Consider the following 144179-nt stretch of genomic DNA (forward strand, 5'->3'; position numbering starts at 1 on the left):
TTTGTCGATTTGAGAAATGACTTGGAAATAATGGAAAATGATCGATTATTGAGCGCAATTAAAAAGAAGGCAGAAGAGGAAATATTGAGAACTTGGAATACCATTTCTGAAACCTTTTGTTGTTTAAAAAAACTAGCGATGGCTATATTATCAATTTTCTCCTCTACATATGCTTGTGAGTCATTATTTTTTTGAAATGAATTTTATAAAAGACAGTTTAAGAAATAGAATGACTGATGAATCTAGTTTGTGTATTACTAAAAGCGACAAAATATGAACCTGATATAAAGCATTTGGTATCTAATGTACAAAAATCTCATTCATAAATTGATATATTGATATTGATAAATTAGTAAATTGATAATAGGTTAATATCGATTTGTATACGACAATGTGTATGTCAAATTATGTGTTCATTATTATGAAATTCTATATTAATTTTTAAACTTGTCTCAATAAAATTCTGCAATTAATTTTGTATTAATTAATGTTAATTAATTAATTAATGTTGTATTAATTAGTTTCTGACGTGCTCGGCACATCAGCAACTTGATTTGTAAACTTTTGGCACGCGGACATGAAAAGGTTCGCCACCACTGCCCTATAATATACATCGTTCTAGTTATTCAGTGCTGTTTTTGTTTTCGCCATAGCTGTGCAAAATGTCGTTAGGACTATAGAGAAGTTTGAACTGTTCTACTGTACGCTATTCGTATATGGCTTCCACGTTCTCGTTGACGAGTTTTCATGTTACATGTAACTCGGGCGTTTTTATTTTTGAATTCGTAGTGAAGATGCTCTTTGAAATCATATTGAATATACCTGTTGAAGAATTTCTTGCAAGTAAAATTCTGACGAAAGTGTTACCTTGTGTTAATTTTTATTTATAGGCAAAACTAAATTGCATATCTAGAGAACATAAACGCAGAAGAGTTGATGTCGACAAACTCTAACGTTGGGTATTGCATATTATTTGCATAATGGTAGAAGTACCAGCATTAGATATGGTTATTGGAATAATCTAAATATGTCAAGTTAAAGTGATAGTTTTCAGCAAAAGAACAGAAAAACAACTGCTTTCTTTTGTATGTTCCACTATCGATTCCATTCTTGATATTTTGCCAATGCAGAGAATGTATTGGCAATTCCTAAAAACAAATAATAATATCTTTCATAAGTCCATCGAATTTATGTGTTCAATGTAATCTGAGCTTACACACGGTTGTAATAGTATGAGAGCAAAGAACCTTGAGACAGTTTCGATGATAATACTGACATAAAAGTAATGAGCTACACCAAGCAAGAAATTTTAATCGTATTTAAAAGATTAAGTAAAATCAGTTTATTTTCTTGTATAGTACAGTAATATGAGAACTCATGTTTGAGCTTTCTGGAGGTAGCTTATTATAATACATTTGATGTATTCATTATTTAATTTGACTACAAAATACGAAAAGGATAATAAATATTCATTATTATTTTTATGATAAATTTAATTAATGTTCCTTTTGATATGCATTCATGTTCACAGAAACTGCATCGCCTTACATAAATATAGTTTTAATAGTTAATTGATCACTTTCATCGTTTATCATTAGATATTTCGTTGTATTGCATCATCCATCATTCCCACTGGTTCCTGTATAACGTAATAGTTGCTGCTATCGTCAGGATTTTTTATGCTATAAACTTACAGCAAGAGTTAGTTTTCTCATTTTCGTGCTGAGATCGCAATGGCTTGTTACATGCAGTTAACAGCTAGCATAAAAGATGTTCCAAGCTTTGAATAGGGAAGGCTTTTCCTTTCGTGAAATAGCTAAAAGGGTGTCCTGCAGTCAATCGATTGGGCTGCTGTCGAAAGTGAAGGAAACCAGATTTGCTAAAAGGAAGAAGGGACAGGAAGAAAGCCACTGTCTACACCATGCCAAAAATCGAGTTCTAAAGGGATTCTGCCTCAAAAATCGCCCTACTTCGTCCGGGAACTGAAACGGGACTGGAAAGAACAAATGGGAGTTGCAAAAACCTCTGTGACTGTTAGGAGAAAACTCATTCGACAGAGAGCGATAGCCAGACACCCTGAAAATAAGTCTTTGTTAACCAAACAAATGAATGAGATTGGCTTGGTTCAATTGGTGCAAAGAGCATGCCAAATGGACCCCCCCCCGATCAGTGGAAAAAAGTAATTTTTTCTGACGAGAAAAAAAGTTTAATCTGCAAGGCGCCGACGGCAGATAGTTCGAAGACGATCAGTGAAAAAATTTCAACCCTGACTGTCTGGTGTCAACAGTCAAATTCTCAGTCAGTCAGATGATCTGGCTCCGCATGTCGCATCATAGTGTTGGTCTCTTGCATTTCACAAAAGTAATGCAAACTTTTACTAGAAATGTTTAGAATTGCTGTCTACTATCAGAGACCACTTTACCGAAACGTAACATCTTTCAGGATTACTTTGTCCCTTGTCATGGGGAAAAACGTGTACGTAATGGTATTATAACTCTAAAATATACCATATGAATTGAGTTTTAGTTCTTAAAAAATCTTTATTTCTTGTTGCAGGTTAATGTTAAGTGGCTTAATGAACACTCGAGTCAGCAACTACCATTGCTAGGAAACAGTCCAGATCTCAATTCCATTGAGAATTTGTGGTACTAAATGGAGACAAAAATACACAAGAAGAAGCCGAAAACACTTCGGGAGCTTTAAGAGTATGGAACCATGACGACAGTTGCATCCATCAGAAAGTTCAGTTTGTCAATGACCTGCCGATTCCAAACTGTAAATAAAGGCAAGAGGAGGACCCACGAAGTACTAAACAACAAAAACGTGAATTTTTAACTTAGAATATTAGTAAAACTGTGTAGTTGAAGTAAATTTTGATACTGGTATGTTTTTTGCAGTGAACATATCACTGTCCGCTCGATTTTGAAATATTTGCATATTTGTCAAGTTCGTTGTCATTTCCTAATTATGTCACATCTTATACTAAAAGGAGTCAAATATTAATCAAGTATAAAATGTTATATTACCTTCTTCATTATTTGTTACAATTAATGTGTTATTATCTCATTTCAAATAGGCATTCAAATTTAATTACCAAAAAAAAAACACGATTACAAAAGGTAATGCAGTTTTCTATGAACAAGAGTTTGTAATATTCAGTAATATTTAAAATGTTGGTGATTTTCAAATTGGAAATCAAAACACCAAAGAAACTATTTTACCCTTCAGTAAAATACGTTTACGATGGGTGGTGGAAAGGTTGGATTCTTTGGCGCCTCCTACGAATCTTTCTAATTCACTTTCAAAATTCTTCTTCAGTTGAACTCGCCTTCCACAGGGAATGCAAGTCGTTCCAACTGATCTCTGCTCTTTCATCTTTATTTGTTCTTTGGGATTCTCAAACTCATTAGCAAAATTCATCGTCTAGACTTTATTTTTGATCATATCAGCTGCTTTTTCTGCAATCATAATAACGGGAGCGTTGGTATTGCCTGATACTATTGCTGGCATTATTGAGGCATCGACGACTCTTAGTCCTGAAATTCCTTTCACCCTATTATGCAGAGAAACGAACAACCCATTAATGAATCTTTTAAACTTTAAAATCAATGTTTCTACTCATGAGTAAACTTATTTAATACGAATTTATTATCTTTCATTTATAACACATTTATAACTAATACAGTTTAAAAGGAATTTAAACCTGAACTTGGATGATAGAAACTAGAGTAATAATCATAATGCAAACTAATATCGAGACCAAATAAAAGCAAAGTTGGATAGAGTTATATACATTTAGTCCTTCATTTTATATTTTGCCCTATTTACAGTTTGGTAGAAATGTGGCATTTTAACAACATAATTGGAATCACAAATCAAAATTAGAGTAAATCAGGAAATCGCATTTCTGAATATACAGTGTAAGTTGTAAGCAGAGAAAGCATCGAAAGAGACCCCATCCTTGAAACTCGCATGTTTAATTACATGACAAGAGCCTCCGTAGATCAGTCCATAAAGACGATAAGCTTTGTTCAAAAATCCGGGGTTGGATTGAAGTCCTCTAATTGCTAATCTTGTGCAAGTTCTTTTCAACTAAACACTTTTCAAGACAAAAAAAAATTGGAATATACGCATTTAACAGAGACAGTAGACTAAGAAGACAAGATAAACTACTCCCTACCAGCGCATTAATTAGTTTCATGTACGAGGTTTATACAGGTCTTAACAAGCCATTGAGTCTAACAAGAAAGCTGAATGTCGGAAATGAAATGCATAACCATGAGCTGGCTGAACAGATTCCAGTTCATCATTTTCTGATGTTCCTTGGTTTCTTAGCGATATTTCTTAAATTCAACACTGGCTTTTGGCGAGATAAGCAGATAGACTCCATTATAATATAAAATGACTTCAGGCACGCGCTTGCATATGGTGTGTGTGTAATTCATTTCCAGTGTGTTCTATAAAAAAAATTCTATTATTTTATGCAAACATAATATAAGTTGTTATACGAAGAAGTTTTTTAATCAAGCTTCTTCATAAAACATTAAAAAAACAATTTGTACATGTTTCAAACAATAATCAAAGTAAAGATTTCATTATCTACACAACGTATCGCTGAATAAACATCTCTCTTATAATCATAATTTGCTCAGAATTGGACTACAATGAATTATAATCGAACTCCTAATTAGAAACCTTTGCCGATATACGTAAACGTCACTTATGCAGCGTATATGCGAACTACTTAGTCGCATGCGTAATAACCACGTGTTCTAGGCAACTCTTGAAGAATTATGCTGCTGTTCAGCAATCATCAATAGTATTGATCACAATGAAAAAAACAAAGGATCTTTCGGAGTTCGATAAAGGACTTATTATGGATGCCCGTCTCTCCCAAGTGAGGAATAACTGTGATGGTCTTAAGACCACCGCAGTTACGCTTCACGTAAGAGAGCGGTCTCTCAGAAACGAGATCGCCATCGTCTGAGAATGCTTATACGGACAAACAGAACTTTATGTGTGGAGCAATTGGCCGAAGAATTTAATGAAGGCTGTTCCAGATTAATTAGGTTTTTACAACATACAAATTTCGGAATGTTTCAGAAAGCATGAGGATGAATTTATCATACTGCACTAGTCTGTTCTGATCACCAGATCTTATATCAAATAAGTACCTGTTGAACAGACAATTCCCTTATATTCCAACCGAAGGAAACGTGGGGAATTCAGTTGAGTCGACATGGGTATGGGCCAATGAAGACTCTTCAATATGTACCACATGAAAATGTTTACAGTTGTCCTGAACATTCACATTTCAAATTCTTCCATAGCCAGGCGAATTCGAAGTTTCAATCACTGCAGTGACGTAATATCCTAGTAATAATTCTGTACCATTTCTATGACTATCTGTTGATATGATCCTGATATTTAATAAAATCTTTTGCAATAACAATGAAAATAATAACATACATCAACATACCTCAATGTGTCATGTTGCAGACTGGTTACCGAGTAAATTAAAGCCATTGCAGTGTCATATGCACCAATTTCTGATAAATAACATCAGTTTTGTTTGACTTCAAAAAAAATTAAATTAAATAAAAAATTCAAAGAAATAAATACCACCCTTTGGCATGAATGATTTCCTCACTAATGATACAACTTGTAATTTAGAATAAAAGAAAATCTTTCTGTTATAATAATCCCCCCTCCATAAAATAATGTATTTTTTATAAAAAGGTATTTCTTAAAGTTTGTTGGAAGGTTATTTTTGTAACCAGTTTCCTTTGTAAAAGTAAACTGCTAACTATGCTGGTGAACTCTAGACTTCGAACAGCCTGCCTGATCAGTTTCCTTAAATTTTGAGGACTGGAAATGAAAGGAAAGGAAAAATTTTCTGACGTAGCGTACCCCGCAAATACGCGTCAGTAAATAATGAAAGAGCGTCATGTTTTTCTTAACAGGAAAGCATCGTGACTTAGAAAAAGAGCGACAGAAAGAGAAGGGGGGGGGAGGAAATTTGATGGATGAAGATAAACTATTTCTCTTTCGTAATTCAATAAAATATGAAAGAGAAATAAATTAAAGCACTAATCGAAAATATTTTGGAAACGATAATGAAAATAAAAGCAGTGAAATCTTGAAAAATATAAGTATTGATTGATCAGTAATCCGATAACTCTTTAATACTCATCAACTTTATTGATGTGGTTATGCAATCATCGTCTGTCGCTATAGTTTTACCTTAGTGTGTGATCCACTACTGTTGAGGGATCCCTTGAATCTCCCATTTTGCAAGTTCCTACTGGATGGTAGAAAGTTGCAGTGAAGGTCCTGGCAACACAAAAGAGATAAAGGTCACTCCACAGGGGATATCGCTCACAGCCAGGAAATACCGTTTTGAATAAACGTGATCCCAATTTTTTGAAAGGTGGTGATAATCCAATTTTTATGGCAATCTTCATCCCTACAAAAAAAAAAAAAGAGAGAGAAAACAGCATGTTTAAAAATAATATATTACCGGACAAAAAAATAAAAAAAAACATAAAATAAGAATAAAGTAATTAAAAATACACCCGAGCTTAAACAATTGTATGAATATCATATGAGCAGTTTATTTTGGAACGAAAGTTATTTCTCTGAACTACAGTTTTTAAAAGCCAGCAAAGGTTGGTCGATTGGTACAGCGCGGTTAGCCTAGTGGCTTTGCGCTTCGCAACCATATGCCTGGGGAAAGAGTGTCCCAGGCTCGATTCCCGTTGTAGACGTGAGGAATTTGAGGTTCTTCCTCAGGCATAGCCAAGTTAGCCGGTCTTGGGCGCGGTCAGTAGGGCTTTTCCGCCAGTTTATCTGGCGTTTTTCATCCCGCAAATAGGCAAACCGGCCCCGTGAACATGCACCCGCCTCTACAGTCAAAAATATATCCCCCCCCCACTCCCAGCGGCAGACCAGGCGACGGGTCGGTTGGGAGTAGTACTAACAAGAAGTCGCATCTAAAAGGTCTACACGCGGACCCTGCATAGGAAGGGGGAATAACGCGTAGAAGAAGAAAGGTTGGTAGCGTCTGTGCTAGTAATGATATGTGATAGTAAGTTAAGCAAGTCTGAGCACAGTTAGTAGTTGGAAATGTTCGATGCTGCTGGCCATTCTCACAGGGTTAACTCGCCCTGTAATCTGACGTATGTCATGACCTCGGAACCAGTGGAGATATCAATAACAAATTACAGTTTTTTAAAATAGTTCTTTTTTAAAAAGTGATAGCAAAATTACTGGTAACTGTTGAATTATATTTCCTACTGGATTTAGTGTGAATTTGAACTTCACAGTGTCCATGAAAATAAATTCGAGCTTTCTAGTGCAATTGTTTCGGAACAAAAATTCATAATTAAGACAAACATTAACATAACACAAAAAATCCATAATTAAGATATTCATAAATGATAAATTAGATTAGTGATAAATGATATTCGTGATGTCCTCTTGTACAGCACAATTGTAATAAAACAAAACAAGAAAGGTAATTCGGTTTTCCTCCCTCCCCCCTCCATCTTCTCATTTCATGTTATCTTCATGATGGAGCTATAAATTCTGTGTGCATCGTCTACTACGAGTATATCTGTAAATACCTAAGTTTCCTGGACGAAATCTCTTCCACCTGCATATGAGACTGCTCACTCACATTCACCCAAAACGCCTGATAACGATTTTTCTCGTCCTGGACGGAATTCGAACCTAGGTCTTTCCAAAAGGCATATTTTCAAAGGACAAGAGAACGAGTGATCATTTGTAAGAAATCTTTAATTTTTCATTATGATAATTTTAAAATTTAGTAAATATCAATGACAATTTTTTTTGGGAAAAAAGGTTTTATTTGAGACGTTATACAGACATTCCATTTGTATTCTTTTGCAAACAAGCAATCTGTGTTAGAAAAAACTCATTAGCAAGCCTAATGGCATCATTCTTCGGGAGTCACTCCAATCCAACTAATTTATTCCTATCCAATCAGCTATTTAAAATAAATCTTTAATTCATATAAGATACGGCCTGGTTGGCAGATCAAATGGCCCTTCTAATTTTCAACCCATGAGTGGGAGTTTGAAGTTTTAGGATATGAGATAATTATCACCGTTCCGCTTCCTCCTTTCTAGTGACTTCACGTAGATTGAGAACGTAGAATGTTTCGTCTCTACCATGTTTGATCCCTTTCACAAAAGTAGTTTCATCAAAAAAATAAGTACAAAGAAACATAATATTGATGTCTGGAAGCAGAGCTCGTAGTACAATTTTTAAAAATTATATCATTGTGCACGCAGATATATTGTAATTTCTATGCAATACTCGAAGATAACGAAGAAGAAGCAAAAGAAATTACTAGCAAACTTCTTGAGTCCAACAAATTTCCGGAAAAGACGCAGTGACTCACAATATCGAGCAATCCTGGTATTCGATTTAAAAGATACAATAATAACCTTTTAAAATCAAGAATACGATTCATTAAGTTCTTTCATCTATAACTGCATTTGTGTTAAGGTATTTAAATAAGTAGATTGAAGGTAAAACTGAAGCATGCTGTACTTATTATAATACAGCACACAGAAAAAAGTTTCGCTATGATTATATAGTTCGTAACAATTTTAAATTCATTTCAGACACAAGAATTTTAAAAAAATGCAATATTGTTATCACAAAATCTCCATAGTTCCATGTAAAGAGTCGCGGAAGATGCAGTCTACGATGCTTGAAATATATCATATCACTATTTAAACTAAATCACCATTGCACGCTCCCTGCTAATGGCCATCAAAAATCAAATTCCCTTTCTCACCATTATCCTCTTAATGTATTTTCTTATTTTATTCAAAGGCAATGCGTTTCTGATTTTAAATGTAATAGATACCTTAAACATTTTAAAGTTATAGAAGAGGATATTGGATCTCTTTGAGCACCGTTAATCAATATTTATTTGGTAAATTAAATAAAGATTCATGAATTACAGTATATCTGTACAAGAATCAGTAAAGCTCCTATAAAAAAATAACTATATTAACACGAAAATTAAAAATTAGATTATATTATTTAGTGTTATGGTCTGTCCTGCTAAGATGAGAAAGAAGACACGATGAGAAAATTTAAAACCTCAAATATCATTATGATTTTGCAAATTGTGAATGTTTCCTAAATATACAATAATAACCATGGAAAATCATATACTATATCTTATGTGGCTCTTACCCTCAACTAGCCTCTTGATATCTTCTGGATGAGCAAAATAATTTGGATTGATTAGTGGATGCTCATATGGATTGGAGGAACGTAGTTTGATATACCCTTTACTCTTTGGTCTTAATAATGTAGGGATTATAATGAGGGTATCGAGGAACTTGTAGGGAGCACACACACGTTTCCAGACCTAGTTGGAAGATATCACAATGATTATTATCGAAATTTACATACATCCATGCACACAAAAAGAGAGCGGATGAGAGAGAGAGAGAGAGAGAGAGAGAGAGATTAATATTCACCTATAAAAAAGTACACAAATTCTTGTAAAATCTTGTAAATCTCACAAAAACAGTAGCGTGCTTTAAATATAATTTGCATCCGGGAGCGAACGTGAGACGCGTCTGACAAATTCGTCCCTTTGTCCTTCTCTGACAAGTGTTTGATTTCACAACTGTTCCATAATTATCAGTTTGGAAGAAGAAATGATGTAGTGTATATATTCGACATTCAAGTTGTACTGCCGTTAATGTAGCTGCGTGTTGGGATTCTGTGCAAGGAAAGTAGATCTTGTCAGGATATCTATAAGTGATGATGTACGTCAATGATGTTATTTTATGCCACGGATATTGACAAAGTGGGTGTTAATGAAATTTTTCTAGGGATTGTGGTATCTCTTTTATATTGTGTTTAGTTTGGCTTGTCCGTTGGGAAAAGTTTCCGAGAAATCTCATTATCACTGGCATTGTTTGTAAGTTTCATTCTGATTAGGGCCATGCAGTAAGAGACATGTACTCCTCGAAAAGTCACTTATACAGAGAGAGCCACCAGTCTCGTTGCCATAACGTAGGTTTCACAGTGCCTCTCACATACCATTATGCACATTTCCTTCCCATCTTCCAGATGTAGTACATGGCAATGGATTATGTGTTCCAGTAGACCTGTAAGCCTGACTCGTTGCTGACAGATTGGGACGAGTGCACTGCCTAGCGGCTGGCTTTGCGGCACCAGCGTTTATACTGATGTACCCATGAAATGATGGTTCTGGTCTCTAATTATGGTTAGCATATCCTGGAAGAGTATTATCCATACTGCGTAGAGATGAGCAGGAAGAGAAACCAAAATTCTTGCTCGGAAGGCAAATATAGCATTCACCACGTCAGGACTCCAATAAGCATGGATTCGGGTTTCTCTCCCCGCTCATCTTTATGCAGTGTGGATGATACCATTCCAGGATATCCCAAGCATAATTAGAACCAAACCTCCTCCATGTCGTGGATTCATCAGTATAAACGGTGGAATAGAAAGACTGCCGCCAGAGAGTGCACTTACACCCAAGTATTACCCGAACTCTTCAGTAACGCTATTTACAAGTTCGGGAGTTTCACCGGACGATGAAGACCATCCACCATCAGGTGATTCTAGTTGATATTTTTTCCAACTAGAAAGGTATCCTTTTTCAGCAGGAAAGATCGCTTGGTACGCCAGAGCCCCCTTTGGTGGAAATTAGTCACACGCCACCGGAAGTCAGTCTCTCCTTGATATGGCGAGGCTATACATTTCACGACATCTACCCATTAGTGGCTCTAAATTATACAAATTTCATTAATTTTGTGATCATTATATTACACGTGTGTTGACATTTTCTTATTTAAAGGTATCTTAAAATGTCGTTCTCTAAAAAAAGCAATGCAAGTTAGTTTTAACATATGAAGTTTGAACAGAAGGAAAGTGTCGACCTGGCTGGATATTTGCCTTTCGATTTTACTTCTGGGAAAAAAAAAGTTGTGTATTTCTATTCGTAAAAGATATCTACTGGAATAAATTTATCACTTTATCTAAATTTTGATAATATGCATCATTTAATATGAACTCTGTATAACTCCGTGATTTAAAAACTAGTTGATTATTTCAGTTTATTTGATTTCCTGTACTGGATTTCTTTTAGTCATGCTTCGTGATCCACAGTTACCCGTGAATTAATTACGAAATTAAAATACTTAATCGTTGGAAAGAAATATATGAAGACTATTTTTCTAAATGAATGCTAACAAAAAGCAAGTGCATAAGGAACTGTACACTGAAGTTTACGGACACCACCACTGACAAGGTGCATCGTACCATGTTACTAGTCACTTGTATGTAGCCGGTATAATTGGATGAATATAATGCTCCCAAGTCAATAGAACTGTGTTCGGGTAAAAAAATGATGGAATTTGAAAGAAGGATTGTAATAGGTTGCGTGTTGTAGGTCTATCTATTCGGCAAATTGTTCACAAATTGGGCCATCTCAGGTCAACAATCAGCGATACCGCACTGAGATGGTAGCGCAGGGAAACAACTGCAAGTGCTACCCAAAGTGGACGACTCACTACACTTACCGAAAGCGACTGTAGAGTTGCTGTTAGTCGGTCGATTCGTTGAATCCGGAATTCAGAGCATCGATTGGCACACGAATATGCATAAAAACATTCAGTATCGAGGCTCACAACATGTGTCTTTATGGTTGGACCGCAATATGGAAGCCCCACATTTCCAGAACCAGCATACAGCATCTTCATCAGTGATGCAATGAGCGTGTACAGTGAAACGTGGAAGCTTGGAAAGCTGTGTTATGGAGCGACGATGAAATTTTTTACTATGAAATTCCAAGCTGGATGTGTGATGATATGGTCAAGTATTTCCTGGTTTATTCTCTGATCTCTTTTTACAAGGCCGTGATCATTGAACTCCGAGAGTTACCTGAACACTCTGGACAATGCAATGCTTTCTACATTGTGGCGTTTCTATGGAAGTGGCCATTGTCTCGTTAAGTAAGAGAGTAACCCTTGTCATAAGGTTGCTGCTGTAACTGCGTGGTTTGTGATCGAAGAGTGAGATCAAGGAACATCCGCCCACAACAGTCCACGACCTCATTGCATGTCTGCAAGAAGAATGGTGCAAAATTCCCATTGATTCGTTCTTTCATTATTGTTAAGTATGCCTCGCTGGATTACTGTAGTCATCATAGCGAAAGGAGGTCCTATATCTTATTAAGCTGGGCGCCATGGCTGTTTATTCCTTACACTAAGGTATCCGTTGACATCTTTCCGAGCAGTGTATACATGTACGAGTATATATATTATCCACTAGAGTGTTCTTTTTTTTGTGTAACCTGTGAGCGAGCCATGGCGAATCACGTAAATCTTTTTTTATTTATGTTGATAACCGATATGTTATTCTTCCTAATATCCTTATGAAAGGTATGTCGTCTATGTATACTTTTTTTTTCCGAACACTTTATCTTGTCTTGGATGAACAAGTCGTCGAAAAGGCAAAGATTGTGAGATCTATTTATGGTCGAGAGGGTTTGCATTATTCCATCACTATATAGTGTATAGCGATGGAATAATGCAACCGGTCTAATCATGTTGCACGTCTAATGATTAAACTTATGATGTTAATGTCATCCACAATTGGTTATTGTTATTCTAAGTAGAGATTAGTTCATACGAGTAAAAGATATTTTATAATGGTAAAGGTACTTCAGTGTCATAAAGAGATCAATATTCCTTCGGATAAAAAATTTTCAAAACCACTTGTTAAATAATTATTTTCAATTGGTATTAAAACTGTTGTACCAAATCTGTGAGGCCTAACGTTTCTCGAAGACCTATTCCTCCATCAGTCGATGGCGAAACCGAACTGAAATGAATCTGTATGTCAGGCCAATCATCTATAGCATTAGCCAAAGGTGTATTGACAAATGCTAAGCCTTCGATTCCACCTAATATCGTGAACGGCCCTGAAATATAAAAGAAAATGGATAAATTAAAGGGTTGGAAATATTCACTGTCACTGTACAAACAAGAAAGCAGACATGTGTGAAAATTAGAAATGATCGAACTCGAGTTATTCGTACACGTGCTCATTAGACGCTAGACAATGAAACCCACCAAAGGCAAAACCTCTGAATTCCATTTTGCTTATTATTTATGATAAACTTATTGAACATTCAGTAAGAAACGTTTCACTGACTGTTCACAATATGTGTTTGCTTCAATATTCGTTTAGTGATACAAATCAGCAACATTCTTAAATTTTTCTTTACCTCATTCAATAATTCTGTTTTTCTCTGACAACACAAGAAAGCTGTCCAGAGAATAGTCTAATCGTTTCAAGGGACTTTTCGGAAAAGATGTGCAGCAGCCATGAGAAAAGTAGATTGATGGTTAGGAGTATCCTTCCGCGATGCGATCTAGGAAACCGAGAAGGTTCAGTTTAATAAAATTAATCGTTCAGTGTTGTATATGCATTTACTGGAACACTACTATGCATGGAAACATTCAGAACTGAGGCTCACAGCATGGGTTTCCATGGGTTACCTTTTTGCTTTCCCTTTCAATCAACAGAATTAATCGCCCCAGATTTTATTCAGTTTCCCCTGTGAAGATTGTATCATATGCATATCTTAAATTATTTATTTATTTTTTGCCACCAATCTTAATTCCTGCTGCGTCTTTGTCTAAGTCTGCCACTCTCGTAATATATTCATCATAAATATTAAAAACATAAGTTTACAATATACATTGCTACCCCACCCTTTTTTCCACTCGAGTACCGTCGGTTTTTTTTTCTTTCAAAGACTGTTTTACTGAAGAATCTTTGTTGTCATACAGGAGAATTAGTTTCCTAATCAAGAAAATTAGATGCTCAATTATTCCCATTGCTCTGGTCACATTCTACAGTCGGTTTGATCCATACAATTTAAAGCTTTCTTAAAATCAAGAAAACAGACGAATACTTCCTTTTGATGTTATTGCTTCTCTTTCCATAATCCATCTCATATTCACTCTATTGTGTCTGGTGCTTCTTGCTCTCCTAAAGTTTGTCTGTTCTTGTGGTATTTATTTCCATATGGGTTTAGCCTTTCTGGATCAATTTCAGCATAACTTTACTTGCACGCGAAATTAAGGTATTAGTTCTGTAATTCTCATAATCTCTAGGATTTGATTTTTTTCGGAACTGAGGAGTAACTCTGGAATAGTTATTAGTATGTATGGTAACATTAATGCCGAAAAGAAATGTCAATCAATATATAATTGTAATGCACATTTACAATACATTATTATTGAAAAAGTGTTATATTAAGAAAACAAAAAATTCAAAGAAACAGAAAAAAATATAATGATTTCTCAATCGAATCTTAAGACTATTTTGTGAGTCTGTATAGACATGATGCATAATATTATGACATGTTGTTTCTGATCATATTATAAAGCTGAATATTATTTAGCTGAAATAAAACAAACGTTGTCAGTACGCTTACAAAAACAAATATAAATATATTACTTTCAAACAATTGTCATTATTATCTCATGAAACCATTAGTTTCTCTGAATTTAACTATATGACATGAGATGTGGCTATAAAGTAATGAGTCAACAACAATATGTTTTTTAAAGAAATTGGCAGAGCTATTTTCCTGTTTAAATTAACTATCTCAACGAGAATTTCTCTTCATTTATCAAAATGTAATCCTCTTGCTTATTAAAATATTAAAATTAATTATTTATCTTAGGGAACTAAATATTTTCATTTGTATGGTTAAAGTGAGATCGGGTAAAACTTTTTGAGATCTTATGCGATCACTACATGCATCGTCATGTTTTATTGCGATGTTTTTGTATGGAGATCGTGGGTTGGTGATATTAAAGGACAGTTTAGAAATGTCAACTGATCAGAGTATTTAACTTTAAACGCGAAGATGCGCATTTATTTTCAGTATGTCTGCTCACAACGGACCATCTAATAAATCGAAAGACGCCTTTGCAAGCAGCATTCCTATATGAGAAAATCATTTCCTCTTATACTCACACCTCGTAATCTAAAGAATATTAGTGCAGTACTTTAGAATAAATAATTATATAATTTTTACTAATTAATTCTAATTACGTTGCGTAATTCGTATTGAATAAGAGCGCTTTAAAAGGAGGAAAAAGATAAATTCTTTCAAGTACCTGTTCCATATTTTAAATATTTGTACAGGTTGGAGGGCGCGAAATCCCTTAGCGTTGTCGCCGCTGGCTTGCTCAAGACAAAGTTAACGCCTGCTGAAACGTGATCTTGAAGATTATAACCTACTGGTAAGTTGGCTATGAGAGGAATCTTAAATAAGAACAAGAAATCATATCTGTTTATGATATTTATTTTAACAAAATAATTTTGATTTAATAAAATTATTTATTAAAATTACTAAATTAAACATTACTCGTCCTATGCAGACTGTGTACCTGCATATGATCAGTAGGAACAGTATTATAGCTCTTATTCAAGTCAAAAATGAGTGAACCATTTTTTTTCCTCCGTTGTAGGAGGAATAAGTTTATATTACACAAGAATATTATTCTGAACAATATTTAATTATATTATTAAATTCATATCTTGATTTGTATTGTGTATTTTGAATGTTATTCTTCCTAAATGAAAATATACAACATTAACAAGATTTTATTTTAGTGATCAACCGTCATCTGCATTTCTCTGAATATCTTGATCACAATCTACCATTTAACACCCAAAAACGGAAACGTCATAAAATTAGGAATTATGAATCGATGATGCCGTCATAAAAGGGCTAATTATAATAAAATGCATAATGCATTATTTTAAGAACTGTAAGTATGAAAAGTATTATGCAAAAAGAGTATGCAACACTTAATACTTACCCCAAATCGTTTTAAATCATCTTTTGGTCCGATACCTGATAGCATAAGTAGCTGAGGGGAGTTGATTGTACCCGCAGATAATATTATTTCTTTCTTTGCCGACACTACATGTGTAAACCCAAATCGGTCAAACTGTACTGCGCGTGCAGTTTTGTGACCATCGAAGAGAATCTACAAGAAAATCATCATATAGATTTCAAAACCATTCTACGAATAAAATAGAAACAACACAAACTCTCCGTAATCTAGTCCCGTGTCTGAAATGGTGATTGGTGTTCAATTCTCTGTTTGGAGTTAGACAATTGTGGCTCTGTGCGTTTGTACTGTATGTATGTATTGTATGTACTGTATTTCGATTTGTTTTGAGGCTTAATATTATCTAAATTCATACTTTCAGCTGATTGTTCACTGTTCAGTTATGTATGCCGCTATTTTCTATTTCGGATAAATCATAATTGCAAACAATACTTTGTTTATAGAACCTCCTTAACTGATAATAAAAATAATAGTAATTAAAAAGAAAAAAGAATAAAAATAATAGAAAAATAATGGGATCGAATGAAAGTCGATCTAGTTATTTTTCGAAATTTTAAAATCTTATTTTTGTCTATAAAATGATTTACTTAAGCTGAAAATTATCTATACTCTAGAAAAGACATTGCAAGTAACTAAGCCTTAAACACTCAAGCATACAATTTATTTCAGTCACTTTAACCACATTTCAAAGTCAATATTTCCATATTTTTGCCATGTCCTCCGCTTAATGTATTAGGTTCGATGAACTACTTTCAATTCTAGTATATAAAGATAAGCCAACATTTGAAACGTTTGAAACGAAAATTTTGTCTTATCAGCTTACCGGCTTACCAGCCCGGAACTCGGGGGGGAAGGAATCCCCCCTCCCTAGTATATATATATATATAAGTTCAGACTAATTAAACAGAATCACACAATAACACATGATAAAGATATATGACCTTAGTTGCAAAAGCTCGCATTAAAATCCTGAGGTTTGGTCGTTTCGCTGCAGGAATTAGATATGCCTTGGCTGTGCTCCACCTTCTTCCACGAAACGTCGTAGAATGAGGCAGCATAAAACCTTTAAAAGTAAATAAAGATTGAGTAATGTTATTGAACGAACTATTTTAAAATTGTTAAAATATTAGTAATGTAGTAATCATCAGCCAGATAGGATTTTTAGATTGAATATAGTTTGGTTTTTAGATTGAATTACTAACTTCATCAGTATCACAGAGCAAATTACTATACAAAAGAAAGAAAGGAAAAATTAATTAAACATACAGAAGAATTAATTAATAATGTAACGAATGAATTAATATATCATCAGCTCACAATATGAATTTATGAAACAAATTAAAACCAGAGCGAAATCAGAACTTTCTCACGCATTTAAAACCAAAAAAAAAAAAAAAAAAACGAAATAGGGAGAAAAAGAAATCTAGACAGAGAGAGTCAAAATAATATGTAGCAGTTTAATTACTTATCATTCAATTGTAACTACGTTTAGTCCTTCATATATTAAACTTTATTTTATGTATATATATATATATATATATATATATATATATATATATATATAAAATAAAAAATGTGTAAATAAAAAAAATTACAAAAATATATATAAAATTATAAAATGAAAAAACAAAAAATCCTTATCCCATCCACAGCACCTGTGTAGTATATATTTACAAATAATATTTCGTGGGTGGGAACCACATTTAAAAAAATCCTGAAGAATCATCGTTAACTAGGCGTGGCTTAAGATCATTTCCTCCTTTGTACTGGGATATATGCAAATATTATATTAAGCCTATTGCTTAAAACTTCTTTCATAACAGTTATAAGAAAAAAAGTATATTAGTTGTTACCTAATTCTCATTTATGCGAGCATTAGCTAACAAAAAAATATATTCCCATCCCAAATTAGCAATACATTTTGTAAAAACTAGGCTCTTTCATATAAGGTCATTATTGAAATTTTATTAATCAGTGCAATCAGTACTTCGTGTCATTATTCTTAAATAATAGAAAGCGATCGTGTCTATAACTTTTTATATCTATTATTTGAACTCTCACAGTTATAGGCAAATGTAATTTTTATGAGATGTTGTTGAAGTAATTTTTAGTTGCTTTAACAGTATAAATTTCAAAGGGAATAAATGCACACTGTCCTTTACTTACAGGTAATTATACTTGGTCATCTCTTTTTGAACAAGAACGTAACAAAACTCCAAAAACAGAACCATTCACACATTAAATAAGGAGCAAGTTTAGAATGTGCTAATCAGGAAAAAACATATATTGGCACCTTTGTCTTCAATGATTATTAAATCCAGTGTTTAGGGGAACACTACGATTGTGACTGAAATACACAACCTATCCGATCCATGACTGAAATCGTCATGGAACGATAGGTGTGTATTTGAGTATAACGGTATAATGTATTAATGTATTAATATATGCTTTTGCATACATTAATACGGTTGTATGTTTGTTGCGATTCCCGAAACCCCTAGATCTTGGTATGAAATGCTTGGTGTTTACAAAATTTATTGCATGAGTGAGATGATGTTACGTAAGCTGAACAAGTCGCTCATGTGAAATACATCACACATGATACTCAAATGCTGCGAACATCCCTTCTGTATAAATGGCATTCGAGTCTTTTGGTCCATAGCCAAGGTCAATAGGCACAACTTTTTCCCACCTATATTTCCACCACTCTCACATCCATATGGCACCACAGTAACTTCACCCTCTGGCATCACTCTTCTCTTCCAGTTCCGGCATTGATAACAAAGGAAAAATTATCCCTCTTTGCCTAGAGCTGTTCACACCATTCCACCAATATTCTACCACCAAAAAGAGATCAGAAGAAAAATACTTAATAATCCAACACAAATAAAGCATCTGGTCCTGATGGTATTCCGGTAATAATACCTGACGGTGTCGTCATACAGAGAGACAAAGCAAGTTATTTAATATAGCTTGATTTGTCTGGGAGAGTAGTAGCGCGTAAATCATTTAGATTACTCAGCTATTTGATTAATTTGCGTTAGGAGAAATCGACATTCCACAAAAAAATCCTCTCCAATTCCACGTTCGAGACAGCCTAATTCAGCTTAGATTGTAAACTTCTAAAGATATTTCAAAAACATATTCGTTACTACACTCGTTCTTAAAGACCAACGGTTTTAAAGACTGACTTTTGAATGAATAATAAATTACTTTAAAATTTAAATAATCTGAAAACTAGATGTAATCGAATATTCTATAGATAGCAAATATTCCGATATCTGGAGAGGGAGAAAATGCAAAAATTTCAGCGACATCTGTTTTGAATTTGCAACCTGTAAATAACGTATTCCATTAAAAAAAAACAAAAAAAACATGGAAATAATGTATTCCGTATTTGCTATTAATACCTTTGTATTTGCTATTATTATCTTTGTCTAATACCTTGCTCAGGTCTAATACTTTCACTCTTTCGATGAAAGTATTGTATTTTGAAATATTAAAGCATCGTTGAGTGCAGCGACCACACGTCTCTTCGCCCATTTCCAGATGGCCTTATTTATCCTTCTATTAAAAATTCTGATATTTTGTAAGAGGTTAGGTTGTTATAATTTTTAGCCATCTTTAAATATCGGACATTGTATTCAACGACCCTCGTATTAGATCCTAGTCTGTAGTCCTTTAGACTGCTTTGAACCACCCTACAGCTAAACTTATTTTGGATCACCTATACACCTGATAGCATTGATTGAATGATTTTTATGTCGTCCGACTAATTTGTTTGTTTATGGAAAATAAACTAGAGTTTCCCGGTAAGATAACGTTCTACAACTATATGTGACTTTCAATTCAGAGACATTCCTCCCTTATGCTACGAGAATCGAACATAGATCTTTCCCATTCAAAGGGTTGTAGTTGGCGGGAATTACCATAAGCACGTGTCGTTCAGAGTACATCTATTTAAGGGATGCAAATGCTACTACCCAACTGTGCATGTTGGGTAAATCTTCCACTGCATTAGGGATGTTTTCATTTATGAAAAGAGTTACAGTAAAGTTGTAATTTACTTAAAAATTTAAATTAAAAATTAATTCAAAATAAAAAAGCAAAATCAAAATTAATTTATTAATTTTTACTTTATTGTTACATTTAAATTAAACGTAACTTACCTTTAAATGTAAATGCACTTTTCAAAGTTCATAATAAATATGTTTATAATAAATAGTTCATAATACATATAATATTTTTCAAGTAAAGCCAGTTTTTTTTAATTTCTCAGTTGAGTTCTCCAATTTATCTGAACTATTTACACTTGAAAATACCTGGTACATTTCTATCAGACGGTATATTCAAAGATGTTTAAAAAAAACACATATTTGAATTTGAAACTGCAATAAATTCCTGAATGTTGTCAAATATCATCAGATACGTACTATCTGGGAATGATAACAGAAAATAACAATAATTCTAGTGAACTGGACAGTCCCATTAGTCCCATTAAATGTGTTTATGATGGAAAAAAAAGTTCATAATATCCTGAACATCTGGATGCATCACATGCACAAGGCAAGCAATATGTGAAACCAGGAGACTTTTCGTACATTTTTGAATTAGAATGTGGAAGAATTCCATAGGTTAATATACAGAATATATTCTGAACCTCAGAATCTATTCCCAAGGTAAAGTGCCGTACTGAATCCCCGTATTAGAATCACAGGGTATTAGGTAGGTATCTTTAATAAACTTACCATACACTGTATATGCAGAACTATTCTGTTTTTAAATTCAGTTGATAATGTTTTGGAAATTTTGATATTTAAAATAATTCCTTCAGATTTCATAAATTTGTTTTGAGCTTTCATTTTGGAAGAGCAATGTATAGATCAGAAGATGACTAATGCAACTGATTAATTATGCACTGCTTCCAAAATGTAATGCAAAACCATTTTAGAAGAATTTTAAGAAAATGCAAAAAGCTCTGCATAGACTTTATAATTGCTATCGAACACAATATGACACTTATCAAACTCTTTTCTAGAAATAAAAATAGTACACTCGAATGCATTAACTTAGGTGAGAGAAGGGGAAATAGCAACAAACCTGTCTGTGAAGGACCATTAATATCAACACTTCGATATCCTAAGTAATGGCTTGACTCTATAAATGCTTTCGCTGATCGAGTAAGGTAGGGTACTCGACTTACTTTTAGAGGTCCTCCAGTGGAGTGATAACCTGAAATGATAATGTTACACAGTGATTTTATATACGAGATATAGGTATGTTTATAGAATACGAATCTCATATATACAGAGTGGCCATAATCAAAGGCCACTCAGTGCTCAGAGCACAGCGGCGAAAATGTATTGGACAAAATTCAACCAAACCTGGTGTAAGTGCTCTCTGGTAAATGGGGTTTTATTTACACACACACACACATTCAAAAACAAAATACATTTTGCACTAGGGAACATTTGCGGCTATAAGCGCGTGGTTTGGAAACAGCCTAGAAGAGACACAACAAATCAATTTTCGTGTTCGTATACAACTTACAGATATGTCTTCCTTTCAGATTTCATTCTGTGATTTCAAGTGCATTCTATGAATGACATCTTCAACAGTGGAACGCAACAGATCTGCATTGATTTGACTCACATGCTGCATTATTCTGTTTTTCAAGATTGTTAAATCAGGAACATGTTCTTCATACACCACACGTTTCAGATGGCCCCACAACCAAAAGTCACAATGGTTCAGATCAGGCGAACGAGGTAGCCATACTGTGGAGAATGCACGACTAATCGCTCTGTGTTATGTGTAGTCTTTTCATAACATTCGCTGTACTGGCAATCCAATATAAGGTGGTGCACCATCCTGCATGAATATGGTAGAGAAGGCATCTTGGCTGCTGCAGTTGCGGAACAACAAAGTTACGGAACATTTCTCAATACCTAACAGCATAGACGGTACAAGTCACTAGTCCCGTGGGTTGAATTTCTTCGAAAAGCTACGGACCGATAATAAACGAAATCCCACTACATTGTGACTTTCGATTAGTGTAAAGGGGTCTGCTTGAACACGTGTGGATTATTCGCAGCCCAAATGCAGCAATTGTATGAGTACGTCAGGGCTAACTGTAATCGCATTTCCGTATCACCATGAAGCAAAGCCTGAGTACGGAAGATCTTGATGGGAAAACCTCAGTATGTAACACAGGATTTTCCACGCCATTGAGTACGGCATGTCAAGTTGCCTTGATATTGCTCAAGCGCTGCTGGACCCTTGTGTATAAGTCATTCTGTGTTCCACGTTGGCAACTGCAACTTCGTCAACGTTGAGGGATAATCCGTTTGCGCCCTTATCCTAGCCTCACTGCTAAAGATTTGCTATTTCCAAATTGTAAAATCATTTTTCCAAGATTTGTTATTGTCACTGGACCCTTTCTACTATCCTTCAAACGCCAGAATTCTCGAAGCTCGGTATTAGCGTTACCTCGTTGTTGATTGTAAAGCGTGAATAGCAACGCATGTTCCTGAAAGTTGAGATCCATAGCACTTCAGTATTATCAGAATGACGCGAATCCGTTTCAGTCTTCCTTATATCCACCAATTTATCAGTAGAAACAGTAAGATTATACAACGATCATGATTCTAGCCAAATGTCTTTTTGTAGCAGAATGTACTTACTTTTTGTAAAGAGTGTACTTACACCAAATCTGATTGAATTTTGTCAAATATAAAATTTTATCTACAGGTCTCTGAATTAATTAATGCAAGCTGTATATATGCCACCTCGGCCACATTGTGTGTGTGTGTGTGTGTGTGTGTGTGTGTGTGTGTGTGTGTGTGTGTGTGTGTGTGTGTGTGTGTGTGTGTGTGTGTGTGTGTGTGTGTGTGTGTGTGTGTGTGTGTGTGTGTGTGTGTGTGTGTGTGTGTGTGTGTGTGTGTGTGTGTGTGTGTGCGTGCGTGCGCGTGCGTGTGCGTGCGTGCGTGCGTGCGTGCGTGCGTGTGTCACTGTACACTTTAAGATTTCATTTTTTTTATTGAAATTTCCAAATTTCGCTCTCCAATCGAAATATTATGACCACTGTCCTAATTCATCGATGGGCTCTCCTTTTACTTCCTGAACTCCCGTTAAGAGAGATGTCATGGACTCCATAACACCTCAAAATATTTCAGAAAGTGTGCTATAAAACGTCATTAAGATTTCATTTTATAGATCTGCGAGTTATGAGTAAAAAATTTAAGTTGGATTTTTCGCTCCACATAATCTCTGAGGCGTACTGTGGATTACAGTTCGGTGAATTCGATGGCTACATAACAGAGTAAGTCGCTATCATGTTCGGCATAATACTCTGGAACGATTCCAGCAAAGTAGCATAAGGCATTATCCTACTAGAACACTAACTGTATCATTTGAGAGGACAGTCACTATGAAGAGATGTACGAAATCATCCACACTGGGTAGGTACTTTGTAGAATCTATAATGCGGTCTGCAGGTACTGGCACTCCGAGAGAGATTCCTCCCCCCGTTTCCCCTATACCAACACGATCCGTTTTTTTCTGCCTTTGTCTGCTAGACCGTGACATCGGAGTAATTCTTCTTGTTCTTACTTTTTGGTCTAACCCTCCACCTTCCAGTCACATAACATATCTGGAAACTAGATTCATTCAAAAAGACAACTTTCTTGCTCTTCAGTGGTCCAATAATATCTCTTGAATGCAAACTTTAGACATATGATTAAGCCGATGATTCGGCTAAAGTAAAAATACTTTCACTGGGTATTAACTTGAAAGGCCCATACTGAAATGATTAATTTGGGTTGTGGTATAGCAAACACCTCCATTGATCCCATGTTTAAAGTATTTCGCCTATAGCAGTGCATTAGGCAGGACAGCCTGCTTCCACACCAACATTGACGAGGTCTTGGTGACGTTCACCACTGGCACCACGACTGCTGTTTTCCAACTGTCGTTCAACTCTTGAATCACTTTAAGCACAGCACTATGAACAGCCTAAAATATTGTCAGTTTCCTGAAGACTGTCGGTAACCTATAACCATTCCTGTTTCTAAGCTATTTTATTCCATTCGTTGTCCGTGTCAGTCAGGACATTCGAATGAACAGTATGCCACGCTTTCAGTATCATATGAATTGGCTTTAACCATGAACGAGTGTCAAAGGATTGGAATTATCGATTGTGAAATAATGTAGTAGTCATAATATTTTGGCAGTGATCCCTTAAAAAAAGTTTCAAGATTACAAGGATAATGGACAGAGGAGCATCAAGCCAATCAAGAAATGCCCAGTGTTACTAAACAAATTTAAGTAACTTACCTTCTTTTGAGCCGAGCTGTTTTAAAATCAAGGTGAATGTGAGAGCGTTTCATAAATGATCTTTTCATTTATGAAACTGTATCGATCAGTTAGTATTCACGTGTGTTAATTTAGAAATTCATCTAGTTAGCTTTAAATCAGTATTGAATAATATCCATATGTTTATATCAAGCGAGATTAAATTAATATTCATGGACAGGATTCATGCGAATCCTGCCCATGAAAGGTTGTAACCATGAACATATCATACATATATTACTGTTGTTGGCTATGACTAAATATGAAGTTGTTGTTGTTGTTGTTTTTCAAGCCATTACCGGATTCAAGTAAGCAGGACTGCTGCCTCCCACTGAGTCATCTTATGTTATAAATTTATATACGCTTTCGCGCTGGCCCACACATTTTACCGTGTAAGCTTCCGTAACCGATAATCCCGAGGAATAGGTTACTCCTTATTCCCGGTAGTACCCCATCTCTGTCAAAGCGTGTGTTCAAGGGGCCGGTTTTTTCCCCTGCTTTGCGGGAGGAAAAACCCCAGAATAAGTTGGAGAAGAAAACCCTGCTGTCCACGCCCAAGACCGGCTAACTTGGCTATGGCTGAGGAAAATCCTTAAGTTCCTCACGTCTCCGATGAGATAGATCGAACCCAGGACACTCCTTCCCAGGCGAAGCGCATAACCTCTAGGCTAACCGCGCGGACCACACTGAGTAGTGAAATTAATCTCTCGCATAAAGACATTGACAAACATCCATGCCAGCAGTGTGATTCGTACCTACGACCTATGAGTCGAGAGCGGATGCGTTTTTATTAACCAACCAGGCAGCCAATTTCTTAGTGGAACTTATCTCTTGGTGCGTGAAATTATCGCATGCCAGAAGTATGATGAAGAAACAATATTCTTGCTCTGTAGGGAAGAGTTTCATCACATAACTGCCATCTCTGATTCTGGAGTACTGTAGTTCGTTATCTTTTGTGAATTGGACTTCATAAAAGACATAAAAAATTCTTATCATATGTGTTTGGTTTCCTTCGCTTGCTTTCAAAGTGTGGATGGATTTTGATCCACAACTGATCAATTTCGCAGTTCGCTTATCTTACTAATTTCTTTAATTCTCTAATCATGTAGATAAAAACGCTTTAAGGAAACTTTGAAGAGAGAAAGTTATTCTCTCTTTAGAATTATAAGCATTAAAAATTACATAGCCAATTACAAAGAACTAAAACATTAAATACACTCAGTTTTTTAACTAAACCTGACATATTATATGGAAACATGGACAATCTATCTTAAAACATGGAAAATTAAAAACTAAATCAATAACACATGAAATCAGCACAAATTGAGGTCACAGATTACTCACACGACCTATCATTTAATTAAATAATTTACAATAAATAATTAAAAATTAAAATAACTAAATTTAATTTAATTATCTTATTAAATAAATATTAAATATATTATCTTATTAAGTATAGTCCTTTAGTTGAATATTGCATTTTTAAAAGTATAAAGTTAGCCCAAGCGAAATAATACTGGTGGAATAATTTAATTAAGTAAATTTATAAACAAGATGCTCGATAAGCAACAACATTAAGAAAACATTTTTATGAAACAAGAAAAGAGAGAAAGAAAGATAAAGTCAGAACAGTTAAACGAAATTTTAATCTAAATACCATCTACAAAAAGTGGCAAACCTATTCACATGTATTAGTACCGTTCTAAAATATGCGATAATTCTAAGGCTAAGATACTCCGGTTCAAATGCTCATGAGATTGGAACATGGAACGGTTTAAGTTCCTGCAGGTTCAAACAAAGTGGTGTCTTACATCGGCCACCTAATTTTCACAAACATCTTGCTACAGTTACTTTCTAATCCTATGCTTGTTAGTTGGAAAACAAAGACATCTGAAAGACACGTGAAATCAGGCCTACGGATCGTAATTTCTAGCAAGGTTCCTAGAAGAAAATGGTCAAACTAAAGAGAAAAATTATTGAAGTAGCTCGTAAAGTTCTATCTAATATAATGAACGGAAGAGGAGGAGGAGTATCTTTAAATGATAAGCCGATAAAGAAGATAATAAAGAATTTTAAAAATAATGGAGCATCTTTAAAACCGCAGTAAGCTATAGTTCAGATCTCATGAAATTAAAACGATCAATGAAATATTGCAAAATTCTTAATTGTTTTTCCAATTAAGTAAACACAGATTTACAGCTGAAGACGTAATTCAGTTTATTCATGGTTTGGGAAAATTATCGAGCCCAGAAAAAACTTGAAAGGAAAATGGTAAATATTATTAAATTATAAATTCAATAATTCATAAATTTTTAGTTGTTTTCTCTAAATAGGAAAAAACCCAAATTATAGGGAAAATAAAAAAAAAACTATCTGCCTCTGTATGACAGTAGCGGACCTTCAACTGAAAAGGCGCATATAAATGTATCTGTGTACATGAGTCTTCTTGATAACTGCGCTAAGCTGGAATCGCATCCTTACATAACTAGGATCACATACAAACACGTACTTCAAATACATCATTGTTATTCATGTTAGTAATTCACTAAATGAAACAACTTACCATTAAAGAGATATTTAATATCATTGTTGTCTTCAGATTTTAAAAAATATGGAAATACTTCTTTCCAACTCCATCCATAAGCGTGCATGCAAACCCAGTTGTCATAATCTCGTTTGTTTCCTCTTACGTAAAGCATATCGTTGATTGTGCTGGATCCTCCAATTGCTTTACCTCTTGGCCATCTACTGCGCTGCAGATTAAACAAAAAATACACTAATTAGTGCGGTGTTATCAAAACATTGCAGGAAACTGAAAGAGATCACTAATATTGATCACAAAGATCCATATTCTCTTTACGTCAAGTGGATTGAAATAGAACCTGCTGACAACAAACCAATGTTCAGGATTTATCCTGAACATTGGCTTACTTAAGCCGACTTAACAGAGTGTGCATGAAGTAATTGTTTTCGTTTTGCATATATACTTATTTCGGAGCATGGCATTTTAATCTTATCACCATTTAAGGATGTCAGAAGATAGGGTGATATAGTCCGGACGAAATTTATCACCCCTCCCTGAGAGTGTGAGGAGAGCCAGGTAATGTTAGTTCGGTGAGGGAAGGGGAGGGGAGGGGAGGGGAGGGGGAAATATTACTGTACCTGTTGAAAAAAATACACAAAAGGTTGCACGAAAAAAAGCCCACATCTAAGGATTCACCTTCACCAAGATATGTGGACAAATGTGGTGACTCATTGGTGAGCGTCATCTCTCTGAATGAATTCTGCACTGCTTGTAGAGCACGTAGTAGTGATTTCTCAACTAATCAATCTGAGGTCAGTAGGAAAATTCCAGAAAAAAAGTAAAAAAGCCTGAGGTTAAATTTGAGGTTACATTTTGGGCGGATGTGTGGTTTTTGCATGTCTTTCATTACACTATGGAATCAGAGCTCCATAGTTTTAGACTATCCAGACTTTTATTTTACGAAACTTTCGTAGTTTCGACAATGGGGTTTGAAATAATGCTGGATTGCATATCCACTTGATTTATATAAATTTGCATCGCCGAAATGAAGCCTTTCGTCTCTTTATTTTAGTAAATACTTTACGCACCGACTGAGAGTTCGCTTAGAACAATACACTTCCCCGACACTTCAAGTTCCTTAGTACTGAAAGAAAGTTTTTGCTCCCTTATGGTTTCTTCAGGGCCTGGCTCTCGTTGAGGGGGAATGTGATTTCGAGAGGTTTTGCCTTAAGAGAGCAATTTGAGTCTCCAAAGATTGGTGTTTTCCAGCGTGGCCTCTATCGGGGCAGTGTCGGTGAATGCTTTTTCCCCTGGAATATGAGCGAGCGGTTCTGCTCAGTGGTAGGGTGAGCCTGCCATTGAGTGGAACTAATGCTGTGTCAGACGATCTTTCGGTCACTCGTAGGGAGTGGTTTGGTGGATCGCCTAATTTTTAGAGAAGTGTTTTTACTTAAACTGGTCTCTGAGGAGAACCAACCAGTTCGAAACAGCTGTCACGCCAGTGAAACTTTATCAAAATGTACCAATAAAAGGCGAATATGTGGACACTTAGACAATCTTCTGTCTGGTCCACACTAGGGCAACTCGTGAATGCCGGCGAGTATATTCCCGTAATCTCTCTTGTCAACTTTTTTTACGAAACTTTCATAGATTCTACATTCGGCTCTGAAATACATGTAATGCTGGATTTAATAACCACTTGATTTATATAATGATTGTTTGATGTCTTCTTTTACTCTTTGCTTAGCCAATCAGATTTTCTTTCCCCAAACCTGGTGATGTTTTTCATTCAAGATCAGATATGTTTTCTAATTTTATTGTATGGGTATTATAATACACCTCCTTTGTCTTCTGGTTCTGTGGGTAGTGACGTAATCGTGAAGTTTTTCACGTTTGGCGGGCTGATGTTCAAAAGAACATTAACAAACATGTAAAGTGTTCACGGTCATTCATATTCTTTTGGTACAGTACAGTTTTCGGAATTTATTTCAGATGAATTTATTGTTATTAAATTCTTTTAGATATCTTATTTATCATTTTAGCCGACTGGAAAGAAACAAATATGTACGAATTTGTTTTTATATACAGAAGAACTCACAGCTGATAGGAGGTCCGTCCACACTTGTAATTGGGTGATAAGCCCATTACATCAGCTATTTTAATTATTATTTCACCAATTATGAGACAAAAACTATAAAGCATAATTTGGCATATCACGATTCTTCCTCACTTGCGTCCTTTAAAAAATAAATCAGCAATCCGGGTTTTAAGAGCTTTTAAATCTATTTTTAAAGGAGGTAATATCATTAGCTATGTAAACAGTGATCAAGGTAAGAAATTTAACAACAGAAAACTCCGTGTGTATTTTTAAACAGTAAAATTGTTCATTTCTATACAACCAGAAGTGAAAGGAACGTCGCAATCGCTGAACGGTTTATTCGAACACTGAAAATTAAAATTAGCAAATGGATCAAAACTTGTATGCTGTATCGACTATAGTGCAGAATAATAAAAACCGCGTTCAAAGCTTAGTCAGAGAAACCTGCTCGAGAAGTAGATTACAATCTCCAACAGATTACTGTTAATCGGAATGAGCAGTACAGAAAACATATGATTACCTTAGAGGTGAGCTCTACATATGTATATGAAATTAATAAGTAGTTAGGTAAATTTTACAATTAGAAAGCAGCCATGATAACACCAGGTGTTGGATTAACTAAATGTCTCCAAGTAGATCGGTACTTTGGGAAGATGCCTATTTTCTCCTCACCTGTTCAGTATCTAAGCTGAGCACATGCGTTTAACCATTGCATCAGTTGAACACAGGAAAGGAGTGGGTAACAGGTAATCAACAGTCTTAGATACACTAATGATATTATACTCATCTTTACATCATGGTACTCAAGTTCAGAGAGGTGTACTGTATCATCGTCTTATCACAGAGAAAAAGCAAGACCATTTCTTGACAAAATTACCGAGATCAGTAAGAACGCACGACTTATACTCAACCCCTAAAAGACAAAGGTTATGATCTCTGAAAGAATTATACAGAAAGGAGGTACTGGGAAACATATTTACCTTAATGGAGAAATATAGAAAGTCAGCAATCCTGAGATATAATACTGATATAAACAATAGCTGTAAAGAAGACATCCGAAGTAGAATAAGAATGGCGCAGGCAATAGTCAGACTCTTGTCTAAAGTTTGTAGTGACAGATCCATCACTATAGACACAAAGCTGGATATTCTGAATGGAGTTATTTTTTCAACTTATGCATATAAAACGTTGAACCTATAAAAAAAGTCGATAAAAAAAAGATGCATCTGTAATGTGGTGTTACAATAGACAGTTGAGAATCTCAAACACTGAAAGGGTTGTGAAGCACTTTAATTATTTAATATTGACATAATTTAATATTGAGAGAAAAAAAAGCTGAAATACGAGGGTGGTCTGAAACGTTCTCGGCTTAGACACCAATTGCAAAACTATCGGTAATATTTTTTTTTTCTAAGTTGGTACATCTGTCGCAAGCATTCACGTGAACTTGCAAGTCATTCTATAAAGTAGTTTATTTTATGCAGCTGTCTGAAGCAAAAGTGTTGTCTGTATTCCTTGAAATGGATAAAATGAGTATCGTGCGGTTATACAATTTTTTTTGTAAAAGAGGGTTTAACGCCAAAAGAAATTCATTCGAAGTTCATGAAAGTTTATGGGCACCCTTCTCATTCGTTTTCGACAATTAAGAAATGGGCTGCCGAGTTTAAATGTGGCCGTACAAGCCTTCGATATGATCCACGTGAAGGACGTCCAAAAAGTGTACCAATACCAGAAATCATTGATCAAGTGCACGATATGATATTGGATGACCGGCAAGTCATTCAATGCTGAAATTGCTCAGACTATAGGCATTATAAAAGAGCGTGTAGGATATAATCTGCATGAAGAATTGTAAATGAAAAAGCTTTCCGCAAGATGAGATGGGTGCCGCGCTTGCTCACAGGAGATCAAAAACGCACTCGCATGAAAATCTCTGAAATGTGCTTGGAGCGTTTTAACAAGAATAAAACTGATTTTGTGCTTCGATTTATTACTATAGAGGAGACTTGGATTCACCATTACACACCAGAATCCAAACAGCAGTCAAAACAGTGGACAGAAGTCGGTTGTTCAGTGGCAAAAAAACAAAGTCGGTTCCATCAGCAGGAAAGTCATGGCATCGGTGTTTTGGGATGCTAAAGGCATTATTTTTATTATCTTAAAAAGGATAAAACAATAACCGGGGAATATTATTCCGATCTTTTAACCAGACTAGACGAAAAAATTCGTGAGAAAATATCCTGTTTGCAGAAGAAAAAAATCATCTTTAATCAGGACAGTGCACCTGCCCACAAAGGTGTTGTGGCAATGGGAAAATTAAGGGATCTGCACTATAAATTGTTGGGACATCCACCCTATTCCACAGATTTGATCCCTTTGCCCTCAGATTTTATTGAGAACCACTACAGGGATGGGATAATGGAGCTGTAGCATCGCTGGAATAAATGAATTATTCTTAAGGGAGATTATGTTGAAAAATAAAAATAATTTTGAAATTATAAATTCGTTTTTTTATTGTTAGGCCAAAAATGTTTCATACTACTTTCATACTTTGGACACAGAAAAAATGAAAAGAGGACTCCTCATAACAACAAAAGAGCATAAAGCTGTTTAAAATGGAAAGTGGCTTCAAGTGATTCCATTCTCATTGACATTGACAGATTGCGTTGTCTTTGTCTTGAGAGAGTTGAAGCCTGAAGAGAAACCTACAATGAACCTACCTGGTCAAAAATTGTGCAGCACTTCACAAAGGTATGTTGTGCCTCTACGTCATCTGCAAGTTGTCCGGTGATATCATGCTTATGGTTTCATAATAATTAAACATGCATAGTCGTACTTGTAAACTAAGGCACAGTTAAATTATAATGATCGATCCAATAAAAACGGGCTGGCGTAATCACATTCAGAGGTATGAAGCTTAAGTATTGGAATTGTTTAATAGCTAAGTGACAACATTGTGACGTAGTGCAAAAGCATTGCTTACACAAAAAAACTGTGTCATCTCAAAGTACTTTTTCAAGAGAGAGTTCTGTGGACAGTAGTTATCTTGAAGTGTGGGCAGAGTAAACAAAATGAGGTTTGGAAGTGTTTGATCTGACCTTGGAACATTTGATTTCATAGCATGAAGAGGTGGGTACTCACTTATCAAGAGAATCGTAACAGGTGACGAGATATCGTTTTATTTCCATCCACAGATAAACTCGTGTATCCTTAGTGGAAGGATTGCATACAGCCTACTTCCCTCCAAAGAATTCAAGATTAGGAAATCTCAAACAAAATTATGATCCCACTTTGTAGCACTGAAAACTTCTTCACTGTATGCAATAACCAAATCCAGGCTGATTGATTTCCTTTCGAAAAACTAGTCCATCCAGATAGAGTCCGTTTTAATACAGCGGCAACAGTCACTAATGGGGCACTAATATGCTCTGAAAGTGAAACATTTGAACATTTGAACATCCCTGACCCATGAAGTTTCACTCATTGTTTATTTTTTGTAATGATATGAAATCTTTACCCTGTCTTTTAGCCCGAAACAAGAGTAATTCTGAGGAATCGTTTGATATTGCCAATCGTTGTAAGTGAGTTGCTGCTGGTTTGCAAATAACGGAATTTCGCTCGTCGGCTTCGAAAATCCTCCTGCTTCTAACAACAATACAGTAGTCGATGGATCCTCAGACAGTCTGTTGGCTAAAGTAGCACCTGCTGATCCAGCACCAACTATGTAAAAAAGAAAAATATAAAATAGCTTTATTTTTTCTTATGCTAAATTATATTATTACGCACAAAAAACTCACATTTCATAAAGACTTTTTCCGAAATTAAAATTTCGTTTCTTCCCCTTCACTCGTAACAGCTCGATAGCCTATCACGGTCCAGTAAATTTGTTTTATGGAAATTTAGTTAATGCGGAATGATAAACCAGAGTTTTCTGGAGAAGAAACAACCCTAGCTATTTTATATATCGCTTTCACACAGTTTTGTAAAGAATCTCAAATATTACAGGTTAAATTTTATCCTCGGTCTTTTCAGCAAGTAAAAAAGTCGTGTTTCACTGGGAAAAAAAGAGAATTTTTCATCACTTAAATAGTTTTATCCTGTAAGGTGGAGAGGGCATACTTATAAATCATCAATACTCCTTTGCTCTCACATACCGGTTTGTGGAAAGAGATCATACCTGAAAGATGGGGTTGACTTGGCTGCGCAGTGTAGCTAGTTATGAGTAAGATATATATGTCCTCAATTGGCTGTCATTGAATTAGTTCAAGTGAATAAGTCGAATATGTTGATCATCTAGATGCAAATTTGTTAACAAGGTTATACAAACCTTATTTTTAAGTAAGAATTTTTTGGAAACGTCTCTGGTAGCGATGAAGAGCTACCAGAGCTTGACTCGCATTTTATAACCAACTATGTCGTTAATTTAAATATGAAAACGGTTCTCAATACGACCATCTCAAAGATCGCACTGCACATCGAAGGCTAGCCATACTTCTCAAAAATGGAACTATATATGTATGAAATAAACTCAGAAACTTAAATATGCATCTACCGTAGTTTGACTAAGAATAGGAATATTTTAATGGCTTTCATAATTGTACCTAATGTCCAGTTTGCATTTGTAACAAATTTTAGTACACGATCTCCATATCCCCCAATTCTGCAACCAATTCAGGACATGTAAGACGAAAGAAATAGAACTGGGATTCCTAATTTCCGTCACAACACAATAAACTAAAGGATTCTGTTCTTATTCGTATTCATAAAGAACCTAATTTCCTCTCTCTCTCTCTCTCTCTCACACACACACACACACACACACACACACACACACACACACACACACACACACACACACACACACACACACACACACACACACACACACACACACACACACACACACACACTTTAAGAATATCAACAGTTTGTGAGTCAAATAAATCTTACAAGTTTTTACAGAGGTGCTCTTCAAAAAATATACCTGCAACACACAACGGAAAAAGCTTCGCTTTTTATGATCTATTATGAAACTGCACTTCGACAACGCCACGGTAAGAAACGTCATCATCAGTGAGAATCGGATCTTCTTTCGTGCATGGAGCTGTCTATGAGAATCTTGGAAGGCACTCTCTCTCTCTCTCTCTCTCTCTCTCTGAGCTTCACGTGACACTTTCCTAAATCATTCGAAACCCTGGAATTTTAGAATCAGACATAACGGATAAACACAATGAAATCTGTATGTAGAATGAGTGACCTGAGAATATACATGAAGAGGGATTTTGATCCTTATACTTTCACTGGGGAGAAAACTCATTGGAAATCTTTTATATACAGTTTTATAGTACTTTGTTCCTAAAGTTCAGTCAAGTCTCTTTGGCGCTTCTGTGTTCAAACCAGGAAAACTTGAACCCTTGTATACATTTACTACGAATGGCTTGTATTTTTTAATGTGATCCATTCATATCGGCAAACTGAATATATCACAAGTGGCGACTGTTTCCACTCGAATAATGAATTCAACCACATTAATGCACAAGAACCAATCAACTACAAAATCTGCAGCTAATTCTTTATCCCAGCCAGAGCAGTGATCTACATCTTATGCGTCAAATATTTACTATAACACAACATAAATTCTTCATGGAAAGAAGCAGCTAACCATCTGCTTGGAGCCTTCATTCAAAGGGTAGAGAGTTTTATGTTCAAAGAACATCATCATCTTGACATTTTCCATCGAATATTGGAATAAAAGAGATGAACTGCTGAGTAAGCTGGGAGACAACATCACCACACAATTCTCAAATGAATGCAATGCCCGCTGGTTTTTTTTATCTATTCAAATGAATTGCTATCGGAAATTAATCATCACTTAAGTGATCCATAGAATGTACCGAAGAAAATTTCCCACATAAAAACATACGCAGAGTAGAAAAATGGAAAAATAAGCCTATTTGATTATTTCCAGATCAATTCTCTATATAAGATTATTATTTTAATAAAGAGTTTAAACACAAATATCTTCTCTGACTCTCTTTCACTCAATCGCTCGTTTCCTGAAATAAAATCGAAAAAGCCATTGCACGTATTAATATTTTCATGTAGTCATTAAAAATCCTCACTATGAACATGCTTCAAGAAAATAACATAAAATCACGTCACGTGAAACTTATCATTAGCAAGGAAAGGAAAATATAAACAAAGAGTTCTCATCACGTATTTCCTCATGTAACCACTAGATGGCATCACATGAACATCGCGCACTCATAATATAAAGTTGATAATTAGAAGTGCGATAGCAATCGGCAAGAAATCTCTACTACTAATTGGAAGTGTATTGTACAAATGTCCACTTCAACCAGGACTGTTGGATTTCGTGAAATCTCTCTCTCTCTCTCTCTCTCTCTCTCTCTCTCTCTCTCGTGTAATCAGGTTGAATGGAAGTAAGTACACTGGTTTCCATAAATTAAGGAGCAAAGAGAAAAATCGCGATAACTCAAAAACCAGGTGTGATGAATTTTTATGTAGTTCAGTGAAGAGCACTATGATGAGATGTAAAAAACTCGTAAAAGCTCTAAATAAATAGTTTATTTCAGTAAACTAATTTTAGTAAGTTTATTTCAGTAACAAATAAGCAAATGAAGACAAGAATCAAAAACAAGTCAAAATGAGATTATCACAATGCTTCAATAAAGAATGTGGTCACTCCTCGCAACGGTGTTTCACACTGATTATACCGAAGTCCAGAAACTCGGGTGGTAACATTGCTCCTTCAAGTTCTCCTAAGTCCCTCAAGGTATGGGGGAAGAGGATTGAAAGAACAGTAATCAGTCTCGCTAGGACATCCCAGACATGTTCAATAGCATTATGTTCAGGAAACCTGGCTGGCCAGTCCATACGTATGATAGTCTCTTCTTGTATTGCATTGGTTCAAAAGCTTTATAACAAATTCTACGCACAATAAGAACGAATTTCATCTTCTTGTAGAATAAGTATCTCCTTTGTGGCACCCGCATACTGGTGAACGTACTGGTTCAGGATGCAATTTCTATAATTTGCAGCATCCGTTGTTATCCCAGACAACCCACACGCGCACACACACACACACACACACACACTGGTCTATGCGTCCACCCAAGAAGATAATCCCATTTCAGAAAATGATCTATCTATCTAACTACCTATCAGTGCGTCCAGAATATAGGTGAAATGGTGGAAAATTTGATGAGAGTTTCCATAGAAAATGTTTTGAAAGAATCCATATTTTGTAATGAACAGCTAGGATTTACTGTGGAATTGTTAGTTTGGATAACTTACATTTTATAACCGGCCTGGTTGGCCGAGTGGTTAACATATCCGCTCTCCAGCCAAAAGGCTGCGGGTTCGAATCCTCCGTGGGCATGGATGTTTGTCTCTGAAGACAGGAGTCAAATAAAAAAAAATAAAAAATCAGCTAACGCTTTTTTATTCCCGTATACGGGGAGTAGGCGAGGCCATTTAGCCCTATCTAACTTTTGGAGACTGAATGGGTAGTTCAATCTCCACTGGTACCAATCAGAGATAGATGGCCCAAGGCTATCACTAATTAAGAGGTACACAGTGAAGAGAGACGGCTCAAATGTGCCGCCATCTCGTGGTCCCTAACCCTAACACAATATATTTAATGTCTGAAATAATGTGGGTTCTACGGTCGAGTTTACGGGACGAAAAACCCGAGTTTCCTGGAGGAAAAACCCGCTTGCCCGTGCCAGAGCTCGACTAACTCGGGAACCGGTCGAAAAAAGGCTTAGAAAAATTTCCTCTAATCGCCGACTAGACTCGAAACCAAGTCTTCCTTCGTTCGGCCAAAGGCCGTGGTATGCAAACGCCACATCCACTGAGCTACACAAACAGGTCAAAATGAGATTATTGCAATGCCTCAATAAGGAATGTGGTCACTCCTTGCAACAATGTTTCACACTGATTATACCGGAGTCCATACCAGATGGCGCTGGTGTAGATGATGAAGGTAGTCGGGGTTAGTGGGGTGGTAGAGACGGAGAGCTGTAGAGCAGGTTCCCTCCCTCGACGAGTCTTTGGACTCCCTGGAGGTGTTATATAATAATAATAACAATAACAACAATTTTGCATTTCAAAAAGACAAGAGAAGTGGATGCCACGATATTATTGAACTTTTCTACGACTTTTAACAGAGTAGGTTAGAGAAGGATGTTGAATAATTATGACGATATCGGGGTTGGTTATGGTAATCTCAGTCATTGAATCTTTACTTTAATGACATTAGGTGAAATTTTATCCTAGACATACTACAAAGATTGCAAAACTATGTGAATATGTTGAAACTGTGGACAAATGAAAATGGCTCTGATCGAATGTTAATAAACGTAATCTCCCAACACAGATTGGTAGGATTATTCCAGAAGCATTAAAACAACAAGAAAGCAACAAACAATCGGGACGCTAAATACGGAGGAACAGCCAATTACAAACCAGCAATACAAAGAGCAACCAATCACCCACAAGCGAAGTCAGGAGCAACCAACCACCAACAGACAACGGCCAAGTTATCGACAAACAGAGCCACAACCTTAACCAAGGAGAACTCTCCCTTCCGGAAAAAAGGTCTGAACTACTCCATTGCACCAACGTCAGCTAACAAATATGATTTCAATATGATAAATGAAATCTATCATATTGAAATAGGACAGCTTACTTAGAAAAAAATGAACCATTTGGTATCCGACCACAACAAGTAGCAAATGAACTACAACCCCGCAAAACGCATCAAAAAGAAAATAACATAATTAATCAAATCCGTGATTATGGCCAGAAGAAACAACCAGAAAATGAATACCTCATTATGCCCATACTCCGAGAATTTGGCCTGCCGAAAATACACAAAACAAACATTTCACTACGTCCGAAAGTTGTAGGAATCGAAAGCCCTAATTACCACTGAACCAAGAAATTAGCGGTCACCTTCAAGGAGTTGGTAGGTCGTTCCCCTCCTACATAAAAAACACATTTTATAAACAAAATTAAAAACATCACACTCTATGACCAAGATTTATTAGTCAGCTTTCACATAACTGCCCCTTTCACTAATTGTTGTGTAATGAAATCTGTGCGGCATTCATGCTAATATACACATAACCACAGTAATAAGATTTTTAATAAGTAAATATTTCGTTCTAAGTATCATAGGACATATTCAGTACAGTTAATTCAAACAATACTAGGAATTGCTTACAGTTAGGGCGCATGCTTACAATGGAATCCCTCTATGCGTGCCGTAGCGTGTTATAGAATTAAATTAATATATATCTGAAAAAAAAGATTACATTAAAATGAGATAACATATAGAATTATTTTAAACAATTTAGGATGACAATTTCCCAGACTTTAGGGATAGTAAGAACGTCATTACGGTTCAAATTGTCTGTGACGTAGGGCTTCAGCACTTTCTTTATATAAACGTTCATGTTTATATGAAGATCTATGTGCAGAAGTTGGTTTTCTTCCAATGGATCCCATAGTTTGGATTTTCCATTCCGTGTTGTGCGAGGCCAGATTTCTGCAGTTTGATGAGACGGATTTGGTCTTGATGTTCCGAAATGCATTTGTTAATGGATCTACCTGTCTGTCTATAGTAGGACAATTCACAGGAACATGGGACCTCGTACACCAGTTAGCATAATAAGTGACAGTTTGTCTTTAGGAGTAGGTAACCAATTGTGGATTTGGTTGATTGGTTTGTAGGTAGCAGTCAATTTATATTTCTTCATAATTTTTTCAAAGACGTTCGGAAATACCTTTGACATATGGTATGTGAATCCTACGGATTTGTTCTTGTCTATGTTGATGTGTGGGGGAATGACTGATGATTTTTTGCGTTGTTTTTGGATTGTATCCATTTTGTATGGCTGTATTTTTGATTATTTTCAATTCATGATTTAAAGAACCTTCGGAGGAGCAGAATCTGTGTGCTCTGGTTACTAATGATTTAATGATGCCAAATTTAAAAATTTTTGAGATGGATAATGAAGTAGAAGAATTATGAATTTAGTTTCCTGAAAAAGTCGTCTTACGATAGACAGAAGTATAGATGAAACCATCTTCTTTTCTTTACATTTGTACATCCAGTAAGGAGATACCTTATTAACGAAGGAGATTTAGTTATTAAAAATCTTATTACTGTGGTTACATGTGTATGCTAAGGTTTCTCTAATGTCCCGATCAATGATATTATTATTCTCCTACAGAACATATTACCTCCTGACATCAAGGTCCTCTTTGCCCACGTACTCCACTCCGTATTTCTTGTGGCAAAACAAATTTTACCTACAAAAAGAAGGCACGCCATGGGCTCACCACTCTCGCCCCCCCCCCAGTAGCTAACTTTTACATGGAAGACTTCGAGAAACGAGCTCTAGATTCGACCAGCCTAAAGCCCAAACGATATTTTCGCTATTTGGCCCCACGGCCGGGAAACATTAAATACATTCCTGAACAAACAACACAAACGTATCCTATTAACCATTGAAATCGAAAAAAAAGATAACTCTCTTCCTTTTCTAGACACACTCGTCACACATCTTCTCTGAGACTATCTCTTCATCTCTGTCTACCACAAATCTACACATACGTGCCGTATTATACACAAACATTCATACCACCACCCAACACAAAACTAGGAGTCATAAGCACATTCAAATACAGAGCACTAACAATTTGCTGGAATGAACAAACCTTGAATCGAGAATTCGAAATCATTAACCATACATTTGTAAAAAATGGCCACAGTAAAAAATAGTTCAAAACTCCTCCATAAAAATACCACTAAAAACAAAAAAAAAGATTAGAAGACATAGCCATACCCTATGTCAGGGGTGTTCAACCCGTCGATCGCGATCTTGGAGCGATTTTTAGTCGATCTCTTGTGTATTCCTCCTTACTTACAAATTTAATTAAAACTGAAAACATAATACTTATCATTATTTTGTATTATTTTTAATTCGCTTTAAGTGTATTGCTATTGTTTATTTATTTTTCTTAAAAACTGTCAAATCAGTCATTTTCTTATAAGTCCGGGTAAATTAATTAATTTGGATCAGTGGAAGTCAAACAGCGAGCCAAGTGAATATGATTATAAGCAAAGTGTAAAAACTCGATTGTAGCTTAAATATTATATATTCCAAAGCACATTACATCGATTTTTTACTTAGTTTAAGTCCCATGTGAATATTGTAAAAAAAAATAAACTTTGTTTGTCTCGGTATAGTTTGTATTAGATGTTTTTTAAATAACTCTTTTGAAGCTAACTGTATATACTGCTTTAATAAGAATACGTTAGAGTGTTAAAAACAAAGGCAATGTTTTTGTCGCCGAAGTTGTACATGACGACATTAGAAAGATTGTTATTGAAACTTGTATGTATGAGAAAGGCTTGCAGACTCTAAGTGTAAACATATCCGAAGTTAGTCAGAAAGAGTTCAAACAACTTTCCGATGACCGGCAACTTACAATCAAAAGAAAGCGGAGGAGAACAAAAGGCGTGCCGGACATGAAACTTAAGATGAAGACTCGTACCGATTCTTTGGGATTGCAAACTTCATGAGAGGTCTCAGAGGAGCCCCCAAAAAAGAAAGGGGACTGAAGTAAGAAGAAGGGTCCCGGTTCCAGAATTACTGTCAGAGAGGTGGGTGGCCACCCGGTTCAGGGTCGCCGTCAGAGAGACTGCCCGGATCCACGTTGCCTGAGAGAGGAGTTTCCCGCTTCGAGAAAGGAGCTTCTCGGTTCGAGACGTCGCTAAAGAGAGACTACTTCTAGGCCGCAGACAAGATTTCAAATTGCCGAAAGAAAGAATTCCAATTGCCAGAGAAAAGTTTCCAGCCAGGTTAATGTCAGACATTCATCAATGTGTTGCGTTTTCATTACAATTTGACGAATCAAACGACTTCACTGATGTTCTCAGTTAATGGTATTTATTCGCAAGGTATTTCAAGATTATTGAAGTAAAGAACTTTTGAAAATTAAACCATTATTGGTAAGGACTAGGGGAGAAGACATTTTTTCGGCATTTGATGAATTTGTGAAACAACACAAACTTCTGCGTTTTACACTTGTGTCTATTTCTACTGATGGTGCTCCTTCAATGATAGGTAATAAATCAGCCTTCATTTCATTATGTAAAAACAACGACAAACATCCAGATTTTTTAACGTACCATTGTATTATTCACCAACAAGTACTTTGTAATAAAAGATTAAACACAAAAGATGTTTTGGATATTATATTTAAAATTGTAAATTCTGTTCGAGGAAAAGCCCTGCAACGGCGGTTATTTAGATTACATGCAGATGATGATAGGGAATTTCTGTTGTACAATAATGTTCGCTGGCTCAGCAGAAGTAAATTTTTAGAAAGATTTCTTGTATTAATTAACGATATAAAAATTTTTCTTGATGAAAAAAGAAATATTTATCCACAATTGAGTGATAAAAGATGGTTGTTACACTTATCATTTTAGTAGATTTCTGTACGAAATTAACAATTTAATTGACATGTTAAATTCAATAAAAACTTTTCAACAATACTTACTTTTTGAACAAAATCAAGAAATGCTTCGCTATGATTTAAAAGAATTTCTTAGTGAAATAGAATTATTTGAGGAAGAAATAAATTCAAGATTTAAAGATTTTAATAAAACTAAAATGATTGTATCTTTTATCAATAATCCATTTCAAGAAAACTTGAACATCACAGAAATTTCAAATAAAAATAGTGGGCTATGTGATATAAACCAAGCTGAAGTAGAACTTCAGATAATAAACATTCAGAATAGTTTACATTAAAAATCAATAAACAGTGAAGTCATTTGGAAGTATGCACATGAAAATTTCCCAATATTAACTGCTATTGCGCGAAAAATTCTGTCGTGTTTCGGATCGACATACTTGTTAGAATCCGCTTTTTCAAATATGACCGTCATAAAAAATCAATTAAGAAACCAAATTACAAATGATCATTTGGATGATTGTCTGCGATTGGCCACTTCTTCATAACAATTTGACTATGAAAATATTACGAGGGACAAACAATGCCAAATTTCACATTAACTTTTTTTTAATCAAACAGCATTTCCTGTAACTTGTGAGTTTGTAATCAATCTGTTGTGTTTTTTAACTTTGGTTTTCCAAAATGGAGAAATAAATATCTTATTCTAATATTTTTTGTTGTATTAAATATTTGTTTTATTAAAATAACTAAAAGTGATAAATAAATTTTTAAATACACAAATAAAGTTTTTAGTTATGTATTTTTTTTAGTTTTTTATTTGTGCGTAATTAGATATCAGGTTGGGGGAACGTGATCTATATAAGAGAGGAGATCGCCGAATAACTTTTTGTAGAAATGCAGCTCGCGTAGTAAAAAAGGTTGAACACCACTGCCCTATGTTATAGACGTTTCAGAAAAAATAGACAGAACATTACATAAATACAACATCAAGACTACCTTCAAACCCCTGACAAAATTAAGAAATTTACTCAGTTCTTCCAAAGATCCTCTTCATTACCTCACAGACCCAGGGATTAACAAAATCTAATGTGCATGAAACCTACCCTACATAGGGGAAACAGACGCACGATCCTAATCAGAAAAGACGAACACAAACTACATATTAAAAACCTCCATTATGGTAAAACATGCCTATCAAACCACGCACTCCAACACATACCATAGAATTGACTGGAAAAGCACCAAGTCCCTACACCGCACCAAAACCTGTTTTGAGAGAAAATTCAAAGAAGCCTGTGAAATGCTAAAACACTATCCAAACCTGAAAAAAAAATATAACGGATTAATCATTCCAAGAATCTGAAGGACCCATCTGCAACCCTTATAGCAACCGGAATAAGCCCAGAAGAAAATAAGGGTTACAGGTAGTCCTTCACATTTTTAAACACGAGAGATCTTAAGAAATGTTTAATGTAGTTCTGTTTTTAATTTATTTAAAAAAAAAAAACATTTTATGTATTTATTTTTTATTTAATTTTAATTTTTAACTTATTTTTATATTTATCTGTTTTTTTTAAAATTTGTCTTAAATCTATTTATATTTTTTTAATATTATTAATTTAGTTTTTCCCACAAGAGGTCAGGCCAGGTAAAAGATTAATAATCAGTTAGATTACCTTTGTATAGTGCAGTGGAATATAGCTCGTGTCTTACACATATGTATTTTCCTGATGGTGACCTCCATACACAGGTCGAAACGTTGATTGCTACTTTCCTAATATTAAATAAAGTAATTATTTTAACACGTGTATTGTGTTTCCATAAATCCTTAACTGTGAATTCTAGAAAGGCTATCCACTAGAATTTGGTAGGTGCTGTGATAAAGTGAGCAATTACCACAAAAACTGTGGTAATTGGTCACTGATGTCGGGTGATTCAGCTTGACTTGCAATCGTCGTTCCAGTTCATCCCACATGTGTTGGTTGAGTCAGAGTTGGGTGCAGGCCAGTCAAGTCCTTCAAGACCTATCTCATTAAATCATTCCTGCAGAACCTCGCTTGCCATAAAGTTGGAAGTACAGAATTGTGTAGAATGTCATTATAGACTGTGGCATTAAGATTCTCCTTCACTGGAAATAGTGAGTCCAGCCAGGACCATGAAGAAGAACTCGAAACAATGATACTTTCTCAACCAATCTTCACAGGTGGCACAACACATTCGCGCGGGTACATTCCCCTGGCCTCCTCCAAACTCAGACTCGAAGAGTTCCAAACCCATAAGCCTGCTCAACTAATCTTCAGAGTTGGAACAAATATTAACGCATGGAACATTCCCTGGCATCATCCAAACTCAGACTGGTCCGTAGGACTGACGGTGATGCGTGATTCATCACAATCATTCCAGAAAATGCATGTTCAGTGCTCAAGAATATAATGGTGGCAACTTTACACCACTGCACGTGATATTAGGCCTGTGTGCGGCTGCGTAGCCATGGAAACCAATGCTCTTCAGATCGCTACGAACATCTATGGTACTGGCATTCTTTGCGGAGGTTTTTATGAACTAGGTAGCCAGCGTTTCAACCGAGGAACAGAGATTTTTTTCGCGCCATGCTCTCAGCACACAGCGGTTTCCCTCTGTAAGGATATATGTCATACCAGGTCACGATTGTCCTATTGCTGCTAGTCATTTCCCCTTCACATTAATATCACTTGACAGTGATCGGGCAGCTGCAGTAAGGGCGAATAATTGCAAAAAAAGTTTGATGTCTAAAAACGTCTACGTTTGATGTCTATATATATATATACTGTGTATATATATATATATATATATATATATATATATATATATATATATATATATATATATATATATATATATATATATATATATATATATATATATATATATATATATGCTGCTTCAATTGTATACCTGAAATTTTCCCACAAAGAACGAAAAGAAACATGTAAAATGTTTGTCATACGTCTAATTATTTGTAGGAAAAATTTATTAATTATTATTAAATGGAACCATCATGAACAATCCTGTGCAATACTACTACATAATCACTGCCTCGTCTAATAAGACCTCTTCATACTGATATCTTCGCAAATGAATTCTTCCTGTTAATCTCATTGGAATTGTTTCTAATCAAGGGGCATTTCCGGTACTAAATGAGCTACGAAGCTCATTTAGTACCGGAATTCTACGCAAGCCCATTTTATAGTTACACGCTCTTTGAAAGTTATTTATAAACCCATGGTTCCAAGCTCGATATGAAATACACGGTAAAAATGATAATAACTTCATAGCTGCGCACTACAATGATGATAAACTATGCTAAAGCCATAATGTATGAAAGTTGTTATGCATAAATATACTTACCAATAATGTAGTCGTATTCGGCTTCAGTTTTCGCGGAAGTCAGAAACAAAGCAGCATCTTCTCCCACCAAATAAATTTTGTTAATTAAAGCGAGCACGCTATATAGAAAGGAAAATGTACCTATCATTTTGTGTATTTCAGAGCACACTCTGGCAACTGTAGGAAGACAGACGTCTTTTTAACAGTGAGAATTAATTCATGAAACGTGAGCGAGTTTCAAATGGATCATAAAAAAATTGGAAGTAGGAAAGAAGAATAATTGAAATTAGAGAAACGGATTCTTGAATTTCACCACTTTACCTGGTAGTACCAGGAAATGCTACTTTTATTTGATGCAAATATTTAAGTCTTATTCGTTCATTCACTCAACTTATGCTGATGGTTAGAGGATTAATTCCGTAATCACAGTAACATATTCGTATAATTCTTTTAAAATGCTCGACATTACGCGAAAAAATTAGCTTTTCCTTTCAGAAGCGAATCCTGTTTGATTTGCTTGTGTCAATAAATCATGTAATCATGGGAGGTTAATGAAATCAGAGTCCTCAATTATTTGATAATTTTCTATTGAAATAAAATTGAAAAATAAGTTTCATGTTGTGAAAGTTGTCTTTAGATCTTTTCTACCGGAAATTCGGGTTTTTCGTCTCGCAACCAGGCAAACGAACTAGTAGAACAAACGCAATTTACAGACAAAAAATGCTTATAGATAAAGGACTAACCATCTTATCCTAGAATTCAGGTTAGGAAATCCAAGGATACTTGGATACTTAAATGCCTGTTAGAACCCTGATGATGGTGACATATTTAGATAAATATTATCATTAAATACCAAATGAAATTTCTAGTAAATAAATAAACATTTATAAATTTTCTTATGACAGATGATGTTAACATAAGCTAAAGATCGTGCCAAATATCAAAATCTCTCCTTCTCATTGCTGCATTTTTACTTGGCTTTATAGTAAACTTTTCATAGAGAACTCTTGTGAAAATATAAACCATCTCCAAAGGAAGATGACGAGGATCGCAGTGTAACACTGGGATCCCCTAAAAATATAAATTTACATGATGCCATTGCACATTTAATTTTAATTTAAATCATCATCATCATCATCATCATCATGCGTATCAAGCTAGCATGGCCTGTTCCGGCCTTTGAAGTCATCGTTGAATCGTTTAGAGGACGTCCTGGTTTTCTTTTTCCTAATGGCTTGTACTTTAAGGCTTGTTTTGGTAATCTTTCTGTTTTCATTCTGTGAACGTGTTCCATCCATTTATGTTTATGTTTTTTAATTTAATAATAGAAGTATATAATAGAAGATAGAATAATATTATTATTATTATTATTATTATTATTATTATTATTATTATTATTATTATTATTATTATTATTATTATTATTATTATTATTATTATTATTATTAGCACACATAATATATTAGCACACAGCAAAGAGGTACATGTAACCTGTGGAGTACCGCAAGGAGCTGTCCTATCTCCCATTCTATTTAACATATACACACACGACATAAGCCAACTCCCCCTAAAAAGTAAAATCTTCCAGTATGCAGACGACACTGCCATAGTATCCATTCACAACAATGCAAATATCGCTTACAAAAATATGCAACACGACATCAATCAAATCACTAACTGGTTAACCGAAAATGGCATATATGTATAAACCCTGGAAAAACAAAGCTAATGGTATTCAAAAACCCCCAAACCCTGCCCATAGAAACTAAATATCTCACTATCAAACATTCATCCTCCTATACACAAAGTGCAGAACCTAAAATCACAACCATCACACAGGTGAAAACAACACGCTACCTTGGACTTCACTTCGATGCAGATCAAAGTTGGAATAGCCATACAAACTACCTACATACCAAGCTTAGGATAATAGCAAGCAAACTATACAGATTAAAAGACATTGCCCCAACCCACATAAAAATACTAATCTATAAAGCATTATGTGAAAACATTTTAAGATATGCAATCACATCATACGCATTTTGCGCAGACTACAGACTTAACAGGCGACAATGGTTGCAAGATAAAATGATAAAACTGATATTCTGGGAACAACCCACTCTTATGCAGGAAGCATGGACAAAACACAAAATATTTAAGGTGAAACACTTACGCCACTACACAGTCATGTTAAAACACTACTACAGCCCAACATATAGAGTAACCAGAACAACATATCAAATAACAAGACCACAGTCAACAAACTACATAACATATAAGTACAACAATCACAACGGCAAAGCCACCCGAAACTTCTACGTACCTGACATGACAAACAAACTGCTCTTCGACAACAGAAACCTAGGAACATACAGAGAGCTGAAACAGGCACTATATAAATATTATAGCGAGAATGAAAATTAGAGTAATTCCTGTTTCTCTCTCCCCCACCACACATACACAAACACACAAACCACGACAACCCCCCCTCTCAATAAACTATCACTACAAGAACACAAAGAAACAAACACACCATGTCTAAATCCAACCCTATTTGCACAAAAAAAAAGTTAAACTGTAATAGCAGTCAAAGTCTTTCAAACACGTACCAACAAACAGTAAAATCAACACCTGGCTTGTGACCACTATAGGAACACAACCATGAAACCACCACCCTCTGTCATCTATTATCTTCCTCAGATAAGCTCTGCTAAGCTTCGAGGAAGAAAATTACTAACTTGCAAGTATCTGTTATACACACTTGTAATGCGTTATAAATATTATATACATATAATTACTACAGCAACTATGTATGCAATTCATCTGAGACATAAAAAAAAAAAATTCTGTATAATCCTTATTGTAAATACTGTAAATATTATTATTGTATGTAACTTATACTGAGACATAATAAAATGTAAAAAAAAAAAAAAAAATTATTATTATTATTATTATTATATTATTATATTATTATTATAAAAAAAGAGCAAGTCCACAAGAGACAATCTCATAAAAGCCAGCAGGCAGAAAAAACCAGTTGCCAAGGACTTGAACGCCCAGCAAGACAATACACCAATCTTCCTATCCGAATATTTAACACCATTCAACCAGATTCTGTTGTACCAAGCAAGAAAAGCAAAAATGGAAAAAAATTACAATTGTTGTGGACCAGAGATGCCAAGATATTCATAAGGAAGTCACAAACTTCAAAGCCGATACAAATTAAAAGCACAGAAGACATAGAAAGGTTGCCACTGTGAAAAAAAAAAAAGCCTCCTAAATAGTTCAAAAAGAAGCCCACAATAAAATAGAATGTGAACCATCAAGACAGATGCAATAACACAGGATATATCGGCAATTTCACTTTGATCAGACCTTTCAGATCATTCATTTGACCTCACAAACATCTGCCTACTTCCAACAGAGCAACCAAATCAATAACAAATATATATATATATATATATATATATACAGGGTGTTCGGGATAAATTTGACATATTTATAATTAATTATATTTTTCCGTAAGTTACATGTATTAACACACACTTCTCTTCATTTAAAAGTTTGGACCCTTCTTCATTCATATACAAGATGTCAGAAAGGATGGATAGCTGGAACCCACCTGAATCATGGAAGAGAATAACTTGTATCATGATGATTCGTGCCCGCCATCAAAATAAGGATATTACGACTGCTGCCCAATGCTCCCTGAATACAGTAAAAACAATCAGGCATGAACTAGAGACTTGCAATGGTGACTACGAGGATGTAGCAAGAAGAAAGATCCCTAGCAGACGATCTGATTGCGTTCGTACAGCAGAATTCCTCGCAAATCTGCAGGAACAGGTGTTGAAGAACCCTGGCATTGGAATTCGGGCTTTGTTCGTGGAGTTGCTAACTGTAGTCAAGCCCTGGATAACAAGGGTAGCCAATGGTAGGCCGTATGTATGGCAGCAGGATTCGGCCCCTTGCCACACCTCTGGGAAAAGTCAAAAATGGTTGTCTGAAAATTTCTACGACTTCACCAGTCCAAATGTTTGGCCTCCAAACTCCCCAGACCTTAACCCCATGGATTATTTTGTATGGGGCGCAGTTGAAAAAGACACCAATCGCACTTCCAGTAATACAAAAGCCCAGTTAATGGATAAAATTAAAACAGTTTTTGCGGCGCTTCCCAGGGAGACTGTAGCATCAGCTTGTTCGAGGTTCCGAAGCAGAATTAAAGCTGTGATCGATGCTAATGGTGGTTATTTTGAGTAAATCTTGTTGATAGTATTGTAATTAACTCTGCCTGTAATGTTTTTTTGTCAATTCATTAAATTTAATAGATACAAAGAAGATTTTCTTTTTCCTTACGAAACTGTCAAATTTATCCCGAACGCCCTGTATATATAACCAGTATCACCCTCAGATAAGCTAATTACAAAGCTTCGAGGGTGCAGTTGAGTTACATCCCAGTAGTAGTATTTATCCAACATTATTTACTTAACTTTCTGTAAAGAATACTTGTAGTAAACAGAAAATGTGATAGTAATACTTCAGTTATATATTTAAATTTAAAATTATATATTTAATTTACATATTTAAATTTAAAAAATTATTATTATGTAAACTGCAACATTAGTAATATTGTTTAACTTGCGAGTTATTAAGCGTAAAGTATTACTATGATTATTATTAATGGCAATAATACATGCTTTTTACTCTTGTGTCAATGAGAAATTCTGCAAATGACAATGATATTACGAGTAATTATAATTTTTACTGAACCATTTGCAAGAAAAAGTTGCACTGTTGCCTAAATTTTAGTATATTCATGTAATTATTTGAGAGATAATAAACTATTATTATTAAAAGAAAAATTATTATTATTATCCGAACTATATAATTGTAAATTATTGTTATTTTAGAAGATAGCAAAAAACTATGTTATCATCGTTATTATGGAAATTTCATTATATGCAGCACTTCGTGCTGAACCTTGTTAAATAATATGCTGAATGTTACTCAAGATGATAATTGTTTATATTTAAATCTTTGAGAGATCAATAAATTTTTTTTAAAATTAAAAAAAAAAAAAAATTATTATTATTATTATTATTATTATTATTATTATTATATTATTAGATATTAAGAATAATAAATAATATAATAGTATATAATAGAAATAGATAATAGAATATTTATAATAGAAGAAGAAGAATTTAATTTAAAGAGAGTGCAAAAATAACAGAACAATAGCTCTATCAAGTCATAGGGGGGAAATATTTATGATAATATTAACGAAAAGAATAGGGAAACAAAGAAAATCTGGAAAATGAGAAAGCAGGATTTATAAGAGGCAGAAGTACTGTGCGCTAAATATTAATGTTAAAATTCATCAAGGAAAACCTCTACTTAAAAATAAAGTGTTTATACATGTTTTACTGACTTTCAGTAAGCATTCAGTATAGATCAAAACGTGGCACGAACAGTATTCAAATATTATGGAGTGGATAGAAACTTGATATGTCTCTTGCAGAACATAAATGACAATGAAGAGGCTGCTACGAGAAACTGTGGAAAACATAGGATGACTCGGGACAACAAGAAATATGAGACAAAAGGCTAAATATCTCCAAGGATATTTATTATGCTTTTCAATGTATATCATGGAGGATAATATATGAAGAATTTCAAATTGCGAAAATAAACAATTTACTATAGTCATTATTGAAGAAGATGAAGAGGAACTAGAAAGAATACTACTGAACTGAATAATACTGAACTAAAGAGATATGGGCTGATAATGAACGTGGATCAAACAAAAAAAACAATGATATTCGGAGAGAAGAAAATGAAAAAGCAAATAAAGTTCAACGAACAAGAGCTGAAAGAGGTTAGGAACTTTACACACCTATGGAGGTATTGCATGGTTTAGACCAGGGGTCGGCAAACTTTTAAGAATATTGACCCCTTCATGGAATCCTTGATCCCTCATCGTCCCCATCTCGTTAAATAAATGAATAAATGTTATCAATAATAAATTTCTCAATTTAAAAATAATAATTCCTTTAACCTTTTACTTCATTACTGCTTCTCGATAAGAAATATTTAAAGGAAATACTTTTCCTTTAAATATTAAATAGTAATTTATAAAGAACATTAAAATTTTAAACTCCCTCTTGACCCCTAGCCATTTATCGACCCCTTGGATAGCCACATCCACTCTCAGGGTCGATATCGACCACTTTGCCGACCCTTGGTTTAGACTGTGAAAGAGTGATAATAAAAGCTAAAGTAAATCTAAAGGCAATGGACAAGATATGGAAATATAAATCTGTGAGCCTTCCCATAAAGCTGAGACTGCTAGAAACACGCATATTCACAAGTTCTCTCTATAGTTGTGAGAAATGATAATAGTCACTGACTCTAAGACTGGCTTTCGAGCAAAGAAAGATTATACGAATTGGATGGCTGCAAAACGTATCAAATGAAGAACTATATTCCAAAGTAAATTGCAAGGAAAATCTAATGCAGAAAATAATTCAAAGGAAACTGAAGTTTTTGACATATCTGCTGAATGGATAACAGTAGAAAGACCAAAACCTTGACGCTTGATACAATGCACGTTATAAATAGAAGAGATCGGCCAAGTCGAGAGTGGATAGATGATGTGAAATAGTTATGTAGAAAGAGGTGGCACGATTTGAGTCACTTGACAATGGACAGAGAGAAATGGCAAAACTTGGTGAAACAAGCATCAGACACCAACAGGCATTGGAAAACAACAACTTTCAAAACGGCATTAATTTAATTCCATTCACATGATTAAATTCAAATTTGAATAAAGTCAGTCAGCTGAACAACTGAAGCTTGCAAGCTTGCGGCGTAACTTCAAGTCGACTTTTTAAGAGCGACAACATATGTGGTTGCAGATAGCGACTTAAATTATGGAATATTTCTTTTTAATGTTTTGCATGGTTCGCTTCTCGTGAGAGAAAAGAAAGCCAGACAAAGAACTTAAAGTCAATCGCCTTCAAGAATCTCAAGAAGCTTTAATTACTTACCAAAAGAAGGAAAAGCATTTCGTTTTCCTTATGCAACGTAAACAGCGGTCACAACTTAAATATGCATTCCAGATTTTGAGGGGAAGAGATAAAAACGAAACCGATGATGCACGCTCTGTTGATCGAAATGCTGTAGTTTAAGATTTTTATTTTAGTTTTAGCTAGAAAATCCTAAAGCTTTTCGATAGGCAAACAAACAAATATAAAAATAACACACACACACACACACACACACGCACACACACACACACACACACACACACACACACACACACACACACACACACAGTAGAAAACTCTGATCCACCTTTGAAATAAAATTTTGTTTCGCATACCAGCAATATACTCTCCCAAAAGTTATGCTATGACGATTTACTTTCTTCAATATACATATCCGTTCCTTCGCCTCATCTAACGATCCTTCGTTAGATGAGGCGATGAGGTGTGTGTGTGTGTGTGTGTGTGTGTGTGTGTGTGTGTGTGTGTGTGTGTGTGTGTGTGTGTGTGTGTGTGTGTGTGTGTGTGTGTGTGTGTGTGTGTGTGTGTGTGTGTGTGTGTGTGTGTGTGTGTGTGTGTGTGTGTGTGTGTGTGTGTGTGTGTGTGTGTGTGTGTGTGTGTGTGTGTGTGTGTGTGTGTGTGTGTGTGTGTGTGTGTGTTATATTTGTTTGTTTGCCTATCGAAAAGCTTTAGGATTTTCTAGCTAAAACTAAAATAAAAATCTTAAACTACAGCATTTCGATCAACAGAGCGTGCATCATCGGTTTCGGTTTTATCTCTTCCCCTCAAAATCTGGAATGCATATTCTTCTATTTTACCCTTGTCAAAAATCAGGTGTATAATAAAACTGTTATAACCAGACGGAATAAACCAGACGTGTATAATTATTTCTTCCTCAAACAAAGAAGTTTTAAATACTCCAAAATGCAAAATACTGTAACGTATATATATAGCAGTTGTTCTTGTATATATTTCAATCTTACCAGCTGGAATTTTATTTGTCGTGTCATTCGGATTCGAATTCGGCTAGGACGCTAAGAATAAAGGTTTTTAACCCAAGGTGAATTCATCGCACAAAACAGCAAAACTGGCAATAAGAACACACGCACACGCACCTAAGAAACTGTATACACTGGCCTTGAAGTGTTACTTGCTCCGATTGAATAAACAAATAAATTTAACAACATATGTTCATTTATATGTATTTGGTCAGTAAGGACGCTAGGATTTTAGATTCGGGAGTTTGGATTTCAGAAATAATTACTATCTTTTTACTTTATCTTTGCTGTAGTTTACTGAGGTCTATTCTCGAAATTAAAAATACCACACTATTTTTCATGTTTCTATTACAAATTTCTAATAGAACTGGTTACCAGTAAAGTGTTTTAAATAGTGGTAAAGGTTACCAGTATTTAAAACATTTAAGTTTCATATTTTAAACATTTCTTTTTACTCAGTGGGCTCACAAACATGGAAGGACGTATCCTTTGCAGAACAAGTAGATATTATTAAGGAATTGGACAATATGCTGAAACAAAAATGAAATCGCAAGGTATGAAATAATCGCGTCGTAAAACATGTAATGGTATTACTGTAAAGAATTCCCTATTTTTTTCTTCCAGAAGAACCAAAAATATATGAAACCCTTTCCGCTATAAATTTATTACTATATTAGTACGTAACTAAATCACAATGAATATGAATGATATACTACCAGAATGCGCAAGTTCGGTGCCACGGAAGCCTCGACCCGTGATCGTCTAAGAACTGTACGATAATTGTCCAATAAAGCGTCACAGGCTGTTTCTCTATATCATCACGGAATGGTAAAAGATTTCATATTTTTATTATTAATATTGAATTTTTTCTAGTCTATTGTGCATCACAATAACTAAACAGGAACGTTCATTTAAAGATAACTGCTGCTAACTGGGAATTCAATGTTCACCATATATTCAAATATTCTGCAATATACATAATCTTACATTTATATTTATTATATATAATATATGTAAATTTAAAATGATCTCTCAATGTTTGAAAAATAATATTGTTGATACTAATTATATGAAGAGCCAAAGGCTTCAATTCGGGGACGTGAAATTATTTAAGTAAACAATATGGGATGAAATATCCCTTTACTTAAATAATATTGTTGATAGTTTCACATTGTTTTTCACAAAATGAAAATAAAAAAATTCTGTGAAGTGAAGAAAGCAAAGTGAAAAATTTAAACACTGTATTTCAATAAAAACAAATCCAATCGATTGCTTTAGATCTGAGGCACATAATTTCTTTTCAATATAATGCATAATAAATCCAGATAGAAAAGTTTATTATATTTATCTACATAATAAATCCTATGGCTGTATATCATTAAACAATTCAAACTTAATTTCCGTAGAGATTTAATATGCATAAAACTACTTCAACGTGAACTCAGAGAAAAGGTTTTAATATTACAATTCATATTATCAATCATTTATTACAAACAAGTCAGCAAACTACTAATCTATGTAACTTTTATGACATAATAATATTTTTGATGTTCGAAAACTTTGAAAAGTACTAATCTAAAAAGTATTAAACCCAACTTAAACAAAATTCTGAATCATCGGCATGTGGGTGGGTGGATTAGCCGATCAGTAGTTTATCAAAGTCGAAAGTTCCGAGAATATGACTGTAAAAAATACTTATCCTAACTTGTAGTTTTCACCTTCTCCTTCGATGTAATCCCTTCGGCATGCATACTGGGATCTCAGAGGTTTTTCATGTTTCATTTCTTCTCTGGTAGTCCCAAAGTGTAGTGTTGAACACCTTCTGGAATTCAGTCCAGATTTCCTCAATCACGCCAAAAACAACGCCCTTTCAGCAAGAATTTCATCTTGGGGAAACAGAAAAAAGTCCTAGTGGAGAGATCGGAAAACATAGAGGATGGAGAATGACTGTCATGATTTTGGAAGCGAGTAACTGTCGAAAAACGAGTGATGTGTGGAGAACCCAGTTGTTATCCACTTATCTGAATGTTTGCACCGAATGCTCTTCCCTAGCTACTTCAAACCTCACTGTAATCCTCTCCCTTGAGAAGTTAACGGGGGAAGAGAAATTCCTTGTGTACAATGCTATGATTTAAAAAAAAAATTAAGATCAACATTGACTTGACATTGCTCGAACTTGAAGGCGCCTTTTTCTACCGGTGATTTAGGCGACGTTTCCTTATCGTTCGGCGGATTTCTGCAGAAGTTTTTTTTTTTTTTTTTTTTGAGGTTGAGGTTGGCAAAATTTGATGCAGATTCTTTGCTCCTAAAAATCCGCCATTTCAGTTAGAGAAGAAAATCGCCGAACCACTAAAACACGAAGTTAAAAAACGCACGCAACCCAGCCTGCCGGTTGCTGGCATACTTCTTCACAAAGGGTGCTTTCTCCTTACAGCAACGGAAAGCCATACTAAAAGCCATACTACAACCAGCTGACTTGAGCTCTTCAAACTCCCCGAACTTTTGGTTAGCACTCTCCATATCTCTTTCATATAACATTTTTCTCTAGCTCTATTATATTAGATTATATATTATATTATATCTCCTATTATCCTCTTTTTTCTATTATCCGTTTGTATGATATACAGTGGTATCTCGCTAATCCGAACTTCTTTAGTCCGAACCATTCAGTAATCCGAACTGCGGTTTGAAAGAAAAAAAAGTTTTATTTATTACGTATTATTTATTATTTTGTGTACTATTATTTTTATTTAATCATTATTATTTTAATTATTACTATTAATTTTATTATTATTATTATAATACAGTATAACTACGGTGATACACAAAAAAGAGGAAATTCAAAACGTGCATAATTTGGTTAAAATATAAATCCAGATGTTGAAATTTCACAAACAGATGTTAAGGAATGGATTACAGGTAGAACCAAAAATGAATTCGGAATCAAATCAGATGCTGAAATTGTAAATATGATGCTGCAGAATGAATTGGAAAACGATGATGATGATAAAGAACTCGAAAAAAAAAGTAAAACATGAAGAGGCAGTTGAAAGTTTTAATATGCGTATAGAATGGGCTAAGCAGAATGACACGCCATTCCACAAAATTTTATTGATAATGCAGCTCCGAGAAGAAGCATTCGAAAAATCATTCTACTAAATCAGAATCCTCAACAATACAGTATATACAAACTAAATGTTTTACTAAAATAAATGTGTGTACTGTATTGTTTTTTTAAGTTCTACATTACAGTACAATAGCTTCTTTTCTATCAGTTACACTATTTATTTACAGAATTAAATTGATGTACCATTAGAATCTGATTATTTTTGTCTTAAACGCTAGTTATTGTTGTCTCTTGGGGAAAATTCGCTACGAACGTTTTGCTAATCCGAACGAGCAGCATGGTTTTCATTAGTTCTGATTAGCGAGATACTACTGTACATCTTTTGAAAGCATGAAATTTAAGAATTATAATCGATTATTTCTGAATATTAAAAGTTTAAATTACGAACGAGTTACATTTGTAAGTGGATTGCACAGCATTTGTGATGTTTCCCTCATCCAGAATTTTTCTTTCGTCTGACATTTCAAATTTAATTACCGAAAGATATTTTACTCTTTTGTCCTCAAAATACTTGCAGTTTATATTATTATTTTTTCTCTTTTTTTAAGTTATTTCGTGCTACACTTCTTTCTGTTATAAAGAGATTGTTTGAGCGCCAGTCTACCAAGTCATTCTACCAAGTGTGTATTGAATTACGTGGCTTCGTTTCCATAGAAGGGCTGCTGCTTACAATTAAAATCACCTCATCCTTATGAATAGAACTGACCGTAATTACACAGTAGACTGTCTGTTGCTAAATCCGGAAACTAATTTAACTGAATTAATTACTACTTGCGCTTTTAATTTTAGTTAGAAACTGTTCGTGTTTAGAACACCTAATCACTGAACTACTAGTAATATTTCCGTTAGCCGGACATTCATCCTTAATCAAAAGTATCTATAACATGCGTGAAATTCATGCGCAGACGGATAAATTTCGCGTATGTTACAGAGGTCAGTCAATAACCATCCTGTCAAATCCCATTCACACACACATCACTTAGAGCTGGTTTACAAAAAATCAACTTGTCTAAGACACATTACAAAAAGCGTCAAATGCTTCTATTTAATTGATGGTGAGTTAGCCGATCTCATACGGAGGTAGCAGGGTTTTTTCTCCCGGAAACTCGGGTTTTTCATCCCGCATACATACAAATCGGCCCTTCAGAACACACGCAATTTACAGACAAAAATTACTAGTTGTGGTGGTGTTGGAGGTGGGCGGTAGATGGCGTTGATTCGTAGTAGAGGTAAGGTGTAGAGACAGTTGAAGATATCCTCCCGCGATGAGTCTTCGGACTCCTTGGAGGTATCAGGAATAATAATAATAATAATAATAATAATAATAATTAGAAGATAATTAAAATTTGATGTAATGTTTTAATTTAATATAGATTTAATTGGTTTTAGAGTGTAATAATATTGATTGTTATAATATGATAAATTTTAACTTTTAATAACAGTTCCATCCACAAATGGTTGCAAATTTGCAGTGCATTAATATTCGTGGGAGTTCGTCTCAGCTGATGCAGGATTTGCAAAGATCAAATTACTTTTTAAACCATCTCAAGCGTCTAATTAGCAGGAGAAGAGGTTAAACGGGGCGATGAAAACTCATCTAAACTTATTTCAGTAATTCTTGGTGTCTTTTGTGATGTTGACACCTTTTTTGGCAACTCGTATGGTAAAGTATATAAGTTCTGCATCACTACAACCTGAGTATTCACATTTACATCTGGGACTTGATCCCACTGACGAGACCTGAAAAAGGGTCGAAATCGGTCTGGCTAGTGACCCCCACCCTCATAATGTATAATATCATACATGTCCGCTACGAGATGTGTTTTGCATTATGCGAAATACTAAGGATAGTGATTTGACTTGTTACATCTTTACTACGAGTTGCCCCTGTCATGAAAGGTTTGCTTATGCTTGGATCGGCCGAAACTTTTATAGTTTCTATATTCGGCCTTGAAATAATATTGGATTCAATATCTACTTAAATTGAATAATCGAGAATAATCGATACCTTAATTTAAATGATACCATAACATTAAAGATGGCCTGGTTGGCCGTGTAATTTTGCAGCAAGGTTAGCAACTATCGATCGCCAACCGTACTGCAAAGTAAAAGTAAATGTGATTGCCATAAAGAAATGCGCACACTTAGAAATGTTTGCGCGTCATAGTAACGGAACAACAACCAACAATTCTGGTTGTTGTGTCACTACTCAAGAATGGTGATCGTTAGCATGACATAATCCATACCGTAACGAAAGCCATTTTTTTTTTAATTCGGCTTAGCCTACATAATTCCGCCTTAACTTCAGGAAGGAATGCAGACTCCGACTCTTGTCGAAAAACAGAAAGTCGAATTTCGATGCTTTCAAAACGAATTTGCTCAAAAAAGAAAGAAAGAAAGAAAAGAAAAACAAAAGAAAGCATTAGTGTAAGCGATGTTCATTTCATTTATATTCTGAAGTTCTATACTGTATACTGGAATAACTCCAGTCCTGATTTCTTGATTATATAAGTTATCTCCCCGTGTGGGGACATCTGTAGCCCCCATCCATCGCGTCCCCTGGTGGCGGATCGGTAAATGCTCGTCATAGTTTACTATGAAGGGTAGGAGGGAAATAAATACCTCCCGCTGACCAACAGGATAGCACTTCTCTCATAGGCCGGTCTAGGGACCTCGAAGGTGGCAGCCCCACCACCAGACTCAGGTGCCGAAGGCTAATCCCCTACACACCTTAAAATTTCACCCATTAAAAGAAAGAACAAAGAGATAGCCGAACTCATAAATGGTTCACGACAAAGCGAGGAAAAAGGTACATGAGATACGGAACATGGAATATTAATAGTCTACATGCAAAAGAAAACGAATTAATAGATGAATTTAAAAAATGGAGATTGGATCTGCTAGCAGTCACAGAAACAAAAAAAGGAAGATGAAGGTTGCCAGAAAATAAAAGATGGATATATATACTTTTCTATTCAGGGGTAAACCCAAGAGAATGGGGAAAACAAGGGGTAGCTTGCATAATTAAACCAGATCTCAAAGAATATATTACTAAATGGCAACTAATAAATGAAAGGTTGTTGACAATCACTATAGATTTTAAATCAGATAAACAAGTATTCACTGTAATTGTTTCATATGGCCCAAATTATAATGCTAATAAAGAAATTAAAAATGAATTCTTCTAACTCTTACAAAAAAAACAATTGAAGAAGTTCAAGTACATATTATACAGGGTGACCATAAAATAATTTTCTCTCTTTGGAGGCATCTGCAGTTAAAAACAATAAACGGAATGAGACCAATTTTATATTGAGACTTTTGAAGGCATGAGGAGATGATTTCCGCGAAAAAAAGATTTAGTACCAAAAGTCGCCGATAGGTGAAATTTTGGCGCTGGTGGGGCCGAAAACAAGCGGATAATTACATTAAAGGCAGATAAAATGGAATAATTACATTTCGACGGTGTAAGCGACAGCCGCATCACTCATTCCAGCTGGATATGTGCCGCGTTATAATAATAATAATAATAATAATAATAATAATAATAATAATAATAATAATAATAATAATAATAATAATAATAATAAATAAACTAAACAACTGGCGAGAAACATATAAATTAATGTAGTGATTGAACTCACGGGAAATAATGTTTTATTCATCAGAATCAGGGTCCCCTGGACCACATACGCGATTTTTAATGTGCTGACCTTTCTTGTGTACAACAAATTGCATCCGGTGTGCGACGTGCTCTAAAGCTGAGCGTAAGGAGTCCGATTAGATGTTCATAACAGCCTGTGTTATGTTCTCTTTCACGATATGCAAGTTGGGAACTCCACAAACATACACAACGGATTTCAAATACCCCCATAGCCAAAAGTCACATGGAGTGACGTTCGAGGCGGCCATGCCGTCGGAAAGAACTGACTGATAACCCTCTCATACTGAAATACTGGCGTAAAAGGAGCTGTACTGAACGTTCAATCTGTGGCCGTGCTCCATCCTGCATAAAAATTATGGAGTCCAAACATTGCTGCAATGCAGGAATGACAAAATTTTCCATCATTCGTCGATAAAAAATCTCTTCAGTAATGAAGGTTACAGGTTACAGGATCCGTAGGGGTAATACGCTCAAAAAAGTATGGTCCTGTTATGAAATCGGCTGTGAAGCCACACCCCACAGTTACTCTTTTGGAGAATGCAGTGGTACTTGCTGGATCACTTGGGGATGTTCATATGCCCAAATTCTGCAGTTGTCAATGTTGACCGACCCATTCAGATAAAAATGAGCCTCATCACCACACAATATTCTCCAAGGCCAGTCATTGTCGACCTCCATTCGGGCAAGAAACGTTAGCGCGAAGGTCATGCACTTATCATAATCTGCAGTAGTTAGTGCTTGCAAATGCAAACGACTGAACTTATATGGATAGAATTGAAGCATTCCGTAAGATTTTCTAGACTGTACCATAAGCCATATCAAGTTGGCGAGCCATGGCACGAGCGCATGGACAAGTACTGGTCCCTGTGTCATCGAGGATCGCAATAGCAACGTCTGTTATTGTCTCTTCTTGCACTGTTTTCCGTCCTCTGTTTTCCAGGTCTAACTCCTAGTGATCCAGTTTCATCTTACTTCTTAATCATAGCTCTCAGTGCTACACTTGATATACGACCTGTACGCAGGTTATGAAGCCTTATGAATTCTCGAAGGGCCGCTACGGCATTCTACTGTTGAAGGTAAAACAAACTTTACAAATAAAGCACGCTGAGGCAAGGTAGGACGCATATTGAGCACAATTCGTCAGTGATTCGCCTGAACTCCCAATCCCTTTTTAGGTGGAATTGGTGGTGCTGCTGTCAGCTACGCAGAGTAAAATTTGCATAATCCTTTTTACCTGCGTTTACTGCAAATATTTAACTGCTTTCGGCTCCGCCAGCGCCAACATTTTCCCTATCGGCGACTTTTGGTACTAAATCTTTTTTTTCGCGGAATTCATCTCCCCATGCCTTCGAAAGTCTCAATATAAAATGTATTCTCATTCCGTTTATTTATTTTAGCTAGAGATACCTCCAAAGAGGAAAAGTTAATTCATGGCCACCCTGTACTACTCGTTGACCTTAATGGCCGGGTAGGGAATCAAGTAGACGAGGAAACGAAACAAATGTTGCGATCACAAGGAGAAATATCCCGGAATAATAATGGAGAAAGAATAACAAATCTTTGCCTTATGAATAATTTAGTAACAGCGAATACTATGTTCAAGCATAAAGAAATCCATAAGTTTACCAGGGAAGAGCCCAGTAGAAATGAAAAATCTATAACTGACTACGCCATCATAAGCTGATCGTACTGGAAGTACACTAGTGGCCAAAATTGTGGTAATATTTGGAAAAAGTGTATTTTTGAGGTTTGATGAGGTTTAATACCATACAAGTATATATCAATGGAAAGATAATTTAATCGAGAATGTAATGCAATAAAGCTTGTTCTATTATCTGTATTCTATGAAAAGTTATACCTAAATAACTAGGAAAAAAAAAGCACAACTTGCTTAGGTTGGTATGAAGTAGCTTTCCTTCATTTGAATGTAGCCAATGAGCATGAGTGTTTAGAGAGCCAATCAGGTGTCATCTTGTTTTGGCAATGAGCCAATAAGGTCACAGCAGGATTCAGCTATCTGTCATTTATTGGAGCTGAGAGGACATTTGTCAGTGTGCTATGTGATTGCTATCAAGTGGGTTGGTTTTTTTTGTGTGTGTTCTTTCATTTAGTGAGCTTGTAAACGTAATAAAATTAAAGAAATGATGCAAGTAGTTGACTGGTCACAGCGATGTAAAATAGTACTATTATGTGAACAAGGCTACAGTTATGAAGAAATTAGAAGAAGAATTCGTGGAAACTTAACCAAAGGTGGTTAAGTGTGGTTCTGAATTTTTGAAGAAGTATAAGGAGACTCAGTCACTACAAAACTAGACTGGTAAAGGCAGGAAAAGGTGCACAACAGCAAGTGAAGATAGAAAATTTGAGAGATTATGCCTACGTGACAGAAGAAAATAATCTGGGTGTATACAAGGTGAAATGGCGCAATAAAATGTGAAGTTGAGTGCAAGGACTGTTCGGCGCAGACTGCAGGAATTTGGTCTAAATGCTAGAATTCCACGAAAAAAGCCATTTTTATCTCTTAGACAAAGATTAAAAAGATTAAACTGGGCTAAAACCCATGTTAACTGGACAGCTGAACAATGGGACGGTGTTATTTGGAGTGATGAAACCAAAATCTCCCTGTTTGGTAGTGATGGCATAAAAGACGTAAGGAGAAGAATAGGAGAAGATTTGCATCCTGCTTGCATTACACCTACTGTGAAACACCCACTTATTGTTATGATCTGGGTTTGTATGAGATCAAAAGGTGTGGGCAGAATTTGCGTGATTAATGAGAATATAAATGCCCAAAAATACATAAATGAAATACTTGACCCAAACTGAAGCCTTCCGCAAGTGATCTTTTCCAAGATAATGAAGCATTTATATTTCAACAGGATTCAGTTCCATGTCATGTTGCTGCTGTGTGCAAAAAGTGGTTTCAAGATAATCATATTCCACTGATGGAATGGCCCAGACCTTAACCCAATCGAAAATCTATGAAGTCGACTAAAGAAACTTGTTGGTCAGTAGCAACCCACCAATAAAACGCAATTAATAGAAGCAATAATTCAATCTTGGGTTCACACTATAACAGCTGCAGAACTAAAAAACTTGGTTCACCATGGGAAGGCGGTGTAAGGCCGTAATTAACGCTAAAGGTTACCCAACTAAGTATTAACTCACATTGTGAGAATTTTTATATATCTCATTTTTTCTGTGTTTCAGGTTTCTTCTTTATAACTGCTGTTCTAGTAAACAAATCCTTCATTAAAGTTATTGCATTATATTCTTGATTAAATTATCTTTCCATTGATAAAGAATTTTATGATATTACTCAAAAACAAAGTGGTGTTATGAGCCATCAAACCTCAGAAATACAATTTTTTCAAAAGGTTTCCACAATTTTGACCAGTAGTATATACAAAAAAACGCAAGAGTCTATATAGGTCCTGAAATAGGCAGTGATACACCACTACTTATTAATATTGGAAACGATCCATAAAATAAAAGTTGAAACATATAGAAAAATTAGCCAGGAAATAAATGCTAAGACAAAGAACTACAAACTAAAGAAAGAAGAAACAGCCATTGAGTATAAAAGTATAAAAGTAAAATAGAAGACAAAATGAAAGAAGTAGAAAAAGAGATATATGAAGACTAAGATGTAAAATGCCTATGGTACAAGTTCAAAACACTTATTCTAGAAACAAGCAAAGAAATTTGTGGTGTATCATTAAATAACAAACAGTACATAAAGTATATGTAACAACGGTACATAAAAACCCTTCTTTTACGTAGTTCTTCAGTCCCTGGTGTACTGAAGAACTAAAAAGAAATTAAAAAGAAAAATCAATTGTTGAAGAGATATATAACATCAAAGCTGCAGATTGATAAAGAACTATACAACAACCAAAGAAATAAAGTTAAAACTTTAGTGAAAGAAGAGAAAAGAAAATGTTGGGAAGACTTCGAACATACTTGAAAACAAAATTTTAAAGGAAACCAAAAACTCTTCTAAAAAAGAACGAGATCAGAGAAAGAATGTCTCATAAAGTTTATAAAATAAGGATGGAAAGTTACTCACAAATTCCGAATACATCATGGAAAGAATGGAAACGGTACTTCCAAGAATTATTGGAAGATGCAGAACACGGAAAAAATAGAACCCTAAGACATGCAAGCAAAATAGGAGATCAAAGTGAGGAAATTCATGCAAATGAACTGTTAGCAGCAATGCCATGACCAAATAACACCAGAAATGGTATTAGAAAAGAAACCCATAAAATTTCTTTTACACCTATTCAATGTCGTATGGAAAAAGAAAATTATTCCCGAAGATTTGGAAGTAGCAATAATAATCCATATATTTAAGAAAGGAGACAACAGTAAATGTGAAAACCATAGAGGAATTTCTCTCTTTTAAGTGTTCCTAAGCCTCTCTTCTAAAATACGCCCGTATTTTAGAAGAGAGGCTTAGGAACCAAATAGAGGAATATCTATTTCCTGGAATGGAATATGGAATGTTTTATAGATTTCGAAAAGGACTTTGACCGAGTTCTCAGACAATTAATATGGCAAACATTAAAGAAAGACAAGATAAGGAATAACTTAATAGCAGCCATACAAAGCCTCTACAAAAGTAACAGAAATTATGTAAGAACCTGTAATAATAGACCAAAAGAATTTGAAACAAATGTAGGAGTGAGGCAAGGCTGTATCCTCAGCCCTCTTCTCTTCATCATAGTAATGGATGAAATTTTAAAGGTATGCCAAACAAAAACAAAAAAGTTCCACCTAGGATACAGGAAACTGATAGAAACCAGGATTTCGCACATGGCTTTTGGAGATGGTGTAGTGATTCTAGCGAATACAACTGAAGATTTGCAGTACAACATCAACATTTGGTATGAAGAAACAAAGAAAAGGAATATTACCATAAATATAAATAAAACTAAAACAATGATCATATCTAGAAACCAACAAAAACACATAATCAAAAAATAGAGAACCATCAACTGGAACACGTTCACTCCTTTAAATACTTGGGATCATATATACAAGAAGATAGTAGACTAGACACAGAAATTAACAACAGGATACCGTTCAATGTTTGCACCAACATTAACGTACAGTTGCGAGTCTTGGTGTTTAACAACAGGAAACACAAATAAACTACAAACAATTGAAATGAAATATCTTAGGAAAGTGGCAAAAAAAAACAAGACTAGACCGAATAAGAAATCAAACTATAAGAGACAGCCTTCATATTGCACCTCTGAACCAATTCATATTAAGATGTCCAATCCACCAAATGAGGTGGTTTGGACATCTTAATCGATTGGAAGAAGGAAAAATATACGAAAGCCAGAAAATAGAGAAAAGAAACATAGGCAGGCCCAGGAAAGGTTGACAAAAGGAAATTAAAGAAAAACTGGAAAAGAAGGGAATTAACTGGAAAGAAGCAAAACAACAAGCCTTGGACAGGATGGCATGGAAATCTCTTTGGCAAAATCTCGACGCTTAAAAGCACAAGAGATCATAGACGAATAAGAAGAAGAATATATAAGTTATCTCAGTTATCCTAGCAATATATTTGGAACATTCAAAATATTTTTTGACACGTAAGTTCATAAATTTAGAGTTATCAAAATTTTTCTCATCGGTTACACACCTAAAGATAATTCTGAAAATCAGCTTCCTAACCAAAGGAGAAGTGTGATAAACATACTGGTCTGTTAGTTCAAGCAGTTATTTACGAATGCAAAACAACATTCTCAAATATGATACTCAAAATTGGATGAGAAGAATAGCGAAGTATGATAACATCACTCGGATTGCCGAAACCATTCCCAAATGATACTGCTGAAAGTAACCGCTATCATTTGATGACCTGAAATGTGAGAATCAAGAGGTGCACCTAATGAAAAATAATCTTTATATCGGTTAAGGTATTCAGCATTCCTCCGCAGGAGAGAAAAGAGGGGAGTTTCGTAAACAGGAGGCCTTGTTCTGGAGAATAAACCAGGTGATCGTGTTTCAATGAGCAGTGAAATTCATCTACAAATGGTATTAGACTCTAAATAGTATTTGACATTTTATTAAAATAGGCAAAACTAACCAATCTGACCAATCACCAAAATGGTGATTGGTCAGTTTGGCCTCACACCGAATGACGGAATGGTGCTAACTGCTTGTAACAAACTGAAGATAACAATATTAATCTACATATACTTATTTCATTTCCCTTTTTATATATCTTGTCGGACAGCTTAAGTAATTAGAAATTTCAGTTACTTTCCTAAATGTCCACCAGTGGGATGTGGGAGTACCAGATATGAAACGAATCTCTGCATCGAGCAAATCGTCCAAAATGCCATTTGGAGATGTCTTGACAAATGCAATTCCTTTTCTCCCTGCAAGTAAAGAAAACAGAAAATTGTTAAAAGAATATCATTAAGTTTATTGCTTACACTGTTCTCAGGCATTTAGCACTGCCAACAATGAATTCAATTTATTTACAATCATAAAGAAATTACTAATGGGATTATTTTCGATTGGTGATGAGCAGCTCTGACCCATTAAGTGTATGAACAATACCACTTAGAATTTGAAATCAAAAGTGGCCATCAATCTTTCTGGACAGAATAGCAGAGCGGTTACTTTGTGCTCTTTCTCTTTCTCTTTATGCTGCGAAGTATACACAGAAACGATTTTCTGATCAATGTTATAATGAGTGGGAAAATGTTCGAAGAGTTAATTTTCATGAGGATAAATTATCACTTCGAATATCTACTTCAGTTTTAGACTTTAATTGACAACGGATAAATCAAAGAGTCCACTTAAGTCGCGGGCTGTTGGGTATAACTACATCCTTGTCTTAGAAAAAAATACAAGTGCATAATAAATTAGTTTTATTTATTTAATTGTACACATCAATCACTTTTCGGACTGTATAGTTTCGAAACTATAAGAAACTGTACATGTCAAATTGCAACAAGAGACCAGCCTTGATTTGCAGGTAGGAAATCAAAAGTTGGACTGTCATTCCTAAGAGATGTTTCATGGGAAGAGGTGTTTAAATAGGAGTGGAATGAAGATTACTTTTCATTTGCGCTACATATGTTAAAATATAACAATGTGCAGTTTTAAATACAGCTATCCCAAATCCTATCCCAGTGGCTTTAAGGCCCACAACCTTCCAAGCATGCTTGGATTTCGTAACCGAAATACGAGGATAGAATGGTCACTCCTATGCCTCAACGTATTCTTGGCTGTATCCCTGTGTGTTCACGGTTCTAGTTTGCCTGCTTGAGGGATGAAAAACCCCAGATAAACTGGCGGAAAAACCTTACTGCCCCGCCCAAGACCGGCTAACTTGGCTATGGCTGAGGAAGATCCTTTAGCTCCTCACGTCTCCGACGGGAATCGAACCTAGGACACTCCTTCCCCAGGCATATAGTTGCGAAGTGCAAAGCCACTAAGCTAACTGCGCGGTTAGCTTAGTGGCTTTACGCTTCAAACAGCACTGATGTTGGTTTTGTAATCTCTCTCGTGTGGGCGAAAGGATTCCTATTAAGAAAAAAAAATGAAACTAAGTTTAAAAGAGAAACCATGCCTTAAGGATTTTAAAAAATTCTTTGTGGTTTTCAATGCTAAATGCTTCCTCAATAGGAAGCGAGGCAGATTTATTAATAGCGAAATGGATGCCGACCGTGGTGACGTGGTCTTGAAGGTTAAGTGCTACTGGGAAGCTTGAAATGACTGCTAAAAAAAAAAAATAAATAAATAAAAAAAAAAAACGAAAACAACAGTGATTATGCTGGCAACATTTTGATATAGAAAGGGAACTTTAATTGAAAACTGATGATATATTACTCTTTCTGTGGCTTTTATTTTATGATGGCCGTTCTCAAAGCGCGTTTGGAGAAACGTGCTCAGCGAAAACTTCAGAAAGAACTTCACTTTTTCAAGCAATTCACTCCGCAATAGCAACGAGAACACTAAAGAATTACAATATTCCTTCAAATGTAGGAAACGTCTCCACAAGTATCACAAAAGGATAGACAACACTTTTATAAGTGAATATCACACTCAACAATTAATTAGTATAAGGATGAGCTACCGCCTCGGGTTATTGGAGACTTAAAAAAGTTCCATGTTCGATCTATATTTATCGACCACATGGTGACTTGCTATGATATTGCTATAGAAAAATGACCTTTATTTAATGATTGTCCTTGATTTGCCATACTTGATATCATATTAGATAACAATTCCTTTATAATCATTGCTGTTTGGTATCCCCCCCCCCCGTATATTATAATTAAGACACATCTTATTTGGTTTCATTGAATTTTTATTAATGGCATCAGTAGGTTAAGTTTTTTCTAATACTTTTTTAATTATTCTCTATTAATTCTCTAGGAAATTAGCTATGTGATAATGGAAGTAGCATTTTAGAGGGGGTATTGAACTTTGATTAACTCTTAAACAAAAGAATAAAATTACGAGGAGACCGCTTAGATTTACAGTTTTCTGCACTGCCATTTTACCTCAGTTATTTTGCTGTCGTTTAAACTATGTTGATTTATTGTGAATAATCGATTTATCCGTTTATGAATTATTTCTGATTTATTATTAATAATATTACTAGGAAGTAAGAAAAATGTAATTACAACAGATCAACAGATTGAGAGTAATTCTCTCGTCCTAAATATAGCAGGAAAAAGAAACTCCGTAATCTTTAAAAGAGATTTTCTTTCATTTTTATACAGTTTACATAGCTCAGTGCTAAAATTGTTTACTTGTTTGTCGTTTCCTGATTGTTAAATGCATCTCCAATGTTGTTTATATAGGAAAAAATACAGTAATAGTCTAAGAGACTATTTTTTTTTTTTCATTTTTCATTTACTATGCTGATCGGGCGATATCACACCAAAGTAATGTCATGTTAAGAAGATAATACAATATTTATTCAAGTATAATATTTAATAAATTAGAATATGTAAAGAAGATAATATTTAATAAATTAGAATATGTAAAGAAGATGATATTGTATAAATTACAATATAGTACATATTTCTCACTATAGATGGCAGCACTTTTTAACTTACAAAGAGCTTTAAAGGCGATAAAGAAGGCAATAAGTTTTCTTAGTGTTGCTTCCAGTGAATCCAATTACATAGGTTCCTCACAAGTGATTCGCAAATAAAAACTGTGGAATGATGTCTGCTTAGATTTACATTGGTATTTTTTGTAAACTACGACATATTTAATATTATTTACTTGGGTTAAAATTTATATTTGTGGTTCGACTCATGCAGCCTTACACAGCGATCATGCATGACAGGATTTTAGCGGAAGGAAGGAGGGGAAATGCGCACTTGCTTATAATACTTATAATACTAATATATAGCTGCATCATACCTCACCGCTCTGTGTTGGATTTGAACTCACCGTATTAAATTGTTTTTAATGTGAATTGATAACATTTTTAAACTTAAAAAACCATTATGGACTGTTAGTTGTAAAGTGGCAGCATGAACGTCAATACTGAAATAAAAGTCACGAAAATAAAAATGAAAATCATCCCTCGAGTCGTCCCAAGGTGACTTTCAAAAATCTCTTATGATTTTTGAAAGTCTTAAAAAAACTAGAATGAAAATGAAGATTAAAAAAAAAATTCTAGTGAAGATTATATTCAATATTAATTTTCATTTCTGATTCGAAGATTATGAACTCCCGTAGTGTGGTGTCCATTCGTGTGAATCGTATAAAATTTTGGCTTTGATTAAAACACCACTGGATTTACCAAGTGCAAAAGCTGTGAATACTCTCATGCCGATTTCCACTAACTTACATGTGCGAGAGAGCTTTCCCAACTGACACCTCGTTAAATTAGAAATACTGGAACAAGCTGGATGCAGAATAGATTTGAGATTCTATCTTTCTTAAATCGATTGTTACACTTTGTTCTGCTAAAAAAAGCCCTAAACATATATTAAATTTATGCTTTATTTTGATTTATGACTACGTGTTACTATTATGTTTAAGGTTTGTTGTGACGCACATTACTTACAATTGATTTATTGGCTTACATTAAATCGTATTAAACAAACATATTTGCCATTTTTTTTTTCATTCTTAAAGATCATTGTTACGTATACAAGTTACTGAATAATAATTTTATATTATTATGCAATATCGCTTATAAAAACGTAGTACTGGAAATATTTCATAATTAAAATTCAGAACTATTATTCGATTTCAAAAAATGTCTACATAATGGTTCGCAAAAAAAAGATTACGTTGAAAGGAGTTAATGAGTCAAAAAGGTAGGAAACCGCCACGATATACTAGTGATATGATGACAATCGATTTTTAAGAGAAATGTTGATTTTTTCTAGTATTTGAAATACGATGTAGCCGATACAGAAAAAAATTTAAAAATTACAGCGTACACTTTCACTCCCGCAAACATGAATTTAATTTCACAATATAAAAAGCTTAAAATTTGACAGATAAACTTCTCAAAATTTTATGTAAGTTTTTCCTCAATACAAATACAAGTTAAAATGTCATCACCACACCGTTATTTCATGATCGGTGATTTCACCCAGTCATGAGGCATGTAATAGCATTAAACATGATAATACAGGCTTCTAAATTATTGTTCATTCGAAGTTGCTCACTGAAATGGACAACAGAAATGTGATCCGACTGACTTATAAAAAAAAGGCATGATTTTAGAGCACCTGTTGAAGATTAGCAGTATCCAGGAATCTATTACTATTATAGTCTGTTCATGGAATACTGTAGTTAGGGTGATCCAAAAGTGGAACCTTTTAACTACAGCAGTTTTTCGACTACGGAAATACCCTAGGCGGGACAATGCTTCACGCCTTATTAATGCTCGTGAACTCAGATTATTCCGCCTAGGGCAAATCCATAGTTGAAAAAGTGTGAAACTGCTTACCAGGTAATAAAAGGTGATGTTTCCCAGACCACAATCCAAACTCTGTTTGTGTATGGGCCTCCAAAGCAGACGCCCAGTCAAGGGATCAATGATTAGTGGTAATCATCGATGATTACATATCCTGAAAGACGTCTGGAACAATTCAATATTAGAAAAAATTGTCTTTTCGGAAGAATGTCGTTTCCAGCTATGCCGGGTGGACGCTAAATGAAAACCTACAGGGAGAAATCAGAACAATGTGATCGTCTTGTAGAAACAGAAAAGAATATGTGATGCTTCCTGTAGCTCGTACAATGAATGCTACAAAGTAGCTATCCCTTAGGGCTGATCAAGTACATCCCTTCATGTGTCAATATGTTCAGCATAACCTTGTTCAACTTTTACTGTTGTTGTATTGTCTATACCGCGCAGTATAGCGGCAGTTATTAGGACAGTGCCATAATACACAACACAGTATATAATATAATAAATTTTGTATGACAATTGTCTCTAACTCAGATCAAATAATTAAATAAATAAATAAAAATAAATAACTATCTCAGTTAAATAAAAACTTATATTATCAGCATCATTTGCGCTGCTTTTCCAAAAACGATCCTTTAACTTCTTTTCTTTTACTCGAAGAAAATAATCCAAAGCAGCTTTTTTGTTTTTCTTTGTAAGTGTTATTCCTTCAAAAAATTTCCTTTCCATTTCTTAAATTGAAGAAGGGGAGAAGAATGGGTATAGAACCCTTTATTGATTGGATAGTCCTCAATGAACAGTTCTCTGCTCTTTTCTTGTTTCCAATATATGTAATACGCTTTGTCCTACTAATGTGCAAAGATCACACTATTACATGAAAGAGTATAATTTTTCCTCTTCAACGAACTGTAGAATGAAATTTTGACTCAACTTTGAATTATCTACTAGCATGTCTTAGTAGACCGTTACTTTACAGTTTTAACCTTAAAAACAATATTAAGAGACTTTATTTAGGTTTATATCTTCTGGAGATCGTTGAGGTTTGAAAGAAACACATTCAGAGAAAGCTATTGGTCTCTGTTTTCCGCTTTCATGACGTTTCAGTCCAGACAAGTTTATGTAATTCGTGAACGTACACGCATGCGTGAACTAGATATTAAACTGTCGACTTTTGTAGTTATCCTGCGAGTAGGATAAACAACATATAAAATAAAGTCTTTGAAATTAGAAAAACAGTTTTATTACACAGAAAGAAGCACAAAAGGTTTGTGGTATTTCTTCAAATAAAATACAACGACGACATTGTACCTTGAAACTAAGTGTTTTTAGTTGAAACTAATCTTTTCATTTGCTCATGTAGAGGAGACATTAAAATATCAAACTTTGTCAAAGTAAATGGCAGAATAAATAATATATTTAAGCCATCTCTAGTACAAAACCACACCAGAATCAGACTATATAATGTCTTGTCAAAACTAATTCTACTAGACGAAAAAGAAACATGGACCATTAAAAGGAAAGATGAAAAATTCAAACAGCAGAAATAAAATTTCTCAGTAAAAAAAGCGGAATATACCAAGTGGGGCCATAAAACAAATGAAGAAATTTTACAATCTCTGAATATAAAACCAATTAATGCAATTAATACATAAGATAGTATAAACAAAAATGGATAGAACATTTAAATCGAATGGACAACAGCAGACTATCGAAAATATTATACAGATATAAAATAAGTGGAAAAAAGAATCGGAAGATCAAGAAAGAGATGGCATGGGACTGAAACAGACCACCTTCCTAAAATCCATGTTAGGAAGAAGAGAAGAAGAAGACAAAAGCAAATAAACTTGCATGAAAATACGTTTTTTTTTTAACTTGAAAGTTTCATCAAAAGTGTTGAGTCCAGTTATTGTGATTACCTGACTACAAAAACTCATCATTGAAGGTACTCCATTCTATGCAACATATCGTTTAAAGTACTCAATCCACCATCTACATACACACAAACAAACAAACAACGCCTATTAAGTCTATTTTGTGACTGTAAATTTCGTGCCCACCAGAAAACTGAAGTTATGATGCTTCATATAAAGCTAAAGAGAGATATTTTGGTAGCCTCTATTCTAGTCCATAACATATTTGGAATTAATTATTACTAGCAATTCTCACGCGAATCCGTAGCTCAGCCGGTAGACGAAGCCTTTTGGTCGGAAAGATGTGTGTTCGATTTCCGTCCAAGCCGTGAGGAATTTTTATCTGGTCTCTTTCACTAAAAGTGAGATAACCGGTCTCATACGGAGGTAGGTTTTTTCTTTTTTTTTTTCACCCGAAAACTCGGGTTTTTCGTCCCCAAGACCAGGCAAACTTCCCTCCCCCCTTGAACGCACGTGTCTACAGACATAGAACATACCGAGAAGCATAGGGCTAACCACCTTATCCTCAAGACTGTCACGGTTTCAAATCGTAATAGGCCATGTTTAATACGAACGTAATAACGGGCCGCTAGGCCGAATGCACGCAAGGAGAGGAGGAGGAGGAGCAATTCTCACTTTATCTGAACGTCTCGAGATTAAATTAAGGTAGGTGACAATAAACAATTAACATTTCTAAGTTAGCGTTAACATGGATTAGATTAAAACATACACAACAAGAAGCTTTAGTATTTCTTTTTAAGAATATTTCATAGCAAGTGGTCTCGGTAACAGTAGAGTAACAATCAGCGGGATGATGTAAAAGGAGTTTGGGGGAATTAACATTAAGAACAACTATTAGCTACAGTAGTCCTGGAATATTTTATATTATTATGTGTTTAAATTATTGAATAACTGAAAGGAATAAAAGGAATAACACCAAACTCGCCTATGCCTATCCAAAGCAGCCATTTCTTTCTTACCGACGTCATCTTCTATGTGCTGGTTACATGAGCTAAGATGAGCACTGATAAATCAGTAATTGTGTGTAATAGAAGTATAAGAATGATAACAAGTTACATGATATGAGCTGCATAACATTGCAGACTCTGAACTGAATACACATTTTCATGTGCCACAGTTGAGTTGCGGGTCTTTAACAGCTGGGATCCAGGATCAAAATCCAGGATCCAGGATGCTGTGAGACAGCTGGGATCCAGGATTATTTCTGGGAACCAACCCTGATCGAAACACTAATAATTATTATCCACAATACTTACACCCCACAACCTACCTCGATTGGTTTTCGTAAACATAATTTGAGCATAAAATGACTTATGTCTAAATAGGCGTATTGTGTGAATTAATTACGTGTGTTCCCAGGTCGGTTTTTCTTGCTATGAGATGAATAAAGTTTATTCTCCTCATAGATGGGATTCGAACGCAGGTCTTTCCAAGTAAATACTTCGAAGAATCCTCCCCTAAAGGCAGTACAGGAGTAAATGGTAATTTAACCCCTCATACATTTTTAGCAGCAGTTGTGAAAACTCTATTTTACGATGAGGCACAAAAAAAGTACAAAACGCAATGCTCATGCTTGGGTGCGTTATCATCATTCACATCTTATTTCCCGGTTAGATACGCATGATGCCTATTTTCTAGTAATCTATGACGAAAGCGGAAGTCTTTTTACTATGCTTTTATCAATTGATATTATAAATGATAGCACATAATTGATAAAAATGTCTAGATACAAATAGTACAATTAGCAAAAATTGTGTGATTAGAGGGATTTTACAAGAAAGACAAAATAAACTTCTTAATTACTAATGTATGATAATAATTAATGTTTGGGTAAGTAAGATATTAAAAGTAGCATCTCTCTCCGTAGCTTAGTCGGTATAGACTTTGGGTGGAAAGACTTGGGTTCCAATCCCGTCTAGGACGCTAACAAACTTTATCTGAGTTTTTCAACTGGGGTGAGTCGGCTGACTCACCCCAGTTGAAAAATACGGAGATAGCAGGGTTTTTAGTCTCGAAACCAGGAATCCGCCCAGTACAACACACCTAATTTACAGACAAAAGAATACGGATTAACATAGGGCTAACCACCTTATCCTCGGAATTCGACATCCAAGGATACTTGGAAGGTTGTGGGGGCTTAAATCCCTGCTAGAATCGCTGATGATGATGATGCGGAGGAGGAGGAGGATATTAAAAATGAGGTATTTATGGATCCATCAATATTGTATAGCCAAATATAGAAAGAAACTTAAAAGTTTCAAAAGTTTTCATACTTTTAAAGGTTGTAAACTTATACTGCATTTTAGTATTCATTTAAGGGCAAAGGCACGATAATCTTGTACCTCTCTCTAAAAAAAAAAAAAAAAAAATTTAAGCCCCTTTAGGCCTCTTATTATTAAACAGAGCAGTGGTATCGTACCTTTTGACGAATATCGTCAGCCAACCTAAACACAAAAAATTCGTAATAGAGGGGATACTAAACCAAACCGGTGACACTCTTCACTCGGCCAACGACCAGATCTGGGCATATTTCCTATGTTAATGCCTCCTGAGAATTCAAGTTGTTATTCACTCTGAGTAAAATAAAGTGAAAGTTACGAATGATTGCTTCTTTAAGATACATCTACAAGTCACTTTCTCAACTACTTTGGAATCATTTTGGAATATTATGATCTTTTGTTTTTACGTTGATTCCTGTCCACTGAGAATGTCTGCACAATCAGAGTGGAAGGAGAAACTGAAGAAATGGAGAGCCAAACGTAAAATATCATAGGCGTTGCTATAAACTTCATCATTCAACTAATTTATGCCTTCTTCATGTAAAAAAAGTGAAAAAGTGATATCTGATAAGGATATTTCATTAAAGAATGAGAGAAACCATAGGGTTGAAGGTAGGGCTGACGTTTTTTTTTTTTTTTCCGAGAATGTAAATTACATGTCTGATATTCGAACAGTCACAACAACAACATGAAAGCGAAATAATAATAATAATGACAAGGACAAGGTTAATTATCATACTGAGTATTTACATATATATATATATATATATATATACAATGAGATATATTTTTTGTACAGTAGAAGGATACAATAATAATAATAATAATAATAATAATAATAATAATAATAATAATATTTTTACTAATGATAATATTTTTTAATTCATTGCTAAAATATTTACACATACAATCGACATCTTGAGTGACATTGCAAATTACAATTTTACAGAATTCAGCTCTAAGTGCTGCATTTTCTACATTGATTTCAACTAACATTTTAATAATACTTTTTGCCTCTATATTATGTATTTACAACACATGTTCTTCTAATGATAACAATGAAGATTATTCAGAATTTTTTGAATAATAACTTTTTTATATAATTTTTCAATTATAAGAATAATTTATTATATTATTTTTTCATGTTACATAAGAGTATTATAATAATGATATTATCACATAATAATTAGTATCTTCATTATCTTCTTTATTGTTGTATACTTTACTAACTGTTTTATTACATAATCTGCTTCTTTGATTCTCAGGATTGCGTGTAGATGAATGAGGCAAGTTAATCCCACCTATTTCGAAGCTTGGGTTAGCCTTTATGAAGAGAGTGGGATTTAGCCTTCACTATTTATGTTGTTGCTACTGTGTTGGGATGTTGGCATTGGATGCTGATGATTTGTGATGTGTGTATATTACTGTTAATGGTGTATTAACTTTGTCGGTATATTTTCCAGAGTTGGTGTTTTAATGTTCTGTAGTTGTTTATGTGTTTTAAATTAATTGGTAGGTTGCTGAGTTGCGTGGGTATCTGATGTGATCTCACAAAAGAACCGTATGAGTTGTTGAAGGGTGTGGGGATGTAGAGAGTTGTTGTAGGTCGTGTTATACTATATGTGTCTCTGTTATTTCGATAGGTCATGTTGAAGTAATTCCTTGTTAATGTCATGTAGTGTTTCAGGTTTTTAATGCTCAGAATTCTGTGTATCGCCATGTGTTTGTCGGATATTGGTTGTTGCGTGTCAGGTGTCCAAATCACTGTTGACAAGATTTTCCTGTGTAATGTTTCTAATTTTGTTTAGTGGCTGTTTGATGTGTTTGCATAGACTGTTATTCCGTATCTGAGTAGGGATTCGCAGATACCGTGATATAAGAGGGTTTTTTTTTTTATGTTGGATGGAACAATGTCTTTAACTTGGAAGAGTTTTGCTGCGATGATCCGGAGTTTGGTGTGTAGGTATTCTATATGTTTTGTCCATTTAAGGTGGGAATCTATATAGAGACCGAGGTATTTTGCATGTGTTACAGGTTTGATTTCGGAAAATTGGCAGATATTTTTGTTGTTAATGTTGATAACACTGTCACACACAGCGGTATGTGTGACAGTGTATCGATAGTGATGCGGGACGTATGATTCTTTGGTTGTGTGTTATCAACATCTGTGTTTTGGTGCCGTTGATCACAATTGCGTTTTTTGGTGGAAGTATGTTGTGATTTCATATAGGTTTTGTTGTGCTTTGCAGAAAGCCGTGTTGATGTCTGTGTGGATTGCTAGTAGTGCAGTGTCATCTGCGTACTGAAATATTTGACTTCTTATGGATTTTTGGTGGAAATATGTTGTGATTTCATTTAGGTCTTGTTGTGCTTTGCAGAAAGCCGTGTTGATGTCTGTGTGGATTGCTAGTATGTGCAGTGTCATCTGCGTACTGAAATATTTGACTTCTTATAGATATGTTATGAACATCATTAATGTATATGTTGAATAGTGACATGTATGTATTTTTGTTACTTATGTTCTGTTTGAGAGGTGTTTCTTGAACCATGTATGCAGTGTTCCTCTTATACCTATTCAGTATAGTTTGGTGAGTAGTATGTCATGTTCAAGTGTATCAAATGTTTTGGGTTAGGTCCAGAAGTATAAGGACGGCAGTATAGGAATAATAATATTTTTTTTATTTTTATTTATTTTTATTGATTTCTGAAATATATACACAATTACAATAATCATCTTTAGTGACATTCCAACTTGTAATTTTTACAACATTCAGCACTAAGTGCTGCATATGTGATTCTTTTTCCACATTGCATTTTAATTAAAATTTTGATAAGAATACTTTTTTGCATCTATATTTGCAACACGTGTTCTTCTAATATTAATAATGAAGTTACATGAATTTTTGAATAATGAATAATAATAATAATAATAATATATTTTTTTTATTGTTCTTTCAAATATTTACATACGTACAATGATCATCTATTCAGTATATTATTTTACAACGTTCAGCACTTTGTGCTACATATAATGAGATTTAAATAGTAATGATGATAACAGTTTTTTTATATAACAATAATAATAATAATTTACAATTATATTGTTCAGAGTTACATAAGTTGTATTATATTACATGTTTTGGTTTACTATTTTTTTTTTTCAAATTTGAAAAGGTGTGATTATACAACAGTATTTACATATATGCAATCTGAATATTATGTGTCCTTATTTTCACAAACATACGGTGTAAACTCATGATTTACTTTTAAAATAATTTTTTTTTACATTGCATACATTTGTTACAGTTATTATATACATTACATACATTTGTTACAATTATTATATACATTACATTCATTTGTTTACATATGATACATTACTTACATATGTTTACATGTGATATTTACATTACGTACATTGGTTTACATATAATACATACATTAGTTTTCTTGTGATACGTACATTACATGCATTTGGTTACATATGATACATCTTGGATGAGAACTAATTTTTTTTTTTCCTTTCATCCTCGAAGCTTAAATGTAAGCTTATCTGAGGATGACACCAGTTGGTTATTATGTTTTTCTTTTTTTTTTTTTTGCTGTGTTAGGATGCTATGGAATCTATGATTGAGAAATTCGCGCGCGCCCACGCACGCACGCACACACACACACACACACACACACACACACACACACACACACACACACACACACACACACACACACACACACACACACACACACACACACACACAATAAATTGGAATGTACTGATGCGCTGCTGAACTGGAAGCCTGAGCGAATATATTGTGTTTCATTAAGTTTGTATGGTATTTTGGGTGCGTGTTTCTTGTTCGTAGTATGTCCTTAGAGCTCTTTTCAGGCTATTGTAGTTTGTAAGGTTTCTGTACTCAAAAGGTAATTTGTTTATCATGTCTGGGATGTAGAAGTTTCGCGTGGCGTTTCCGTAGTGATTATTGTATTTATATGTGATATAATTAGTAGTCTGAGGTCTTGTTATACGGTATGTATTTCGAACTGTCCTGTAGTTGGCATCGAAATAATGTTTTAGCAAGGCTGCATAGTGACATAAATGTTTTGCTGTCAGTATTTTGTTCTGCCATTGCAATGTTTATAAGGTCGTGATTTTCTCTTTGTTCCCAAAAGATCAGTTTGTCATTTTGTACTGTAGCGACATTAATCTATTTAATTTGTAGGGTGCACAGAAAGCATACGTTGTTATAGCGTATCTTAGTATATTTTGGCATAGTGCTTTGTATATTAGTGTTTTTAGGCGTATGGGAACTATGTCTTTTAATCTGTAGAGTTTGCCACTTATTGTTCGGAGTTTGTTGTGTAGATGTTTTATATGGCTATTCCAGTTCATATCTGCATCGAGGTAAATTCCAAGGTATCGTATTGTTTCAACCTGAGTGATTGTAGTGGTTTTGCTGTTCTGTGTGTTTTTTGTGTTGGAAAGTGGATGTTGGATGGTTATATATTTGTTATCAACTGGTCGAGTCAGTGGATTTCTGAATATCATTAATTTTGTCTTTTCTGAGTTTAGGTGTATGGAGTTTTTCGTGAGCCAGTCTATCATCAGATTTATGTCATTTTGCATATTTGTTTGGGCTATGCTTGCGTTATTATGGAAGGATATTATTGCTGTATCGTCTGCGTATTGGAATATCTTACCTTTGAGAGGTAGCTGACTAATATCGTGCGTGTAAATGTTGAATAGAGTTGGAGAGAGTACGGCTCCCTGTGGCACTCCACAGGTTACTGGTAGCTCTCTGCTTCGGTTTGATCAGATACGTGTGATATGCTTTCTATTTTGGAGGTAGTTTATAAACCACCTGTGAAGAGGCCCGTCTATTCCAACATGACTCAGCTTTTCTAACAAGGTTTGATGTGTAAGTGTATCGAATGCTTTGGTTAGATCTATAAAGACTACCATGGCTATTTTGTCTAAGGCGGTATTAATTACGTCTGTAAAGTCTTCCAAGAGAGATGTTGTTCCCTTATTTTTCTGAAAACCATATTGTGTTTTGGGGATAATATTAAAGATCTCAGTGTATGCTGTGAGTTTCTTCAGTATGATCCGCTCCATGATTTGATTGATAATTGGTAATGTTGCTATGGGTCTGTAATTGCTGATTAAATTTCTTTTTCCTTGTTTGTATATGGGTGTAATTATGGCGGTCTTTAGCATAGTTGGTATCTGTCCTGTTTTAAATATTTTATTTAATAGTTTTAGTAGGATAGGACTTAAACTAGTTGCATGTTGCTTTATATCTTTAGGTCTGATACCATCTATTCCTGGGCCTTTGTTTGGTTTGATTTGATGTATTGCTGAGAGAAGTTCTGCTTCTTTTATGGTTGGGAACCATAATGTCTGTTTTGATCGCGGTCCAAGTGGAGGGTCTCGTTTTGTGATTGGGGGAATATTTCTGTGAAGTTCTTGGATGGAGTCTGCAAAGTATTGGTTAAAGTCATTTGCAAGTTGTTGGATAGGTTTTGCGTCTTTCATGAAGCTCTGTTTTATGGTTTCGGAGGCAGTGGTGTTGGGAACAGAATCTAGCATCTCATTAATCAGATGCCAGGTTTGTTTCATGTTGTTTTGTGCGGAGGTTAGTTTGTCTCTGTAGTAGCTTGTTTTTGCATTTCTGATTTGTGTTGTAAGGCGATTCCTTGTTATCTTATATTCAGTTTTTAAAGTTGTGTTATTTGGATATCGCTTTAATTCTTTCCATAAAGCATCCTTTCTGTGTATTTCTAGGATTAAGTTTTGTGTTATCCAAGGATTTTGTGTTCTTTTTGATCGAATTCGGACTTTCTTTGTAGCTTTCTTATATATTTCCTGCAGTGTGAGTTTAATGTTGTTGTATAAGATATCTGCTGAATCTGATGCCAGGTGTTCCCAGTCTGTTTTTCTTATTTCGTGGTTGACTATTTCTTCGTCTATTATTGTTTTCTGTCGTTTTTCTTCTGTGGGACATTGCATGGGTATTGTCTTGGTATGCAGGTTTAGAGCGGTGAATTAATGGTCTGCTACTTTGCACTTTATGACTGATGCAGTGTAACTATTTGGTGATGCTCGGACGTTTATATGGTCTAGACAGGAGGCAGTGATAATATTTCCGAATATTTCTTCTCTAGTACTTGATGTTATTGTTGGTATTAGATTGTACATGGATAGTGTGTCTAGGTATTGTACAGTGTTGTTCTGGTTTTCATTTGCAATATTAATGTTTATGTCGCCAATTATCATTAGGTGTTCGGTTGAGCATATTTCTTGGCTTGAAAGCCAGCAATTAAGTTCGTGTAAGAATTTTATCAGGTTTGGTGGCCTGTAAATAGCATTTAATATTATGGGATGCTGTGTATTCTTGGTATTAATGGTTTCGAGACAGAGGGTTTCAGCATGCTCAAACTGATAGGCCATTTCTTTTGCTATTAATTTTTGTTGCATAAATATTAGTATTCCACCCCCTCTTCTTGTTTGGCGGCATGATCTATGTTGTTGGAAGCCTGGAATTTGGAAAGCAGTCGCTTCGTCATTAGTTATGGATACTTCTGTAAGAATTAATATATCAATAATATCAGTGTAATTCCTCAGATAAGCCTGTAATAATAACCAATGTTTTCGGATGCTTCTGATGTTAATATGCAAGATTGAGAGACCTCTCGCTTGTACTCTGTTTTGTTTCCATGCATCAAGAGATTCGAAAGTACAATTACTGATGTATTCTGGTGTAATTACATCTATCTGATGGTTCACATTCATTTTTGTTGTGTTGAGATCTTCTTATTGAACTAAATTAGAGTCTTTTGTTTCACTCTGGCAACCTGTCTATATCTTCCGAGCTTTTTATTTGTATAGACTTTGAAGTCTGTGACTTTCTCAAGAATATTTTGCCGTCTTTGATCCATAAAAATTGATACTTTTTTTCTGTTTTTTCCTTTCTTGCTTGGTACTATATAATAATAATAATAGTAATAGTAATAATAATAATAATAATAATAATAATAATTAACTTGCCTCATTCATCTACACGTAATCCTCATAATCAAAGACTGCAAATTATGTAACAAAACAGTCATTACGGTGTATAATAATAATGAAGTTACGTGTAGATGAATAAGGAAGTTAATCCCACCTACTTCGAAGCTTGGGTTAGCTTTTATGAAGAGAGTGGGATTAGTCTTCACTATTTATGTTGTGGTTACTGTTTATAATAATAATAATAATAATAATAGTTACTTCCAAACTACATTCGCCTTTATCAGTATTTGGCTCAATGTCTAAATGAAAGATGATTTTTATGAGATATTTCTGTAGTGAAACACCCTAAAGGCGTGCTTGGTTCTACTTAATAACAAAACTAGTTTATATGACCCAAATGGCCAAGTAAAAAACCTAAATCTCTGCGCAGAATAGCGAGACGATAAGCTAGACGATATTTCCTGTTTTCCTCAGTGACAACAAACAACATTAAAGAAATGTTCGATTTGCCGTCGGCTCTCACAGCTCTCGTGTCGCTGACGTCGTCAATTATTTTGGTTGGTGAAGACTATGCAGTGTATCTATCAAGAAGCACACTTGATAAGGGTTATGATTACATTATAGGTAAGAACTTTGAATGATTTGATGTAGTTTACGACATTATTCATATTTATTATTTGTTTTTCAATTCTTTTTATAACAAAAAAAAACTGAATTTCAGGTTTGAAGTTATGAAACATTTGAGGACAGAATAGAAATTCTGTTTTACTTTGTGGATAGTTTTAATTAGAAAGGCTCAATTTTGACTGTACTTCCAATCTTATAATTGAATGTTACAATGACTGGACATCAGATACGATGCCATCTTGTACTTGAAAGATGCTGTCTTCAAAACGTTCGATTTCTTAAAATTTTCTGAACTCAAACACAAACATTTGGGAAGAAATGAAAAGCGATTGCAGTGTATATCGACGATGCTATTTATTTTAAATATCGGTATCAAATGAAGATAAAAAAAAAGAAAGGATAAATGGTTACAGTACAAATGTCATTCCCTGGGTAAATTAAGTACCTTTCTGGAAGAAGAAAAAGTTGATCATTAAATATCATTTGTCCACTTTAGTTGATTGACAGGAAGAAAATATTTTCCTGTGTTTAGGAAAGTATAAGGAAGCACTCCTAATCAAGCACTCTTCTTGGACTCAAGACTGAAAGTCAGTCATAACAAGTTTAAAGTGATCATCTGAGAGTGTTTCCCACTCACTGATCTGTTTGTATCCTGGAGCGAACTGCTTTTTTATATATATATTTTTTAAGTGTTTTTGTGCTACACATTGGAAACTTAAGCACATATAGCAGAGTAGGCAGAATAAAAGTGATATGATCCATTTTTCTTCTGGAAGCGTTATTTTTCAAGGCACTTCAGGCGCCTGCAAGAAAAAAATTGAATGACTCTCTCATAGAGATGAAATCATTAGCCACCTCAAGACTTTAAAAAATGCTCATACACTACAATGAGCATTTGAACCTAATGGTCTCCAGCTTGGAAAGCGTAGATGCCATCTACTTGACGCATATGGGAAAATATCGAAAAAATTTAAATATATCTTGCAAAAATTACTTTTCCATTGATTACATATTGTGTTAACACTATGACATTTTGCAATACATCCAATAATATCCAATTAGTGATATTATTTTTATTTATTTGTATTTTTATTTGATCTATCTATCCTCAGTGGGAGGTGGAACAGCAGGTTCCATTCTCGCTAACCGATTGTCTGAAGATCCAAGGACTTCAGTGTTACTCTTGGAGCGAGGGTTACCTGGAGATATCATAAGCGAGGTTCCTTTATTGGCCCCTCACCTACAGATGACTAAATATGATTGGCAATATAGAACTGTCCCCCAGAAGTACTCATGTTTTGGATTAGAGAATCAGGTAAAAACATCATTTATGATCTAAAGTCATTCATTTAATATCTACACGATGTTCTGTTATATTAAGAATAATAGGAAGTTAATATTTTAGTATACGTTATATCCCATATAAGAAAGCCTTTATTGAGCATATCATATTTTAGCTTCAGTCCGGGTTTGAATATTATCCTTTCTTTGAGAATAATAACTTAATTGCATTTTTCATCACAATGTGAACTTCTTAGTATACATGGACGTCAGCTTTTTTCTCTATCGGGAATTGTGTAATGTGTCATTAATTGTTGGGTGTCCGTAGTTCAGTGGATTTTGATAAATTGCTTTGGTTAGAAAGATCTGGGTTTTGAATTCCACCTAGGATGCAATGAAACCTTTATCATTGCATCCTAGGTGGAATAGCCAGGAGAACAAATGCAAAATGACCCACAAATGTATATTTAGGCATAAGGCTAACCACTTTTGTCCTAAAATTATGCTTATGAAAGTCAATCTGCACAGGTTGTGAACCTTAAGGCATGCGAGTAATGCGGATTTTTAATATAACCCTAATGGTTAATGTCTGGGCCTTTGAAATAACAGCAGTGTAATTTCATTCTTATTTCGCTAATATACAGGGTGTCTCATAAGTTCCTAGATATTTCAATAATTCATAAAAATTAGAAAAATTGGTATATTAGAGTGAGGTTTGCACGACAGCGAATCGCAAGGAGGGGGATTTTTTTATATATATATTTTTTTTTGACGGGGAGAAAAATTTTACATCAATTTTTCACCGATAGAGGGCGATGTGTCACATGAATCATTTGCAAATAGGTGCAAATGAAAGTTCTGTAATACGCAGGGTGTACTGCTGACAGCTCGTAATGAATGCGTGCAAATTTCCAGTCATAGGGGTTGAACAGAACTGTTTTTGTGAAAAGAAAAATTTGTTGCTGTGATGCTTACTTTGGTGGATAAGATATTGTTAGCGAAGTTTTCTTACGTAAGTGGGGAATCGGTAGCGGAGGTTTTACGGAAGTTTCGAACGCAGAAAAGAATGAGGAAAGGTCAAAATCCTATCACTTCTGCCAGAATTCAGTCTCTAATACGGCGTTTCGAGAAAACTGGAAATTTGTCATATCGCCCTCGAACATGCAGACAAATGTTATCCAAAGCCCGTGCCAGCGTTGTGGTATCGCAAATGAATGCCCTAGCGTCACAATCAACAAGCGGTTTAAGCAGTGCACGGGAAGCTGCAAGAATCACAGGCATTGCGAAATGTCACTATTCCGCATCCATGAAGTATCACATTTTTCTTTTCACATAAACAATTCTGTTCAACCCCGATGACTGGGAATTTGTACGCATTCGTTACGAACTCTCGGCAGTACACTCTGCGTTTTATAGAACTCTCATTTGCACGTATTTGCAAATGATGCATGTCATACAGCGCCCTTTATCGGTGAAAAGTTGAAGTAAATTTTTTTCTCCCCGCCAAAAAAATCCCCCTCCTTGCAATTTACTTTCGTGCAAACTGCACTCTAATGTATCAATTTTTCCAAGTTTTATGAATTATTGAAATATCTAGGAACATATGAGACACCCTGTATATACACCATTTTCCTGAAAGAAAGGGCCAAGCCATCGTAAGTGATGATTAACAAACACGAGCAGGTCTTCAGATTTTAAGATGTATCACTCCTGATGATTACTGCTCTATTCCATCATCTTGCAATGATTATTGCGATTTCGCAGTACTTATTGCAATATGAGGCCATGCTGATATCTGAAAAGCATGAAATGAATCAAGTGATAATTCTCGTGACATGAAGTGCTTAGCAAGAGACACGCTGTATGTCTTAGGTTGCATGTTTGGTTGGGCAGTATTACGTCATTACAATTGGATAACAAACCTGTGTCATCTGTGTATTGAAATATCTATCCTGTGGGAGGTAGCTGATTAATATCGTACATATAGATAAAGTTTGAAGAGAAAAGAAGAGCGAACAGCCCCTGTGGAACCCCGTAATGAAGGATGATCCGATGAATGTTATTTGTTTTCTGTTTTGGAGATAATTTTTAAACCATGTGAAAAGAGGCACATTCCATTCCAGTATATTTTAGCATTCCTAGTACACTTTCATTTGAGTGTGTCATCAGACAGATCAATAAAGACGACAATCACGACTTTATTTTATCTAAGGCAGTGTTGAGTAGGTCAGTAAAGTCCTCCAAGGGAGTTGTTCACTTAGTCTTCTGGAAACCGTATTGTGTTTTTGAAATTATATGAATATTTTCCGTATATGTTGCAAATTTGTTAAGAGCGATCCGTTACAATGTTTGGTAATATAGCTATAGGTCTGTAGTGGTTTATTATTTTCTCTTATTTGTACATACAGTACGTTTGATTACAGCGGTGCTTTAACGTGTGGGATGTAAATCCAATTTTCATTTAATTATCAACGAAAAAATAGTAGATATATGGAAATAGGGGATATTAAGGATCCATCATTATTTCAAAGCCAAATATATGTATTAACTTTGAGATATTCAAAATGTTGACTAGAGAGCTTATGAGAATACAATCATTAGCATCGGACTTTCCTTACCTTGTACTGCTTAAAGATACGAGCTCTCCAAGGCGACTGTATATTCGCCTTTTATTGGTGCATTTGATAAAGGTTTCACTGCCCTGATAGCTATTTCGAACTGGTTGGTTCTCTTCAGAGACCAGCAGAAACCTTAAGGGAGCAAAAACTCTCAATGAATACCTAATGTTTGATTTGCTTGTGGTCAAGGTAGAGGATTGCTCTTTGAGAATGAAAGGATCGTTTTCTGTATTCTACAGATTGCGTCTAAAAAAGTACTGTTTAAAATCATTTGCTAACTGATGGAAGGTTTTGGTCTCTTTCACGATTCTGTGATTTGTGGTTTCAAAGGCAGTAACTTTAGAAGTAGAGTTTAGCACCTCGTTAATCAGATGGCAAGTGTTTTACATTGTTTTCTGCAGCGGTTGATTTTTTTTTCTGTATAAATTTATTTTTCTCTTTCTTATATGCGTTGTAAGGATGTATTCCCCTTCTGAAGTTGAGTTACTTGGGTATTCTTTACTTGGTCCGACAAAACACGCTTTCTTTGTATACCTAAAATTATGTTTTGTTCTCCAAGGATTTTGGCTTGTTTCAGTGCGTATTTTGATTTTCTCTATAGCTTTCTTATATATTTTGTCAATCTGGCTATGGAATCTGGTAATGTCATTCGTTTCCAGTATTTGATTTTTCTTATATCTTTGTTAACTACTTCCTTGTTTACCATTTTTTTCGTTTTGCTTTTCAGATTCCGAACATCGCAAGGATTTTGTTCTACTGTGCTACTTTCGTACTATGAAATAATGATCTGCAAGCGCGCATTTTGTGATTTCTGCTATGTATACTATTTGAAGGTCCCGTATGTAAATGATCTATACAAGAAACTTAGATTTTATTTCCGACTATATCTTTCTTAGTGTATGAAGTTATTGCTGATATTAAGTTATACATAAGCAGCTCTAAATATTGAGCATTGTTATTGTGATTTATAATTGGTATGTATATGTTTATGTCACTGAGTACTATTAAGTGTTCATTTACATACAGTCCTGGGCATGAAAGCCAAGCATTGCCATGTAGAAATTCTAACGTGTTTAAATTTGATGGTCTACAAATAACATTTCATATCAGGTGAACTGGATGAAAAACATATTGTTTCAATTCAAAAGTTTTTGGTATTTTAAATTTGCAATTAATTTTTGTTTAATGAATAATAGTAGTCCACTTCCTCGCTTTATTTTCCGACATTGTCGACATGTATGTATTTGAAAGTTTGTAATTTGGTAAACTAGTTGTTTCGTCATTAGTAACGGATATTTCATTTATAACTAGTATATCCACAACAGTATGATTCTTTGGATAAGCTTGTAGCCAATATTTTCGAATGCTTCTGATATTTATGTATAGATTAAAGAGCAGTCACTCTCTCAGTGCTTTGCTTACATGCAATGTCATTAAGTCATCTTGATAGTCTATATTTGTTTTGGTTATATCTAGCTATCCTCTTGTCTGATATAGCTAAAATGCTTCGCTTTCATTGGGGTAGCCTATTTATGTCTTCCGAGCTCTTGATTGAGTATTGCCTTTAAGTTTTGTTATCTCTGGTGAATATTTTTGCATCTCTGATCCTTAAGAATTGGCAATTCTTTTCGTGGTAATAATAATAATAATAATAATAATAATAATAATAATAATAATAATAATAATAATAATATTTATTTTTTTTACAATGCAGTAAGTTTATTATCATCGTCATGTATGTGTATATATATAGAGAGAGTATTTACAAGTATACAGTGCAAATTAAGCAAAAATGCTAAGCAACCATTTTAAATATGCATAAATGATAATTACAATGCTGAATTCGGGAATATTCACGAAAGTATTTATAGTAAAATGTTTTTTTTTTTTTTTCACTATGATTGAAATATTTTTATAGCAAATGATTGATTATACTCCATCTAGAACAATATTGATTCTAGATGGAGTATAATGCAATTTCATGTATCGCCGAAGCTTGTGCTAAGGGTATCTGAAGATGACATTCATTAGTTGTTGTGCATTAATTTGTTGCTTTATCTTCACACACACACACGCGCGCGCGCGCGCGCGAGCGCGTATACCCAGGAATTTGATCGGGCATCACTAAATCTGGAAACTAGTTAGTATAGTGCTTTACATTAGGTTTGTCGGTTAATATTTTTTAATATAATAGCAATGCTGAACAGATTTTTGTAAAGTGTATTGTGTTTCTTGGAGTGATATTATATTTTTCTATATTAGTAACAAGTTTAACTATCGTCTCCCTAATTTGAACTAGTAGTGTAGTTATGGGTCCATGGTTTCCGGCTATTGTTCCTTCCCCTTGTTTGTATATAGGTGTAATCAGTGTAGTCTTCACAGTGTTCGATATATGTCCAGGTTCAAATGTTTTATTTATAAAGTTTTAACATGAACCTGGAGTCTACTTTTCTTATGGTTAAATCACAATGCCTAATTTCCTTGCGGTCCAAGTGGAGGATTACGTTTTGTGAATGGAGGGATTTTTTTTATCTATAGTTTTAGGGCGAAGTCTAAAAGTGCTTGTTAAAGTCATTTGCTAGTTGTTGGCGAGCTTGGTCTTTGTCATGAAGCTGTGCTTTAGGGTCTCAAAGAGAGTGTGACAGAGAGACACAATCTCTCAATCTCCCAAAGAGAGAGAGAGAGAGAGAGCAGCGAGAGAGAGAGAGAGAGAGAGAGAGAGTGTGTGTGTGTGTGTGTGTGTGTGTGTGTGTGTGTGTGTGTGTGTGTGTGTGTGTGTGTGTGTGTGTGTGTGTGTGTGTGTGTGTGTGTGTGTGTGTGTGTGTGTGTGTGTGTGTGTGTGTGTGTGTGTGTGTGTGTGTGTGTGTGTGTGTGTGTGTGTGTGTGTGTGTGTGTGTGTGTGTGTGTGTGTGTGTGTGTGTGTGTGTGTGTGTGTGTGTGTGTGTGTGTGTGTGTGTGTGTGTGTGTGTGTGTCTTCTGGAGTATTATCCAACATCACGTTAATCAAATCTTTTTGGCGTTTCGAAATCATTTCTTTATGCTTTTTTATCTAAATTGCAAGGTTCTTTCTTGTTCTTTTGTACTCATCTGCTAAATAAAGCTGCATTACTTGGGTATCGCTTTAGTCGTTTTAATAAGACATCTAAATCTAAAATTATATTTTGTATTATCCAATGGTTTCCGCTTATTTTCAGTGTTTATTTTGATTGATTTTCTTGGTCGTTATCTTATATATGTTTCAACAGAATCCAGTAATGTCATTTTCCTGTCTTGTTTGTCATTTTTAGTTCAGTACGTTTTCATTTTTTGTGCTGTTTTTTCAGATCCTGATCATTGAAAATATTGGGTTCGATTTTGAAACGCGTTGTGGCCGGGAAATTATGCAAGTCTGCATTTTTATGATTGTTACTGTGTTTATGTGTATATCACCAATTAGCATTAAGTATGCGGATGATCATGGCTCTAGGTGTGTAATCAAAAAATTTAATTCATAAGTAAATTCTGATATATTTAAGGTAGATGGCCTATAAATAACAGTTAATGACCCTTCCTCTCCCATGAACTCAATGAAGAACTCAATTATTGGTGACAACCAAAGCTACGATATATTCATCTTCATGATGATGATGATGATGATGAACATATCGTAGTTTTGCTTTAAAAAAGGTTCGAATATTGGCCAATTTTTTGATATTTACAAGAATATCTTTTAATGTTCTTTTTTTTTAAATAATGTTTATAACTATTTTGAATTTAAAACAAGTAACAGTCATTCTGTTGTTTTTGTTAATTAACATTATTCAATTGTCAATTTGTCAATGGACTGTAAATATGATTAGCATATTGTCGGTGTTGGCTAATTAACTGAGATTATTTAGTCCAATTTCTTGTCAGCGAAAGGCTATATACTGTAAGTAACAACCGTGATTAAGCAACTATGATTAGGTGAATTTTATCTTGAAGATTAATGAATCAGCCTGTGTGGTTTAGTGGAGGTGTTTACACTTCCCAGCGCTAAACCGCCCGAAAAGAGAGCGCCACGAGTTCGATTCTAGTCGCCAACTAGAGGAACTTTTCCTAAGCCTTTTTTCTACAGCTCCCCGAGTTAGTCGATCTCTGGCACAGCAAGCGGGTTTTTTCTCTCTTAAACTCAAGAAAATAGACCGTAGAACCCACACTATTTTCAGACATTAAAAATATTGCGTTAAGGTTAACAACCACGAGATGGCGGCACTTGATAACCGTCTCTACACTCCGTGACACTTAATTAGTGATAGTCTTGGGCCTGCTATCCCTACTTGGCTACCAGTGGGGAGTGCACTGCCCACTCAGTCTATATATACAGTATATATATATATATAGATTGCTTTTAATACAAAGCATCATGCATCTCCTCCGGGAGATGTGCTTTGCATTAAGGGTGAATATTAAGATTAGTGATCGGAGCTTATTCTATTTTTACCATGAGTTGCCTTGGTCTTGCACTGTGTGTAGGATCAGCTAGACTTGCAACACTTGCAGGCACAAACTTGACTTGTTTGTCTGTTTGCTTACTTGGGAAATGGAGTAAAACCAGGTTTAAAATAGCTTGGTATCTTTAACATTTATTATATCCAAGGTAAATATATATATATACAGTATATATATATATATATATATATGTTATGGTTAAAGTGATAATAATTACCGGTTATTATTAATAGTTACCGGTTAAAGTGAATAATTTACGAGAATTAATCACTTTAACTGATTAAAGTGAATAATTCCTAGAGGAGTCTCGTAAATGTAATTAAAACATGTTTATAGGTTTTTATATATAGGTTTTCATTCTCAATAGAAATTATAACAGCTTAGGTTAGGTTAGGTTAGCTTATAATGAAAAAGTAAGGAAAGTAGTTCTTTTGCCCTCAATGAAATCAGAAATCATTATAAAATAACTTAACCTAACCTAAACTAACCTGGATGTCGCATGTTGAACCAAAGTGTAGTCGTAGTTTGACGTGGGTAGATTCATGGGGATGAAAGATAAATATTGTTGTGGGCCGAGCTTAATGATTGCGGGCAGATAAATGAGGATAACAAATAAAAGTTGTTGTGGACAGATGAATAAGGATATTTGATAATCGTCGTTGCTGTACCTCTTTCTTAATCAATGGAGAAAAAGACTGATCAGTTCTTCTCTGATTTATTTATTATCCCAATTCATCTGCCCACAACAACTTTTATTTGTTATCCCCGTTTATCTGCCCGCAATCATTAAGCTCGACCCACAACAATATTTATCTTTCATCCCCGTTAATCTTCCCACGACAAACTACGACTACCGTCTGGTTCGACATGCGACATCCAAGTTAGTTTAGGTTAGTTTATAATGATTTCTTATTTCATTGAGTATAAAAGAAGTACTTTTCTTACTTTTTTCATTATAAACTAACCTAATCTGTTATAATTTCTATTGAGAATGAAAACCTATATAAAAAACCTATTAACATGTTTGTATTACATTGACCAGACTCCTCTAGGAATTCACTTTAACCTGTAATTATTAATAATAACCGGTGATTATTAATAATAACCGGATTTATCACTTTAACCGTAATACATATATATTTATTTATTTATTTATTTAATAAAATAATAAAATTAATTCATATAATTTTGTGTTGAAAATTAAAAAAACTATTGGTGAGAATGGCCATTTTGATTAGAGATGAATATTTCATTGCTAATTTTCACATAATTAAACAAATAATTATAACCATCCCTTAAATCCTTAAATAAATATAAGTATAAGATCGCTATTTTTATTGGCATAGTTTATTTCCTCATAATTTAATTGGCATAGTTTATTTTGGAGACTTTATTATTATTATTTATTCCGAAGACTGATACTTCGTATTTTGTTTGCAGCAAAGCATATGGCCCCAAGGTAAAGCACTTGGTGGTTCCTCCATATTGAGTTATTTGATCCACACCAGAGGGCATAGCGCAGATTATGACAACTGGGCTCACAATGGAGCGAAAGGCTGGAGCTGGGAAGATGTGGTTCCATATTTCCTAAAAGCGGAAAATAATCGTGAGTTAAAGAAGGCATCAAAAGGTTAGAAACTGAGATTGTATTTTAAAAATTAATATATTTAAAATTTTTTAAATTAGTTTCATGATGCAAAATCTGCTAAATTTTTTAAAACTCCAAAATTAATCACTTAACCAGCTTAATCATTTGCAGAAAAACAACAGAACACACACACACACACACACACACACACGTACGTACGTACGTATGTACGTACGCACCTACTCACTCACGTACACACGTACTTCGAAATTTCTACACTTCTCTTTTCAGTTCAAATTAACTTGACCAAGATATTTAAGAGAACCAACTTAGACAAGATTCTCTGTCTTTGGACAGAGGATCTTGTCTAAGTTATCTATTAAATAAATAGTTTTGAAAACTAATAAATAAATTTTGATAATTTAAATCACAAATATTTATTCCAGTAGTCAGAGATGCACAACATGAGTTAATATCCATAAGATCCATGAAATCTGTAATCTAAATCAGCCGTCTAAAAAAATTAAAAAACTAAAATAATTAAAACCGAAAACGACTGGTAACCATCTCTCAATGTTTTCTATTAAGACGGATACAAAAATGCAATCAGTTTAGACAAACGTAAGTGAGTGCACAGTCTATTACAACGAACCAGTAACTTATTGCACCATATGAGCTTTGGATGAAATAAAAATAAAATAATAATAAATAATAAAGCAGCTCTAGCTGTCACCAGACACAAAATTGTTCACAGCTTTGTTTTAGTTTTAAAACTAAATTTTTATTTCAATGATAAGAATAGGTCTCTACACTTTTTTCCCTTTCGTTGCAATTAGGCCTATTAAAATAGCAACACGAAGGGCTTTTTATACGCGTTGAACATAAATGGCAGCTGCATTGTTCTGATGTCGGTCAGTGTTACTAATTTAGCTCAAAATGGCAGAATTACATAGCACAAAAAAGTGACCTCGCCTTGAGTGCCCGCACTGGTATGCAGGTGTGCCTATGGAATTTCCAGTTCTCTGTTATACAGTATAAATATTATAATTCATGGGAAATTGAGTGGATAACATTAATACTAATATAGCTTTAGAAATTATGTTTCAGAAATTTCGGCATCCATTTTTGTATTTGACAGTTTGACAGTTGAATTCATAATGAAGAGCTAATTTAGAATCTCTCTCTCTCTCTCTCTCTCTCTCTCTCTCTCTCTCTCTCTCTCTCTATATATATATATATATATATATATATATATATATATATAAAATATTTTATTTAATATTTAATTTATATTTACTAATTATATTTAATAATTTTTTAATTTAATTTACTAATTTAATTATATTTAATAATTTAATATTTTTTAAAAATTTACATGACAGAGTGCAAAGGCATTTGTACCCCGATTGTCATTATTCTCGAAATTTCTATGGACTTTAGTTCATTACTTTTCTTTCTTTTAACAAATGATGTAAAAATTGAACTAGACGTAAATAATTTATTCTAAAATGTGTTTCCTAAAGCGAGCAGATTTAGTAAGTGAATAGGCTCAAATATGGCCATAACTGATTTAGTGAAATCCTAAAATACGGTAAGAGCAAGTAGGAAACAACAGTTCAGCTAAAGGTGAGCTAAAAAACAATCCTTAGATTTCGAAATATAGATTTCATAATAATTAAACGTCTTGTTTTGCTTCAGCCTGATGGTAGATGGTGTTCTAATTTCTTCTAAATAGTTTAAAAGTTTTCGAGCATATAGCCATCATAGGCACAAAACATTCTTAATAAAATCGACGTTTCATAATCAGGCGAAGAAATAATCGCATATTTTTAATATTTTCTGATGATATAAATTATTAGAAAATGATGACAAATCATCATTATATTAAATATCATCGTCATCACGAACATGGTTTTTTTGTCCAGTGCACGGTGTCGCAGAAAACAATTATATTAAATATAATTGTTTTCGGTTACTGAATTTGAAAATCTTCATTTAAAAATGACACTTTTTTATTTTAAGTGTTCATATTACCACAATGCAAAATTGAATAACTTTATTCATACCCAGGTCATCTCTCGGCTAAAGGACCGTTCACTGTATCTTCTCCATCTTACAGGAGTAAACTAGGAACGGCATTCCTCGAGTCTTCTCATTACTTAGGTTATCCTGTTGTTGGCAACACAGGGCAGTCCATATTAGGTAAGTACATACTTCCGAAATAAACGGACTTGATTTTGTGCAGAAACATCTTAAACGTTTAAGGGAAGATTCTAGAATTTATATTAACATATGTTTTCTCGAGTAGCGCTTAAAATATTTGCCTAAATATTTGATGAAAAACTCCAGGATTTCAATCAAATATAAAAAGCAGAAAATGCAAATCTTCAAATGCTATGGTCAGTTCTAAAATTACATTCTCTCTCCACAAATATTGCTCATACTGAGGCATTGGAATTTTTTAAATAACATTTTCACTTGACATTACGAACTCATTTAAATTTAAATCACGTCTAAATATTTCACCTGGAATGAAAAACTTTACAAATACCTTGAACATCGGCGAATGAATGAATGACGATGGGCTCAAAACTACTTTAGTCAAACTAATTTTTATTTAGAACTTCTTGAAGGAAAAGTTAAATTTGCGTAATAAACTTTCTTTCTGACTAAAATATGTAGATATTATTGATGTTTCGGCTATAATGGAGTGGTATTTACAACGAAGACGTCTTTTCTTCTATTTCTACATAAAATTAATATTTTACATCCTCGAATCAAATTTACTTTAGGGAGAGACTTATGAGGAGGAATATCTTTCTTAAACTTACACATCCAAAGTGTGAATGATGTGCGAATATCGCTTTCAACTTATCTCAATCGCAAATTAACTTTTACGGTTTTCCTATTCCTATTATCATCACACCGTTCATCTTCTAATACGGAATTAAAATATACTTGGTGTTTAGAAGACAAAATTTCGTCCATTCGAAATATCTTTTGAATAGGAATTGAAAACTCTCAAATAAAGAACTGGATTAAGTAGTTATAAATGAAGAATTACACATAAAACCATTGGCAATTTCTCCCAGCATTCTTCAAGGAAATATGTCCGCTCCAGTTCATATAAAATCGTTTATTTCTGAGAAAGAGTTGCAGAGATTTTGCAGAAATGCCAATTGATTCCGACCTTCAAGCCTAACAATCAAATCTTCAATCTTTTTTCCCTCAGTAAAAGAGAACAGTGTTACCTACGCTACAAATTTCATGTTCCTACAATTTGTGTTATTATGATCAAACGAAAATCAGTTAAAATGTACTGTAGAACATCAGATCCATATTAATGTTATTAGATCTCATAAATGTGGTCTGGGTCAAAACTGACAACTTAAGCCACAGCATCGGACACATTGGCATAATATCAAACGCACGTATATGTGTAATTATAAATTTTAAGGTTTATTGAATTTATCCACCGTATGGTGGCCGGGGAATAAGAATAACCTCACTGTAGCCCATGCATGGCGTACGAGGAGACTAAAATGGGTACCCAATTCCTGGGAGTATAGCTGGCTCACCCTGTCTGTGGGGGATCATAAATAGGGAGGCCCGGTCCTCCAGGTTAGGGGTTGGGGTGGGGCCCACAATCCCACCCTGGACAAAAAACGGCTTGTTACGTCTAAAGAAATAACTGCTAGATGGACTAAATGGCAATTGTTTTAAGGATTTGAAAATTATATCATGGAACGTTCTTTCTCTTTACCGATCTGGAGCTTTAAAAATGCTGCTGGAGAAATTGGATAAATACAGATTACTTATTTCGGCTATACAAGAAATGAGATGGACAGGAGAGAGGATTATGGAAAAGAAAAATCATATTATTTTTTATAGCTGCCAAAAGAAAAATCACACATGTTTGGAACAGGTTTCATTGTAAACAAGAGGATAAGATATCTTATCGTGAACTTCAGAACAAACCTGGAATGTTTAGCTTACGAATTAAAGGACAGTTTTTTAACTACAGTCTTATCTATGTACATGCTCTAATTAAAGAAATTGATGATGCTGAAAAAGAATTGTTTTATGATGAATTAGCTAAAATCTATGCGAAATGTCCAAAGAGGAATGTAAAAATTATTATAGGTGATTTAAATGCCAAGATAGGCAAAAAGGATGCACACAGGCCAACCATTGGGAAATATAGTTCACATAATGAAACTAATGATAATGGGACTAGATTAATCAACTTTGCTTCTTCAAGAAATAGACTTATTGGTAAAAATGTTTAATCATAAAAATATTCATAAAATGACCTGGAAGTCTCCTGATGGAGGCACGTTTAACCAAATCGATCATCTTTTAATAGACGCAAGACACCTATCCAATTTGACGGATGTTATAACCTACACAGGAGCAAATATTGATTCTGATCACTATTTGATTATATCAAAGATTAAGCAGAATCTCTAATGCAAGAAAGATATATCGGTCCCATTCTAGAAATATTAATAAGGAAAGATTGAAGGAATCAGAAGTTAAAGTCAAATATAGTGAGAGAATCATTGAAAACCTGTCTGGTCTAACCGTTCGTGAGAGTGTTAATGAAGCTTGGGATGTTCTTAGGGATGTCATAGTGACAACAGCAGACATAATATTAGGAAAAGTCAGTAGAGTTAAGTATAACCATTAGTTTGATGCATGTGTTTGATGTTGATTTGACTGTATTGAAAAATTAGGCATATAAACAAATGCAGCAAAGGAACCACACTCATAAAGCTGTGGAGGAATATCGTTTGGCTAGAAGAGAAGAAAAAAGAGTGCATAATAAGAATGGAAAGAAGAAATACTATGAAGATGAACTTAAGGAATTGGAATCTCACAAGAATAAGAAATTGGCATCTCAGACGCATGAAAGAAAGTGGATCTTTCTATCAATAGTTAAATAGTAGTCGGAAAGATTTCCAATCTAGAACAACGTTATGTAGGGATAAGGAGGGTATAATTTTGAGTGGGAATGAAATGATGCTAGGATGGGAGAAACATTTCAATGAACTATTGAATTCAAATATATCTAGTCAATTAGATTATGTGGAAGAGAACCAAGATCTGTAAGATGTAGAATTAATATCAACCGATGCAGAAGTGGAGGCAGCTATTAAAAAATTTAAGAACAATAAGTCCCGAGGAATGGATAGCATACAAGCGAAATTAATTAAAAGTGCAGGTACAGAATACTTCAAGCAGCTATATCAGCTTATTAATAAAATCTGGATTAGATTTTATTGATAATGAAACAATTTCAGACGAATTGAATCTGAGCGTCATATGCCCTATCCATAAGAAAGGTGATGTAATGATGTGTTCTAACTATAGAGGAATTAATTTACTATGTACACCTTATAAAATGTTCTCTAAGATTCTATTTAAGAGGCTTTATCCCTATGATCCCTATGTAAAGAATATTATTGGTGATTATTATTATTATTATTATTATAAATATCTCCATATAGTCAAAGACTCATCGTGGGAGGTCAACTGTTATACACACAGTTTATCATACTGTGCCTTAAATATATTCACTGTCTCTGCACACACCACACTCTTGGGCAAAGCATTCCAATCACTCACCACTCTCCATGCAAAAAACCTGCTCCTCACTCCCTTGCTCACACCCTCCTTATACAGCTTTCAGGAATGACCTCTTGTTCTCCTGCTATCCTCACCTATTCTGTGCAAAACCTCCCCGACGTTAATCTGGTAATAACCACTTAACAGCTTATGTCTCAATCATATCCCCCCTCCTCCTTCTATCCACCAATTTCTGCAAATTGCATTTTGTCAATCTGACTTCATACTCTACATTCCAGAGATCAGAAACTATCTTAGTCAGTCGCCTCTGAACTTTTTTTCCAAAGCAATTTCATCTTTTTGAAAACCAGGTGACCAGATCTGTGCACAGTAATCCATATGTGGCCTGATCAAAGCCTTATACAAAAGAACCATAACATCCTTACTTCTACAAGTCAATGTCCTCTGCATCATTCCCATTATCCGCTGTGTTGTCTTCACTATTTTAGTAACATGTCCCCGAAATTTTAGGTCCTTGTCTACAATCACTCCCAGATCTCTCATTTCCTCTACCTCTTCCAAGATATTCGCACCGATTGTGTACTTTACATCCCATCTCTGCTTCCCAAATTTCAAAACCTTACACTTTCAGTGTGGATTCCATCAAGGAAGATCTACAATGATCAGATTTTTAATAGTGCTTGAAAAATGTATTTTTCAAGTACTATTAAAAGCACGTTTCGTAGATTTTATAGCCGCAATAATAGCATAGATATATCTAACTTATTTATTGCAATTGCGGATCTACAGATTCCACAAAAACTTATTGCTTTAGTTAAAGCTACAATGAAAAAAATTGAAGCTACAGTGTTAACCTATGCCTCTGAAAACTGGGTTTGTCAATAGCAGACGAAAGATTGCTAGGTCTGTTTGAAAGAGTTCTCAGATATATTTTTGGAGCAGTACAAGAGGCTGGTGTGTGAAGGAAAAGATATAATCATGAACTATACAGAACATTTAATGAGCTAGATATTATTAGGTACATAAAAATAAATAGAGTAAGTTGGGCTGGACACATTATACGCATGGATAGTAATAGAGTAGTTACGAAGATGTTTAATGTTAAGCCGGAAGGAAAAAGAAAAATTTGAAGACCTAAATTAAGATGGGAAGATGGAGTTATGCAAGATATTAAGGTTTTAGGAGTCAAAAATTGGAGGAGTTTATTATTGAATAAGGAAGCCTGTCAGAAGTTTCTGAAAAAGGCCATGGCTCACGTAGGGCTGTCGAGCCAATGATGATGATAATGATTATTGAATTTATTCAGTTCAACTCGTTTCTTTATTTTGAATATTTATTCACTTGTCTAGTAAACAGGAGTAGGGGACTTACGCACCAGCGGTGGCTGAAAAATTTTCCAGCCACCGCTGGTGTGTAAGATGTTGAACTGATTGGCGAGTGGTTAACGTATCCCTTCTCCAACCAAGTGGCTGCGCTTTTGGCATCCGCCGTGGACATGACTGTCTGTGATTGTCATTAGGCAGCAGAGGACTTTCATCGCCCACTACAGCCCCGCTTATTACAGACCTGAAGTGGCTCGAAAAAGTTCCATGTCCGTTCTCTAGAGCAGAGTTTCCGGACCAGATAAAAAAATAAAAATAAATAAAAGTACTAAAAATAGAAACTTAATAAAAATAGAAAATAAATTCTTACCCAACCCCAACCCACTATATATATATATATATATAAATATATTTTTTTTTTATTTAACTTGTTAAAATAAACATTACACGATAGGTAACAAGGACTATTTACATATTATATATTATAAGTTTTTAAGTATATATATTTCAGAGAAAGAAAACATTTTCCTTTCGGGTGTACAATACAGAATGCAACAAATGAATTATAAATTTACAGTTCAGTTTCAGTCTGAGTTATCTTTCAGATGAAGCACATTGTCGTCATCAATCCAGAAGAGGGTACCAGTCGGATTCCACGCCTCTATGAATTTCGCGACAGTTCTTGTTTCTTTGAAGTGCTCAAGTTCCAATATCAGCCTACTTTTTAGTTTCCGACGGAGGATATACATGAGGGTTTGTGCAGTTTCAGTGATGGATGGGTGCTGGTTACTTTTTGTCTGTTTTAGGTAGAAGCTGTAGATGACGGCCTTAGCGTAGATGAAGAGGAAATTGCATGTTCTGTGTCTGTTTTCTTCTGTGTGGACTAAATTCCAGTACTCTTCTTGTCTGTGTGCGTAGTTACAGGTGCTCGAGGCAGTATTCAGGGCTTAGGTGATTATCATTTTGTTTGCGGGACAGGTCAGATATGTGTGTTCCAAGGTACCTGGAACGTCACAGAATAGACACAGATCCGTTTCTCTTAGCTGAAATTTGTAGAGCTTAGAAGGAGTTGGCAAGATGTTCTGCCATAGTCTCCACTGTATATCGGAATCTGGTTTGGCACATTTTGATTTATATGGCAGGTCCCACTGAAAACTGTGTGGTATATGCAGCCTTGTAGATGAGAGTGTTAAGGCTGAGTATAAGAAGGGCCAGGATGGGGACACTGACATGAGGAAGTGGTATATTTTCTTGTAGTTGGAGGGAAGAATTGGAAGTGAGGCTTCAGATTGTACAAGATGAAATATTGGCCCCGAGCAGTTTCTAGAAGGAATACGGATTTCCTGAGGTGTAGCGATATCTGGATAGGCTTTTATAATGGAGGCTTGCAGCTGTTGATATTGCTTTTCAGTTTTGGGGTTATTCATTGGTAGGCTTGTGAATGCTTTCCACTTTAGGGTGTGGGTTAGGAGGTCTCCTATGACTCTTATTCCTGCCCAGTTCCATGTAGGGAAAAGAAAAGGCTGGCCAGTTGTGAGACTTGTGATGTTTTTGTTTGAAAATAGTGGTTCTGTAAGTACAGCTGACTCTGTTGATCCTGTGAGTGTGTGATGGAGTCCTGTGTTTTTCCATCGCTGTAGAGCATCTTTGTAAAAATGAGGTAGTTTAGGAGGAGATGGTGCAGGACTGGCCATTCGGAGGATTGTGGAAAGTGTAAGTCCTCTGGTGGATGCTTTCGTGATGTAATCGAAGGTGGTTACATAAGTGTGATTGCATTGAAGTGTCTTTAGGAGGAGGATTACCCTGAAGGATCGAATCTTGTTTTCAAGGGAAATCAGGCCTTGACCTCCCTTGCTGAGTGGCTTGCAGAATTGAGGGTATGTTGTCCAGTGAGTTTTGTTCCGGAGGAAACGTTTGATTTCCTTTTGAATGTGGTAGAGAAATTCTTCAGGAGGTGTGAGTACTTTGAGGGTATGCCATATGACACTCGCAGCCATCTGGTTAACTATTAGTACTCTTCCTCTAAGTGAAGACATGGAACGAACGCTGTTCCATTTACCTAGTACCTGTTTAAAACGATTTTGCAGCTGTGTCCAGTTCAGTGTGTTATATATTTTGGTGTTGCCAAGGTGCACACCTAGGTATCTCTGTCCTTCACTTGACCAGGTACATTCGATCGGAGAATCATTTCTAGACTTCCATCTGCCTGACCACAAGCCCGTGGTTTTGGCAGAATTTAATTTGGCCCCTGAGGCTTGTGCATATAGTCTGTGTGCTTCCTCGGTTACTGTCATTTCTTCTTCATTTCGTACTATTACAGTGACGTCATCGGCATATGCTGATAAGGTAATTTTTTATGTGGTTCTATTATTCTGGTTCGTTTGGAGATGATGGTGTCGTGTATTCTTTTTAAGAAGGGTTCTATGGCCAGTGTGTATAATTGACTAGAGAGGGGACATCCTTGCTTGATCCCTCGAGAGTATGACAAAGTGCGAGTGAGCCTGTTGTTGATTTTTAAACAGAAGTGTGCATCTCTGTAAAGCAATTGCACTGTTTCAATGATGAGAGGACCATAGCCAAATGCCTTTAGAACTTCATAAAGGTATTCGTGCTATACCCTGTCGAAAGCCTTCTCCTGATCAAGGCTGACGAGTGCTAGGTCTTCATGTTGGCTGTTTGCGATGTGGATGAGGTCTCTTATTAAATGGAGGTTATCGTGTATTGATCTTCCTGGGAGAGTGTACGTTTGATGTTGGCCAATAACTTCAGGCAGTGTTGGCTTTATTCGGTTTGCTATAACTTTGGAAATTATTTTGCAATCGGTATTAATTAGGGAGATTGGACGCCAGTTTCGGATATCCGTATGGTCTCCCTTCTTTGGTATCAATCGTGCTACTGAGGTCGTGACGGATTGTGGGAAGCCATTGATGTAGGCTTCTTGCAGTGTTTCGAGGAGAAGTGGTCCGAGTTGATTCCAGAAGACTTGGAAAAACTCTGACGTGAGACCATCAAGGCCAGGAGATTTGTTCTTTGGCAAGGATGTGCATGCGGTTTTCAGTTCATGTAGCGTGATTTTCTTTTCTAAGTGGTTCCGATCTGTTGCAGAGATTTTTTTTTGTGTCTTTCAGTATTTCATGAATGGCATGATGGGATGTTCCTGCAGTGCTGTATGCATTCTTGTAGTATTGTAGGATTTCAGAGGTGATTTTTCTTGGATCTTCTGTGATGCTGTCATCTTGAAGTCTGATAGCAGAGATGGAATTTGCTGCCTGGCATTTTTTTTCCAAAGAGAAAAAATATTTTGTGGGGGCGTCTGAAAGATTTATTTGTGTATGCAGCGATCTAAGTAGGGCACCTTTTTCCGATAATTCTGCCTGTCTTTGCATAGCTTGGAAGGCAGAATGATGTTCAGGGCTTTCTTCTGGGAGATACTTTAGCTGTTCTTCAAGTTGTCTGATTCTAATGTTCTTCTGTTGATTTTTCTGGTGTCTGTAGATCTGCGTAAAGGATTTTATTCGTGAATTTTTTGGGGCCACCATGTTTTCATTGGTTCTGTATCCACTTTCGAGTGAGTGAGGTTGGTTATTAAAGCCTGAGTGTTTATTATATAATCTGGATCTTTCAGGAGAGTATTGTTGAAGATCCAGTAGGCACTTCCTGATTTGGATGCTTCCAAGGATAATGAAAGTTGCAGCTTGACGAAACAATGATCTGAAATGTAGGAAGGGATGTATGAGATGTTTCTGACTAGAGGCAAGGTATGTTTGGAAATGTAGTATCTGTCCAGTCGTACTTGGTAAAGTGGCCTATTTGTCGCTGTGATTGCTGACCTCCATGTGTAGGATTTCTTATCAGGATGTTGATGCCGGAAGACGTCGATGAGTTCATTATCGTTTACCAGTGTTTGAAGTTTGTTTATTAATTGGCTACGATGTTCAGCACACTGAAGTCTGTCTTTTTCTTGGTCAAGAGTGCAATTAAAGTCTCCCGCTATTATGACATGTTCTTGGTCTATACTAGACAGATGGTTTTGAACGAAATCCAGGATTTGTGATGCCAGAGCATCCTGCTGTGGTATGTAGATGTTGAACACATGCAGGGTATTATGGTTGGGTGCTATTATGTGAGCATACAAGGCATATCCTGGTATATCAGCAATCACTTTTAGTTTGTAGGGAGATCTATGATGTACACCTAAGCTAACTCCTGCTCCATGATGTTGTTGGGTTGCAGAGTGCTGTAAGTGATAAGGCCATTCTGCCCATCTTCAGGCTAAATTGGATGAGGAGTTGATGTTTGTTTCTTGCATTAGTATTAGGTCTATATGATATTTTTGTACCTGGTCAAAGACTAGACAGAAAGTTTTTTACCTTGGGTATAATATACATTAAAGATACCAATCTATTTTTTATGTATTTAACTATAAACTTGGTTTTACTCCATTTCCCAAGTAAGCAAACAGACAAGTAAGTCAAGTTTGCGCCTGCAAGTAACGCAAGTCTGGGCGACTCCGTAGATAATGCAAGTCTTAGGCAACACTCGTGGTAAAGGTGGAATAAGCTCTAATCACTATTCTTAGTATTTACCCTTAATGCAAAGCACATCTCCTTGAGGTGATGATATGCATTAAAGTAAATTAAAGTAAATTAAAAATTAAAGGCAATACTTGCACTACGTCCGGAGTCGCCCAGACTTGCACTACTTGCAGGCGCAAACTTGACTTACTTATCTGTTTGCTTACTTGGGAAATGGATTAAAACCAAGTTTATAGTTAAATACATATAAAATAGCCTGGTATCTTTAACGTATATTATACCAAAGGTAAAAAAACTTTATATATATATATATATATATATATATATATATATATATATATATATATATATATATATATATATATATATATATATATATATATATATATATATATATATATATATATATATATATATATATATATATATATATATATATATATATATATATATATATATATATATATATATATGTGTGTGTGTGTGTGTGTGTGTGTGTGTGTGTGTGTGTGTGTGTGTGTGTGTTATTTAATACAATTAAGGAAATTGAGGATTAACCAATTTTGGCTTTCCATCTGCATTCTAATTTCTTTTATTTTGTTTCAACCTACAAGGATGTTTTACAAGGTGTGAAACGACTAGCACACGTGTATTGTGTAAATATAGAAGCTCCACACTTCTCTTTACTTGAAAGTTCATTACATGCGTTAACTATGTGTATTCGTTTGGTTATAATTGTGTTTGCGGTAATTAAAATTCGACTTTGCAAAGCGGAAAACACCTCCTCGACTCCATATCATACGAATACTTCCTCATCTTTAATTTAATATGTATTTAAAGTGTGAGCCTTTATATTCTTAGCGTCCTTAGACGGAATTAAACACAGGTCTTATTTTCTAGACAAAGGGCATTGTCGATACCAAATGATCTAAAAACAAATTTTTCTTTCTTTTCTTTTCTTTTTAATAACACAGAGTGTCGATCTCTAATAGCAGGTATATATAGTTCTTCTTCCTAAAAGAAACTCGAATCCCAGTTCATCAAAATCGCCTAAGGAACAGACGTACAAATACTAATGGTTAGATGTTTCGCCTGTTTATCTAGCACACTGTAGAAATGCACTAAACTTTGGCAATGGTACCTATCTCTTTCCAAAATATTAAAAGCTATGATGTCTACCAAAAAAGAATTTAAAAGCATTAAAAGATTTATATTTAACAAAAAAAATATTCTTCAAGTGTATTTAATATGAACTAGTGTAACCACTAAATGATGTCTCTTACGGAATTCTTCATGAAGCATTATGCATTTTAGTTTCTCTGACAATTATACAACAGTTGTCATACATCGTGTATGATTTTCAACCGTTAAATTGAAATGAAAGCATATCCATATGTAGAAGTCACAAGATAATATTATAACGTTACAGGATTTACTGTGCCACAAGCGGCCATCCTAGATGGGAAACGTTGCAGTACTGCTAAAGCATATATCGCGCCTGTAAAACGAAGAACGAATCTTGACATCGTCCTAGGAGCTTTTGTAACCAAGGTAACAATTATCTTATATATATATATATATATATATATATATATATATATATATATATATATATATATATATATATATATATATATATATATATATATATATATATATATATATATATATATATATATATATATATTTATTTATTTATTTATATTTTTTTAGAAACACATATAAACAGAAGACTATTAATACAGCATATTGGTTTGATCATCATTGTTTAAGTCGAAACTTTTTGTTTTAGTTTCAAATAAATGTATTTTTGCAATTAAAAAACAGAATTAATGTGTATTTTAATACAGTATAGCGATCTTGGTATACTGGGTAAACTAAAAAAATCTTTATTATAATATAGACGATATTATACCAATAAGACTATTAAAATCATCTTCAGCAAATGAAAAAATCATTACCGAGAGGTGCGTCTTTGAAAGAATTTTTTCCTTTTGGTTTTCATTTCATTTGTTACAAAAACATTTCTTGTACCATTTGAAATACATCTACCTTCAACATTTAGCTTCAGAGTAGAATTATAAGCATCATCAACTAGTCTTTCCAGTACTTACATATCGTTATATGCCATATAATTTAAATATAACCTTGAAATCGTGAAGGTCTCTATTATTAATTTTAAAAATTGACTACAACTGCTCAGAATCTTTGGATATAAGAACCGAACACCGAAGCCAAGATGATGACATAGAATCTCCCATAGGTGATACAGTGATTTTAATTCTATCCACATAGTTGTCTATATTTGTCATTACTTGTTTATTTCTGTATTACTTACTATGCAGCCACTGGAATGCTTCTCGCACAAAATTCCCAAACAGAATAAACTAGCGTGTTCTTGCAGATCATTTTAAATATTGTGCCCTTTACAGGAGTCTGATAAAAGTATCAAGGGCTTACCGTCTCCTCTTATAGTCATCTACTTCCGGTATGTTTGACCAATGAACAAACTCAATAAGTAACATTCCTCAACGATCATGCGATGTGTGCAACATCCCTTAATTAGCTGAGCGCCTAGCGTCATCTCCGATGAGCATATAAGAGTAGAAATATCATATAGTGAATTTAAAGATGCGTAAATAAATATATATATATACAATATATATGAGTGTTGTGTAACTCGGTGGAAGCGGCTTGTGCGTCCATAGCGCGAGGCCGCCTGAATATAGACCTAAGTTCAATTCTATTCGCCGACTAGAGGAACTTTTTCTAAGTCTTTCTTTCCCCGCGTCCCGAGTTAGTCGATTTCTGGCAAGGACAAGTTAATTTTTCGTTTCGTAAACTCAAGAAAATCGACAGTAGAACCCACACTATTTCAGATGCTGTATATTATGTTCCCCCGATGGTGTCTTCACCTTGTTGTGGTGGTGGGGCTTGCGTGTTCCAACAACCCTGAGAGCAATGCTGGCGGTAGTTTTTTTTCTACCAGTAGCGCCTCCCAAGTCGGACTGGTCAAAGGTGAGGGTCCAGCCTAAGAGAGAGAGAGAGAGAGAGGCCTCATGCTTACCCCCCCCACCCTGGTGCTCCAGGTTTGGGGGGGGGGGGTAAGCATGAGGCCGACAACCTACTGGTAATTATTCTACCAGTAGGGCCTCCCAAACTGGACTGGTCAAAGGTGAGGGTCCAGACTAAGAGAGAGAGAGACACCCTGGTCCTCCAGGTTTCGGGTTAAGCATGAGGCCGACAACCTATATTGTAAAAATCTTACTTGCTAGGAACCAAGCACCAAATAAGCCTCAATATATCAGACCGTACAAAATGGAACTCGACCTGTTGCTTGGAATGTGGAATGTCAGAAGCTTATATAGAGCAGGTGCACTACAAACTTTAAGTGATGAACTCAAAAAATATAAATATACAGGAAGACATCACTAGGAACAGAATTTATGATACAAAGAAGGCTATGGGAATCACTCATAAGTTTTGAGGCCATCAATGAAAGACTTAGTAAAATAAGACTGCTAACAAAAAAAAAGTTTAACATAACCTTAATTAATGCACATGCACCCACAGAGGAAACTGATCAGGATACCAATGATGAATTCTGTGATACTCTGGAATAAATAAATAATTGATGAAATACCAAATAATGATATTATTATACTTTTAGGAGACGTTAATGCAAAAATAGGAAGAGAAGAAATTTATAGACAAATAATCAGAAATAACAGCCTACATGAAATCTTAAACGATAATGGGATAGGGTTAATAAATTTAACAATATCCAAGAATCTGATAATAAGTGTAGCACAGCATTTATATGAGAAAAGACATCCATAAGCAAACATAGACATCACCTGATGGATTAACCCACAACCAAATTGATCATATTTTAATAGAAAAAAGATTTAGAAGCAGTATTTAAAGTGTTAGAAGCTATAGAGGTGCTGATTGTGATTCAGATTATTATTTGGTAGGATCAGTAATGAAAGTAAAACTTAACAAAAACTATTTCTTTCAATAGATATAAAAAAAATAAAAATAAACTCAATATCGATAATCTGAAAACCAATAACATAAGATCGAACTACTCTAGTGAAATTAAAGCAGAGCTTAATAGTATTGAAGAAAATATTAAAAATACGATAAATATTAAAAATACTAAAATACTATAATATAAAATATTATAAAATAAAATACTGAAAATATTGATACTCTATGGAATGAAATTAAATGTTGTATAAACAGATCATCTGAAAATTTTAGAATTCCAAAATACTTCATACCATAATAAATGGCTTAATAACAGATGCAAAGAAGCAATAAAAATGAAAAAAGAAGCTAAGCTCTATCAAAACTATAGATCTGCTAGCAGAGATTCAAACAAAATGATTAGGCAAGAAAAAAGACGATATCTAAAAGAATTAATTGATAAAATTAATTGATAGAATAAATTCATAACTGATAAAGAGAATAGATATAAAAATGCAAGGAACTCTTTTCAAGGTATAAATAAACTAAAGACAGGCTATCAAGTCAAGAACTGCAATAAGTAATGATAATAAATGACATATTATTGCAAATGACAAACAGATGGCTGAAAGGTGGAGAGAATACTTCAAACAGCTGCTAAACTGCCAAAATCCCAAAGCAACATTCCTAGACAGATTTTACTCTACTAGTGAACTAGAAGTCAAAGAGCCATCATTCAGTGAAGTAGAAACAAGCATTAAAACTCTTAAAAATAATAAAGTTGCAGGATTTAATAAAGTCACATCTGAACAAATTAAATATGGGGGAAAGAATTAACTAACAAACTGTTCACACTGATTAAGGGGAGTATTTTCAATACTCCCCATCCACAAAAATGGCGATAAAAGGAAATGTGAAAACTGTAGGGGCATCTCATTTTTAAATACTAGTTACAAACTCCTGTCTGATATTATCCTAAAAAGAATTATACCATATGCAGAGGAGATTCTTAGGGAATATTAGGCAGGATTCAGAAGAAATCGATCAACCATTGATCACCTTTTTACCTTGAGACAAATTCTAGACAAAAATTGGGAGTACAATAAAGAAAGTCATAATCTCTTCATTGACTTTCAAAACGCATATTATAGTATACATCGAGAAAGTCTATGGAATATCTTAAAGGAATTTGGAATACCAGAAAAATTAATCAGATTGATCAAAATATGTGTACAGGAAAATCAATATAGAGTCCTCGCTAACAACATATTGTCAGAGGCCATTCAATTTCTCCAGAGGTTTAAAACAAGGAAATGCATGAAAAAAGAAAAGCAAGGAAAAAACAAGAATATACTATTCAACATAGCCTTAGAAAAAGTAATTCGAGAAACAACGAAAAGTTCTGTGTCATGCTCTGCATCATTCCTGAGGTATGCAGACGATATTGATATTATAGCAGAAGGTGAATATGATATAACTAAAACTTTTATAAACCTTAAAACCTCTTCCGAAAAAATAGGTCTTAATATTAACCAAAATAAAAGAATATTTAAAAGTATCTAGACATGATAATCTCAATAAGCCATCAACTATAGCTGACATGATATCGAAAACCTCAATACAATTTAAATATCTAGGCTCTATAATAGCTAAAGATAATAAGATCCAAACAGAAATAAAGATGAGAAATCCAAGCAGGTAATAAATCATATTTCTCACTTCGGCACCTCCTCTCATCTAAAAATCTGTCATATGAATTTAATATAAATACCTACAGAATGCTAATTAGACCAGTAGTAGTATGGTGCAGAGACATGGAATATAAAAAAAGCTGATGGAGATCAATCACAACGCTTCGAAAACAAAATCTTAAGAAAAATATTTGGTCTGGTGAAAGATCCTGTGACAGATGAATGGAGAAGGCGAACGAATAAAAAACTCTATGAACTTTATAAGAAGTCACTAATAATAAATGAAATCGGAGCTAATCGCCTGAGATGGTTAGGTTACATGGAAAGAATGGAAGCTAGTGAGGAGAACCTTTCTAGATCACACAAATGGAAGACGTCCTAGAGGAAGACCCCGCAGAAGATGGATGGGTAACATTGAAATGGACATGAAAGAGCTGAAACTGCAAAACTGGAAGGAGTTGGCTAAAGATAGAAAAAACAAAGAACTGTGGTACTTGCTGCTAAGAACCTTAAGGGTTCGTGAAGCTCAAGAAGAATATATATATATATGATAGGAATAGGGACCATAAGGTGGCGCACTTGTTCAGCTGCTTCTTAGATAACTCTGATTGGCTAATTGAGGAGACCGAACTTTCTCTCAGTCTCCAAAAGTTAATAGCTCCAAAATGGCCGCGCCTCTAGGGGAAATAGAAGGGAGATGCGGAAATAAATATAATTTGAAAATACAAATGAGCCTGTACTGCTCTAAAATTATTTCAGCTCATTACCAGCATTTATATAAAATTATAAAATTTTAATATTGTATTTCTACACTGACTCTTTATTTTTTATTTTTTTTTGTTTTTTTTGTTTACATTTAATTTTTATTCTGTATCTGAATAAGACTGTGATTTTTTAATTCGTTTTGTAGATTATATTTGATGATGAGAAAAGAGCCCATGCAGTTAATTTTTTCTGGCTTGGTTTATCACATTCTATCATTGGCATTAAAGAGATAATCCTCTCAGCTGGAAGCGTGAAATCTCCACAACTATTGATGCTGTCAGGAATTGGCCCAAAAGGACACCTGCAAGAACTAGGGGTACGTCGAAATTTACATTTTATTCACACGTAGTACTTCGTTGCTTCACACAAGTTTTTTGAATGTTTGATTGATGCAATACTTACATTAATTACATAGATTGGAAAACAAAATTAAAATAAAATTAAAACAAAATCCTTCATGGTTTTGAAGATTAAAATATATCTACCGTTTAAATAACTTAGGGTAGACATATGATAGATACAATTTATTTTCCTAAGAGAGAAAAATTATTATTAGAAAATCTTTATCTTTACACGTTTTGACTGCACGAATAATTTAGTGTCGACTACTGTGTCATTTTTTTCTCCTCTTTTTTTCCTCCTATTTTCCATCGACTTCTTATTGGGTTTCTTTTATTGACAGCAAAGTATCTTGCCTTTTACTTATGTGTGATAGTATATTACTTGAAACATCATTTGACAAATATTGCATCAAGAAGATAACAGAAAATTCTAGAAAATTCAGAATTTAAATTGACTCCCGGTTTTCATACAGAAACTGAATTACAGATGACGGAATTATTTGTTGAAATAATTTGATGACGGAATGAGTTGATGAAATATACAAATGTTATTGGGAAAAAAATGAAATATTTGAAAACAATTATCTAACCTCGGAGGCTTACTAACAAAATCTTAAGGAAACACCGATTGATTTCTGTCAGGGTATGAGGCGATTGGAAAAGGAAAAATCATATCACAAGTACCTGGCAAGTAAGTTAGAAGTCAGCAGGTGCCCTCAAAAAAGCAGAGAGAAATGTAAGAAAGCTAAGTTATTTGTACATTTCTGAAGACTGTTAAAAAGTTGACGAATGGAGGAAAGAGATTAGAAATGATAAAGGCAATAAAAAAATTGAAAATATTCTGATATCGTGAACATTTCCGTTATACAGCGTTGAGAATAGCGAATTGATATTTTGCATATACTACCATTTTGATGGCGTAAAAAAGTAATTAAATAAAAATAAATTTGATGTTCTGATTTTCGAAAAGCCAACGGACGCTTGTATTCAGAGCACACATAAAAAACATTCGTAGATACATCCGTAGAACAGTCTTTACCTAATGTCTAATGACATGTCTTCCTTCAACTTCACAACGAAAGAGTGAATGTGTTTGGTCTTCGCGTCATGAATATATGCGATTTTATTGATTCAAATCCTGCAGTTCAGATCCCCGCTCTGCCTCTTAATTTTCTTTGTAATATGCATTCTTATAATATGTAAATAGTCCTTTTTTTGTTGCATATCTTCTAATGTATATTTTATCAAGTTTAATATATACGAGGGTGGTCTGAAAAGTTCTCGTCCTAACAACGGAAAAACGAACTTATAATTTCAAAATTATTTTTATTTTTCAACATAATTTCCTTTACGACTAATACCCGTCCGTGTAGTGGTTCTCAATAATATCTCCAAAATACCGCTCTACAGTTGCGATCACCTCTTGATTCGAAGAAAAACGCTGACCAGAGAGGAAGATTCTTAGTTTTGGGAAGAGACAGAAGCCAGAGGGAGCCAAATCTGGGGAACATGGTGGATGCTCCAACAATTCATAGTGCAGATCCCTTAATTTTCCCATTGTCAAAACACTTATGTGGGCAAGTGAATTGTCCTCTGTCCTCATGAAAGATGATTTTTTTCTTCTGCAAACCGGATCTTTTCTCTCATATTTTTTCGTATAGTCTGGTTAAAAGATTGGAATAATATTCCTCGGTTATTGTTTTACCCTTTTCAAGATAACCAATAAACAAAATGCCTTTAGCATCCCAAAACACCGATGTCATGGCTTTGTCTTCTTTGGCGCTGAACAACAGGCTTCTACCCACTGTTTTGGCTGCTGGTTAGCTTCTGGTGTGTAATGGTGAATCCAAGTCTCATCCATATTAATAAATCGACGCACAAAATCAGTTTTATTCTTGTTAAATCGCTCCAAGCACTGTTCAGAGATTTTCATGCGAGTGCGTTTTTGATCTGCTGTGAGCAAGCGCAGCACCCATCTTGCGGAAAGCTTTTTCATTTGCAATTCTTCATACAGAATATATCCTACACTTTCTGTTATAATGCCTATAGTCTGAGCACTTTGAGCATTATAACGTTCTGTTATAATGCCTATTTCAGCACTTTGACTTCCAATATCATATCGTGCACTTGATCAATGATTTCTGGTATTGGTACACTTTTTGGACGTCCTTCACGTGGATCATATTGAAGGCTTGTACGGCCACATTTAAACTCGGCAGCCCATTTCTTAATTGTCGAAAACTAAGGAGAAAAGTGCTCATAAAATTTTATGAACTTCGAATGAATTTCGTTTGGCGTTAAACCTTCTTTTACAAAGAATTTTATAACTGCATGATACTCAAATTTATCCATTTCAAGGGATACGGACAACACTTTTGCTTCAGACAGTTTATAAAAAAAACTGCTTGATAGACTGACTTGCAATTTCACACAGATGCTTATGACAGATGTACCAACTTACAAAAAAAAAAGAAAAAAATCTTGCCGATAGTCTTGCCATCTGTGGTCGAGGCCGAGAACTTTTCAGATAATCACCATAAACGAATTGAGGCAGAACCATATAACTTACACATTATTCTACGTATTTCCTCCGAAGGGGAAAAACTTGTTACAACGCTGCTGCATCATTTGAAATCCTCTGAGAAAAAGTCTTTCCTTTGTTGAATAAACCAGTTTTCAGCTGCAGATATGAATTCATCATTTGTGCTAAATTTTGTTTCTTTCAAGTGTTTCTTTAAATTTGGGGATTGGAAATAGTCACATGGGGCCAGGTCTGGCGAATAGGATGGGTGAGGTAGACATTGTTAGCTAAAGCTGTGTATTGTCTGTTGGGATTGATGAGCAGTGTGAGCAGGTGCGTGGTCCTGCAAAAGCAACACACCTCTGCTCAGTTTCCTGCGGTGTTTTTTCATTTGTACCACATTCAGTTCGTTCAGAGCTGTTGAATAAATTGCTACTGTAAGAGTTTCACCTTTTTTGGAGGTACTGAATTACACCATCAAAATCCGAAAAGACAATGGCATGAAACTTTCCTACTAAGTATTGGGTTCGGAACGTCTTTTGGCTTGGAGAAAGTTTGTGTCTCCATGCACTGACTGTTGTTTGGTCTTTTCGCTCAGATATTAATATATTTCACGGGCAAAACGTTGTTTTGCTTCCTTGGGGAAAGGATTGAAACCAAGTATAAAATTTCTTGGTATCTTTAACATATAATAAACCCAAGATTAAAAAACGTTCTACATCTTTCTCTCATCCACAGATTTTTATTATTAAATTCAATCACCTTTTGTCTTCTTGTATATGAGAAATATATGATTTCTGATATATGATAATGAATCCTCAATAAAAATCGAAACCGGTCTGGGCAGTGGCCCTTCCCATTATGTTTTGCATTATGGGATACCTATAAGGTAAATTATATGAAGTCATTAACCTCTACGTGAATATATTCGTGAATATAGACGTGAATATATTTCATGCGCAAAACATTGTTTTGCTTCCTTGGGATATGATTAAAATCAAGTGTAAAATTTTTTGGTATCATTAACACTTTCATTGCTAAGCTGAAAATTGGAATTTCGTGTGGTGGCCAAATTTTTTTTATTTTTTTATCGCGTTATCGGCCGTTTTGTGAGAACTCGTATCGCGCGATATCGCGTGATTGGCAATGAACGTGTTAACGTGTAATAAACTCAAGGTAAGAAACTTTCTACATATATAAAATTATAGTAGAATATATATATATATTTTTTTTTTACATATATTCTATATCTATTCTATATTACTATATTACAAAAAGTAATGTCAGTATTGCAAAGGACATTTTTACTCAAATATTTTCGTATGTGTGATTCCATTTCAAGAAACGCAGTTTTAAGGAAATCAGTTATTCAACAGACTGTATTTATTCATTTTATATTAATAAATAAATGTGCAAGTTAAATCAGTAAAAAAAAAAAAAGAAAGAAAGATTTCTACAAGATTTCTTTCCACTCGTCTGCATTATGATGCTTACTCGAGCAAGGCTGTCGTAACCAATTAAGACAATGTCCAGGAGCAGGCTTACGGAGCTGCAATTTTTTAGTGGGCATCATATATCCTAACAACGTTCCTGCATCTTATGTCAATAATCTAGCCTGGAAATTATATGTAATGAACACCGTTAGTGCATAGTCCTGAACCAAAATAAAAGTTTTATTAGCAATAAATATACTACAACTCACGCGAAACGAACGTATTAATATATAAACAATGAAGGTCATATCCTAAACATATTATAGCAAATATCGTAACAATAGGTCTTAAAAATGCAATAACTAATTTTGGTTGAAAACTATATAAACGTTAAAAAAATTATTGAATATTCCAAATTTCTAAATGTTCCTCATCCATATGTCACAGTTTAAGAGAGGTGCAGGTAGCCGAACCTTTGCGTACTGTGCTCCAAAAAAGCACTGCATATACAGTGGAATTTATGGACTTCTAATTTTTATAATATCCAAACAGAAAACAAACATAGTTTGCCATATATCATAGTACATCATTATCTGCAATTTAACATATAAAATATGTTAAATTGCAGATAATGCATTTTAATTGCATTATAAATGATTTTAATAATAAATTTTAATAATAAATTTTAACAATAAATTTTAATTGCATTATATATTTGAATGCATTTTTAATGCACTTGAATTGATTACGAAGAAAATCATACAATTATTATTATCGTAAAACAATAAATTGTACTGCATTAGAATTATTACACCATGAATATTACAAATGAACATTACATTATAATGTTCACACCATTTAGTGTGAACATTATAATGCCGTTTATTAAACCAAAATATATTAAAATATAAGCAACGTAACGGTTATAAAATTATTCATTACCTATCGCATGCATACTTCTTTTTTTCATTAAAATTCCCTTCGTGTGCCAGAATTACTATCATCATAATTATTTATCCTTTTTTTTAATTATAATTCACTTTAATTTATTATTACTTTTTTTTAGATTCCAATCATTTCAAATTTGCCAGTAGGACTTAACCTTCAAGATCACGTCACCACATCTGGTATCCATTTCACTGTTGATAAATCTGCCTCGCTTCCAATTGAGGAAGCGTTTCGCATTGAAAACCTTATAGAATATTTCAAAGTGTCTAAGGGTATGTCTTCTTTAAATTATTATTTTTTTATTTTTTTAGTGTGAACTCTCCACGAGTGGTGCAAACTTTATATCTAGTGTCGTGTGTGCCATTTTTTTATTCTGTTTGTGTAAACATTAAAATAACATATCAATTTATGCATAGCATTCGTTATCACTGCATTTCACACTTCATATTGTTGAGTTTTGATATATACAGCAATGAGAATAAACTATCACCTTGATTCTATCCTCTCTAAATACCGAGTCGCCTTCCTTTGAAACAGATCGTAGGAATGACGACTCTGTGTCGGCTGCAGAATTGCAAAGTCAAATGTAGTTTGTCGTCGAAATGTGAGACAAAGTAATACAATCCTAACCCCAAAAGTATATTGAGCCGAAAGTCTGTAACTTGTAAATTTTATTTTAAAATGTTTAACTCATTTGTATTCACTTGTATTTTTTTAAGATAGTTTGAGGTATTTAGCCCAGTCGAATATTGCCTCAAGTAAGTGGACTCTCCGGATATCGGAATCTCCGATTTACAACCTGTTTTGTCAAGATATAAACTTAAGAATTACGCACCGGTCATAAAGTATTTGCTATTTAGTGCACTAAAATTTCTCATAAATAATCTAAACTCTTCGAATGCATTCTTTCTTATTATAATATTGGTTAATAACGTAATACACAATAATATTCTATATTATTGTGTATTCTACAAATTTGGCGAAAAGAGAGAGGAAAGTGGCCGCTCTTTCTTCTTTTTTTTTAAAGAAAGCTGAGTGCTGTTGATTTGATTTAAATTCAAAATGGCATTATTCTTACACCAGATGGCCATAGCTGCGCATCACTTGTCGAAAATAACCTCCTTAGTAATCCCTTTATCATTTTAAATGATTTGAATTGATTGCTTGACAGCGCTTAATTTCTGATTGCAATTAAAGCAATAAACTTAATATACTTTTGACACTTTCTTGCTTTATAGGGCCTCTTACTTTACCTGCGGGGAGAGAAGGAGTTGCATTTGTCAAGACATCGCCAGGTGGCATTTTGGACGATTTGCCCGATGCAGAGATTCAGTTCGTATCTGGCACTCCAGCATCCCATTGGTGGACATTTAAGAAATTAACGGGAATAGCAAATAACGTAAGTTATTCACAAGATGTATGAACCAGGACATGTGTATGGAATTTATTTATATTTAGTTTCTTATAAGGAATTAGCCATTCCTTGTGACATGGAACATAGACCTCTTCCAATCAAGTCCATCTTTCCTTCCGTCTCCTGCTGTGGCCTATTTTCATACATGGAAGGACGGAGCACCCATTGTATATTGCTTACTTAAAAGCACAGCATACCTTCCTTTGTTGGAAAAAATGCAATATTAGAGGTGATGGATAATTTTCATTCCTCAGTGAGGAAGAAAAAAACTTTTTTGAAAAATATTTTAAAATATTTTTCAAAGTCAAACGCTGAAGTTTGACTTTTTGTTTTTCGAAAAAATTTTGCCGTGATAATTGCTAATAGGAGATATTCTGAGTCTACATTTCTCGGCGAACTTCATGCGTGATAAAATTATTTTTATAGGCTAAGCCGATAAAATAATCGGCTTAGCCTATAAGTTATGCAGAAGGAAAAAAGAGAGAGAGAGAGAAATTCCGTTACAATGTTACTTACGTCATGCTGGCTGTTAACTGTCTGTTCCGCTATTAAGTCTCACAAACACTTCTTAGTGTGCTAATATCTCTGTAGGTAACGCATTCACTTTTTCTGCAGGATTGTCAGATGAGAGTCACCAACCTCACTGTCAAACTCCACAAACAGGCGCAATAATTTTATTTTATTGCTAAATTATGGTTTAAACTATGTATGTGATATTTATTACATAATTTCTTATAGCAATCAATATTAGCACATTTAAACAAGTTAAATCATCCATCGAGGTGGCAGCTCTATAACTGAACAAAATTCATTCTGTGAACTTTTCTTTTACCCTTAGATATTTCGTAATATTTACACTATATAAATCTTTAAATATTTTATACACGTAATTATGACCATCGGAATTATGGGAAAAATCCATTAGAGTGCGTTCAAAAGGCTAAGTGACTTTTATTTAAAAATGCCATAGCAATAAAAATAATGATCGACTTCCAGAGAATTGCCAACAGTCTTCTAAGCATCATCTCTTTCATGAAAATTAAACTATACGGTTCAACAGATTCAGAACAATCTTCTACAGCTGAATTCTTCACTAGTGTAGTTTATATATATATATATCGGTAAGTATTTCAAACGTCAATTTTCCAATGTAATATAAACTTAATTTACCCTTACACAGCTATAAATTCAATTTATTTATAAATCTAATTTTAAATTGAATTAATAAGTTATAAATGTATGAATTGTAAAATTGTGTAAATTTATAATTTAAAATGTTAACTACTTCAGCCGAAATATTTCAGTTATAATTTTCATATGTATATTTTCAGAATATCTTCCAGTGTAATTAAAAAAACGTTTTCAACAATGAATAATAAAATGAATGAATATACAAAATGGAACTTTAATCTAAGTTTAATTATAAAATTATTTCGAAATGGATTCCACATTTTAATATTCTTAACTTTGATCTGAGGGAAGGACAATATTTTAATTAATTCTTATATTGCTGCCTATAATTATACTTCTGTTTAATCGTTAGAATTAAACCATATCCTCATTAAAAGCGCACCTGCAATTTAGTAAACATTTCTATTCTAAATACCTTGCTGGGATATGTGCTTTTTCAACGGTGTGTAGCACTCCAGAAAAATGCGGTGTCCGGATCATGTTCGCATCACGGTTTATATAAAAATGTGTCTGTTACCAGAGACTTCCTGGTAACAGAGATATGTTACCAGAAAGTGTGTATCCTGGAATTCAAGCTTCAAACTTCGCATAAATGTGAGACTTGAGTCCCAGAAACAATGCATTTATTTATTCGTACAGACATGTCTGTTTCCATATTAGGATGTCTCTCTCTCTCTCTCACTCTCTCTCTCTCTCTCTCTCTCTCTCTCTCTCTCTCTTTTCCTGCATGAATTTATTTAGAAAATTATTACCTATCATTATTCAAAATCTCCTAAAGTCCTTAATTCGTAGTAATATTATTACTTATCGTTGCTGATATCACAAGCAGTGTACGTTCATAAAATAAAAAATAATTATTTCAGGTATGGGAAAACTTCTATTCTCCATATTTATCTAAAGAAATTTTCTCTATGTTTCCTATTGTATTAAGACCAAGAAGTAGAGGAACTGTCAGGCTGCACTCAGCTGAACCTTTCGGCGAGCCTCTTATTCAGCCCAATTATTTGAGTTATCCATATGATGTGAAGACCATGGTAGAAGGTAAGTGTTGCAAGAATTGAAGGCACAATATTTGCATTTATCAAACGTATTTTTTACAACCTTAACGTTAAAATATCTGAGTGTATTTTCGCTCAATTCTCTGACCATCTCATTAAATGAGACGTAAGGAATGTTAAATAATTTTACAACACTCTATGTCATGCTTGAATAGTTATCACTTCAAATAACAACAACAAAAACACTTTTCAAAAATGAAAAGGTTATCATCATGATATATACAGGATATTTACAAATATAAATATGCATAAATACTAAAACTAATTATGCATTCTACATTTCACGTATTGACAATGCTATATTTCCAACAAGTGATTTCTATGTAAAAATCAATAAAAATACCAAAATATATAAGGAATAAAAAATAGAAAATCTTTCATCACAGAAAAACCTTTCGTTGATGGAGTTTAAAAAAAAAAGCTTTAGGGCTCGTTTCAGAGTAATATAGTTTGCAACGTTTGCTTTCGAATTACAAGTTGTTTTACATACACTATGTTGACAAAAGCATTTGGACACCTTACGTGTTCTGCAAATTTTGGATCCTACCACATGCAAATATTCAGGGAGTGCCTGCGTAAGTCTGGTAATAAATGGTTGGATGTGCTGCATATTTTGCACTGTACTCGATGCCAAAATTCCACGTTCAGCTGAACTAATAGACGGTCAACGTGAGATAGTGGTTGGGTGTTATATCAGTGGTCTTTCTGTTCGTGACAATGTTACCCGTCTCAGTACACCAAAGTCCACCGTTGCTTAGGTCATTCGTAGATAAGATAAGACAATGATAAGATCAGATATTCGTTTGAAAAGACATTCTTAATACTTGTATATATGAAAATAATCAAATACAAATAAGATTAAATCACGCGCTATCATATACGAGAGAGATTAAACCAAGGAGTCCGACAGGGATGTCTCCTCTCAGTAACTCTTTTTAATATCTACTTAAATGAAATAATAATAAAATGGAATAAAAATTTACATCAAGGAATTAACTTTCTCCTACAGTAAACTTAAACATTCTTCTCTTTTCCGACGACCAAATAATAATTACAAATTCTGAAGATAACTTGCAGAAAGCTATTTTAGATCTAAATGAGATATCCAAAGATTATGGTATGATAATATCAACTGAAAAATCAGAACCTATGGCCTTCAAAGGGCAAGATACAGCATGAACTAAAATAGTAACAGATAACAAGATGTTAGAACAGGTGAATTCATTTAACTACCTCGGATGTACGATCACATATGAAAATGAAAAATATATAAACGTAAAAATTGCAAAATATTTAAAAATAACAGGTGTAATTAACTCTATATTTAAACCAAACCTAGTTCAAAAACAAACCAGACTAAAAGTATGCAATACATTAGTCCTACCACTCTTAATGTATGGAAGCGAAATCTGGACAATAAAACAAAAAGACAAACAAAGATTAACAACAGCAGAAATGAAGTTAATGAGAAAAACTGCAAAGTATACCCTATTTGATCACAAAAGAAACGAAGAAATTATGAAAGAATTAAACCAAGAACTAGTAATAGAAAAAATGAAAAAATATAAACATAAATGGATGGAATACGTTCAAAGAATGAAAACAGAAAGATTACCAAAACAAGCCTTAAAATACAAGCCATTAGGAAAAAGAAAACCAGGACGTCCTCTTAAAAGATTCAACGATGACTTCTATGGCCTGTTCCGGCCATAGAAGTCATCGTTGAATCTTTTAAGAGGACGTCCTGGTTTTCTTTTTGCTATTCCTAAATCCCTGATACGCATGATGATGAAAAATACAGGCAAGAGCAAAAACTTTCGCCTTTGATGAACGGAATGACATACGCGCCCGTATTCACTATAAAGACATACCAGTACTCTTCATCCTATTATTAGGAACATTATTTTCTCAAAAACTGACTTGCATTCATGGTTCCGCTGATTGGTTTGCAATAGGCGATTAATAATCTGAGTTGTAATAGTAAATGGTAACACTATTCCTTTTCTGTGTTTTATTAAGCAGTTAACAAAATGAATCATCTAGATTAGCACAGGTCACCGAAAGTAATTGCGAATTAGTTAATGACGTTCTTTAGTCTAATATTCATTAAATTAAAAATAAATAATATTGATTTTCAAGAATTTTTTAGTCAAGCTGTTTTTATTTGTTTCAGCCATGAAAATCAGTCTCAGGATAGGGTTATCCGAACCTTTCAGGAAATTGAATGCAAGGCCATTTGAAACTCTGGTCCCAGGTTGTGAGATACACCCACAGTACAGTGATCTCTACTTCGAATGTGTCGCTCGAACCCTCACTCTTACATTACATAATCCAGTGGGAACATGCAAAATGGGAGATCCTCGAGATCCGACAACAGTCGTAGACTGGAATCTTAGGTAGGTTTCAAAAATTTGCAAATATAATCTACAGTTTAACTTTCTCATTTGGGATATATTTCAGAAGTATATTACCACTCTCTGACGTTCACTTCACCAGCGACATTTTATCATGGTAAGGAAAGGATCAAAGAGGTGACTGTAATTTCATAGCATTGGAAGCTGAGAATGGATGAAGAATAATCTAGTTTTTTAACCTACTATTTAAAGAGTTTACTTATATTATTGGGCATTCATTAAGAGGGAAGTGATTGTATTTGGAATGCCTTCGTAGTTAAACATTTCCAGTGATGTTTTGCATATTCAAGCACAGTTGGATGAACAACAGGTCATTGGTTGGAAGGACCCGTGTTAAGATTCTTAATGTGAGAACGTGCATATAACAGTCATAATATGCTCATTTCGGACTTTCGCTAATTCTGATCGAACTAAAGTTATATGTCATAGAGAGTTAAAAAAAAAAAATCAGTATTAGGATCTATTTTAGTTTTTACTGTCGTACAACGCGTGCATTGTACAGTGTTGAGCTGTATGTAATTTATGTGTGGGAAATATTTTCAAGAGTCCAGCATGTTGAAATATTTCTATATATTTATGAAGTCGAAATTTAGAAAACAGAAATATTCAAGTAACTGCTACAAAATATGCTAGCAAATGCGTAATTCGACTCAGTTTGGGTAAAACGTCTTATATGTGAAAATCGTTATGCAGTTCAATGTTAAGTTGTATTTAATCACTGTTTTTTTCTATAAGAATCTGCTGATGATGCGTTCACTTTTTCTAAATAACGCGCCATCGCCAGATTTTATCGATTTGAAAAGAAAAAAAAAACATGTTTGAGATTAAGGGGAAAAATAACAAGACCTTTTTATTTTACGCAAACTCTAATGTAATATAAAGTATACAATACGATTTCTTACAATTAATGTTTTCTTCTGGATGCACTCTTAATGTCGACATAATTCAGTGCAATAATTAAGCCTATTACGACATGAACACAGTCGGCTGAGAAGATGCAGTTTTATTAAACTATAATGTCATGGTACTTTATTTTACCATAAAGCTGCTTTAGAGCTCCATTTTGTGTGTGTGTGTGTGTGTGTGTGTGTGTGTGTGTGTGTGTGTGTGTGTGTGTGTGTGTGTGTGTGTGTGTGTGTGTGTGTGTGTGTGTGTGTGTGTGTGTGTGTGTGTGTGTGTGTGTGTGTGTGTGTGCGCGCAAAATCTAAAGGTGAGGATGTAACATTGGTTATATTGGACTGACTTGCGTCTGGATGCAAGAGATAACTTGCGTCTGAATTCCTGCGTGCTACTCACCTTCTTCCCAAGATAATTTGCTCTCTAATCGACACTGATAACCTTTAACGCATCTAAAGTGATCCATAAAATAAGATCCCGAAAACTTAATATAGAATAAGCAATCCTAAAATCTACTAGGCGAGCTCCCAAGTATGTCTTCAGGTTAAACAGTAATAATAATAAAGGATTTGCATGTATGAGTCAAAACATTGTGACCAGCTATCAAGTAACGTATCCAGCCTCCTTTGACCGAGATATCTGCTTGCACCCGTCTTGGCACTGATTTCAATAGACTGCAAAATGTTTCCTTAGGTATTCTATACGGACTAGATGAAATAACATTACGAAAATCAGTAAAATCTGACAGAGGCACAGTCATCGAATGGCAGTTCTCTGCGTTTCACGTGATATCAAAGATATTCAATGGGATTCAAATCGGAAGAATTAGACGGCTATGCGAGCATATACTTGGATATGCTTGGAATATTTGGATATGCCCTTCGAACTATGCTCGCACAATGTGAGCCTTTTGACCCAGGGCATAGTTTTGCTGGAAGAGTCCAGATCCACCATCCACAGCGCCACCATGTAGAGAATCCCAGGCAAGAATTAAGGGTCAAGGTGTGTTCAACAGGAATGAGAACATTCAGTGATCCCATGAGAACAATCCCACACCAAGATAGCATCACCATCAGTGTGTTCTGTTTCCAGCCAATCATGCAGTCTAGTTCGCAGGAAAGAGAGTGGATGGGTGTAAGGTTTTGGCTCTTGAGTGTATATTGTAGAAATTTAATTTCCCAGTTTTTAGCGATACATTAATGTATCGCTAAAAACATTTTAGCGATACATTAATTTTAACGATACTAATGTACTAATTAAAAATACATTTTTAATTAGTACATTAGTATATTAATACATCGCTAAAAATATACATTTTTAGCGATGTATTAATGTACGACACTGTTTTGTTGTTGTTTTCGTTTTAGGGTGCAAGGTGTATGGGGATTGAGAGTCGTTGATGCTTCTATCATGCCTAATATCATATCTGGTGACATAAACGCTGCAGTTATCATGATAGCAGAAAAAGCAGCTGATTTAATACGAAAAGGTGGCTAACTAATTATCATTTTACATCATGCTCCTTCCATAATTTCTGGATAATGTATCTACTGAATGTAATTAACCAGAATAGCTTTCGCCCTAAGAAGAGCAGGACTCATTACGAATTTGTACATTATCATTAAATATTTCATCCTATAGTTGCTTGTAGTTCTTAATACTTGGAATTGTCGTTTTTGAGTTGCTTAATGAATATATTATATTTTCTGTGTGTTTTCTATTATACAAAACATCATTACAGAGCGTGTACAAAAACTTAAATGTAATATTGTTAAACATCAGAAAATATTTAACCATTTTTTTTCCGATATTATCAAAACAAATTCTATAATACTTCAGTGCAATCGGAAAGACATAACCCTTGGCTGGAATCATTCTATTTGAATTCAGCGTAGAACATATAGGAAAAAAATGTTTCATGTTTTGAAATATTGAGTTTACTAGGCTCATGAGGAAGAGACTTTATTTGCGAGAATGTCCGCTTCTTGTATTGCAACAGGAATACTCTCCAAAAGTATTCCTGTGATAGCTAATACACACAAATGACAGATAACTGAATAGATAGAAAGAGAGAGAGAGAACACATTAATTATTATTCAAATAAAATGAAATGAAGGAAATCGAGTCACTTGGTTGCAACAGGCTATTCGACAGGATGAAGAAATATATGTCGAAAGAAGTCTATATCGAATCGTTTATTATAAAACATTAATCAATTTTTTACGAACACTACACTTTTAAACTTTATTCATAAGCCCTTATTTTTATATACTGTGGGTTATCAAAATAATGGAAACATCTACAAAGTTTTGGAGAATTTTTTAGTAATGAGCTGTCGTCCCAACTCGGGCTGTTAGAACACAGTGAAGTCAAGTACATAACAGAATGGAATTTAGGATCATTCTTCCTGCAAAATATGTCCCAACTATTCCAGTGATGTTGCAGGTGGAAAATGTAACTGAACCTTGAAGAACTACAACAGCTATTGGCGACAACGCCCTGTCCGTTTCCATGTCCGTTGTCATAATCCTCGATACTGTAGCTAGTGATACACTTACGATTTCTGCCGTTTTTAGTTACGGTAGCTCCTGCAAGCCGCACTTCAATGATCATACCTTTTTTTTTTTTGAAGGTCACATGTCTGACATTTTTCATTTTTCGCATACTGCACTACGACAGAAAGCGTAGATGATCACAAGCCACAGTATCGAAGATTATGACAAGGTATGGAAACGTAAAAGGCGTTGTCTCCAATCAGTTCTCAAAGGTTCGATCACTTTTTTTCCTCCTGCAACATCATTGGCACAGTTGGGATATATTTTGCGGGAAGAATGGTCCGAAACTTTATTATCTTATGTAGCTGACTTGTATCAGTCTATTCCCCGTCGAACTGACGGTGTTGAACAGCCTGAGGTGGGCCTACAGTTATTAATATTAATAAACTTAATAAAATATTAATAAACTTGGCTAAGATTAATAAACTTTACTACTATTAATATTAATAACTATATTATTAAAAAATTCTCTAAAAATAATGGAATATATAAAATGGAATATAAAAAATATATAAAAATGGACTGTATTCATTGGGAAAAACAATATTCCATATTGTTTTTCCCAATGAATGAAATTGGAATATGGAACAATATTCAAACTACAGAAGTAAATTCGAAGTTGGACTAGGTATCAACGGTTCGGGTAATGTGAGGCTTTCATATTGCAGTCTTGACATGGAACCCCGTGTTATGAGCCTCGTTTTTTTTTCTTCTTTCTGCAGATTCGTCTTCCAGTCGATGCAGGGAACTCCGCATTCAACGTGTCGACCGACGAATGGCTGTTTTACATATTACGTTTTCTGATAGTGGTGGATCTTCCACTGCAGGTGGCACTTGTAGTTGACTACCTGCGCTTCCATCTCAGTATGACATTACTGATCGTTGACATGGGATGGTCCAATTTGTTAAACAATTGCTGAACAGATAGGCTTGCAACACGGCATCCTATTGCAACTGCTGTTTCAAACTCTGTCAGTTCCCTTCGCGTATCCATTTCACCCGGTACAGTGGCACTGACTTGGGAGCATCATATTCCTCCTCTAATTTAGACCGACTAAAAACACGTGACAATGGCACGATGGCACTTTGCCCATGGATCGTTTAATTTCTTTCTAATAAGTGTATATAAAAAAATCAACTGCATCTTTAACATCACGAGCATATATGAAATTTCTTATAAAAAACGGGAGTTATTATATTCACATAAATTATTTACAGCAGTGTTAAAAGAAAATTTTAAAACCTGGATTGGAGAAATAGAGGAATTATGGTAAATGAGAAAAACTAAACCACGATTTGTGATGATATTGTTCTTTTATGAGACTGTAGAAGAACTTCAACAAATGATCACTGAATTGAATGGAGAAAGTAAAAAGAAAATATTAAATATAAACAAAAACAAAATAAAAATAATGTGTGATTAAATACATTACCAAAACACCAGTAAAAATTAAACACCAGGAAATTGATAACTTCCTATATTTACTTAGACAAAAGAACACTGTAGAAGGTGAGTGTAAAGAAGAAATTAAACGTAGAATTTAATTTGGTTGGAAACCCTTTAAAAAACAACGTGAAGCATTATTCGAAAGAAACATCCCAATCTGCCTTAAAAGAAAAATATTCGACAGTTGGTTACTTCCGGTCATAACATATCGAAGGGGAAACACGGACATTGACTAAAAAATTGAATAACTTGAGGGTTACCCAGAGGAAAGTGGAAAGATCATTACTTGGTATTACCATTCTAGATCGAAATTGCAATACTTGGTATTATCATTCTAGATCGAAATTGCAATACTTGGGTCAGATTCAGATTGGGATGAGAGAAAGAATGAGATTAAAGATATGGCATGAACTCAGTGCATGGTACATTAGTACCGTGGGCGGGATAAACATTTTCCCCCTTTTTTATGGTTGATATTTATATATGTTTTGTGTTTTTTAATTATGTTTTACATAGTCCAGAAACCCTCCTCTAGAGACCAAACAAGGAACGTCTCCAAGCCACCTTCAAGCGTCCAATAATCGGGGAGGTGGTCTCACACCGAGCAATGAAATTTATCTCCTTACTAAGATAATCTCAAGCATTCATTATCAAAGCGAGATTCGAACCTGCAGCTGTTGATACGAAAGCTAGTAGGGTAATCACTCGGCCAACAAGGCCGGCAATTATATTTGGGATTTTCAAAGATGGTTCACAAATACACAAATTTTTAGAAATAAAAGTTTACCAAATGAAACCTGACTTATTATTACAGTGCATATATTTAACAAATTGTGCGTTTATACCCGCCAGACCAGATCACTAATGAGCATACTAGATGGTCAAGAGGGTTAGCGAATGCACGCATCCCAAGCGACACACATCCTGACTTGAACCTGTCAATTTTACGAGTTACTGCTACTGCAAAGTTAAATGCTAAGTTTGAGATAATAAAACAAGCATTCCGCTGCTAACATAAACATGTGGCTACACAGCCACGAGATTCATCAAGGTCAGAGTGATTTATTCAAACAGGGAACTATACTTGAAAATTAGTCACCGATAAAATTATTACAACATGCACGAAAATGTTTTTAATTTACCGAAATATCGCTAGAAAACTCCGAATTACTGGTAATTATTTAAAAGATGTTTTTTGTTTTATGTATTGCTAAATCGGTTTACTGGTAATGAAATCTTGACCATTACGCAGTTTTTTGTAAACCAAAGCTAGATATTTTGGATAAAATTGGGGATGAAAGCCGTCAATCCTGTAAGGATGATTTCTATATGTTTAGTATGAGCATGTGTTTGGATCAGGACAACCGAAGCATCTAGCCGGACCAATACAAGGAGTAGAAGACACAGAGGTCATCCCATTTGGCACCCTTGTATTGCCAAAGGACATACTAGAATGAGAAATTGGGTGAAGTTTGTTCCATTACAGAGAAGACTTGTAGGAGATTGTGATCTGAATTATCAAAATGGAAACTGACAACCACAGTACATTTGGAAGGACTGCTTCTTATGAACAGATCAAATGTGTTGACAGATTGGAGGGATTTCAGGTATTCTGGCAGGGAATTTGTCGACCAGTGTTAGGTATTTGCTAATAACAAATATTTCGACACCTCTGCCTACTTCGATCGGTGAAACTGGAGAAGGGAAGCTAATATGCGTTGAGAACATTGATGTCTCCAAGTAGGATTACCTCAATGTTGGGTGTATTTGACTGCAGAGAGAGAGAGAGAGAGAAAGAAAGAGAGAGAGATTGAAAAATTTGGAGTAGATATCAGAGTTTGTGGACACAGCAATGAAAGGAACAAATTAGTTTAATAAAGAAATTTTGAGCTCAAGCAGATCAAACAGCAAGGAGGGAGGCCATGGTTTTGCAATGTATGATATTATTACTATTATTTTATGGCATCTTCATCGTTTGGAAACTTATCGTGGGAGACCAAAATTAATCATTGCACACGAAAATCCTATCATACCTCTGCTTGAATCCATTCACCATCAGAGAACTCCCAACCAATTCTGGCAATCCATTCGACTCATTCACGACTCTCTCCTTGCAGAAATTCTGGTCCCATTCCCCTACTAACTACATTCTTACATAACTTCCACGGATGACCCTAGTTCTCTATTTGTCATACACTGAAAAATTTCACTTGCATCAATTTAAAAAATCCTTTAATATCTTAAACGTTTCTATCCTATTCCCTCTTTTCCGCCTATTAACAAAACGTTGTAACCCACAAACGTTCAGCCTATCCTCGTAGGGATTATTCCACAGTCATGTCACCATCATGGTCACTCGCCTCTGAATCATCTCTGCCACCTTCTGGTCCCCAAGAAACCCAGGTGACCAAATCTGTAATCAAGATGTGGTCGAATCACAACCTGATAAAGAGGGATAATGACTTCCCTATCTTTACTTGTTAGAGTGTTTTTCAATATTCCAAATAATCCTTTGAGCTATTTTACCGACTTTTGCAATATGCCATCTGAACTTCAACACTTTGTACACCATTACCTCCAAGTCCTCATCAATTTCCTGCAATTCAAATTGTATGCAACCTTTACAATCCGAAGTGCAGAACCTTGTATTAAATTGAAAAAAGCATTATCCTTTTCCCAAAATGCTAATTTTTAAATCATCTTGCAGGATGTCTACATCATCTTTATCATGCACCTGATGCATAATTGCTTCTGACGATGCAAAACACGTTGTCTTCAATTCAGCATCATCATCAGCAAACAACTAATTATCTCCTCATAAATCTTTCCCTATGTCACTGATTAAAGAATAGTGGCCCTAGTATCGAACCATGGGTAACTCGACTAGTTACAAAACTTGTCCTACATTCCACTCCACCATATACTACTCTCTGGTGTATGTCTATCAGCCATCCCCCTATCCAAGCTACTAGCCTTATATCCATTGCCGTTTGCTTCAACTTTTGTAATATTTTTTCATGTGATATTCTGTTAAATGCCTTAGAAAAATCGAGAAGAATCATGGTGCATCTATTAGCTTTATCCAATTCTGTCGTCACTTTATTATAAAATGTGAATAAGTATACTAAGACAGTACCAACCCTTTACAAAGCCATGCTGCTCACTGTAGAATATCGCATCCCTCTCCACCCACTGTTGTATTTTAGCTTTCATCAACTCTTCTAATGCTTAACAACCATTCCTGATATATTGATTGGTAGTTTTTTTTTAATCTTTAGTTTTCTGCTTGTATCTTGGAGTCTTCTTTATGCCATGCACTATCTTACTCACTTTCTACTCCCTTGGAACCCTGCAGAGATTGAACTACTTTGACATAGACTGATCAACTTCGAAAGAGGCAATGCAAATTCTCTTGCACATTCACGTAGTATACTGGCTGATATGCTATCCAGTCTCCTACTGCTGTGTTCATATTCCTATTTTTAACACGCAGAACTCCTTCTGTTTATCTATCTCAGTTTTGATATTGTCTTTGTAACATCAGCAACTGTAAAATTTCCACCTGGATGATACATATTTACAAAATAATCACTCAGCAACTCAACTAAACTATTTCCTTTGGCTCAATCACCTTCCTACCATGAGTAATATTTAAAGTCATACTACCATAGTCATTTTCCCTCTTACTTGCTACATAACGAAAAACCTCTTTTAGGTTTACTTTGACCAGTTTGGCTAATTCTCTCTCATAGACTGATTTTGTCTTTTTTACCATACTAGTTGCACTTCTTACTTGTACTTTGTACTGGTCATGAGAATGCTGATCACTTTTATTTACATCTTCTCCACAGTGTTTTCTTTTTTGCAGCTCTTGCTTTATATAACCCTACTAATCCACTTAATTCCAAACTGGTTTCACGGGATGTCAGTTCTGAAGAAAACAGAACTGAAGAACAGAACATACTTCCTTCCGCACTAGTGGGGAATGAAATGAAGCTGAATTAATTATCACCTTATGATATGCAAGAATGTCAAGACATATGGTATAAGATTATAATTTTGATTGTAGCATTTGTAATATTATAATTAATGTAAATTCAAAGCCATGTTGTTACATGCATTCGTTCTGATTATATGGTATATCATATAATCAGAACGAATTTCTGTGGTTTATTTCGTGGGCAATTTATTTCCTCTTTAAATTTGTAATTTTCGTTGAGAACGCTAACAGAAAATTGTTCTTTTTTTTTAAGTTGAAAAACTATTTCACTACCTAAAGATTTATCACAAGCTCATCGTATCATTCAAAAAACATAAATATGAATGAATGTGAAATGTGGAATGTGTTCGTTTTGACAAAAATTTCGATTGTGAAAGGAAACTATATTTTGTACAGATTAGTTTTATTTCTTGAAATCCCTGCATATCTTAATGTGGTAATTAATTCACCTTAGGATTATTTGGGGGATAAGTTTTAGATAACAGTCTGCGAGCAATGAACTTTTCAAGCCATAACTAGTTTTACGAATAGTTGAATATTTAAGAAACTTTTGTAAGAAAACATGACGTTTTCTAAACTCCAAAGCTATTTGACATTTTTTATCTGCTCTATGATAAGAAAGAATTATAATTGTTTGAGAGTCAAAAAGGCTTCAAAAGAAAGTCAACATTTCATCCTCAAAGTCATAAAACATTTTTTCTTTCCCTAAAAACATTTAAATGGAAGTATTTTATTTTCATTTTATGTACAACAATAAATTGCTGATTTTGTTTTAATAATAACCCATCTTCGAAAGAATACTGAACATTCTCATGTGGAATCACTGTTAGTAGAAATAACTGTAGTTTTGTATCCGGTTTTTAAGTTACTCTCTGAATCCAACTCGAAGCTCGAAATCCAGATTGTTTTAATCTAATTACTCATTGAAACTAGGAGGCTGTTGGTTCCATTGTATCCTATTTTAGTAACACACTGAATTCGTATACGTGATTTGACGTTGTCGAAAATTAACCTCTCCTATAATTTTATCCTAACTGATTTGGTTGAGGTCAACGCGAAAATCGGTACTGTGAGAATATTAAATACATATGAAATTAAAAAACAATTTATAAATATATAAATTGTTTATATAAATATCCTGGTGAAAATAAATTTATTTATTTTCACCAGGATATAATACACATAATCGGTAGCAATGAACGAAAACTAGATTTCATGTTCGTGAAACAGAACGAGAATTCAAGAAGGGAAAAGTTTCTTCACTGCAACATTTTCATATTGTGAAATGAAATAACGAAATAAGACAAAAGTATATTTTGTCTCTTTTATTTTATTTATTTTTTATTAATTTTAGCTTTCTTCTTTACGGCCGAGTCAATCTTCCAAGTAACCACACTGCCAAATTAGGTGAGCATTTAAAATGTATGTAAATGAACCGACCTTCCGGGCATAACAGCTACCTTAACCTTAAAAAAACAACAACATCAACTCATAACTTCTCTGAACTAGTGAAATACTTATTCTCTTTATAACTCATTCTTAAAAACTCAATTTTATAACTCATGCAGAATGTTTTTTACCATGGGTATAATATATGTTAAAGACACCAAGCTATTTTAAACCTGGTTTTAATCCATTTCCCAAGTAAGCAAACAGACAAATAAGTCAAGTTCGCGCCTGCAGGTAGTGAAAGTCTGGGTAACCAGCAAAGTAGTGCAATTCTTAGGCAACTCGTGGTAAAGGTGGAATAAGATCCGATCACTATTCTTAATATTTACCTGCAAAGCACATCTCCTTGAGGAGATGTATGATGCTATGCATTAAAGGCAAGGGGGCCACTACCCAAACCGGTTTCGACTTTTATTGAGGGCTCATCAGTGGGAGCCCGGCTTAGAAATACCAAGGTTAAATAATATAGAGCTTATAAGTATTTTACCAAAACAAGTTACCATAAGGTACTTTGACCTTATTAAATAAAAATCTCAGGATGAGAGATAAATGTAGAACGTTTTTTATCTTGGGTATAATATATGTTAAAGACACCAAGCTATTTTAAACCTGGTTTTAATCCATTTCCCAAGTAAGCAAACAGACAAATAATTCAAGTTTGCACCTGCACGTAGTGCAAGTCTGGGTGACCCGCAAAGTAGTGCAAGTCTTAGGCAATTATATATATATATATAATATATAATATATATATATATATATATATATATATATATATATATATATATATATATATATAAATATATATATTATATATATATATATTTATTTATTTTTTTTAATTTACAGAATTTTTGTGTTTGTGCGTTATTTGGCTTTCATTTGTACAGTAAGGTAACTGTAGGCAGAGATGTGTTTCACTATATACGGTCATTTTCATTCTACTACTAAACTACCAATATGTACCGAAGACGCACACAGTGAGAACAGAACAAATTCTCCTGTCCTGCCTGATGTCAAAAACAACATAAGTCTGTTTTTTTTTTCATTCCTGACGAACGTGCTAAATAAATTGTTCGTTAGGTTTTATCAGACGTTAGCAGATATTTTAATCTTCTAGGAAGCAAATCTAAACAAACAAATTGTCTTTCACATTTATGTAAAAATTGAAAAAGATTACAAGATTTTTTTCTCCTTCAAGAGTTACGAAATTAAAATCAAATGAGAAAATAAACGAAGCTGGGTCAAAGAATGTTTCCTTCATGCTGCTATCAGTGAGCAACACCATGAAATCACTGTTTTTATTTTATTGGCCTACATGCTGGATTGTTGATAAAAAAAAAAGTATTCTCGTCGAGATGTACTCGTAATTGGCTAAATTACCAAATAAAGGACTTGGATGGGACCCGATTTCAGGCTACCAAATTCAAGAAAAGATGGTTGAGGTACAATTTTGCCGATCTCAAATTCTTATCCTTAGCATTTTTGCCTTAATTGCTACGTGGGTTAAGACGGTCCTGATTAGATGTGAAGAATGTAGGCGTGTGGAACGAATTCTTGTAGTAGAAAAGAATATTTCTAAGAAATTAAGAAACAACGAAGTTTCTTATTTCGGCGATATTAGAAAGTAAAGGCAAACTATCTTTAAGAAAAATATTATCACACTAATAAGAACAATATAGGTAAATACGTGTTTAGATTTCTTTTCATATCCTTTAAACCTACAATTCTTCCTGCTAGAAAAGAACACATACCACCACCACCACATGTCTTTTTCAAAAAAACAGCAGAGCCCTTATCATGAGAATATGTGAGTTATAAGACTCTGTGATTTGTACACTATCACATTGAGTCTTACTATACTGTCGTTCCTCTACAAAAATAAATCTTTGAAAATAACTGTTATATTTGTCATTTGTTAGCGAGCCCGTCGAGATAAGTAGGAAACAATAATACAAAAAGTAGTCTTGATTCAACACAGATATAACGGTGAGATTAATACATTTTTCTAAGTGAAGTCTCTTCAATTAATTCAACAACATGCAGTGCTTTAAAAGTTATCTGAAAGACATGAGTTCTGAATGTATAATCCCTATTTAAATCTAGTACCGAAATATTTCTTCTCATTCACTATTTCATGGTAAAGCTTTTTCCATCAACCTGTATCACCTGACGTTAAAATTCTATCGAATCGGATATACTTGCGATTGTAGCTTAGCTTTCCTTTCAACCCCGATCATACTATCAGATTATCATACGTTCATACTCATCCTGGGGAGAACAATAACCTTCCAAGCAATTGATTATACTAGAATAGTTTATTGCAGCAGCAGCAAGGATGCCTCTCAATAATATATCCGCCATATAATTTCCTATCAACTCACCAGGTTACATTTCAATCGGCCTTGGGTATTTTTCTCTACAAAATAATAATTGTCCAGCAAAACGTTAAATGCAACAATGCACTCATAATATAACATGCAGTAACAATACCTCTTTATTATTACGTCATGTATTCAGTTCGTATATACTGTAAAAGCAATTCTATAATTGAATAATCGTAGAACGCCAAATCCTTCTCTCCTAAAAGTTTCTTTTAGGATTTAGAGAAGCAGGAATTGTGTTGGTTTATCCACTGATTTTTCATTGGGTATAGCATGACGTCATCTCTTTGGATACGCCAAATCATTTAGGCATGGATAGGATGGAAATGGTTTGTTATTGATTAATTCTTCGCTGTGGAAAGGGAGTGGTTGTCGAATAGGGGAGGTTGGATTGTCGGCAAACTTAGTGGTGGGAATAGGTGGAATAATCAGTATTCTGAGAAGTTACTGGCCTACCGGTGGTAAGAGGTGGGAACTGTGTTAGGCAATAAATCAAAAAGCAAGGTTTTATTTAGAAATCTGATTTCTATTGGAAATTAAAATTTTACTTTTAGTTAACCAGCAAGTTAAAAAAAATGATACTAGTAATAAGTTTGTTATTTGTTTTAAACGTGTTTCGATACATTCTTCCTACAGCAGCAGCATACCGTGTCGACATTAGAGGCACTGGAATTAAGAAAAAGCAAATTTGAAGTAAAGAAGGAAACTGCTTGGAATACGATATTCCAGAGTGTCATCAACTGTGGAAAAAAAATTTCACTTTCAAATGGTATCACGAAAGCTTGAACGTTTCTTCTGTACTACAAGTGCTCTACTATGCAGGAATTTTGATGTGAATTCAAATCTATACAATGGTCTTGCACAAAGTTCAAGATATCCGAATTTGCCACTTCCTTTTTCCGAAGCTTGTTTTACCGCTTCCTATAAACAAATCAAACCTCGTACCGCTACGTACCTCCACCTACAGAACTGGGGGAGAATTACTGCTCACAAACTGTTGCTGTTTTAAGCGTTTGCAAGATGCTAAAGAACGTCGTTTGTATATAAAAATATAGCAGAATATAAAAATACGCTGAACATCCAAAAACGGATTCATGGTATGTGGGATTCATAGTAGTCGTTTTGTTCACAAACAGTTTGGTAGTAACACTTCCCTTGTTAGAGCATGCTACGTCTGAGAATGATATAACTGTCCAGCATCTTTTTCCGTCGATAAAGTATTTTATTACCGAATAGGGAACTAACGCACGCATCTGGTAGCACAGATATTACAGAAATGTTGTCTGTTTATTTGCATCATTAAAACATTTTAATGATGTTTTAAAGATGCAAATTGTGAAATCAGGTGCATTGGAGAAATGATAAAAGATTAAGAAGTAAAGTTAGAAGCAACTGAATTCTCTCATGAGAAAAATAATCACTTATTCAAACTGTTATTCAATCTGTACATTAATGATATTGGGAAGGCCAAATTGATGCACAATTCCCGGTAATGTTTGTAAAGAACCCAAGCTGTATAAAACAAACCAATACCATTACACTTCGATGTTACCCTTTATTTGACCTATAAACATTCAGAAATGGAGTTGCCTCATTTCCATTTCTCTCCTGTGCAATATCAATAAACTTCACTCAATAAAAGTACACATCTTATGTGCACTTCTTGGGAAGCTGAATACTCTCCTATGTAAATTGTCGAACTGTTAATTTATTAAACAATCATAATTTAGAAGGCGAATAATTTTCAGTTCAAACAATGCACGATTGCAAACACTTTTATTATCTGATTAAGGTACTGACGTTCGCAGGAAATGAGATTGCGGCTGTATTGAAAACATAAATTGACTATCACTTTCCACCTAAAAAATCTCACCCTTTTTAGGAAAGTTTCCCTAAATAATTTATACAATGGGATGATTTACATTGTATAAATTATTTAAAGCGAACAATAAGATGTTGAGTTTTTTACAGTATCAGCGGCTGTGTGTTGAAATGCTCCTCTATATCCCATTGCATTGATGGGAATTCGACGTTATATTAATATATAAAGTGATATTTAACATATTGGATTAAATAATCGCATGCGCTATCAGTAATGAAACTATTGGGTTTTAAGACTGTGTGAAATGAGAAAATTAAAGAATATGTGGAAGGACATTGAAACTGGAGAGAGAGTATGTATTAAGTGTTTCAAAATGAGTATCTCTTAGGTGACGAGAACGAAAATACTTTCGAAATATAGAAGAACGAAATAGATATTAATAACGAAATAATGTGCTTCAGTATTATATTTCATAGGACAAAGAGCGAAATTGAAAAATTGCAGAAGCAACGAGAGTAAAATCACCAACCGAACAAACCAGAAAAACAAGTTAAAGGGAATATTATGTATGGAGACTGAATGATTCGGGGAATACTTTCGAAAGCATGAAAAACTCGTGTTTCTCGGGCACAAAAATTTAGGATATTAGCCTCACCATCGGGATGCAAAAAAAAGCTAAGTCGAAGGAAATGATTGTCTTGGTTGGTTGGTACAAATGATTAGATTGGCGAGAAATATTCTATGAGGGATGATGTAAAGGAGAAGGTTGGAAGAGGCAAAACTAAAGAACGAGAAAGTGAAGGTTGTACGCTTCCTGTATCCAATACAGGTGAGCTGAGGAGGAGGACATTAATAGCTAATGAGTCTATACGTAGATTGTGCAAAAGGAATTATGTACAATTTGTGGATCCGTAGTCTCTCTTTGACAGAAAGCAGGGGTTCTACAGTGTAGGATACATCTGAATGATTTGGTGTTAGGTATCTAATGCCCGAAGTATCAGAAATAAGAGCGAGGTATTTTTGATATTGGTCAGTGCAACCTCGCAAAACGTTATAGGCATTAGTGAGACATGGCTAACTGCAGATTATGTAGTTACAGGGATTGAATGTGAAGGGTTTAGTATTTTCAGGGAAGATAGAGAAGATAGAATGGGAGGAAGAGTACTGCTGATGAGAGAAGATGAATTGCAGCCAATAAAAATAGGAGACAAGCGGTAGGGGTGGCTATTCATTTGAAGCAATCTGGTGTGAGATCAAGGCCAGTCAGACAAAATATACATTTGGTTGTTGCTATAGGCCAGGGAGTTCTACAAATGATATGGAAGACATGCATCGCTAAATTAATACAATGAGTACAGGTCGATTGATTATCATGGGGCACTTCAACAATGGAGACATAGACTGGAACAAGGAAGGATCACATGACAGGAAGGAAATGGAATTTCTACACCTGCTAAGAGATAATTACTTACGCAGCATGTGATGGAGAGGACTACATGTGGGAGAATATTGGATTTGGTCATATGATCAGAAAAGCTATCAATCACCAAAGTGACAATATTGCTTCCAGTTAGTGAAAGTGACCATGCGGTCTTAACTTTCGAGATTGTAAAACATGAGGAATATTCTATCAAGAAAGGTTTGTGGAACTACAAGGCAGGTGATTATGACATGCTTAGGAAAAAGCTTAAATCTGTACCATATCATTAAACACTGAAGGATAATGATGTTAGTAGTGCATGGAATATAGTTAATAGTCATGTACAGGAAACAGTATTAAATTGTTTAGCCAGGATAAGAAGAGTTAATTAGTTAGGAGTTAGATAGATGTGTAATTTCATTAAGCACTAGTTGCAGAAGACAAAAATGCTGTGGACGGTATATAAAGAGAAAGGTGACCAGCAAACTCATGAACAGTAACAAGGCTTAAGAAAGAAATTTGATCGTCATGGCAAGGAAGGCAAAAACAGATTATGAGAAGAATCTAGCCTAGAAGGACAAAAGAAATTCCAAAGAGTCTCACCTAAAGAGGGATTCTATCTTGCTGGATCAATGTTCATTTCAAGTTATCACTTAATTTTTTTGAAGAGGAAGGTTAAATCAATTTCTTTTTCTCCCTCATTGTTACTAATATTGACATTACTGGGATCGCAATTAGAAGTACTTACCATGAGCTCAGAATTTTTGGTTTCGGTCCTTTCGCTTATTTTCTCTTGTACTACATTATCTGCTTCAGTTTTTAGATATTATGCAAAGCCCTGCATTGTTTCTGAATATCGCGTTCTTTTTCCGATTTTAGTTTGCGATATTTTGAGCCTGAGAGTTTTTTCTTTTATCAGACATAAAAGACCGCGTTTTACTCGCATATAAGTGGCAATTTTTTCCTCAAAATGAAGACTAAAACATAGTGGTGCGAGATATATGAGAGGATTTTCAGAAACTAAAGTTTTCAGGGAAAAAACTGAAAATGGGTATGATATGACTTGCCATGAATCTCCTATTCGCTAATCTCCTATTGCAACTTCCGGCCTCGAGAGCGGTTTCTTTGTGTGCATCGTCAAATCATCTACCTAAATAGTGTAATCTTCTTTCCCATTATTTCAAGCAAAATTTACCAGTAATTTACAAGACTTGAAATACATAAGGAACAATCCTTCACGAATGATAATGAGAAGTGAAAGCAGAGCGCGAAACAGACAACAGTGGTAGGACAGTAGTAATAGAGCAGCTATAACGACATGCATATGATTGGTGCTGTATTAACAAAAGATCGAGCGACTCAACGACAAAGGGAAGCCGATAGATGTTGAATTAAAATGCTAATTCTCTTCAACCGAATTCCATAATATCTCAAACTGCCATCACAACATTCACTATATATTTCTTAGTTTTAACACGTTCACGTCGAGCTGGTGTTTTGTCCGTTTATCGTTCCCACGTCTCTTCTAATTATCGTCTGTGTTCCCCTTCCCGTTGCGGAGCGGGCAAGCTCAAATTGCACAAAGTTCACCCTGCTGTTGAATTTTATTGCTGGTCATTTTCATGCCGCTTCTGCTTTTGTGTTCTGTCCTATTGACATCGAAAATTTCAAATGCAATCAAACAAACACTTATTTCATGTAATTGAAAAATTAGGCAATAGTTTATTTAGATACTGTGTTTGCCATTGCAACATATGGTTTTACTTGAGTCTATACAGCATAGTTTCTGTGCGATGGGACATACAATATATTAGTTATGTTTTTATCCCAGTTGTCTCTAATTGCACTATTTGTTGAGAAATATATTACACAGATGCAAATGTTTGTGTACCTTATTCAGTGATACAATAAAACGATTTATTTTTCTTGTTTCTGCAGTATAGACGCTGTTGGGGAGGACGTGCTGTTTACACGGGAGCGAGTTACTATCGCCCCAATGTGAACGTGTTTAAACTTTTTTCGTGTGCGAAGTATATTATTATTATTATTATTATTATTATTATTATTATTACTATTGGTAGAGGGCGCTGTGTAGGCATACGAATGGTTGCATGATTGTACCGCTGGTCCAGTTTTTTTATACTTCAATGTGATTCAAACTCCTGTTGTTAATTTAAACGTGTCACAAAGTAACTCTACTTATCACGCTGAAGACAGTGATTATCATACCTTATCTTAAATTGGTTCAATGTTTGAGCCTCATCATCTCATTTGGCAATAAATTCCACTCACACCAACCGCTCTTCATACAAAAAAGGCATGCCGCACTCTCTTACGCACCACTCCTTTATACAACTCCAAGAATCACCTCTTGTGTCTATCCCCTTCCCTCCTTCAGCTCTTTGATAAATCTAAGTGTATCTACTTGATAAACACCCCTTAGCAATGTATATGTTTTAATCATATTGCCCCTCATCCGCCTACTGACAAGTGTCTGTAATTTACATTCTATCAAACTCCCTTCACAGTCAGTATTCCACAATCCCAATATTGCTTTGTTATTCGCCAATGAACTTTTTCCACAGCTTGCTTCTCAGCTAGGAACGCAGGTGACAAAATTGATGCGCAGTAGTCCAGATGTGATCAAATCAACGCCTTGTACTGCAGAATGACTACATCCTTAATTCTACTTGTCAGTGTTCTTCTTAGTATACTGGCATTTCTTTGAGCTGTTTTTATTATTTTTGCAATATATCCGTTGAATTTCAATTCTTTATCCACCAGTATCCCAAGATCAAACGAGGATATGCGAAAAAAAAATTTTAATTTTTTTTTTCGCATATCTGCGAAATTATCTCATAATTGGCCATAATTGGTCATAATTTGACCAATTATGAGATAATTGGTCAAATTATAATTAATCATAATTGGTCATAATTTGACCAATTATCTCATAATTGGTTAAATGAGATTTAACCTCAGGTCAAGGTCAACTCACAGCCAACAATGGAATCAGAAATAAATGCAATATAGAAGGTGTTCTGCTTTAAATTATTATCATTTTTAAAAAATATACTGTACAATGAGGTTTTTATATGTAAAAATTTAACTAACGACATCCTGAAATCTGTCTTCAACAGAGAAGGAATAAATGACTTTTTATGGTTTATATTTCGTAAAGTTTAAGCCAATTTTGCCACCCCAAAAAATTTGCCGCATTGTGCAAATAAAGTGTTGCACCGTCGGTACAGCCGGCCCTGGTCACAGCTCTGGTAGAGTTCCAGTGGAGTGGAAAAGAAGGCAAAATAATTCCTTTGCATAAGGGAGATTTTAAGACTGCAGTAGCAATTTATAGACTCCGGTTGCCGGTAAAAGCATAGAAATATTGGTCAAAATAAGAATTTTAAGAATGGGTTGAAAATACACGATACTGTATTAGAGTCAACATGGCCTTGATAATGGTCGATGATGCCTTAGTAATTTGCTAACTTTTTATAATAGAGTAAGAGCTGAGTTGGATAAAGGAAATGGCTACATGATGATTTTGCTGGCTTTTGAACAGATATTTGACAGAATACCACATGGAATTCTGTTACGCAAATTTGAACATATGGGGGATGGATGTGATACTGGTTAAGTTTATAAGAGGGTGGCTGCTGGACAGATATCAAAAAGTGGTATATGGAGGAGCAGAATCGAGGCGAAAACAAGTGACGAGTAGTGTGCCACAAGGTTCAATGCTGAGAAAATTGCTGTTTAAATAGTACATAACTGATATAGGATACATAACCTGAAAGGAAATATCCAGTTGTTTGCTGATTACGAGAAATTAGGTAGAGTAATAGTCAATCAAGGCGATGTGGAAATCTTGTAGTACGATTTAAAGAGACTGTCATTATGGAGAAAAAATAATGGTTATCAGTTTAATGTCGAGAAATGTAAACTTATGCAGTTTCAAAAAAATTGATTACAATCCGTGTATCACATTCATGGCACGGTACTCCAGGAAATAGATGAAGCTAGAGATTTAGGGGTGGTTGTAGACAGGGAGATAAAGTTCAGAGGACATATTGCTAAGGTATCCCATAAGGTTACTTAGCTACTGAAGAAAACACATTAACATGTACAGATAAGGAAGTTGTTATTCCTTTGTATAAGGCCTTTATAAGCCCACATCTGGATTACTTTGTTCAGGTCTGGTTTCCTGGTTTCTTTCAGATGAGAAGCGATGGAGAGGATTCAGAGGCGAGTGACCAAGATGGTGAGTGGCCTGTGGAATGTTCACTATGAGGATAGATGTAAAGTGTGTAGACTGCAGAAGTTTGGTGAGAGGAGAAAAAGAGGGGATATTATAGAAACATTTAAGTTGCTTAAAGGATTTCAAAGAGAAGCATGGGGAACATTTCAGCACTTGGCTAGATGAACCAGAACAAGCGCTGCCATGGAAGTTGAATAAAGGTATGGTTAGCATTATATGTAGCATAATGTAACGCAGCTATTGATAGAGAAACAGATCAGTACATAGTATACGTGAATTAAACGGTATTTCCGCATTATATTATTAGAGGGCGCCGAGATCGAACAAGTGTTGAAATTTTTTTATTTATTTGCATATCATCCGATTATCTTCTTAATGGCACAGTTTGATAGTTAGCACTGCCATATAGCTGCAGAAAAATAAACGTAGTCATATAAGCAGTTCTTATTGAATAATACCCGATACGATTGCATTGTTTGCTGTACTACGGCCATGGCCGGAGCAAGAGTATCGGACGCCCCTAGGCAAAGAAAATTTAGGCGCCCCTATACAATATCTCTATGCAGTAATTAGTGCGTCATTTTTTCAATACCCAAATTCGATTAGTGCGCCTCTAAAATTAGATTAAAGCGCCTATATACATCTTAAAAATAAATGTTACAGATTTTTAAAATTTTCTGTTTTTAAAAAATCACTCACCAGAATGAAATAATTTAGTTACCGATTTAAAACTTTGTAAAATGTTTTTAATGGCATACTACACTATTTCCATGTACACTATGTATATCAGGGTTTCCCAAACTTTTCCGTGAGAAGTTCCTGGAATTTGTCCTTTTAGTTTTCTAAGCATTTTTTATGAATAAGTATTATATAGTGGAAATATTCTGAGAAGAATAATATTCGAGAATATGTCGAAAAGCTCGGACCCACAACGCCTAATAACATTTGTGCATCGTTAATTTTCACACATCGAAACCTTTCAAGATGCGGGAAAGAGATTACCGCTGTTTATGATCTGTCATAAAAATTGCCTGCAAGCGAATTATAACAATCGGCGGCGTATAATATTTTTCGTGCAAGCGAAGTTTTTAAGCAGCAATGCAGAAGCTGACCCTGATGAATAGAGAAGCAGTAAAATTTACAGAAGAGTAGAAGAGGCAATAGGGCCATACCGTCGATTGTATGAAAAAAAGAAACAAAATGCCGCCAAACTACGTTAGCTCAATTCTTTGTTAAGTAGTAGAATAATAAAATTTATATTCTGAATATGTTTTATAGTATTTAAATTTAAATTATGATTTTACTTTAACTAGGCCCTGAGATATACCTTAATTCTTTTATAAAACAATTAAAGGTCAAAAAAGAAATCTGAGGAACGAATTATACATTTTCCCATAGGTTATTATATTCGATTAGTGCGTTTTCGATTAATGCGCCTGTCTTAAAGAACGCATTAGGCGCACTAATCGAGGGATTGCTGTATATATATATTTTGTCATACTCACAGAAGCACACGTGCACCTACACGTGGATATTTATAAAAATAATATCATTATGAACATTTATATATAAAATTTATTAATCAAAACCAATACATTTGTATACATATATGATTACTTCTAATATCTGTATAGCAAGAAAATTATTACATCTTAAATACTAAAAATATGAAAAATTAATATTTCGAGCTTTTGCTTTGGCAAAGTTTTGAATTAATTCATCTATATTGATTGTAGATGCAATTTCATGCTCTATCTATATTATTGTTAGACCAGTGAGTCGTTCCTGAGCCATCGTAGAACGAGTGTATGTTTTTGTAAGTTTTAATTTCAAGAAACTCTTTTCTGAGCTTGCTACCGATACTGGGCATTGTCGAAAAAATTCTCAGAGTAATAAACACATTTGGAACACTATTTTCTAAATTATTTTTGCACATGTATGACATGACATCTTATGAAGAAGTATTTTCTGGAATTCGCCTTGCTATTTTTTGTAATTCACTACATAAATCTGTTCCGTCAATATCTCTAGAATTATCATGTGCTAAATAATTTTCCAATATGAAATATTTTTTAAGCAGTTCTGCTGAAGTAATTTTTTGAAATTCATGTATATTTAAAAGAAAACCAACAAACATTTCGTTGATTGAAGACATGTGCTTGAATGTTTCATCAACAGATGCATTTGCGGTATCAATAATTGAAAAATAAAAATCTTCCTTAAATTTTTGTTTAAATTCTGTTATGAATTCATCCTCTGCTTTATACACAAACTGCTTCTTTTTTTTTCTGTCTAACTGTTTCTTATTCAAAATTAGGCATTACATCTAAGACCTCAGCGATTTTTTCCGCATCTGTTAACATCTTT

At 34.6% G+C, this 144179-nt stretch overlaps 2 protein-coding genes across 2 annotated transcripts; one reads left to right on the top strand and one right to left on the bottom strand.

Moving 5' to 3' along the window:
• Nucleotides 1–3423: 3423 nt before the first annotated feature.
• Nucleotides 3424–71312, bottom strand: LOC150099039 (glucose dehydrogenase [FAD, quinone]-like). The gene is made up of 12 exons (XM_090405798.1): nt 71174–71312; nt 65939–66057; nt 32457–32687; nt 26881–27070; nt 21066–21197; nt 16907–17028; nt 15930–16100; nt 15222–15369; nt 12843–13006; nt 9235–9412; nt 6244–6466; nt 3424–3553 (listed from the first exon to the last, which is right to left on the bottom strand). The coding sequence occupies exons 1-12, from the start codon at nt 71310–71312 to the stop codon at nt 3424–3426; spliced, it is 1947 nt and encodes a 648-aa protein (XP_090261924.1).
• Nucleotides 71313–82302: 10990 nt separating this feature from the next.
• Nucleotides 82303–123977, top strand: LOC150099040 (glucose dehydrogenase [FAD, quinone]-like). Its single transcript, XM_090405799.1, has 12 exons — nt 82303–82429; nt 83545–83747; nt 92242–92431; nt 94460–94591; nt 96281–96664; nt 105265–105386; nt 110409–110579; nt 115625–115778; nt 116745–116905; nt 118975–119152; nt 121343–121565; nt 123848–123977. The coding sequence occupies exons 1-12, from the start codon at nt 82303–82305 to the stop codon at nt 123975–123977; spliced, it is 2175 nt and encodes a 724-aa protein (XP_090261925.1).
• Nucleotides 123978–144179: the final 20202 nt, after the last annotated feature.

This window comes from Typopeltis vanoorti, chromosome 15 (assembly GCF_054136105.1).
Source record: "Typopeltis vanoorti isolate ZY-2024b chromosome 15, IOZ_Tvanoo_1.0, whole genome shotgun sequence".
In the NCBI taxonomy this organism is placed as follows: domain Eukaryota; kingdom Metazoa; phylum Arthropoda; class Arachnida; order Uropygi; family Thelyphonidae; genus Typopeltis; species Typopeltis vanoorti.

Excerpts from the sequence above, each read along its gene's own strand:
- LOC150099039 (XM_090405798.1), bottom strand. The coding sequence starts at position 71,312 with ATGGAAAGGAAATTTTTTGAAGGAATAACACTTACAAAGAAAAACAAA. Across the intron at positions 27,071-32,456 it reads GTTTCGGGCTAAAAGACAGG|CGCAGTAGATGGCCAAGAGG; the intron begins GTAAAGATTTCA and ends TTTAATCTGCAG. Across the intron at positions 17,029-21,065 it reads TAATGGTCCTTCACAGACAG|GTTTTATGCTGCCTCATTCT; the intron begins GTTTGTTGCTAT and ends TTACTTTTAAAG.
- LOC150099040 (XM_090405799.1), top strand. The coding sequence starts at position 82,303 with ATGTTCGATTTGCCGTCGGCTCTCACAGCTCTCGTGTCGCTGACGTCG. Across the intron at positions 94,592-96,280 it reads CACAGGGCAGTCCATATTAG|CTGCCAAAAGAAAAATCACA; the intron begins GTAAGTACATAC and ends TATTTTTTATAG. Across the intron at positions 96,665-105,264 it reads TTCAAGAAATAGACTTATTG|GATTTACTGTGCCACAAGCG; the intron begins GTAAAAATGTTT and ends ATAACGTTACAG.